The sequence below is a fragment of the Coenobita brevimanus genome, chromosome 104, assembly GCF_032717465.1.
Source record: "Coenobita brevimanus isolate Jiangsu-jjx chromosome 104, ASM3271746v2, whole genome shotgun sequence".
Lineage (NCBI taxonomy): Eukaryota > Metazoa > Arthropoda > Malacostraca > Decapoda > Coenobitidae > Coenobita > Coenobita brevimanus.
The window spans coordinates 26442571-26586749 of NC_137057.1; the positions used below are offsets into that span (position 1 = coordinate 26442571).

The 144179-nt window shown below is 41.3% G+C and overlaps 1 protein-coding gene across 1 annotated transcript; it reads left to right on the forward strand.

The window, feature by feature from the left end:
• Window positions 1-38221: 38221 nt before the first annotated feature.
• On the forward strand, window positions 38222-111844 carry LOC145416058 (uncharacterized). Its single transcript, XM_080285156.1, has 5 exons — window positions 38222-38887; window positions 39029-39926; window positions 40712-40987; window positions 41684-41902; window positions 111783-111844. Exons 1-5 carry the CDS (start codon window positions 38222-38224, stop codon window positions 111842-111844), a joined length of 2121 nt encoding a protein of 706 aa, XP_080141282.1.
• The last annotated feature ends 32335 nt before the right edge of the window (window positions 111845-144179 follow it).

A 144179-nucleotide genomic window follows, 5' to 3' on the forward strand; every position in this document is an offset into this window, starting at 1 on the left:
CCCACCCCACAAACCCTGCCCAACCACCTCACCTGCCCTGTCCACCACACCAATCCGTCCACCCATCGGACCTGATGTACTCGTGTACAAATAAGAAAATATCATCCTCATCTTGTATCATTCTTTAGTGCTTCCACACTTAGAGTATTGTGTCCAGTCCTCGTAGCCATTTTACAATATATATATATATATATATATATATATATATATGTATGTATGTATAGATAGATAGATAGATAGATAGATAGATAGATATAGATAGATAGATAGATATAGATATAGATATAGATATATAGATAAATAGAGGTAGATAGATAGATAGATAGATAGATATATACTTGAGATAGCGCAACGAAGGATGACAAAGATAATACATAGACTGAGAAATATACCACATGAGGGGCGTTTAAGCTGTGAATCTCTTTACCTTCACTAAACGAAGGTCACGAGTGGAATTAATTCAAGTACTCACAATATTCAAAGAACACGATAATATGGCTATTGATAAATATTTCACAGTAGATCACTCAAGTTATACAGGTAATAGGCACAAAATTATGGGCAAACAATTTCAGTCACATGAAGCTAAGCATTTCTTCTTTAGCAGAGTTGTAGCTATAATGGAACAATGTAGTAAACTATGATACAGTACTAGCCTTAAAAAATCACATAGATAAGTATCTGTTTTCAAAACCCCAACTAAGTATGTTCACTTGAGAATAATACAGCTCTGTTGTATATTTAACTTCTTCCCCCGCCTATTTTCAGAGCCTAGAGGGTACAACCATAGAACATCGATAAATGTTGTTGACTTAATATTATTTTCCTTTTCAGGTAGATTTTGTAAAATAAGATTCCTTTCCCTCTTTCCTATGAATTTCCAAAACAGCTTTTCTGTGCTGCATATTGGTCCTTCCCACAATTTCCTGTCGGCAACGGTTGGAGGGTTTTGGGGGGGGGGTGGGGGTAGACTTCCTGTCATATACCTTGCCTTTAACTGATAGAATAGTTTTGTTATATAACCTTCCCTGTAGCAAACAGCTGCGAAGGACCAACAGGTATGTTGCTGTTTGTTTTCCTTTGTACTCCTTTGACTCTGCCGTCTTCTGTTGCTGTTTGTTTTCCTTTGTACTCCTTTGACTCTGCCATCTCCTGTGGGGCCACCTCCTGTATGTAGTGAACTTGCTTCGATTTCACAGGTCTATATTAGGGAGGATGGGTATCGCAACAATTTTCTGCTCACTGACAGTAGTGGGGAAGCTGATAACTGTGACTTATTTGGTGAAATGTTAACTGTTGCATGGGTTATGACTCGAAACTAAACCACTCAAGAAATCTGTGTCATTCTTAATAAATGCATTAACCCGAGGCGTCCCGTCGACGTATGGGTACATTGCAATATTTTGCATTTGCCAGTCCCAACAACGTACTGGTACGTTGCACAATTGCAAGGTTCATAATTGGCATATTTTTCAATTTTCGCGAGTGATTTTTCGTACGTATACACGGGACACCTTCCTCTATTCCTCTACAAGATGCCAAGCAGGGACAATGCCTTACACCACATAACCTCCCCTCCCCCTACGCCATTGTCTCTGCAATTCAACTGTTACCAGTGACCTGGCCAATAAACACATTCAGGGCCAGAGTGATTCCCCAATCGATGACAATGTGGAGGACAAAGTTTACATAGCATTAGAGGAGGAAACAGTCAGAAATGATGATCAGGTAATGTGGCAAAAAAAGTTCAGGTATGGTGATGAGTTAGTGAGTGAAACAATGCTTAACCCCTTAACCGCGAGGCGTCACTTTCGTGATGCTCGGGCGCAATGAATCATACCACAGGGCGTCACTTTTCTGATTCTGTGTTATTTTGAATTATCCCGGGCTTTCAAGTGGTGGCTTGTATCATCTATGAGTACTGCCAATGTCCAACACTAGTCAGAACTCCAAATCTCATCTGTACTCCCATCCATTGTTGACTCCCCTCCCTACCTCCCCTCCATTACCCTGTCCTCTCACCTCCCCGGCCGCTCTGCGCTAAGCAAATCTCCCACGGATTTTTCCACAGATTTCATCCATTGAAATAAGCCCAATGCCCTATACTTATACAAAATAATACATACCAAAAAAAAATAAGGTAAGTGATAATGGTATACACCAGGAATTGGCTAATTATCACCTGACAACACCTTACATGCATTCATTCGCTACATTACCACAGTAATTTCCCCTTTGAATTATGCCTTGTAATCTATTTCTGTAATAAAAACATATATCAGAAAGGAAGGGAGAAGCCTAAGTGACATTTACATTCACCTGGAACTACCTATTTCTTTATGTATTGCCGAGATTTTCTACCAATAATTTATTAGCATGTAAGTTAGCAGCTGTCATCCTCAGTGTCATTGTCAACCCTTGCCTTCTCAGATAACCCACAGCATATACTTCCTTGTCCTCCACTGTGGTCAAAACATGTTGCACTCGCGCCCTGCCATTTCTGCCGCTTCTGCACCCATTGCAAAGGGCCCCGTGACCTCTACACCCAGAAAAACTCGTGAGGGAAGCAGGAAAGGACTAAGTGACTCTGCAGTGGAATGTGAAATAGCGGAATTATCAATGGTGATGATGGATAGTGATTTTGACCCTTCGGGGGATTCGTGTGATGAGCCGGGTGAGGAAATCATGGCAGAAAGTACTAGTACGAGTGCTTCAGTGTCCAAAGTTATCCCTAGCTCCAAGGGAAAAGAGCCATTAGTGCAGCAAGGGAAGGAATTTAGGAAGCGTGTTAGCCCTGGAACAATGGCACCGCGTGACCCAGCCCACCATGAGTCCCGAGTTGATTCACCTCCCCATTCCCCAAGCCCCACGTCACTCATTTCTTCCTCTTCCTCTGCTGAATTATCTCCGGAGTCTTCGTCGTCGGAGTCACCACCAGCATCAACAGTGAAGGCAGGCCATAGAGGAAGAGGTAAATCCCTGACCTGTAAAAGTAGAGTTGCTACTAGAGTAAGGGCTGCTAGTGCTGTACGGCAACCCAGGGTCAGTGCGAGTGACCTTGAACGTGGTAAATCTCCCTCACAGCCACCCACCACCCTCACCTACCCTACACCGCCATGACAGGGAATCCTGGACGCCTTTGCGTGGACGGAAGGGTCCGATTTTGTCCCAGAACATTTAGATTTTGATGAGAGTTCCTCAGGAGTACAGCCTGCCTTCACTCTTGACGAGGATGCTGAGTGTGTGGACTTCCTTTTGGCCTTCCTAGATGACGAAGTCATGCAGCACATATGTGATGAGACCAACAGGTATGAATCACAACGTGCTGCAAGTGGTACAGGTGCAGCCAAGATGCAACAGTGGTCCATGCTGGGAGTGCAGGAGCTGTATGTGTTCTTCGCCCTCACGCTCCTCATGCCACACTCCAAGAAGCATGAGTTGGAAGAATACTGGTCCATGGACCCCTTACTACCCTCACCCACCTTCAATAAGTATATGGCCAGAGATCGCTTCCGGAACATCATGGGAAACCTGCACTTTGCCGACAACAATGTACCTTCCTAAACTGACCCACTCTGGAAGATCCGGGAGATTCTGAGCAGAATGAAGGTTAAGTTTACGTCATTCTTCCACCCCCTTCAGAAGGTTGTCATTGACGAATCCTTGGTTTTGTTCAGAGGACGTCTTCGGTTTGTGCAGTACATTCCAAGCAAATGCCATTGCTTTGGAATCAAGTTCTTTGTACTGTGCGACTGTAAGACGGGGTACATCCTTGACTTCGTCATTTATTCAGCCAGCACTGTCGATCTGGATAAAACACACCCCTTTGGCTTCTCAGGCTGTGTAGTGAACGTGCTCCTTGAAAAGTATTTTGGTGGGAATCATGTGCTGTATACAGACAACTATTATACAACACCAAAACTTGCCAAATACCTTTCAGAGCACGGCATCGGCTCCTGCGGCACTGTCAAGAGTAATTGTGCCCACTTCCCTAAATTCCTAGAGGCAGGAACTTCGCAGCGAGGAGACGTGCACCTATGCAAGTCTGAGAAGATGCTGGCAATATGGTGGCATGACAAGAGGGTCGTGCACATGCTCACCACCGTACATAAGGGGGAAATGACAAACAGTGGGAAGGTCGACCGTAGGACAGGCGAACCTGTGATGTAACCTGATGCTGTGTTAGACTACAATATCAACATGCAGCTGGTGGACAAGTCCGACATGATGATTGGTGAGATCGACTGCCTCAGGAAGAATACTAGGTGGTACAGGAAAATTTTTCTGCATCTCATAGACATGACGATGCTGAACGCCTTCATCCTGTACAATATGAAGGTCAAGCCACCCAAGTCCTTCTCCCTGAGGTTGTTCGCCAGGACTTGTGTTCAGCAGCTGCTGGAAAGATATGGTAGGGTGACAGCAGCAACTCCAAGGCGCCATCCAGTAACACTTCGTGACCGACTTGAGCAGAGGGCGTATATGGATCGGCACAGACTGGTGCAAATGTCTGCCACAGGCAAGAGGAAGGCTGCGATCTGCGGGTGCCAGGTGTGTGCACATACCACACGATGCACACCTGAGCACAAACGCACCTCTTGGCAGTGCCTGAGTGCCAGGTTCCCCTCTGTGTTACCTGCTTCTTTGATTACCACAGCCAGAAGCAGTTCTAAAAGTGCAAGTGGGAAAGGAAAGTAATGTGAAAATAATGTGTAAATAATGTGTAAATAGCAAATGAAAGCAATGGATGTTCAGTACATATGATTGAACAGTGTATTATAGTTTTATCTTACTGAAAGTGACAGTGAATAACATAGTGTAAGTAAAATAGAAGTGTAAATATTGAAAATACAATAGAAAATGTAAATAGTAATGTAAGTAATTAGTAATATAAGAATATGAGTACAAATACTTGATGTTATAACAGTGAAAGTGAATCCGTGGCTCTCTACGTATTTTACTGAATGAAAAATTGAATGACTTCAGTGACAATAAACTAATACTACTGAAGGAAACTTATGGATAAAGACTCCAGATATATATAAGTGTTATATAGTAATTGAAATATAAAGTGTGAGGGGTTTTATGAATAATAAATGACAGAATACCAAGAGTGAACTAGCGCAAGTGGGACGGTCATATGCGCTTGTAATTTTCATTGCTTTCACAGTGTTTTTTTTTTGGAGTATGGATCCCAAACTACTTGATAATCATAGAGTAGTGTTTATAGTGTTAATATCTGGCTGTGGTAATCATATTACGGGTTGTCGGGAAGTGTAAAGTGGAGACTTCGTTACCCAACTTCAGAGGTCTCCACAAGTCCTACGGTAATCGTTGATGGCTCAACAAACATCCCAGGAGAAAGCTGAAGTTATGTGCCATAAGCATGTATAATTTTAATGTTCTAGGGCTAATAACTGATTTTTGGCAAATATTTTTTGAGAGTCTGTCGGAGCCCGAATAACCCCGGGGGACACACAAAACACTGGGAAACATGCCCGCGGTGTAAGGGTTAAAATGCCTGTATCACTGTTTGAAAACCAATATACTCTTGTACTACATATAGATTCGTACCAAGTAAATAAATAAATACCGGTTATGAGTGCTGTGAAATAGTTACCCTCCCACAGAACTCGTTTTCTTTGGTGCTAGCCTGCTAGAAAACCCAGTAATGTAAGGAGGTACTGCTACTTGGATCGAGTATTTTAAACCTCAGGTGAGCGATTTCTCTATGAATTTGCGATGTTTCTCATCAAAAGCGGAGGTTTTAGCCAAAAAAAAAAAAAAAAAAATGAAAATACCTCGGGATTAGCGGTTGTCAGAGGTGCGAAATAGCTCGGGACGTGATGAGTTAATGGAAAGGGTGTATTGTGTGATATATAATTTAAAACCTACCATAATCATGACATGCTATTATCTGTTTATTTTCTGGCGGAACTTTGCTTATATATTACATTACCACCAATAACACAGCGGCAATGACCACCGCGTTTGGTTCGTTCTAGCAGCCGAACGAAACCTGGTGAAATTCCATACTTATCAGTGTTACCAGATGCGGAGAGCATTACACCACCTCGCTGGAGGATGGGGTGTTTCTGTTTGATATGTCTGCAACTGTACATTCTCTGCCTAATGCTGCAAGTTATATGGCGAGTATTACGCGCAATATCAGTGAAACTTTCATTAACCCGTGACCTTCTTGCGTGCCCTCATAAGCTGAAAAAAATCACCTGCTACTGGAAGGAATAAAGTAAAAAATTCACCCGAATACATAAGTTTTTTTTTATTTTTTTATTCTTCCATTTTGATCTTTCATGGTGAACTGGTGCAATTAATATATATGTTACTAACACTGTGTCAAACTAAGGTAATGTATGGAATGCCTAGGTATTCTATAAAATGTCTATCATTTTTTTGGCATAGTATGAAATAATCTTAATTCATTTTGACCCTGTATACTGTACTTTACCTAGGAATTTTAATAGAATGTCTAGGTATTCTATAGAATATCTAGCTTTTGTTTTGGCAAAGTATAATATAATAGACAACAGTGGGGTTGGGCTGGGATAATCTACGTTTAGGTAAGTTAGGTTAGGCTAGATTAAGTCAGGTCAAGGGAGGTTATTAGGTTAAGCTAATTCGGAAGAACGTAATGTTAAGCGTTTATCGAAATATAACCTTACTAACCCAGCCCAATCTAACCTAAACCTAACCTAGATTTTCCCTGCCTAACCAAACCGTGTCCTAAATTAACCAAACGTAAATGAAACGAATGATTTCACAGTTTGCTTGTTTGCTGCAATTTGGTCGTTTTAAATGTTGCCTAAAATAAACTCGGTAATCTACAGAGAACCTAGGGAATGTGTATAGATGATTATATTTTATATCTTGTCTTGAAGTTTTAGGCATTCTATACAATGACGGGTTTCCAACTTTGCCGGTAACATATACTGTATATTAATAACACTTTGTTCTCTCACATTTCCCCATTTTTCTTCCACTCGTGCCTCTCTCCTCTCTATAGTTTGGTATGCTGGATGGGTGGGTGAGTAGGTAGGTAGATAGACATGCAGGTATCTAGACAAGGAGAATTTTAGACAGATGGGTGGCTAGATAAACAGATTGGCAGATTAATAGACAGATAACAAATGAGCCGAAATACTCATTTTGCATTCAGAAATATCATAAACCTATTAGATTGCTTGATTGCCATATATATTTTCAAATCATTCAGGCCGATCAATATACAAAACTTAGGAATCGCCCGGTTAATGAAATCTATACTTAACTCAAGTTCGAAAAGTCTTGGGAGTATGAAAAATATTAAATAATGCCATATCAAAGTATTTGAGAAAAAAAATAAGTGCAGAGTTCAGGTATGGTATAAGTTATAACATGTCTAGATTTAATGTACTCCCATGCAAAAACACAACAGCATAAACGCCACGGGGTACATGCTTGAAGTTAACCCGGGATTGTATTGTAACTTTTGATTTCCCCCTGAGAGTAGTTGGAAGTACTTGGGTAAGAAAAATATTATTTCAGAATAAATGTGAATAAAAAATACCCCTGCAGGAATTCTGCTGGGAAGGAATGATACAGTTGGACTTTCAGGACGATGACACTATTGAAAAATTATTGTTGTTGCCGTCAGACGATTTTTTTTTCAGCTTCTTGAAGGCGTCTCAAAGTAAAGTGGTTGAAAATAATCACTGTGAAGCTTGCTTCAACATATGGCTACTGACAGACGAGTTATTCAGCTTGTGGGAGACATCTCTTAGTGAAGAGGATTGGAAATACTCCCTAGGCTATTGAAGCACGAGGAATTCTTTATTCAAAATTAATCCAGATGATTTTCCTCTGCTTTGAGGAAGATATCTCGTAGTGAATGGGTTAGTTACTTAAATACAATGACGTCTATTTCTTAAATGATGTTCAATGGTACTAGACAGCTTTATGAATATTGAGAGGATATTGATTTATACTAATGAGAATTATAAACGAATATGTTTTAAACGATATGCGGTACCGTAATGGCTTAATTATTCACCAAAGAAATCACTGTCTGTGACACATCCCTTATTAGTAGAGTGGTAGGCTACGACTTTAAGAATAACTCAACACTGAATTGTCTATACAGAAAATGATAGCTGGAATAATAACAGAAGGTAGCTTAATTGTTATACTGCTTAAAGTATGCACCTAACAACCATTCCTTACAGCACACCCCTCCCTAGAAGACAGATCCTTTTCCAGAATATGAAAAAATCACAAGTTGCCCTTAAGGAAAAAATTGTCATTAATAGTCAGCATAACAATGCAAAACTACTCAAAAAAATCACCCTACACCAAAGTAGAATCACCATTAAGAAAAACTGAAAAAGCAAATAAAAGAAAATAACCCTCAAAAGATACGCACCTTCAGACAAAAATCAAACAAGCAATAGCATCACCCCAATGTCCTCAGTAAACAATTGACAAAAATATATATATATATATATATATATATATATATATATTTGAGTATCCACTGCAGGACCGGCCTATCCCTACCAAAGTCGGGACGGTACAGCCAATGTATCTCTACCAAGTGGCTTAGGCTGTCTGGTAGAGATTGTATGTAGGGTGAGAAGTGCTTGTAAGTGTAATTGTAGTGTTGGAGTGGCTTTGGATGTGTGTATATTTGTGAACCAAGTGTAATCGGCCTGCGCAAGCAGACTGGGTGCAAGCATACTTTATAGTGACACTGGTTCAACCACAGCACCCTTTATGTCCGCCAAAGTAGTATATGGCTGGGTGAACATTCCCAAAGTTTATTACTCTGGTTCACCCGCGTACGAAAACGCACACTCTACCACTGTACCATAGAGGCTCCGTATATATCTATATATATATATATATATATATATATATATATATATATATATATATATATATCCAGTAAGAGTTAGCAGAACGAAAAAAAAAAGCGAAAAATGAACAAGAACAAATGAAAGGCACAGCCTAACAAACAAAAAACACCGTCAGACAAACGAAAAGTATCCTTAAGCAACCAAAAAAAAAAGAGGAAAACGCTTTCAAATAAACAAAATATACCCTCACACAAACAGAAAAACCTTCAAATAATATATACCCTCAGAGACAAAAAAAAAAAAAAAAAAAATGCATGGGAAAAACGCACTCAAAAAGTGAGACAAGAAAAACACCCTTAAATAATTCGAAAAAAAATTAGAGAACAGTAAAACATCCTCAAACAAATGAAAATCTCCCCCAATCCAAAAAAAAAAAAAAAAAAAAAAAAATGGAAACAAACAAAAATACAAGAAACAAACGAAAAATATTATCAGACAAACGATAAACTCCCTCAGACAGACGACAAACACCCACAAAGAAAAAAAAAAAAACAGAAAAACACCCTCAAACAAACGAGAAGCGTCCTCAAGCAAAGAATACCTTCAAACAAACGAAAACATACAGTACCTCTAACAAACGAAAACATCATCAGTCAAACGAGAAACATCGCCTAACAAACGACTCCATAGAGAAAACTAAATATATATAAATTAAACACGCCAACAGTCGTTCGCTTGGCAGACAGGGTGAAAAGTGCCAATAGCTAAAGCGACATTTGCATAATTAAATTACTGTATATGTGATGAAGCCAGTTTGTGTGTGGTAGTTTGGCGGGGATGGTGATTGGTAGGGATGGCTGTTTTGACAGTCTGGATAATGTAATTTTGATGAGAGTGGTGGACTGGTGGGGGCAGTGAGTGTGATGACAAAACTACATCACTAACGCTGATGGTAATTAATGTCTTGTGGTTGAGTACGTTTCAGTGTATTCATTTGAAGAGCGACGCCTTCATGTGGTAGCACAGAAATAACTGGGTGGTGGAGCTACCTGGATATACAAAGGTCCCTCAACTCCCTACCCCGGGAGGACAACGGTCTACTCTCAAAAAGAGACATTTTAGTCTGTAGTTCACTGGGTCCACCTTCAGATGAGTTTGGGGCTGCAGCTACTAATACTGCGTAATTGTAATACGAAACCACATACTGACTGATTGATTCATTGAATGGTTGGTTGATTTACTGACTGATTGACTGAATGACCTACTGCAGCTGCCACTACTAGTACTACTACTACTACTACTGCTACTACTACTACTACTACTACTACTACTACTACTACTGCTACTACTATAACTACCACCACTCTTACTCTACTACTACCACTGTTACTCAGCTATTACTACAACGATTACTACTACTAATAACACCACCATTACTCTGCTACTACTGACAACTGCTGCTTCTACTACCACAGCTACTAATGTTATAACTGCTGCTGCTCACTACTTCTACTACCACTACTACTACTACTACAAAATCACCTCCATCCGTCGGGGAAATATATTGTGAAGATCAAAACCAACCTTCCTAATACAGTTCACCATTTGGAGTTGTAATGTGAAGGTTAACACTAACCCGCATATTACAATCCGTTTTCCCCAAGCACGCCAACGGCTGTGGTTACCAACCATATACTACTACTTTTATTACTTTATTTCATTTTTGTTAATATTACAATGTTAATAAAGACATTAATCTATTGGAGTCGCTGGTCTATGCGACTCTCGAACACAGTAGCTTCATAATCCATACCTGGCAGAGAGACAGGCCTGAGGGCTGATGATCTTGTGCCCCTGAGACATAGGAGTGCAGACCTCACGAGGGAGAATGACAGTCGACATCTCATCTCGGCCATAGCAGAACTCTGCAGATGATGCTTCTTCTCAGAAAGAACCTCTGCCAGTCACGAGTAGAATCTCACCGCCTCTGGACCCATCCCACCTGATGTTTTGAACACAGGGGGAGTGAATCGACCGCGGTCCACATGATGGATCCTTTCTTGATTGTTTCTTTTCTTGTTCATTCCTTTTGTGTGCAGCATCGAGAGACAGATCACGGTGACATGCTGCCATGGGATCAAATATCCTGATGTCGAAGAACGCCTTCTGTCCACGTGTTCAGAAACCTCGAGCACTGACATCCACTCTTGCATCATTTGATGTGTTTGCTGTTCTGTGGGTGAAGTGCTCGCCGTGATTGGGTAGCAGAGGTGGCTCAATCATAACATCATGGTGTATTTTCTGCAGCATTTTGGCAGTGAGGTCGCGTACTTCATCGTGTCGGATGCAAAGCCTCCCTTCTTGCAAACCATTGCATGGTTTGCATCAAAAGCAGTGCCACAGGCACAGTGTTGAGGTAGGTTCTCTATTGGCCACCCATATCTCAAGGCTACGGCGTCAAATAAATTCTTGTTTGTTGAAGTGGAAGCCTTTTGCCTTGAGAGGCTGGGTTGTCAGCCAGTTCGATGCCCCAGCCTTCTGTGCAATTTCAACTCTTCTGCACTGGTGTGGTGTTAGAAGTTCGATTATGTGCTGCAGCTGGTCTTTTTTTCTTGTTTCTCTCTCCTTACTTATCTGTGTTTTTATGTCTTTCTGCCTTTGGTGGTCGATTTCACTCGTCTCAACCTGGGCGCAAATCTTGTGACAAGGATTCGGTGCGCCTAAGTGAATTTCTATGTTCGTAGCTTGCAATGGCTGCTGGATTTTTTGCCAAGGCCTCCCATCCTGGGTGATAGTGGTAAAAGGTCCCTCTCTACTGGTGTGGGGATGTGGCCATTAGTCAGTGATGGGAGGAATGAATCCCTGATAGCATCCTCCAGTGGTTGTAGCAGGAACTCGATGTCTGGTATGGTCCTCATCACGAAGGTCCACTTGTGGTTTACACCATAGGTAAATGCGCTGTGTGCTGCATGGGGTTCTGTTATTGCGTGGCTGGATAATACATGAATTTCTTCTACCCATGTCTTTGCCTTATCACTCACATATTGGTCTTTGAATTCCTTAGTTCCAGTCACAGCACCCAGATGCCTCTGACCTTCCTTAGTCACTATTACGTTTGTGCCTCTAAAGGCTCCCTTGTGCATCTTCATAGTAAGCTGGTTTCACGATCAAGATGGACTTACTTGCATTAGAGCAGTAACCTATTTCAGGGCCATGAGATGTTACAAGGTCCCACCACTTTTTCACATCCTCCACCTTGCCAGCACCTGTGAGATCATTTGCATTGGCTACCTGTTTTACATTGGTGGCCTCATTTGATCTGTTGTTGCAGCACTGTCATAGCCAGGGCATACATAGCCATGGCGATGAGGTCCACCTGGGTAGTTCCATCTATGGATTGGATTACACCACTACTACTACTACTGCTACTACTACTACTACTACTACTACTACTAGTACTACTACTACTACTACTACTACTACCTCCTGTTACTCTACTGCTACTACTACTACTACCACCCCCTATTACTCTACTCCAACTACTTCTAGGGTCTGTGTATCTACCTTGTGTATGTTTATAAATCTCATAAATCCTGGATCCAGTTCATAATAAACTACGCATCCATTGTGTGTATCCCTGGAAGAAGTGATATTATGCTGGTGCAAATCAATCAAATGTCAAGATCACATGATAAGGTAAGAGTTCATGGTGCCGCACATTATATAATGAATACCTGATGCGACTTAAGTCAAACTGGGCACAAATATACATTGCCTGAGGAGATGAAAAGAAGCCATTCCATTTCAATAAAGTTCAAGCTAAAACCAAGGTCGCTGATATCTGTTGTGTGTACCATTTTTGCATTGTTTCTTTTCCATGAATATCTAGGTTTGTTTTCCTTGTATCAGGATACATTAGTTTCATTGTTAGTTAGGTTAATATTTTTGGTTAGGAAAAGTTAAGTTCGGTTAGAGTAAACAAAACAATAAGAGAGAGAGAGAGAGAGAGAGAGAGAGAGAGAGAGAGAGAGAGAGAGAGAGAGAGAGAGAGAGAGAGAGAGAGAGAGAGAGAGAGATTGGAGGTGGAATAGCTGATGAATGAGGCAAGGAAGAAAATGTGATATTGGGGCTGGGATAGGAGGAGATGGAGGAAATGGAAAATGATATAAGGGTGAGAGGAAGAGAAAAATGAGGAAAGGAAGGAGGAGGGGTGATGGAGAGATAGGGGAGAGAATGATAAAAGATGAAGAGAAAGAGGGCGAGAGAGTGGGACGGGATCCGGATCCGGATCATGATTGGCCCCCAGATTTAATCTATTCATTCTTGGTCCATGGTCCATCATTCCACAAAAGTACATTATAATTCATTAAGAAATTTTGGAAATATTGTGCGAGATACTTCAGATCCGCATTTGGATCCACCCCCAAATTTAATCATTTCTTCCCTAGCCCATGGCCCACCCTTCCACGAAATTTCATCAAACTCCGTTCATAACTTTTTGAGTAATTCTGCTAACAGACAGACAGACAAACAAACAAACGCGGGGTAAAACGTAACCTCCTTGGAGAAGGTAGCAAATCTTCAGGCTGTAGACGTTAATTCTCTCTCTCTCTCTCTCTCTCTCTCTCTCTCTCTCCAGACGATTTTATTCAGCCCTGAAGAAACCTTTCAAAGTTGAGGGGTTATACAGGGAGGTCCGTATATTACGCACCACGATTCTCGTGAGTTACGGGGACGACTCAGAGTTACCAGTGTCCAGCCATGTTCTACTTCACATAACCCTCTTCATGCTATCGATTGCCTGTTTTTATACGCCCGTTGATTGCATGGATGATTACCCGTCCCCGCCCTGAAGGTGCTCAGGGATGGGTAATGTTTTCACTCTGTATGCCTGTTCGTCTGTCTGTCTGTCGGGCTGTCATTTAACAACTTTATGCGAAAACTACAGGTGCGATTTTGACTAAAATTACAGGGATGATGGACTATGACCCTCTGTTCACCTGATTAATGTTTGGGCCAAATTGGGCCAAGGCCCAGGCTGTTGGCCCCCCAAAACATTTTTTAAACAAGTAAAAGAAATAAACGTTTTTTCGCCATAACTCTTTTCAAAATCGTCTTATCGACATGAAACCAAAAGATGCATTTTTCAAATCTGCATCCTAGAACATGTCTCATTACATCAGGGAGATCACCCCTCATTAGCGGTAAGGGGGTCACAAGTGGGGTGGGCCTATTATTTCAAATGGGCCCGATTTTCTTCAGATTTGGTATGTGACATTTTTTACTTCATATTCTGTTGTGTTTATACGTCAGTACTAAAATGACTGCCGGGGACGGGTTTGCTGTGCCTTGGCACCACTTTTTTATTTGTAATTTCACGAAGTAGCCAAAATATCTTCACTCCCCACACCAGCAGAATGAGCCGTCTCTGCAACATAAAAGACATGAGAGTGCAATATCCGGACCACTCGTTACATAACCTTCATTAACCCCTACAGTATGGGGTTTCTATCCATAGATGAATAGTTGTGAGGTGGGAATAAGAACGAAATACAAGTGTCATACTTGTGCTGAAAGTCTTAAGTCTGTCAACTGGATCCCAAGTATTAAATCTTGTTTCATGTTACCTCTTTTTAAATTCAGGGGAGATATCTCGAACTGATATTATTAGATAATGCCTTCCGTACAAAAAACCCCAAGTTTAATACAATTTTCCGGGGGCAGTAATAAAACTCAACTAACATGTCACGCTTTTAGAGGTTAACACTAATAGTCCCACAGTAAGATATATATACGGGGTATATATAAACCAAGAAAATACAAATTAAAAGGCATAGATAAGATCACATTATACAACCACAGAACCAGTACCATAGAATCGCAAACTCGAAAGCAAAAAACCCGGAAAGACACAAATGCAAATTAGAAACAATAATCTTAAGGTCACAAAACCAAAAAGGAGGAAAATATAAAGCTTGATTGAACTGGGACAAAATCATTCCAGAATCCAAAACAGTTGATCCGAAGACACACACACACACACACACACACACACACACACACACACACACACACACACACACACACACACACACACACACACACACACACACACACACACACACACAAAATAATACCTCAAAGTCACACCCAAAATCATTGAGCCACACTTCACATAAAACACGATAACAAAACAACACACATGCACAAAAGTAATTAAATCACAAAATCACATTAAATAAAACAAAATTATAAAACCATAAACGCAAAAGCAAATAACGAAACCATAAAATCACAGAACAACTCTTAAAAAAAACGACGAAGTCACGATTCACAAAACCACAGAAATCACAGAAAACCCAAACCACACACACACACACACACACACACACACACACACACACACACACACACACACACAAGCCTAACTGAACTCGAGCCAAATTATCCCACATTATATATCTCCCAGTAATTGTTGAGATTCTGGTCAGTGGGTACTTTAATTAACTGTTTATTATTATTATTATTATTATTATTATTATTATTTTTATTATTATTATTATTATTGTTGTTGTTGTTGTTGTTATTATTATTATTATTATTATTATTATTATTATTAATTTTGTTGTTGTTATTATTATTATTATTATTATTAGTTTTTTATCTGAAGTGATGGTAGAAGCATGAATGGTGAGTTGCTTGAGGAGGTAGAATGTTTTAAACACTTAGGGTCACATGTTCCTGTGGATGGAAGAATAGATGCAGAAGTGAAGTTTTGAATGAATGAAGTAGGAAAGGTGCTGGGAGGAATGAAAAAAGTGTTTAGATGTCGTTTTGTTTAGAATGGATGTAAGGAGAAGGCTGTATGAGGGTGTTGTGGTACCGACTGCGTTATATGGGGCTGAAACATGGAATATGGGTGTAGCAGAGAGGAAAAGTTTGAATGTAATGGAGATGAGGTGTCTGAGGAGTATATGTGGAGTGACGCGTATGGATCGAGTGAGAAATGAAGTGTGAAGGAGAACTGGAGTTGTGCAGGAGATGGCTGATCGAGTTGAGCAGAGGGTGTTGCGATGGTTTGGGCATATGGAGAGAATGGATAATGAGCGATTGGTGAAGAAGATAACTAGATCTGATGTGAGAGGTGTAAGGCTGAGAGGAAGACCACGAATAGGATGGATGGACAGTGTGAAGAGAGCGTTGGATGCGAGAAGGATGTCTGTTGAGAAAGGATGAGTGGCTGTGTGTGATAGAAATGAATGGAGATTGTGAATGAATAAATTATGACGCAGCCCTGAGGGAATACTCTCCCGCATTTGTCTGATCAGCTGATCAGGTCAGGTGCGGGTAAGGGGATGGGTTTATTATGATGTGGCAGGGGTAAACCAGCTCTGCCGTCGGGCACTGCTGCAGATGTCACTGACTGCACTGAACAGTTGACGCTCATGCGGTGTGGAGCAGTGAGGATCCGTCCCTTCACCCCTTGGGGCTAAGATGCCAATGAATGTGTTTGAGTGGGTGAGTAAATTGGGAGTGTGTCGTCCTGTCTCGGCTACCTCCCTTTCCTTGGGGAAAGCAGCCTATGTATATAGATAGATAGATAGTTGGAGAGTCTTTCTTAAGTCGCGTCCACACGAACTGCTTGCTGGTGAGGATGGGAGTTCTGCATCATATTAGCCCATGAAAGTTCTCGCCCCGCCCACTCGCGTCCAGTTGGGAAAATTATATGAGTAAACGTGATGCAAAACTCCCACCCACTCCAGCCCACACCCACTCACTCCCGTCCGGGCCAGCAAGCATTTAATGTAGACGAAGATTTAGGCGTACGATGTTATTTGCCACTTTTTAGTTATTTATTAAAATCTTATTCTTTAATATCGCATACCATTTATCTTCAGTATCTACAAACCAGTGCTACAAGTTGTACCTTAGTGTAGTGTAGTGTAAGGGAGATGAAGTGAAGTGGCGTGCAGTTTAGTGCAGTAAAGTGTCAGAGTACTGTTGTGTAGTATAGTGCACTACTGAGCAGTGTAGTTTAGTGTATTGTATTGTAGTGTCGTGAAGTGGAAGTGTAGTGTAGTGTAGTAAGGTGCAGTACAGTGTAGTGTAGTGTAGTGCAGCGGAGTTTAGTGTAGTGCAGTGTAGTGTGGTGCAGTACAGAATAGCGTACTGTAGCAGAGTGATGTGCAGTGTAATGAAGTGCAATAAAAGTCCAGTGTGGCCATGTGCAGCTCCATGGATCTGAAATACAACTGAAGTCTGGTGGTGTGTGGGGGCAGAGTGTGATTAGGTTCATATTATTGGCTGTTTTTCCCGAATGTCGACTCTAATGGCTGTTGTGCAAGGTTATGTTTTGGAAAATTTGTGTGTGTGTGTGTGTGTGTGTGTGTGTGTGTGTGTGTGTGTGTGTGTGTGTGTGTGTGTGTGTGTGTGTGTGTGTGTGTGTGTGTGTGTGTGTGTGTGTGTGTGTGAGTAACTAAACAGGTAACAATGGGTTATGAGTGAGCAGTAAGTATGCATGTATAAATGTAAGTATTTTTATATGCTTGAGTCTGTGTTAATGGCTCTTAATATTTGTGTTCGTGAAACAGTAGGTAAGTACATTTCCACAATTTTCTATTTTCTTTCTCAATTTCAAGGCATTGCACTTCCAGCACTATATTCTTTACTCTTACTTGGTCTAAAATTCCCATCTCTCCATCTTTAAAGCCGAGCTGTAACAAGAGATTAAGACTAGAAGAGGTGTGATGGAAAGGATTTAGAGCTGTAATACTGTTTCTGCCGCCGAGCTACGTCAAATTAGCTATAAAAGGATGAAATTCTGGGTTAAGTTACAATGAAATAACTTTAGTTACTCCCTCACATTCCCTGATCTTACCACTGAACTGAATTAGTCCTGCAGTTCGATAATGTTGTTTGTATTTTATTCTTGCTAGCACCAAATGGTTTTATTTATCGTAGGAAGGACATCCGGTGGTGATCCCGTTAACAGGATCTGGTTCTAATAATAGCAGTAGTAAAATCATGGTATATAACACTGTGTGACAAAGAATTAGTTTATTCAATTTTTGTGGTCTTGTTAGACACAGTTTCCCATGCTGATTCCAATGGTCTATGTTTTGTTTGTCTACCTCTAGGTTTTTATCAACAATTGGCAATTGTTTATTTCCGGTCTTGTTACCGCGCAGCAATGTAATGGCTGACGTATCACACACACACACACACACATACACACCATCTGTGTCCATGCAGATGTCGCTGATATGACTATTACTGCGTCATGCAATGTAGATCGTGTCAGTTCATTCGATGAGCTAGTCTCACGTTGGTAGATAGGCTGGTCGACATCATTTTGAGCTGTTCCTTAAGGTGTTTCTATCGATGAGAATGACCAGTAGACGTTCTTGCAAGCTGTCAGCCAATAGATTTTGTTATGAATGTGGAGTATATATTGGACCAAAGATGATCAGACACAAAATCCATCATGATACCAAATTTGCTCATGCATACAACGCATACTTTGGAGTGGCAATGCGCGATCAAGATAAGGTTTGGGCTCCGCACTACACTTGTGGTAGCTGTCGCTCTGCACCTTGAGCTTGGCTACAAGGAACAAGAGAAAAGATGCCTTTCGCCATTCCGAGAGTGTGGCAAGAGCCTTCGAATAACCACGACGATTGTTATTTTGCGTGGTTGACATAAGTGGTGTGAAGAACATTAAGGGCAGAAACAACACTGTATATTTAAATATGCCTCCTTCCATCTCTCTGGTGCCTCACAACAATGAGCCGCCAATTCCTGTTCCTCCTGCAGACACAGGAGTTTTCTCTGACCATGAGGACATCGTCAATGACGGAGGAGAAAGTGATGATGAATCGTATGTTGGAGAATGTTCCGGAGACACTCCACACTTTCCCAATCAGCAAGAAGTGGATGACTTGCTCCGAGATTTAGGACTCACGACGTCCAGTGATGAGCTGCTGGTGTCACATCTAAGTGAATGGAACTTGTTGGATCCCACCTGTAAGTTGTGTAATAGGAATCGCCACGACACATTTGCATCCTTTTTTATATTTTGTGAAGAAGCCTCACTGTGTTATTGTTTTAATGTTAAGGGTTAGTTCCATGTCATGGGAGTGGATTACAAGGCCTCAGAACTGTGACTTTTCATAGGCAGTTCCGTGAAGAGCCTAAAAGCTGTACTTTTGCATAACGGCAACAATCTTCCATCAATTCCAGTTGCACATTGTTGAAATGAAAGAAGGCTATGAGAATGTGAAAATTTGCCTGACAAAGATCAAGTACTCAGATCACAATTGGGAGGTTTGTGGGGATTTCAAAGTGATTTCGTTCCTATTTGGAATGCAAGGTGGTTATACGAAGTATTCATGATTTTTATGCTTGTGGGACAGCCGGTGTGATCCAGAACATTTCGTGAGGAAAGACTGGCCTCTCAGAGACAGTCTCACACGAGGCTTATACAACGTTCTGAGAGCTCCACTGAACTCCAGAGAGAAGGTATTGGTACAGCTGCTACACATAAACTTGGTCTTGCGAAACAATTCATGAAAGCCATCGAGAATGATGGTGATGTGTTTCTGCATATCCGATCAATGTTTCCCAAGTTAAGCTTGGTAAAGGTGACGGCTGGCATATTCACCCGGCTGCAAGTTCGAAGAATGCTTGTAAGTCGTGAACTCCAGGGTAAAATGATCGATGATAAAGAGTGCACTTGGAATGCTTTCAGAGGGGTAGTGGAAAGTTTTCTTGGCAACCAGAGGAGACCAGATTCCGCACAGCCTGTCGATGACCTGATCGGTGCAGTCCACCGGCTTAGATGCAGAATGTCAATCAAATTGCACTATCTGCATTCCCACCTTGATTTCTTCAAAAGCAACTTGGGTTCAGTCAGCGAGGAGCATGGCGAACATTTCCACCAGGACATTCTGCTGATGGAAACCAGATATCAGGGCAGGTGGAACGAGGCGATGATGGGCGATTACATTTGGGGATTGTTGCCCGATTGTCATCACAGCCTCAGATGAAAGTCAATATCAAAGTTCATTTCTAGATACTGTGCCCTGCATTTCTTGTGATGTTACTGTTTGCTTATTTTCTAGTTATGATGATAATAAACACCCGAAAATACATAATTGTTTTGACATTCTCAATATTCTCGAAATGGTAACAAGTTTCAGTTCTTGTCCTTGTACGATACATATGTTGTTGCATAATTCCTGTAACTCTACATTTACACAAAACCAAATAGCTTTTTCGGAATCTACGCATTGACATTGATCAGAAATAGCATAAAAATCACATAAACAAAAAATTGGTTTAAGTTTCTTACACAGTGTAATAATAGCAAGTAACAGCACATAATACGTGCTCCCTACGTGTCAATAAGTGGGTTGGTGGAGGGTTAGTGCCCCTCCTCAGAGACGAATGGCCACCCCTTAAGGTACTGTGGCTTCTGGCAATAGATAGATAGATAGAACAGCACATAATAAAAGGGTTACATATTCTAGTTAATCATAATTAGTAATTACTAATAGTAACTAATGATAAAGAGCAAATAACGTGATGGTAATAGAGTAAATCATGATAAACCATTAATGATGGTAAATAACAGTCTATCTATTTATCTATAGCCAGAAACCACAATCAAGAATGGGGTGGCCATTTGTCTTTGAGTAAGTTGCTTTACGTGGAGGGGCACTAACCCTCCACTAACCCACTTGTTAAGATGTACGGGACGTGTATGGGTTTCTTATACGGTTCCCAACCAGTGTTGTAAATTATTTCCTGTCTTACAGGAAAACACTTGGATTGTTACTGGATGTAAAGCCACCTGAAAAGGAAAGAAGAGTAATAAAAAGTGACAGCAAGGATCAGGAACAGGAAGAGAAGAAGACATACGGAAGAAGAAAAAAAACGTAAATGTGAAGGAAGACGTAGGCAGCACTACATCAAGTAAGTTGTTGATGGTCGCCACCACCCACAGCAAAAATAATAAAAAAGTAAGTGAGAGCTGATCACAATACTAATTAATTGATAAACCATAAGGAACACAAAACAACAATAATAGCAACACATGGGCAGTATATAACACTGATCAGTCATAACAAACAAAAAACAGTAAATCACAAAAAACAGTAACAATAACAGAAAATGAAAATAAAAGTCAAAGCATTCGCCCACGAATGCATAATGCCCACCGTCACGAAAAAAAAAAAAAAAAAAGGTTCAGTAATTCTGTCAAGCAGAGGTATATCATCGCAGCTTCGCAAAAATCGAAAAAAAAAAAAAACACACACACACAGTCGAAGTAGCAAACCAGCATTCATAAGTCTGCAATCAGGTATTATGTTGATAAGTATAACAGGCCTTTGAAGAAGTTCCAATAGTTACCATTTAAATAAGTGTTATCTTCGTTAAAAGTACGGTAGAAAGTGATAAATAATGGCAAGCTAAAGCAAAAAAAAAAATCATAGAGTATTTTATCTTGCAAAATCCTCTTGCAGTCAGAGGCATATATATCATTGCAACTTTGCCAAAAAAAATTTAACAAACGAGTCATATATCCCGGGATGCTGTCCACAGAGTTTGGATAGTTTGCCCACTTGATTTTGAGATACTTTGGTAACAGCCAGGCACACAGACACACACAGATGCAAGTGATTACATTATCGCCTCACTCAGTGAGGGATAATAAACAATATATAATAACTGTAAAACATACCAAACACTCAGTGATAACAGGAAGTCAAAATATGCATAAATTAATAACAGCAAATGATAGACAGTAAATCATAGTAGGAAATAACAGCAAAGTAAATAGCAATAGTAAATTAAAATTAACAATAAATGAATAATAAATAGCAATAATCAGTAAATAATGACAGTAATCCATAATAACAAAGTAAATCAGCATAACAGAAAACATACTCAAGCACAATGCCAGTAATTTTTTCACACTTCTCTTTTATTGCTCCACTGCCATCACTATTTCCTTTTGAGATTGTCGTGTAACTCTAACTATTCATCTTCCTCCTCTTCCTTTTATACTTCTGTATAATCTTCCGCTTCCTCCTGCTGCTCTCCCATCTCCTTGCTGCTATCTTTCTTCTCTTCTTCCTACAATACTGTTAACCCGCTGCGTCCCGTTAAAGTATAGATACGTCGGAACGTTTTGTCACTATAAATCCTGTTGATGTATATAAATGTGCCACAACTGCAAGGTCTGTCATATGCACATTTTTCAAATTTTGCATGTGATTTTTGGTACGTATACAAGGGGCACCTTCCTCTACAATATGCCAGGCAGAGACAATGCTTTACTCTGCATGACCTCCCCTCCCCCCACACGCCATTGTCTCAGCAATTCAGCTGTTACCAGTGACCTGGGCAGTAAAGACATGTCGTGCCACAGTATGGAATTCAAAGCCAGAGTGATTCCCCAATCGATGACAATGTGGAGGACAAAGTTTATGTAGCACTACAGGAAGAAACAGTCAGAAATGATGATCAGGTAATGTTGCTAAAGGTCAGGTATGTTGATGTGTTTGGTGAGTGAAACAATGCTTATATTGCCTATATTACTTTGTGAAAACCAATATACTCTCATGCTACATATAAATTCGTACAAAATAAATCAATAAATACCATTTATGAGTGGTGTGGAATAGTTACCCTCCCATAGAACTCGTTTTCTTTGGAGCCAACCTGATAGAAAACCCAGTAAGGTAAGGGGAACTGCTAACTGTAACCATGTCACGGGTTTTTTTGAGATTATGTAATATTTAAGAATAATGTTCAATAATACTTGAGAACAGGACAAAGAACTGACTTGCAAGAATCAAGCAATGATTGATTTATGCCAGCTTACTTCGCCGATTCTCTAAGGATGAGAATTTATTTACTTTCTCAGCAGTACACAGCAGAGACTAATTACTCACAAATGCTGTTTGTTAGTACTGCTAGCCTCACGAGAAAGTGACTCCACCCCTGACAATCAGTAACTAATGCTATGAATGATAAACAGGTTCTTGCTGATGCATTAACTCCAAGTTGCACAACGGATTTTATGCTTAATAAAGAGGATTGGCCTAAGTACCAGTTATGAATAATGCAAAGCTTTTATGCAAACTAGGAGCTATAACTAAAATAAGCTTAATGTGGAGAAATAAAACACGAGTTTACATTACATTAAGCTCAAGAGAAAAGAACTGTGAATTTGTTAATTACAATGAAACAAATTTACGTTACATGTTTCAAAATGAATTCAAAATAAGAAGAACACACTCACTCGCTCACTCAAAAGTTAAACTCTTAAGCCTAGGAAAATACGAATATAAATACTGGTCAGAGAGTGGGCTAAACGGGAAGAACTGGGCATCGTTGCTAAGGGAGGACGCTGCCACACATGCTGAACCTCTCGCCAATTCATGCTAGGTGGGGATTCAGGAACTCGCTGTACGCACGCTGCTTCAAGCGAGGCCAACGAACCTAGTCCCACGGCGCTCTAATCCTGACTGAATTCAAATTGTGAGAGAGAGGCCAGGGCGGGCCAGCAGCTAACTGGTAACGGCTAATGGAAAGAAGTGAGCGAAACACGCCCATAATAAATCACTCAGTGAAAGCGCTAATATGACGCGCAAGGACGATCACTTATGAAACAGCGAAAATTGTTCTGAAAACACTCCCAATCAGGTGAATATGTGGCGGATGACTAAGTGATACTTATGGGAATTCACTAGAATTCGCGGTTTCCCACAAAAGTTCAATGTCACGGGTTTATTTAGATAGAGAATCGTGCCAGCTCGTGACATTACGCCCCATCAAAATCAATTTTTTTTCCTCAGGAAAAAAAAATTTCAATTTACATACATATAAATCCTAATTCAGCCACAGAAGATTCACACTGTGGTGTGTGTGTTATCCTGCTACAGGAGAAAATAACAGTCGCCCATGAGCGTAAAAACCTCGTATTTGCGTTAGCAGAAGCAAGCTTGAGGAAAAAACTATGTGACGAGGGTGAAAAATCCTGTACTCAGGTCAAACAGAGTGAAAAGTTCGTTACATTTACATTAACAACTAATTATTATGTAGCGTGATGTATGTCATACACGGTGTAGGTGTGACAGTTGTGGTGTAACTGTACCTACATGTAAAATTACATAATGCAAATCAATAGTAAATGATGACGACGAGGCAGAAGAGAAGAGGTGGCAGCATGTGTCAGGGACGATCAGCTGTTCTGCACAGCAATGCTGCACCCGCCAGCTGCACCTGCGAAAGCAATCAAGGTGGAGCATCAAAAATGTCATTTCTCTCTCTCTGTCTAGCAATCAGTACTTATGTTACAAAAAGTACACTATTTACATTATTAACCAGGAAACGTAGTCAAGGCGTCCCTGCAGGACATCAGATGCTGACCCAGTTTACTGGTTAAACCCTAAACTTAATTAGCAAAAAGACTGGGCATTGGTGCAGCACATCAAACGCTGCAATTTGTTAAGTTAACCAGGGAACGTGGTCAAGAGCGAAAAGACTGGGCGTCTGTGCAGGACATCAAACGCTACAATTCGCTAGGGACCCAGTTTACTGGTTAAACTAACTCTACACTTACGATTAACGACAGGAAGCTGAGAATCCCTACACAATCTCAGGCAGGTCACATTTTAACATCCACCATGGGTGTGAACATTCATTTGGATAATGTGCATTCTCCGGGAATCCTCTGAGAGGCCCACAGCTTGAGATGTTCCACAGGGTAATTCATACACAGCCTCGGACTGTCTCTGCAGGGTTCTCGAACTTCCCCCTTAACTTACGGTACATATGTATGTACAGGCCCTGGACATACTGTGTCCTGTGGGGCCAACAGGCGAGACGTCAGGTCTGCACCCACATTACCACTGCCCTCTCTTTCAACTGACTCAGAGATTACGAGTGTGGTTTCAAATGGCACAGGAAGGACATGTCCCTGATTAGTGGTATGTGGACACACATTGCAGGAACGCACAAAACTATCTATTTCTCATCCCATCCCTGGCCAGAAGAAATCAGCTCGGATATGGCCCTGGGTTTTCCTTTTGCCCAGGTGACCTCCTGAGGCTGAACAATGACCCCATTCTAACACTGCTTGGCGGTACTTAGCTGGAACAAAAACTGCAGTCGAATCTCGCCCTGGGGTGTTCGTGACTCACGGTACAGCCGTCCTTGTTTGCGAAGGAACTTGGCTTGACCTCCCCATAAATACTTTATCATTCTACCCTTTTGCTTCTTTCGCACAGCAGCAAATGTCCGGTCCGAATGTTGTTCTTGAACAACAACTTGGCTTCACATCAGATCTTGTGGCGATTCAATGGTCACCAGAGTGACACAGTTTGGAGCCTCAGCCATGGCCCGTGTTACTGTAGCCGAAGTCTGAGTAGCGTCATCTTCAGTGCAACTATCCTTGGCACCGGGAATATTGCCTATGATAAGGTCAAACAAAGGTTCTGGCATGACAACTGCGAGTGTCATACCAGTGTAAAATGGAGATACCACCTGGATACGTGCCTCAGGGAACAATCTCACTGATACATCAATAAGGTTAGCTTGGATCTGTCGACCTGTGTACTCCTCAGGCCGAACTAGACTCTGCCTGACAGAGCAACCTGAGGACCCATTGTCTCTCAGGACCTTCACAGGAATGTCTCCAACAAACCCTGGCTGAACAAGGAAGGCACTGTTACCATGTGGGAGGGCCTGTGGAGGAAGCAGCCAGCCACTCATGAGGCTGCTGAATAAATGATGTGACAAACATGGTGCCCTGAGAATTTGATACTAGAGGGGTCGTACTCACTGTCAGGGGAGATGGAGCATTGACCTCCTGTGGCGAAGTGTTCACTGTCGCTGTGGGACTAGAGAACTGTGGGGGAGTACCCGTACTGGTAGGGACGTGACCACCTTGCTGCTGCTGAGGAATGAATGCTGCACTCGCCTCCTGCCTCCTATTCACTTGAGCTGGTGCTGAAAAGAACAGTCCCAACAGTCGGTTGCGTGGCTGATACTGCTGCTGGTTAGGGTACCTGTTGTACCCCTTCCACTCAGGTTTCTGGGTGTTTTGCCCTTGGTCCTTCTTCTACGGTTTTGGAACTTGGCCATTATTCTGAGAACGGCCTTGTTGCTGGGGTTCAGTCTGAGATGGTTTTCCAGATTTATCAGCTTTCCTGTTCCAGGTATGCTGCTTACGAGTTTGATACCTGTATGCAGTGAAAAATGCATCAGCCTTCTCCACCATTTGGCTGGCATCCCTTACCTGGCAGATCTTAAGCTGAGCCATAAGTTCGGCAGGCCACAACTTTTCTAGCTGCGTGCACAGCATAAGGTCAATTATCCCCTCACACTTGGAAGGAGTTTCATCTTTCTCCATCCAGTCATCTAAGTAAGCAGTAAGCTGGTCAAGAAACTGAACGGCAGTCTCTTTTTCCTGTAAACGCGCCCTCATGAACTGACTCTTGGTGTCATCAGCTGTGAGACCGTACGCTTTGACGAGTGCGGCCTTCATCATCTCATACGTGAGATTGTCTCCACGAATTCTGTGGAGAATATCGAGGGCAGGGCCCTCAAATAGGCTAAGAAACTGAAGCCGCTTAGCTGCATCATCCAACTGGTAAAGCTGAGCCATATCTTCAAAACGAGCTATGTATGGCTCGATTTGCTCGCCTTCCTTGTATGGGGGAAGCTTGATGTGTGGGGTCGCTAGAACATGTGCAGGGAGAGCGCTCGTGGAGCTTGGGCCAGCTGCACCAGATGTGTCTGAAGCCAAGGAATCTCGCTTGAGCTTCAACATTTCAAGGTCATGTTTTTCGCGTGCTTCTCGCTTGGCACGCTCGTGTTCTCGTCCTCTCTCACGTTGTTCTAACTCTAGTTCGCGTTGTTGTTGCTCGTGTTGACGTTCTCTCTCGCGTTCCTCGCGCTGTTCTCGCTCGTATTCGTGCTCTTTATCGATTTCCTCACACTGAATTTGACGCTCTTCACAAGCATCAGTCTCGCGTTGCTGCTCATGACTATACCGAGAGAGGACTTAATCCTTTACTTCTTTGGGGTCTGTAAACCCCATATCTTTAGCTTCCTGTACATAGACGTTAGTTGACATGATGCTAAGTCAATCTAAGTGAACTAGAGACTAAGCACTGAGTGCTATTTCGCAGAGAAAGATGCCAATAATCGAGAATAAAGAATATAGGCACAGGTTAGTGGTGACCAGTTTTATATAGTTAAACTGGTAAAGAAAGAAAATTAAACAAACAAGTGACTATGAAAACTATTATGTAAATTAATAAAAATGAACTTTGGGGGAACTTTGGGGGATGAAGTGCGTGAAAGGGTACAGCAGGGAAGGAAGGTTGTTGGTACACTGAAAACAGTGATGAGAAATAGGGAGGTGAGTATGGACGTTAAGAAGTCACTGCATGATAGTATTGTGATCCCTACCCTGACGTATGGAAGTGAGGCATGGACCTTGCAAGAGGGGAACAAGTCAAGAGTGAGAGCAGTGGAAATGAGTTACTTGAGAGGAGCATGTGGAGTGATGTGGAGGGACAGGTTGACGAATGAAGAAGTGAAGGAACGCTGTGGGGTGGATGTGGATGTGGTTGAGAAGATTAAGAGAAATACACTGAGGTGGTTTGGACATGTGAAGAGAATGGAGAATGAAAGACTGACTAAGAGGGTGTATGTAGTTGAGGTGGAGGGAGGGAGAGGGAGAGGTAGACCGAGGATGAGGTGGAGGGATGGAGTTGAGAGGTATATGAGGGAGGGGGGGGTGAGTTGGGGGGAGGGTAGTCAAATGATGGGTGACAGAGCGACTTGGAGGTGTTTTGTCTGCGGCCACCCTTTGCGGGATTAGGGCGTCGGGCTATAGATAGATAGATAGATAAAATAAAATGAATTAATAATCACCAGTAAGATAGTGCCTATAGACTTTAATGATAAACACCTAAGTATGAGTGAATGAGTATTATCTCGTGAAAAACTTCAGATCTAGGAGTTAATATCCTGGAATGAGGTCGCCAGATGTCACGTTTTTTTTTTTAAATATGCAATATTAAAGAATAATATTCAATAATACTTGAGAACAAGACAAAGAATTGACTTGCAAGAATCAAACAATGATTGATTTATGACGGCTTACTTCGCCAATTCTCTAAGGACGAGAACTTATTTACTCTCTCACCAGTACACAGCAGAGACTAATTACTCACAAATGTTGTTTGTTAGTACTGCTAGCCTCACGAGAAAGTAACTCCACCCCTGACAATCAATAACTAATGCTATGAATGATAAACAGGTTCTTGCTGGTGTATTAACTCCAAGTTGCACAACGGATTTTAAGCTTAATAAAGAGGACTGGCCTAAGTACCAGTTACGAATAATGCAAAGCATTTATGCAAACTAGGAGCTATAACAAAAATAAGCTTAATGTGGAGAAATAAAACACGAGTTTACATTATATTAAGCTCAAGAGAAAAGAACTGTGAATTTATTAATTACAATGAATCAAATTTACGTTACATACTTCAAAATGAATTCAAAATAAGAGCACACTCACTCGCTCACTCAATAGGTAAACTCTTAAGCCTAGGAAAATACGAAAAGAAATGCTGGTCAGAGAGTGGGGTAAGCAGGATGAACTGGGCGTCATTGCTGAGGAAGGACGCTGCCACACATGCTGAACCTCTCACCGATTCACACTAGGTGGGGATTCAGGAACTCGCTGTACATACGCTGCTCCAAGCTGGGCCAACGAACCTAGTCCTACGGCACTCTAATCCTGACCGAATTCAAATTGTGAGAGAGAGACGAGGGCGGGCCAGCTGCTAACTGGTAACGGCTAATGGAAAGAATGAGCGAAACACGCCCATAATAAATCACTCAGCGAAAGCGCTAATGTCGCGCGCAAGGACGATCACTTATGACACAGTGAAAAATGTTCTGAAAACACTCCCGATCGGGTGAATACGTGGCGGTTGACTGAGTGATACTTATGGGAATTCACTAAGATTCGCGGTTTCCCCCAAAAGTTCAATGTCACGAGTGTATTTAGATAGAGAATCGCGCCAACTAGTGACAGTCCAGTACTTTAAACCTCAGGTGAGCGATTTCTCTACGAATTTTCGATGTTTCTCACCAAAAGTGGAGGTTTGAGACAAAATTTTTTTTTCCATAATTGGGTGGGGTTGGGGGGAGTCAGTGGTGGAAAATCGGTCGGGACAGGGCGGGTTAAGAAGTGAGGTTTGCCAGCTAGCTGCTTGAGAAGTTACTCGGCGCTTCATGTACAGTAGTTCCGGTATCGGTACGAGTCAGAGTTGCCAGTTTGCCTGCTGTTTGTGAGTGTAGTTATTTCGTAAGTTATACATTAATTTTTGTGCTCATTTTCTCAATATTGTTTTATTTAATTGATTGCTTGTTAAATCATGTAATTTAAATTTGTATGGTAAATGATTTAGGGTGTTATATAGTGTAGGAAAACTCTAGCATGTTTTGATGTCTCCTAGTTGGTAACTGTTGTTAGGGGGAAGCACAAGACAAGCACGTCCGAGAATGTTTGAGAAGTAGGTCTTTCTAGAACAATGCAAGTTTATATATGGATGGATAAGAGACTAGAATGAGTTCAGTCAGTTTTCAGTTCAGTTTGAGTGGTGTTCAGTCAGGTTTCAGTCGGTTTTGGTTCAATTTGAGTGTAGTGCAGTATCAGTGCAGAGCTGTTAGTGAAGTTTGTGAAGAGTTGCTTTGCAAGCATTAAGTGTAATTACTGACAGTGATGATTATTTTCGGTACTTGTGAAATTAGTGAAGTGTTGGCAAGCACTAAGTGTACTACCCGTGAAGTGTTGTCAAGCATTATGTGTAATTGCAATCAGTAAATTGTGTATAGCTCCAGTGCTTGTGAGAATAGTGAAGGGAAGTTGAAAGCATTAAGTGGAATCATCTGGAAAATAAAGACAGTGAACTTCAAGGAGCCAGTGTTTATTTCTGCCTCAGCTGATTTTGTGTACTGCAGACTGCTGACCATAGGAAGAACAACTCACTGGCCAATGTCCTTCCTATACTGAACTACTGCTGTTGGAGCCTGTAGCAGTGCGGTGTGAGGACGTAACACTGGTGTCAGGAGTGGGATTGTTATTTCAGGGCTGCAGTGAGTCTAACCTTGGACATGGAAGCAGAAGGTGTGATGACAAGGTCTTGAGCTGGGCAGGAGGAGGGAATTTCCCTGGCAACAATCGTGAAGCTAATACAGGCATGGAGTGAACAACTAGAGGAACAAAACAGAGAGCTCAGAAATGAAGGCTGACCATAGGAAGCACAAAGTGAAGGACAGAAAAAGCTCAAAGAACAATTACAGGCACAGAAGAATGAAATCAAAGAACAAATACAGGCACAAACTAAAGAACTCAAAGAACAAATGAAAGAACTCATAGAACTAGTACAGGCACGATGTGTACTACTGAAGGATAATAGGGAACAACTAAAGGCACAACATGAAGAACAAAAAGAACGATATGAGCAACTTCAAGAGGCATCAGAGGAGCAACAGAGGGAATCACAACTGAGGATGCAAGGACAGCTAGATGCTTTAATGGGGGAAATGAGGGAAGAACAGCAACAGCTTAAGAAGGAAGTAGATGCCAAGCTAGAGGGCAGAAGTATGAGTTAAGCAATAATGTGATGGAATGTAAACAGCATGTACTGTAGATGACCAGTTGTAGATAATTATTGTGGAAATAGTGACGGAGTGCAAACAGCATGTGGACAACCAACTGAAGATTAGCGAAGGAATAGTGACAGAGTGCAGACAACATGTAGACAACCAGCTAAAGATTAGTGAGGGAATTGTGATGGAGTGTAGACAGCATGTAGATACCCAGTTGAAGCATGTAGTCAACCATATGGAGATGGTTTGTGAGAAAATTGAGGCTATTGAGAAATACTGCACTGCTGAGCCTCAGGTTGGTGTGCAGGGGGCATATGAAAGGAGTGGACAGTGTATAGTGAATCTTGGCGGATCCCGAGCATCAGAAGATGGCATTGCAGGGTTGAATAAACAGAATGTTGGAGATTCAAATCCTGGACTTAATTATCATGCCCCAGTTTCTAGGCTCCAAACCAGTGAAGTGCATGGCTATAATGGGGGTCAAATTAAAAAGAAACCTCAGGAATTTGATGGTAGGGTATCTTGGGAAGCTTACAATGCACAGTTTGAGTTACCTGCAGATCAAAATGTTTGGGATGATAAGAAGCTGGCTGCAGAAGGCCCACCACTGAAGAAATGCAGGAGGACCTTGATGAATAGTGTGCGAGAAGACAGAAGAACAGACGGCAAGGAGTGTAGTAGGAATGGGAATCATAGGAAGAAGTGCTGCTTTACTGTAGTGATGGGGCCGGCATCAGATGATGAGGACCTTCTTGGGAGGAAGTTTCCAGGTAAAGCCCTGCAACCAAGAGCTACTGGAGTCAGTGGGACCTTCTTTGTTTGAACAATGGACTACTGGAGCATCAATGGGAGACAGCCGATGGCCTCAGCAAGTTTTGGCAGCTTGTGGTTCCAAAGAAGATGAGGTCCAAGATCTTGGATGAGTCCCATAACGAGATCACCAGTGGGCACCTGGGAGTGAAGAAAACTCTAAGCCGGCTGTGTCAGAGGTTCTACTGGATTGGCATGCATCAGGATGTTGAAGAGTGGTGTCGGGCCAGTGATGTGTGCTGTGCCAAGAAAGAACCCAAGAAACTTGGTTGTACTCCTCTCCAGCTGTACCACGTGGGTGCCCAATGGAAAGAGTTGCAGTGGGCATTGCTGGTCCTTTGCAACTAACTGAGAGAGGAAACTGGAATATATGTGTCGCCAAGGACTACTTCACAAAATGGCCAGAAGCCTATGCCATTCCCAATCAAGAGGCCATGACTGTTGCTCTGGTGTTGGTTGATCATGTTTTCTGTCGCTTTGAGATGCCACAAGAGCTACATTCAGACCAGGGTAGAAACTTCGAGTCTGCTGTGTTCCATGAGTTCTGCAAGTTATTAGGGATCAAGAAGACTAGGACGACCCCTCTAAAATCACAGTCAGATGGGATGGTGGAGAAATTCAACTGGACCCCGGGACAAGAACTGGCCAAGTACTGCGTTGATGGACAAACAGACTGGGACCAGAAATTACCTGCTTTGCTGATGGCATATCGGTCTGCATCCCATGAGACTACTGGCTACACTCCTGCAAAACTGATGTTGGACCATGAGTTATGCTTCACCACCTGGTGAAAAGGTGCCTACAGATACCACTGGCTATGTGAAGCACCTTCATGAAAGGCTAGCTGAGGTACACCATCAAGTGCGAGGAGCCCTCAAGTTTTCAGGAGAGGTGATGAAGTGCAAGTATGATGCCAAGGCAAGTGAGGTGAGCTTCAAGGATGGTGACAAAGTTTGGTTATACAATCCTCATTGAAAGAAGGGACAGTCACAGAAGCTGCAGAACCCATGGGACGGGCCTTACACTGTGCTGGACCACCTATCAGACATAACGTTCCGGATTTGGGGAGGCAGGAAGTCTTGACAAAGGTTGTACATGTGAACCATCTGTGGCAGTACCATGGGCCAGGACAGTACAGCTGGGATGTCTCCAAGGAATCGTGCTCACCTGGAGCTGAGGTACAAGAGGATGGCGACAGTTTCCCAAGAGAAGAGGCGAACCATGAAGAGGACCAAGACTTTCCTGGAGGAGTGGACTGTGTGGAGGAGCAAGGGCATCGTCAGAAGCAGATTAGAAGAAAACCTGATAAATTTAAGGATTATTTTGTGTATAGTTAGATGTTTCACCAGGATTAAGGTTTGTGTGTGTAAACAGTATACTGTGTAGTTTTGTAGGGACGACAAAGAACTAGGGAGAGGGTAGTGTTAAGAAGTGAGATTTGCCAGCTAGGTGCTCGAGAAGCTTCTCGGCGTTTCGTGCAAGTAGTTCCGGTATCGGTACGAGTCAGAGTTGCCAGTTTATCTGCTGTTTATGAGTGTAGTTATTTCATAAGTTATGCATTAATTTTTGTGCTCTTTTTCTCAATAATGTTTTATTTAATTGATTGGTTGTTAAATTATGTAATTTAAGTTCTTATGTAAAATGATTTTGGGTGTTATATAATGTAGGAAAACTCTAACATGTTTTGATGTCTCCTAGTTGGTAACTGTTGTTAGGGGCAAGCACAAGACCAGCACATCCGAGAATGTTTGAGAAGTAAGACTTTCTAGAACAATGCAAGTTTATAATATTATAAGGATGGATAAGAGACTAGAACGAGTTCATCCAGTTTTCAGTTCAGTTTGAGTGGGGTTCAGTCAGTTTTCAATTCAGTCTGAGCGGCGTTCAGTCAGATTTCAGTCGGTTTTGGTTCAATATGAGTGTATTACAGTATCAGTGCAGTGCTGTTAGCGAAGTTTGTGAAGAGTTGCTTTGCATGCATTAAGTGTAATTACTGTCAGTGAAGATTATTTTCGGTACTTGTGTAATAAGTGACGTGTTGCCAAGCATGAAGTGTAATTGCAATCAGTAAAGTGTGTATAGCTCCAGTGCTTGTAAGAATAGTGAAGAGACGTTGAAAGCATTAAGTGGAATTTTTTGGAAAATATAGACAGTGAACTTCAAGGAGCCAGTGTTTATTTTTGCCTCAACTGATCTCGTGTACTGCACACCTGAAGGCTGACCATAGGAAGAACAACTCACTGGGCAACGTCCTTCCTATAGTGAACTACTGCTGTTGAAGCCTGTGGCAGTGTGGGGTGAGGACTTAACAGTACTATCTCCTATCTCCTCCTCTTACCACTACTACTACTATTATCATTAGTACTAGTATTACTACTACTACTAGTAGTAGTAGTTGTAGTTTATCTCTTCCTCCTCCTCTCCTTTCTCTCCTTTCTTACTATTTTGTTTCTTTCTCTTCATGTTCTTTCTGTTCTTCCTACCATTCTATCTCTTCTTTCTCTTCATTCCCTTCTTTCTACTATTCTCTCTCCTCCTCTCCTTTTCTTTTTACTACTCAGTCTCCTCACAGACTCTCTTTTTCTTCTTACTACTTTATTTCCTCCTCTTCTACCTTATTTTCTTCACACTACACAGTCTCTTGCTCTTCCTCTCCCTTGTTTTCCCTGTTACTTTATCTAGCAGGGAGTGAGTCATAGGCGTCTGAAGTGTTAATACTGCCACCATTAACCCTCTTATGGTTGAAACAACTCTGGTGTTCTATGCCGATTAACACCGACTAATTTTATTCAGCAAGGAGTGAGTCATGCGATCCTGAGTGTTACTATTTCCCACAGCCTCTGCAGGTTTATGATTCCAAAGTCTCGGCTGTTTGTATTACTACTGACACATCGTATTTTTCCACAGACAGAGCGGGAGGATCGATGAAGAGAGAGAGAAAGATAGATTAACAGAGATAGTGAATGCACAGTAGTTAGATAAGTGCAAGGAGAAGATTTAAATAAATGAGGAGGTACAGTACATGAGGAATGGAGAAAAGAGAAGAAAAAAGGAGAAAGAGAAAAACAAAATAGAAGACAAGACCATTGAATAGGAGAGAGAGAGAGAGAGAGAGAGAGAGAGAGAGAGAGAGAGAGAGAGAGAGAGAGAGAGGAGATAGGTGAAAGAAAGATATGGGACAGCGGAGGAGGAAGGAGAGATGAGAGAGGAGGAGGAAGAAGCAGAGAAGAGAGAGACGATGAGGAACGAGAGGAGAGAATAGGAGAAAAACGAGGTGAAAGGGGAGAGAAGGAGAAAGAGAAAAGAAAAGAGGAGAGAAAAGAAGAGAAGAAAAAGAGAAGAGAAGAGAGGAAGAGGAAAAAGAAAAGATGACAAATGAAGAAAGATAGATAGATAGATAGATAGATAGATAGATAGATAGATAGAGAGAGAGAGAGAGAGAGAGAGAGAGAGAGAGAGAGAAGAGAGAGAGAGAACGAGAGAGAGAGAGATGCTGCCCCAGAATTTATGTCAGTGACCTCCGCTGGGGTGAGTATTTAAGGATGTTAATATTTTGTGAAGATGTGACCCTTACTTGATTATCGAAATCAGTTGTACAATCAAAGACGTGTCCTGAAATTTGATGAAAACTATCTACCTATCTATCTATCCAATTTTTTTTAATCCACCCGTGTCTCTTATTCTATCTTACTATCTGTTGGATATAGCAGGTTCTCAATTTCCTTTTACCCATCCATCAGTGTCTATCTATCTACCTACTTATCTATTCAATTACCAGTTTCTTACAATCTTTTACAGTACCTCTCCATTTCTCCCATTTTAATTTGCCATTCTTTTTAAGCTGACGCGATTTTCTTCACTTAATTAAGGCTGGACTATTCTAATCTCATAGCTCATCTCCAACCCACGAGCCTTTCTATATAGTTACCTAAAGCATATTAATTTGTAAGGGAAGTTATCGCTTCATGTTCTCTTTCAATATTCTTTAAAGCTTTGGTTTTCTCTCTCCCACACTAGTTCTTTCTTTCTCTGTGTTAATATGGTTATATATCTACAGTATATGTCTATCTATCTGTTTATCTCAATGTGTAATATTTTAACTCTGTATATTCCTGTCTACCTATATATCTATGTACTCAAATAAATTTTTCGTCTCTACCTATGTACTTACCTCATTTCTTTTCTCTCTCTCTGTCTATCCAGCTACCCAACTTAATGCTTACCTCCGTCTGTCTGTCTGTCTATATATTCATCTGCTATCTACCTGTCAGTCCATCTACTGTACTATCTGTCTGTGTCGAATTACCTATCATTTTCCATCTCTTTATATCCATCAATCTAGCTATCAACATCTGTTTCCATATCTTTGTATCTGTTATCTATCTGCCATTTATCTATTTCCATCATCTTGCCTCCCTCATGCAATCTGTTCATTTCTTCTCCTTTCATTCACCACCCTAATGAAGCGCATACACACACCTACCTACTCTCTCTCTCTCTCTCTCTCTCTCTCTCTAATTCCTTATGAAGGTGCCTACTGCATTCCTAATCACACACACACACACACACACACACACACACACACACACACACCGTAGACTGTAGCACCAGTCGAGCAGGGCAGTACTCCCAAGGTGGATGGAAAGCTGAAGACAGGGAGAGCTGGAGCTCCCGTTTCATCAACCCTCGGGAATAGTTCCTGACCATCCCCCTTTGCTGAACTTTTTCAGTCTCGGTAACAGAGAGAGTAGGCCAGCATGCTTTCCAATACAAGTTCTTTATCAACACCATACTACATGCACTGTACACACTCTTCCTTTTCCAAAATTCAAAAATAAATCATGGCATCAGAACACCTAGACTCGGAGTCCCCAGGGAGGGGGAGACCATAAATGCCCCCACCTCCTGCCCCTCTCACGGCGACGACCCGAGCTGCCTGGAACCGCTGACTTACCTCTTCATTTCTGCAACATTCGCGGCCTTTCCTCTAACTTTCACTCTGTTGAGCACCACCTCTATTCCTGACTGAGACTCAGCTGTCTGATGCAACTGAGAGCAAACCCTTTTCTGTATCCTCCTACTTTCTCTATACTCATTTCAAAACCAAAGGTGGCTGTTGTGTATATATACGCAACGACTTATCTTACTCTCGTGTTCCTGAACTTGATTCTTCTGAATTCTGTACACTCTGGCTTCGGCTTTCTTTTCATTCCCTGACTAAATATATCTGCACTGTTTACTTATCCTCTAATTCTACTGACTATCAAAAACTCTTCAACTATCTTACTTCTTCGATGGAGCACATTCTATCCATTTCTCCTTTCTCTGGAATCTCCATTCCAGGAGATTTCAATGTTCACCACCACCTTTGGCTCTCCTCTCCTTTCACTGGTGAACAAGCCTACATCTTTTCTATCCTTAATGACCTAGAGCAGCTTGTGCAGCACCCTACCTGCATCCCAGACCGCCTTGGAGAGAGCTCCAACATACTTGATCTCTTCCTTACAACTAATCCTTCTGTTTACACTGTTAATTTTTCTCTCCATTGGGCTCCTCCGATCACAACCTTCTTACTTTAACCTGTCCTATCGCTCCGGTAAGGCTGGTGGTTCCTCCAAAGAAACGTCGTCTGTGGCACTTTGCAGCTGCAGATTGGGAGGCCATCAGTTAGTACGTCTTTGATTTTCCCTGGAATGATTATCACTTCCATGGCCAGGAGCCATCACAGCGTGCCTTGTGCATTACAGAGGTTATTCTCTCGGGCATGGAAGCATACATTCCTTTCTCATATCCTTTGACTAATGCGAGAAAACCTAGGTTTAATCACGCTTGTTCTAATGCTGTCCGCAACAAGGAGAGGGCCTATAAAAGGAACCACAGCCAACTCACCCCTGAATCACATCTTTTTTACGTTTTTGCCCGGAATCGTGCTATGTCTGTTCTTCGCACTCCTAAAATAATTTCATCTGTACTAAATGCTCTCAGCTCTCCAACTCGAATTCTTCCTGCTCCTTCTGGCACCTTGCCAAAAACCTTTCTAACAACTTTACCTCATCATCCTTCTCTCCTCTTTTCTGCTCAGATGGTTCTGTAGCTATTTCTTCTACTGATAAAGCAGATCTCTTTGCTCAGACTTTCTCCTCCAATTCCACCTTAGACGATTCCGGTGCTACTCCTCCATCACTTCCCTCCTCTGACTTCCTCATGGCTGAGATTAAAATTTCTTCAGTTGATGCATTTTCTGCCATCTCAGGCCTCAGTACTAAAAGGCATATGGGCCTGATGGAGTCCCTCCTGTTGTTCTCAAGAACTGTGCTTCTGTGCTTACACCCTGCCTAGGTAAACTCTTTCGCCTTTGTCTATCAACTTGTACCTTTCCTTCTTACTGGAAGTTTGCTCTCATTCAGCCAGTCCTAAAGAAGGGTGACCATTCCCAACCCTGTAACTACTGTCCAATTGCTTTAACATCCTGTGTAATATTATTGGCTTATATTTTACTTATAGTACCGGAAATACAATATTATTATTCTTGAATCTATTAGTAATATATTGTTATTTATTTAAAACACTTATACTTATGTTGCCAATTGAAAGCTCCTGTAACATTATTGGAACAAAATAGACTCTCTTGGAGATTGCCCACCAGCCGGCTTTTATTGTGGCCTTTTTGTTGTTTTCGTGTTCCTGCCGTATTTACGGACAATTATTACATGGTGTCAGGTGTGGGGTTTCCTCGAATGTCTCCCGAATAAGCTAATTATGACTGTATACCCGAAAGAAGAGGGTTTTCCGTGAAACAGCTGTAACAAGATAGCCAAGGCCTTCGTTGTCGTTGTTATTGTTAGCAAGTGAAGATGGCCGACCATAATCGCCTGCCGGGTCCTCTTTCTTTGGAAGGTAACTGTGCTGAGAACTGGAGGAGATTTATCCAGGAGTTCGAAATATACCTAATTAGCTCTGAAAAAGAAGGTAAGAAGAACGAAGTTAAGGTTGCATTACTCCTTCACTGTGGTGGTCGTGAGCTGCTGGACATCTACAACACACTTCCTGTGTCTGAAGAGGAAAAGAAAGACTACAAAAAGCTAGTGGCTAGTTTAAATTTGCACTTTGAACCAAAGAAGTATACCACAAATGAGAGATATTTGTTTAATACAAGGACACAACAGCCAGGTGAGAGTATTGATAGCTTCGTCACAGACCTAAGAAAGAAGGCCAAGAACTGTAACTATGGTACCCTGCATGACGAATTATTAAGAGACAGAGTTATTTGTGGTATAATTGATGATACTTTAAGGAGCAGACTTTTGAGAATTGATGATCCTAGTTTAGAAGAGGTTCTGAACCAGTGCCGAACCCATGAAGTTAGTGAGGAACACCTAAAGGAATTTAATGCAGCTTTCCAGTCCACTGTTAATGTTACAAGTAAAGCCACCAAGGCCAATGCAAGGAATACCAAGAGGAATGGAAGTGAACCCAACCCAATCGATGCACAAAGCTGCAAGTTCTGTGGATTCCAGCACGTATTCAATCGCTGATTCTGCCCTGCTGCTGATCAAGAATGTCACAAGTGCGGGCGACGGGGCCATTTCAAGATTAAATGCACCTCCCAAGGACAGCGCAAGGCCCGAAGTAAGTCCGTAAGGAACGCATGTGTGGAACAGGACTACTCTTCTGGGTCTGATGAGTATCAAGATAAGACAGTGGGTTATCTGTGTGCTGAGAGTAAATCCTCCAATATAAACTACTGTAAGTCTGGTAAGAAACATGATTTAATAGAACTTGAGTTTCCAGATCATCAATGTGAATTTAGGGCTTTGATTGACACTGGTGCTGAGGTTAGTGTGCTACCAAAGAAGATTTTTGATATGATGAAGCCCAAACCAACACTAGGTAAAACCAAGACTGTTCTTGTGTCTTTTACAGGAGATAAAGTTACTCCAGTTGGTAAAATTTGGATTGAATGCCTACATAATAGTCAAAGGTACAAACTTGTGTTTCATATTATTGATCTTGATTGTAAGCCTCTGCTAAGTAGGAATGCCTGTGAACTTCTTGGTGTTGTTAAATTTATGAAACAAGTAACGGCAAAGTCAACAGAATCTGCAATACCAGTGTCGATGAAGTCACTGATTTCAGAATATGCTGATGTTTTTCAAGGGTTAGGCTGCATTGATGGTAGAGTTCACCTAGAGGTGGATCCCAGTGTAAGCCCTGTAGTGCATCCTCCAAGGAAAGTACCTGTAGCACTTAGAACTAAACTGAAGGCAGAATTAGATGAAATGGAGAAAAATGGAGTAGTTGTAAAAGAAAGTACACCAACTGACTGGGTAAATAGTATGGTGATAGTTGAGAAAGGTGACAAACTCAGAGTGTGCATAGACCCTAGAGATCTCAATAAAGCTTTAAAGAGACAACATTATCCCCTTCCTACCATTGAAGAAATCTCCACTAGATTGTCTAATGCTAAAGTATTTTCTGTCCTTGATGCCACCAAAGGATTTTGGCAGTTAGAATTAGATGAAGCATCATCAAAACTTCTCACTTTCAACACATGCTTTGGTAGGTACAGGTATCTGCGCTTAGGTTTTGGTGTTAGTCCAGCTCCAGAAATCTATCAAAGGAGGATGCACGAGATGTTTGATGATTAAGAAGGTGTAGAGGTTATAATGGATGATATTTTAGTATATGGAAGGACGAGAAAGAACGGGATGAAAGACTGAAGACTGTGCTACAGAGATGTAGAGAAAGAAATTTGAAGCTAAACTCAAATAAACTGAAATTAAAGACAGATCAGGTAGAATATATAGGTCATGTTCTTACCCCTGATGGATTGAAGCCTGATCCTAGAAAGGTGGAGGTTATTACAAAATTTCCACCTCCTCAGGACAAAACTGAACTTCTCAGATTCATGGGTATGGTTAACTATTTAGCCAAGTTCATTCCTATGTTGTCAAACATAAATGAACCATTAAGAAGATTATTAGAGAAGGATGCTGACTTCCATTGGGGTGATGAACAAGTACAATGTTTTGAGAAATTAAAGAAACTAGTTAGTGAGGCTCCTGTTCTGAGATTTTATGATGTACGAAAACCTGTAACTCTAACTGTAGATTCGTCTGGATATGCAATAGGGGCCTGTATCTTGCAAGATGATAAACCAGTTGCTTATGCAGCTACCTCACTCACTATAACACAGCAAAATTATGCTCAAATTGAGAAAGAACTTCTGGCCATTGTATTTGGTGTAGAGAAATTTCACTCTTACATATATTGAAAATCAGATGTTATTGTCGAGTCAGACCACAGGCCATTGGAAACCATTTTTAAGAAGCCTCTCTCCTTAGCTCCTCCAAGGTTACAAAGAATGTTGCTCAGACTTCAGAAATATACTCTTGAGGTAAAGTACAAGAAAGGTAAAGAGATGTATGTAGCAGATGCTCTGAGTAGAGTCAACTGGTCTGAGGAACTTGATAAATCCTTTGATGAAGTTAATGTTAGTGTAGTTTCCACGGACTTGAATGTTGGTACTGGACTGGAAGTTGAGGTATTGAAACAGAAAACCAAGGATGACCCTACTCTGCAGATGCTAAAGGAATACACTCTTGAAGGATGGCCTGATAGTAAGAATCAAACCCCAGGAGAAATACATGCTTACTGGAACTTTAGAGAAGAGATAAGTTATTCCAATGGACTGTTAAGTAAGATGGATAGAGTAATTGTACCTAAAGAGCTGAGAAATAAAGTGATGAGGAATCTGCATAAGTCACATCAAGGTATTGAGAAAACTTTAAGATTAGCTAGGGACCTTGTATATTGGCCTGGAATGAATGGAGAAATGAAAGATCTGATTAGTTCTTGTGATACTTGTAATGCTTTCAATAACCAACAAGTGAAAGAACCATTGATGCCTCACCCAGTACCTGATTTACCTTGGCAAAAGTTAGGTGCTGACCTGTTTGAGCTAAATGGCAAATCATACCTAATCCTTGTTGATTACTACAGCAAGTTTGTGGAAGTTGATGAATTAGAAACAACCCATGCTAGTAGTGTAGTAAAATGCTGTAAGCGTCAGTTTGCGAGGCATGGTATACCTGAAACTATACACAGTGATAATGGACCTCAGTTTACTGCTAAAGAGTTTGAGCAATTCTGTAAATTTTATGGTATCCAACACACATCCTCTTCCCCTAGATATCCTCAAAGTAATGGACTAGCTGAGAGAAGTGTTCAGACTATAAAGAAACTTATGATGAAAGCATTACGGGATGGTGGTGATCTATATCAGAGTTTACTAGATTATAGAAATACTCCCATAGTTGGAGATGTCAGTCCTGCTCAGTTGTTGTTTGGCCGCAGAACCCGTACCACTCTCCCCACAGCTCCTGGATTGCTGAAACCAGAAACTCAAGACCATGTAATCATTAAAAGAATGTTAAGAGAATGCCAAGATAAACAGAAATTCTACTATGATCAGAATGCCAAACCTTTAATTGATTTGAAACAGGGGGATGTGGTTAGGATTAATGATGGTCAAAGTAAGGAATCTAAAAAGGGGATTGTGGTGGCTCCCAGGTCTTACTTGGTGAAGGACAACTTTGGTCAAATATACAGAAGGAATAGAAGGCATCTGATTAGAACCAAAGAGTCCCCTCCCCTATGTAAGAGTCATGAATTAGATAATGAAGTTAGTATTAGGCCTTCTACCTCTCAGAATTATAATCATGTATCGTTACCCAAGTCTAGAGTCCCTACACAGTCACATACTGTACCTGTAAGAACCCCTGGTTATCCTGAAATCCATGATTTGCCAACAGATGAAAATGTGACTATAACTAGGTCTGGAAGAGTTGTTCGTCCACCAAGTAAACTTGAGTTATAATATTGATATATTTAGTAATTTCACAAGCATCTTTTATTTATAAGGATATCTTTCCAATTTTACCATATTGAAGTTTTCTTTTAGTATAAAAAGGAAGATGTAATATTATTGGCTTATATTTTACTTATAGTACCGGAAATACAATAATATTATTCTTGAATCTATTAGTAATATATTGTTATTTATTTAAAACACTTATACTTATGTTGCCAACTGAAAGCTCCTGTAACATTATTGGAACAAAATAGACTCTCTTGGAGACTGCCCACCAGCAGGCTTTTATTGTGGCCTTTTTGTTGTTTTCGTGTTCCTGCCGTATTTACGGACAATTATTACATCCTGTATCTCAAAACTTTTCAAGTCAGTCCTTAACAAAAAAAAATTAAAGCATCTTTCCTGTCACAACCTTCTTTCTGATCGTCAGTATGGGTTCCGTTAGGGATGCTCCACTGGCGATCTTCTCACCTACCTTTCAGAATCCTGGTCATCCTCGTTTTGGAACTTTGGCGAAAGCTTTGCCATTGCACTTGACATCTCAAAGGCTTTCGATCGAGTCTGACATAAATCCTGAATTTCCAAACTGCCCTCCTACAGTTTCTATCCTTCTATCTGTGATTCATCTATAGCTTCCTTTCTGATTGTTGTATAGTCGCTGTTGTAGACGGACATCGCTCTTCTCCTAGATCTATCAACGGTGGCGTTCCTCAGGGCTCTGTCCTATCACCGACTCTCTTCCTTGTATTCATCAATGACCTACGATGTACATGTAACCCTATCCACTCATACGCTGATGACTTCACCCTTCACCTTTCCATTCAGTTCCCGCAACGTCCATCTCAGCAGTTACTTCAACAAACAAGGGATGAGGCTATGGCATACTTAATGTCTGACTTGGCTCGTTTCTCTGACTGGGGTAAAAATAATCTTGTTGTTTTTAATGCATCAAAAACTCAGTTCTTACACCTATTAACCCGACAAACCCTTCCACAGGTGTACCCACTAATGTTTAATATTTATTCAGCTTAATCCTACATCATCCTTCAATACACCTGGGGTTTCATTCACTCAGGACTTATCTTGAAAAGATCATATTTCATCTCTTGTAAAATCTACTTCTAAGAGATTGGGTGTGCTAAGCCGTCTCCATTCCTTCTTTACCCCTGCACAGTTGTTGACTCTATACGCGGGTTTCATCTGCCCCTGTGTGGAGAACAACTCTCATGTGTGGGGAGGCTCCTCACATACAGCTCTTCTCAAAAGGGTGGATTCAGAGGCTTTCCGTCTCATTAACTCTCCTCCGCTTACTGACTCCCTTCAACCTGTGTCTCTTTGCTGCAGTGTTGCATCTTTATCTCTTTTCTATTGCTACTTGAAAGGTCACTGCTCCTCTGAAATGTCTGCTTGCATTCGTCCATCTCTACAACGGGCGGGTAGCACACGTCTAGTAGCAAACTCTCATCCTTTTTCTGTCCAACTCTCTAATGCAAGAGTTAACCGTTACTCCGAGTCTTCATTTATGGAACAGGTCAACTCTGGAACTGTCTCCCTCTGTCTGTATTTCCTGCTTCCTATGATCTCCAGTCTTTCAGACGCAGTGTGTCCAGGCATCTCGAAATGATCAGATCTTGATATTGGCTCTGTTTTTCTCTTCGAGGGATCTGTTAATGCGGGCTAGTGGCCTTTGGTTCCTTCTTCGTAGAATAAAACACACACACACACACACACACACACACACACACACAGGCACACACACACACACACACACACACACACACACACACACCAAAGACTTTTATTGAAACTGTACCATCAAGGAGGAATTCGAGGCAAACTGTTTTGTTGGATGCAAGACTTCTTCATAAAAAGAGAAATGAGAACAGTACTAAGAGGAAACTACTCATCATGGAAAGAAGTGACTAGTGGAGTACCACAGGGTTCAGTGCTGGCACCAATCATGTTTTTAGTGTATATAAATGATATAAACAGTAACACTGGAAGTGAGAGCTATCTGAATATGTTTGCAGATGATGCAAAAATACAAAGGAGAATTACCAACACAGACTCTTGTAAAGAGCTACAAGAAGAATTAAATAAACTTCATGAATGGAGTAATACATGGCAGATGGAATTCAATGTGGACAAGTGTCATGTAATCAAGTTTGGTAAAAGTGGAAAAAGACCTGATTGGGATTATAAGTTAGGAAATAAAACCCTATACACATCAGAATGAGAGAAAGACCTAGGTGTGATCATCAATAACAGACTATCTCCGGCTGACCACATCAGCGAGAAGGTATGGAACATGTATACACTGCTTGCAAATATGAGAATAGCATTCACATACATAAATGAAGACATGCTAAGAAGGATAATAACATCATTCATTAGACCAACCCTGAAATATGCATCAGTAGTCTGGAGTCCTCTTCTCAAAAAGCACATAGACAAGATAGAAAAAGTTCAAAGGGCCGCTACAAGATGGATACCAAGCTTAAGGGACCTAAGCTACGAAGAAAGACTAAATAAACTGAATCTACCAACACTACAGGAGCGAAGGAAAAGAGGTGACATGATAATGCTATATAAGTGCATATCAGGGAAGGAGAAAATAGACATAAATGATTACTTAACATATGGAGAAGCATCAGCAAGAGGACACTGCAAAAAACTGCATAAGAAGAGAGGTGATAAAGACGTAAGGAAATTCAGTTTCCCAAACAGAGCAATTAATCAATGGAATGCACTACCGAATGAAATAGTGTGTGCCAAAACAATTCACAAATTTAAGGATATGTACGATAAATATGGTTTAAGACACGGGACAGTACGAGCTTGACTCATTCCTGTAAAGATACAATTAGGTAAGAACAATTAGGTAAGAACACACACACTCCTGCCATGCTACACATTTTACATTTTGTCATCATCATCATCATCATCATCATATCGACCTCCATTCCCACCCTAGTTTGAGGTAAGGAAACGAAACTCAAAGGATGAAACATTATGTTTGAATCTCTCTCTCTCTCTCTCAAGACGTGGCACACTTGGTACCAGATACATCACTGTCTGAGAGAGAGAGAGAGAGAGAGAGAGAGAGAGAGAGAGAGAGAGAGAGAAAGAGAGAGAGAGTAGAGTGGAAGGCATTGTAAGAGGAGAAGGAGGGGAGGAGAGAGGGAGAAAGAGGAGGGTGAGAGAGGGAGAGGAAGAGAACGAAAAGAGATGTGACGAAAGGAGAGAGAGAGAGAGAGAGAGAGAGAGAGAGAGAGAGAGAGAGAGAGAGAGAGAGAGAGAGAGAGGAAACGAGGGAAGAGATTAGAGTGGAAAGGAGAAATGAAGAGACGTAGAGAGAGAGGAATGGGAAGTGTGTGTGTGTGTGTGTGTGTGTGTGTGTGTGTGTGTGTGTGTGTGTATGTGTGTGTGTGTGTCAGGAGTCAGTATTAGCTCAAAACCCCAAACACACACTTAGAAATAAAGTCAGGCTAAGCGGATCTCATTCCTCTCTCCTGGTAGTGAAAAATTTGGATCTACAGAATATGTGAAAAGGAATATATATATATATATATATATATATATATATATTATTTATTTATACGTGAGTTGTGGGTGTTTGTGAGTGCATATGGGCCTAGTAGTGAAGGGGATGAGGAAGAGAGGGAGTCTTTCTTGATTGTTGTTGATGAGTGTCTGCAGAGTTTTGGAGCGAATGTGAATGTGGTAATGATGGGAGGTCTGAGTGCTAGAGTGGGAAATGTAGCAGTTGAAGGTGTAGTTGGTATGCATGGTGTGCCTGGAAGAAATGAAAAGGGGGAACGAATGATAGGGATGTGCGTTGAGCGAGAGATGGTGATTGGAAATACGCTGTTCGAGAAGAAAGATATTTATAAGAATACATGGATGAGACAGGAGGGTGGAATGGTTGTGGATAAAGCATTGATGGAGTATGTGGTTGTGTCTAGGAATGCAATAGGAAGATTGTTGGATGTGAGAGTTCTGAGAGGGGAGGGTGGAGGTATGCCTGACCACTACCTGGTGGAAGGAAAGTTAAGAGTAGGTAAGAGATGGGTGAGAGCTAGGAGGGTTAAGTGTGGCAGGGACGTTTTGAAAGTGAGTGAGTTGGATAAAAGTGAGAAAATGATAGAGTATCAGGAGAAATTGAAAGATGAGTGGAACGCAGTGAAAGATCAGGAAAATGGCAGTGTGGAGGAGGAATGGAAATTGTTTAAAAGTGCTGTGGTGGGGCATGCAGAAGAGGTATGTGGTGTGAGACGTGTGGGTGTTGGTGTAAGAAAAGGAAGTGAATGGTGGTGCGAGGAAGTAAGTATGGCTGTGGCTGAGAAGAGACGTGCATATGAAGTGTGGCTGCAGAGGAAGGATGAGGTGTCATATGAGAGGTATCAGGAAAAGAGGAATAGGGCGAGAAGGGCTGTGCTTGATGCTAAAGTGGCAGCAGATGAGAGGTGGGGTAGGCGGCTGACTGAGAATTTTCAACAGAATAAGAAAATGTTCTGGAAGGAGGTTAAAAGGGTGCAAAAGGGAGAGTCTGGGAAGGAAGAGTGAGTAAAAGCAGAGGATGGAAGGATGTTAATTGAGATGGATGAAGTAAGGAAGAGATGGGCAGAGTATTTTGATAGATTGTTAAATGTAGAGGAGGAAAGGGTGGCTGAGATTGTGGAGGATGGAAGGGGGCAAGGAATAAATGTCTTGGGAGAGTTGAATGATTCTTTGATCACGAAGGAGGAAGTGGAGAAGGCAGTAAAGGAGATGAAAACAGGGAAAGCTGCAGGTATGGATGAGCGTGCTGTGGAATGCCTGAAGGGTGGTGGAGTGACTATTGTTGACTGGTTAGTAAGATTGCTGAATGTGTGCTTTGTGAAAGGTATGGTGCCAATTGACTAGGCAAGTGCTTGTGTGGTCCCGTTGTATAAAGGCAAGGGTGATAAGTATGAATGTACTAGCTTTAGGGGTATAAGTCTGTTGAGTGTTGTAGGTAAGGTGTATGGTAGAGTGTTAATTATAAGAGTTAGAGAGGGTATAGAGGGAGTGATTGGTGATGAGCAGTGTGGCTTTAGGAGAGGGAGGGGATGCGTGGATCAGGTGTTTGCTGTGAGACAAGTGTATGAAAAGTATTTAGCGAAAGGCAAGGATGTGTTTTGGGTATTCATGGATTTAGAGAAAGCGAATGATAGAATTGATAGGGAGGCTTAGTGGACTGTTTTAAGATTGTATGGACTTGATGGTAGGTTACTAAAAGGGGTGAAAAGTTTATGTAAACAGTAGAGCGTGTGTAAGAGCGGGAAATGCTGTGAGTGATTGGTTTCCCGTGAGAGTGAGGCTGCGACAGGGATGTGTGATGTCCCCTTGGTTGTTTAATATTTATATGGTTGGTGTTGTAAGGGAGGTGAATGCAAGAGTTTCAGGTGGAGGTCTGAGTCTGGTGAATGTTGGTGGTGGAGAGTGGAATCTGAAGCAGCTGCTGTTTGCAGATGATACTGCACTGGTGGCTGATTCAGAGGAGAGACTGAGACAGTTGGTAGAGGAGTTTGGAAGGGTGTGTGAAAGGAGGAAATTGAAAGTAAATGAGAATAAGAGTATCGTGATGAAGTGTACGAGGTTGGTAGATGGTAGGGGGATTAATGTAATTTTGAATGGTGAGTTGCTTGAGGAGGTAGAGTGTTTTTAATATTTAGGGTCACATGTTGCTGTGGATGGAAGAATAGATGTAGAAGTAAAGTTTAGAATGAATGAAGTAGGAAAGGTGCTGGGAGGAATGAAAAAAGTGTTTAGATGTCGTTCACTTAGAATGGACGTAAAGAGAAGGTTGTATGAGGGTGTTGTGGTACCGACTGCATTATATGGGGCCGAAACATGGAATATGGGTACAGCTGAGAGGAAAAGTTTGTAATGGAGTTGAGGTGTCTCAGGAGTATGTGTGGAGTGACGCGTATGGATGGAGTGACGCGTATGGATCGAGTGCGAAATGATGAAGTGCGAAGGAGAACTGAAGTTGTTCGGAAGACGGCTGGTAGAGGTGAGGAGAGGGTGTTGCAATGGTTTGGGCATATGGAGAGAATGGATAATGAGCGATTGGTGAAAAAGATAACTAGATCTGATGTGAGAGGTGTAAGGCTGAGAGGGAGACCACGAATAAGATGGATGGACAGTGTGAAGAGAGTGCTGGATGCGAGAGGGATGTCTGTTGAGCAAGGAAGAGTGGCTGTGCATGACAGAAATAAATGGAGAGAAATTGTGATTGAATAAATGATGACGCAGCCCTGAGGGGATATTCTCCTGCATTTGGTCTGATCAGCAAGTCAGGTCAGGTGTGGGTAAGGGGATGGGTCTATTATGATGTGGCAGGGGTAAACCAACTCTGCTGTCAGGTCCTGCTGTGGATGTCACTGATTGCACTGCGCAGTTGACCCTTCTGCGGTGTGGTGCAGTGAGCTTCTGTCCCTTCTCCCCTTTGGGGCTAAGATGCGAATGAATGTGTTTGAATGGATGAGTAAATGGGGAGTGCGTCGTCCTGTCTCGGCTACCCCCCTTTACTTGGGGGAAGCAGCCTAGGTATATATATATATATATATATATATATATATATATATATATATATATATTGTTACATACCCTATGATTTCATCATCCTTTGTGTAATTCTAACGTACAGTATGCTGCATGTTTGATCACGAGCGTGTTCTACCTCACTCCCCCCTTCTACCCTTATAGTAGAGTAAGTCATTCTTTCTGTTGTTCAGAGCAGGATTGTCAACTCTTTGTCCCCTATGGCTTCATTTGCGCGTCCTTCTTACAAGTTGTATCAAGCTCTGCCGGCCCCTATATAATGAGCTCGGTCTCTGCATTAATTGCCACTTAGATCTACTCCTCATTTTGTTCACATCTCTGTCCTCCCCTGTACAGTTGTTATTATTGTGAGTGCTCAGGAAGTCTCCAGCCATCTAGCAGCTGTGTAATTTGAGTATAAGTGTTGTTGCATTTTTTCTTGTACTGTATAGCATAAGGTGTTAATTCGTAGGCCTGGTGAGGTTTTTGTGATTCATGTAGGGTTCATATTGTCAGGAATTATTAATAATATTTTGTATCTGTAATAATATATCTTGCATTCACTGAGCATTATCCGGTTTTCTCATTTTATCAGGGTTGACTTAGATAAATTTACACTTGCTAATTTCGTGTTAATAGAGGCTATTGCAGTTAACCATATATTTAACCTGTTTTTGCCATTACATTAGCCTTATGAGTCCTGAATGTTTTGTTGTTAGTTTGAGCATTAAACTTTAACTTGTAATTTTACCTAACTCTTTTGTTTTGAACCTGGAACTTTACGGGACAGTAGTGATTTTTAGTATTCTCACTTAAAGTGTTCATTATCTCTCTTTGTTCCATAACATAATTTTGGCGACCTCTTATCAGGATATTCAGGATATTATCATAAGGATATTGCTTGACATTTTGTGGCTGTGATTTATTCATGATGTCTACTATTACTACTTTTGATGAAGCCAAAGATTTTTTGTCAAAATGTGCAAACAGTGTGTGATGTAGAAAACAGAACAAAGAATGAACTTAAGCTTGTTGCTCAACAATTGGGAATTGCTGTTCTCTCTCATCATTCTAAAGATCAAATTGTTGACATGATTAATGCAAGCTTGTTTAATGTAACTCCTCCAAATGAGCAAACGCAGATTGAAATAGCTAAGTTACAGCTAGCCCTGCAGGAGGCTCGTGCTAAGGAGGCTGAATTTCAGGCAAATGCTAAGGAGGCTGAATCTCAGGCTCGTATTCAGGAGGCACAGGTACAGGCTCAGGCACAAATTGAACTTGCTAGGATTCAGGCGGACCATGAGTATCGCATGAAACAATGTGGAACTGGATCATCTAGCTCTGATGATTTTGATGTGGCTAAAAATGTTAAACTTGTCCCTCCTTTTAATTAATCTGATTTAACAAAGTATTTTCAGTTGTTTGAGAGGGTAGCTACAGGTTTTAATTGGCCCAAAAGGTATTGGCCAGTACTCCTTCAAACTGTTCTCACCGGTAAAGCTCAAGTAACTTATGCATCTTTGCCTCAGGATCAATCTGATAATTATGATGTAGTTAAGAGCTTGATTCTTTAGGCCTATGAGCTTGTTCCTGAAGCCTATAGAGTAAAATTTAGGACAACTTACAAGCAAGATAAGCAATCCCATGTTGAGTATGCAAAAATCAAAGAAGATCTGTTAGAGCAGTGGTTAAATTCTAAGGATGTGGATTCTGATTTTGGTAAATTTAAGCAGATGATTTTGCTGGAGGACTTCAAAAGGTGTATTAATAAAGATGTAAGCCTATATCTTGATGAGAAAAGAATAGATAATTTGTCTGATGCTGCAGTTTTAGCTGATGAATATGTTCTCACTCACAAGAGATATTCTAAAGAAAAAAGGACAGCTGAGAGTAAGTACGTTGCCTCTACTCAGAGTACAGGTAACAGGAAAGAGAATAAAGATGATGTTTCTCAGGAAGTAAATACCAGCTTCACCTCTAGATTTCAGAAAAGTAAATGTACTTATTGTAGTAAGCTTGGTCATACTACGGAGAAATGTTTCAGGGGACAGCGTGATGTGAACAAAAAGGAGTCTTTATATATTCAGTCAATTGGTCTAGTGTCCACCCTTGAGAGTTCCCAGAATTCTTTAACTGAGTTAACTGAACCTGCTTTGAGGGGTAAATTAAATCCTCATGATGAAGCTCCTCTTTTGAGCAGTAACGTGGGTAACACTCTCAAGAGTTCATGTGCTAATTTCCTGTCTGATGGTTTTGTCAGTCCTCTGAACAGTAATAACTGGAAATCAGTTAAAATATATCGTGATACAGGTGCTTGCCAATCCCTTATGCTGACCAGTGTTCTAGGCTCTAATGTTAATTCCTCTGATGAAACTGTAATCTTACAAGGTGTAGGGAATAATTACTTCTCTGTCCCTCTGAGCAGAGTGAATTTAGAGTCTGGTTTTGTTAATTGTTCCATTATGGTTGGGTTGGTTTAGACACTCCCAATGTCAGGTGTAACTTTCTTACTTGGAAATGATTTTGGTGGAAGTCAAGTGTGTCCAGCTCCTCAGTTGTCTAGTGAGCCGGTGGCTGCGGCACAGGATTGTGATGTCCCTGATGTGTTCTCTGCATGTGCTGTCACTAGGGCTAAGTCTAAAGTTACTGGTGACTTAGAGGATAATGATGATGATGATGTTATCCTAGCTGACACTTTTCTTGCTAATTTGGACCGCTCACCAGATGAGGCAGTACCCCGTAGTGTTGATAATTTGTCTCGTCAAGAGTTGGTTGAGTTGCAGGTTGCTGACCCTGAGTTGAAAGGTCTAGCTAACTCTGCTTGCAGTGAGGAAGAGTCAGCTGGTGCTTCTACTTGTTATTATATAAAGTCAGGAGTACTTATGAGGAAGTGGAGACCCCCAACAGCATCAGCCAACTGTGAATGGGAGGTTGTACATCAAGTTGTCATCCCTCGTGTTTGTAGGCAGGATATCATTAGAGTGGCTCATGATTCCAGTTTGGCAGGACACCTTGGAGTGAGGAAGACTGTGGCACGCATTTTGAAACACTTCTACTGGCCAGATATCTTCAGGGATGTTTCCTGGTATTGTAAGTCTTGTCACACCTGTCAAGTTGTGGGGAAGTGTAATCAGACCGAAAAGGTTGCACCTCTAGTTCCCATTCCTCCTTTTGAGGCGCCATTCACCCGTGTGTTGGTGAATATGGTGGGCCCTCTTCCTAAGACTTCTTCAGGATTATCTTATGTGTTGACCCTGATTGATATGGCTACTCGTTATCCTGAAGCCATTCCACTTAGAAATATCTCAGCAAAGAACGTGGTTAAGGAAATGCCAAGGTTCTTCACAAAGTTTGGTCTACCCAAGGAGGTACAGTCAGACCGGGGAAGTAATTTCATGTCAAATGTTTTCAAGCAGTCTCTGAAAGAGTTGGGCATCACCCAGATCACGTCTTCAGCTTACCATGGCCAAACCCAAGGAGCGTTGGAGAGATATCATCAAACACTCAAACCGATGCTCAGGAAATACTGTTGGAACATCAGAAAGACTCGGATAAAGGTCTTCCATTCGTTGTATTTGCGACAAGAGAATCTCCAAATGAATCACTGGGCTTCTCACCGTTTGAACTACTGTTTGGCCATGAAGTAAGAGGACCCCTTAAGCTACTCAAGGAATGCTGGCTGTCGGAGGAAGATGACGTCAACCTGCTGGAGTATGTGATGAAGTTCAAAGAATGGCTGTCCACTGCTTTACAGCTGGCGAGAGAGAATTTAGGAGCTGCTCAGGAGAAGATGAAAACTTGGTATGATAAGAAGTCCAGGTTACGCCACTTTCAGCCAGGAGATCAGGTGTTGATTCTGCTACCGGTGCATGGGCAACCTCTCCAAGCCAAGTTTAGTGGTCCTAATTTCGTGGAGAAAAAATTCAGTTATGTCAACTATGTCATTTGCCACACCAGATCGTAGAAAGAACAAGCAACTTTGTCACATCAGCATGCTAAAGTTATATCACAGGCTGGACGAAAATAATCCAGTCTGCACTGTAGCTGTTCCACCCGAGTCTGCAAGTGAAGCTCTCCCATGCAGCATGAGCCTGAGTGATAGTTTGGGGAAGAATCCTGATATCATGAATGATCTCCAGACTAAGCTTTCTCATCTAGCTCCCAAGGAGAGGCAGGAGTTTTCGGCATTACTGCAGGAGTACCCGCAAGTGTTCCGTGCCACTCCAGGAAGAACCACTGTGTTGATGCATGATGTCGATGTTGGAAACGCAAAGCCAATTAAACTGCCTCCTTACCGTGTGAACCCAGTGAAAGTTCCTCTCATCCAGAAGGAGCTTGGCTACCTGTTGGACCACAAGATGATTGAGCCCTGTCAGAGCGAGTGGAGTTCTCCTGTCACTCTAGTCCCTAAGCCAGGTGGGTCACAGTGGCTTTGCATCGACTACAGACGTGTTAATCAGATAACCAAAACAGACACTTACCCTCTCCCTCGCGTGGAAGATTGCACAGACAAGATTGGAAAAGCTAGGTACATAAGTAAGTTTGATCTGTTAAAGGGATACTGGCAAGTACCTATGACTGAACGTGCCAGGGAGATCTCATGTTTTGTAACACTAGGAAAGACTTTTGCATGTTCTGTAATGCCATATGGTATGAAGAATGCACCAGCCACATTTTAGAAGCTCATGAATGTTGTAACAGAGGGTTTGGCAGGGTGTGTTGTTTATATTGATGATGTATTAATCTTCAGTGACAACTGGAAAGATCACCTATGCCATGTCAGTAAATTTCTTGAGCGTTTGGTTCAGGCTAATCTTGTAGCTAATTTATCGAAGTGTGAATTTGGTCAAGCTAAAGTTCAGTACCTTGGGTACGTAATTGGTGATGGACATGTTGCACCACCAGGAGCTAAGGTTCAGGTTATAAGTGATCTTCCCAGACCTAAAAGTAGGAAAGAGCTACAAAGATTTTTGGGAATGGTAGGTTATTACAGGAGATTTGTTCTTAACTTTTCAATTCTTGTATCACCACTTACAGACTTACTGAAAAAGGGAGTTAAATTTGTCTGGACCGATAATAGTGAATCCTCTTTCAGTAAACTTAAAGCTATCCTATTAAGTCAGCCAGTGCTCGCTACTCCAAATTTTGCTAAGCCTTTTAAGATGGCTGTTGATGCAAGTGATACAGGAGCTGGGGCTGTTTTGCTGCAAGAGGATGACCAGAGTATTGAACACCCTGTATCTTATTACAGTAAGAAGTTCACTCCACCTTAAAAGAACTACTCAACTATTGAGAAAGAGCTTTTGGCCTTGATTTTGGGTTTACAGCATTTTTCATTTTATTTGTGTTCTGGTTTTGACCCCATAGTCATTTATACCGATCATAACCCACTGAAATTACTTAGTAAGTTTAAAGATAAAAATCAGAGATTGACAAGATGGAGTCTACTTCTTCAGGAGTATTCATTAGACATACATGTCAAGGGGAAAGAAAATGTTATTGCAGATTGCTTATCTAGAGTTTAGCCAGATTCTTTTAGAGTAATAAGAAATTTCCTTTGTAAATTTCTTTTTCTTTGTGGGGAGGTGTTACATAGCCTATGATTTCATCATCCTTTGTGTAATTCTAACGTACAGTATACTGCATGTTTGATCACGAGCGTGTTCTACCTCATTCCCCCCTTCTACCCTTATAGTAGAGTAAGTCGTCCTTTCTGTTGTTCAGAGCAGGATTGTCAACTCTTTGTCCCCTATGGCTTCATTTGTGCGTCCTTCTTACAAGTTGTATCAAGCTCTGCTGGCCCCTATATAATGAGCTCAGTCTCTGCATTAATTGCCACTTAGATCTACTCCTCATTTTGTTCACATCTCTGTCCTCCCCTGTACAGTTGTTATTATTGTGAGTGTTCAGGAAGTCTCCAGCCATCTAGCAGCTGTGTAATTTGAGTATAAGTGTTATTGCATTTTTTCTTGTACTGTATAGTGTAAGATGTTAATTCGTAGGCCTGGTGAGGTTTTTGTGATTCATGTAGGGTTCATATTGTCAGGAATTATTAATAATATTTTGTATCTGTAATAATATATCTTGCATTCACTGACCATTATCCGGTTTTCTCATTTTATCAGGGTTGACTTAGATAAATTTACACTTGCTAATTTCGTGTTAATAGAGGCTATTGCAGTTAACCATATATTTAACCTGTTTTTGCCATTACATTATCCTTATGAGTCCTGAATGTTTTGTTGTTAGTTTGAGCATTAAACTTTAACTTGTAATTTTACCTAACTCTTTTGTTTTGAACCTGGAACTTTACGGGACAGTAGAGATTTTTAGTATTCTCGCTTAAAGTGTTCATTATCTCTCTCTGTTCCGTAACAATATATATATATATATATATATATATATATATATATATATATATATATATATATATATATATATATATATATTTATATAATTATATGTTTAAACACACGCTTACCATGTCTGCTGACTTTGTTGTGTGGACTGTGAAGATTCCAAATCATCGGAGTTTTCGTCACCCACTGACCACTGAATTATTCCAGGATAATGGTAAGTAAGGTACACATATTAAAAGAAGTCACCTTTTATTCACGCAATAAAACTTAAAGAGTATCATAGTTAAAACTGTAGTTGTGTCCGATTCTTCTCTCCGAGAAGAACAACGAAACCGAGTTTAACCGACCCAAAAGTAAACAAACGGCCTAGTTAGACAACCACACTGTTTTCCGTGGTATTCTGAATATTTTATTGCCTTGTATATATAGATATATCTTCGTGTGCTGCTGCAGCCCCGTGTCTTAGAACGCAGAGTGATTTTTAAGGTAATTTTTGTGGAAAAAAATTGCGACCTATGACACGGGAAGTACGGTATATATATATATATGTGTGTGTGTGTGTGTGTGTGTGTGAGAGAGAGAGAGAGAGAGAGAGAGAGAGAGAGAGAGAGAGAGAGAGAGACCACTACCCTCATTAGCTCACCCAGTAAATTATACTCATAACTAAACAGAGAAACGATAAAGCGAACATCACGCCCCGGCAAGCCACTGTATTCCTGCAGGCATTTCCACATGATTAGATGAGATTGGAAATTAGGAGGGAGGCAGCCGCGTTGAGCAGTCCGGGACCAACTCTCTCCTGATATTTCACCTAATCTCCTCTCCTAATATATTTCACCTATTCTCCTCTGCTGGCTAATGTGCATAGGCTGAGAAGGGACACGAGAGTTTCTTCTCATCTACTTGCCATTTTCTTCTGCTAGCTAATGTTCCTTAGCTGAGATTGAATTTGTATGTTTCTTCGCGTTAATATTTCACATCATCTACTTTTTACTTTCCTTTGCTGGATAATATTCCTAAGATGAGAGGAGCTTGATGCGTTTCTCTGCCTCTGGATTTCATCTCTTCAAATTTGTACTTTTTTTTTTTCTGTTGCTTAATAGCTCTAAGTTAAGACGGGCTTCGTAAGTATCTCTCCTGTAATACTTTATCGCTACTTCTCATATTTTTCTGCTGGCTGCTATTCCTAAACTAAGAAAGGCTTGGTATGTGTTTCTGTCCTAATGTTTCTCCTTTTCTACTTCTCACGTCATCATTCATCTCCTGGCAAATATTCCTAGGCTGTGAAATGTTTGGTATGTTTCTTTGCCCTAACATCACCCCTTTTGTGCTTTTATACTCATCTACTGGCTAATAATCATAAGAGGTCAGGGTTTTGATATGTTTCTGTGCCCAGTCATTTATTTCTGCTTCTCATATTTCTCTGCTGTCTAACAGTCTAAAGCTGGGAGGGCCTTGGCACATTTCTCTGTTCATATACAGTATTATGCTTTCTGTTACAAAGGGTCAAGGAGTAAAGTGGCAAACATATCCAAACTGTGGAGCAGACGCAGAGGAATAATAGGATAACATTACACCTGTCTGCACTATATGAGATGAATGGAAATTGGAATCCTGTTTAGGGGAGGAGCTAACAATGCAACTGGAATTTAAGCTGGGAATATTTTCTTCTAATAATGCCAGGGTTTGTTGGATTTTTATTAGAGCCAAGCTGATGTGGAGCGGATGGTATACACAGGTACGTAGAATCACAGCACGTATATACATACACTGACCTAATGGACATATGGATACCGTAACATAGATTCCATTCACAGGTACAGTAGATAGACACATATAAGTATATACACACAGATACAGCACGTGTACCGTGCATACAGTCATACATACAACACTCGAAGTTAGTCACTTTAAATCACACACACACACACACACACACACACACACACACACACACACACACACACACACACACACAAGCAAATTTGAAAAAGAAAAGGGATAAAGGTAGAAAGCAAGATGATGATTTCTACCAAGAACTGGTTGAAGTGGAGGCGCACAATAGACTGGTTGAACGTGTACACAAACTAGAAATGGCTTTCAAAAATGAAATTGATGAAATAAAGAAGCAGATGCACTTGCAAAAGGAAGAAATAGAAAAACTAGGAAGGGAGGCCAACAAGAAAGACACAACCATCAGTGAACTAACAGTGGAATTGAGTACACTTAGGAAGAAAATGAGTGAAATGGCAAGTCAGTCACGAGAGTGTTATGGAAGGGTTCAAAAATGATACAGAGATAATTAGGCAAGTAAGCAGTCTGACAGAGCAAAGCAGTGATATTGAGAAGATAACACAGGTGAATGAAGCTGTGCAAAGCTACAAAAATGATGTGGAAACCACGTATGCTGAAATGGTGAAAGTAAAGAAAGACTTAGAAACAAGGGTGGAGAAAAAAACATTAAAACAGGAAGTGAAAAGAATAATCCAAAACAATCCAACGTTAGTCAGAGATTCAGTAGATATAAACAAATCTATAGTAATCACTGGTATAGAAAAGGAAGAAGTAAAAAACAAGATCACAAGAGACAAAAAGGAGATGGCAAATGTAATGAGCTTACAGAAAGAAGTATCAGAGGAAATCTGTAGTAAAGACATAGAGGAACACAAAAGGTTAGGGAAATACGAGAAAAGCAAGAAGTACATCCCACAGCACAAAGAAGCAGATAAGAAAATACAGAAATGGTTCAATACAGAATGTAAAAAATCAAAAGAAAGAAGAGATTTGTTGTGGAATAGATACAGAAGACACAATAGTGAAAGGGCGTATAATAATTACAAACAGGCAAGAAACGATTATACAAGAATAAGGAGGGAAGCCCAAAAACAGTTTGAGGAGGATATAATAAATAAAAGTAGTGATCAACCAAAGCTGTTTTACAGCTACATCAGAAGCAAAACCAAAGTAAAAGATATAATACAATCCATTACGGACGAGGAAATCACTTATAGGCAAGAGAAAGATATTTGTGAAGCACTAAATAAGAATTTCCAATTAGTTTTTACAAAAGAAAAAAAATTTGAAAGGGACTAGTGCAACAAGCATGTCCACACATACTACCAGATATACAAATAGCAGAAAAAGTAAAACAGGAGGAGTTAAGTAAATTAGACAGAGGAAAAGGAAGTGGTCCTGATGAAATTTCATGTCGGGTACTATGAGAATGTGCAAAGGAGTTAAGTAAACTATTATTTTTAATTTTCAAGAAATCCTTGAGTCAAGGTAAACTACCTGATATCTGGAAGAAAGCAAATATTGTCCCCTTATTCAAGAAAGGAAATAGACAAAATCCACTCAACTACCGACCAGTATCACTGACCAGTGTTGTAAGCAAGGTATTAGAAAAGCTTATAAGAAAAGCTTGGGTAAATCATCTAGAAGAACACAGTATGATAACAGAAAGACAGTTTGGTTTCAGAAAAGGAATATCATGTGTTACTAATCTGTTGAGCTACTACGACAGAGTAACAAACAATATACAGGAAAAAGAAGGATGAGTGGACAGTATCTATTTAGATTTTAAGAAAGCTTTTGACACAGTACCACACCAAAGACTTTTATGGAAACTGTACCATCAAGGAGGAATTCGAGGCAAACTGTTTTGTTGGATGCAAGATTTTCTCATAAAAAGAGAAATGAGAACAGTGCTAAGAGGAAACTACTCATCATGGAAAGAAGTGACAAGTGGAGTACCACAGGGTTCAGTGCTGGCAACAATCATGTTTTTAGTGTATATAAATGATATAAACAGTAACACTGGAAATGAGAGCTATCTGAATATGTTTGCAGATGATGCAAAAATACAAAGGAGAATTACTAACACAGACTCTTGTAAAAAGCTACAAGAAGAATTAAATAAACTTCATGAATGGAGTAATACATGGCAAATGGAATTCAATGTGGACAAGTGTCATGTAATCAAATTTGGTAAAAGTGGAAAAAGACTTGATTGGGTTATAAGTTAGGAAATAAAACCCTACACACATCAGAAAGAGAGAAGGACCTAGATGTGATTATCAATAACAAACTATCTCCGGCTGACCACATCAGCGAGAAGGTACAGAACATGTATACACTGCTTGCAAATATGAGAATAGCATTCACATACATAAATGAAGACATGCTAAGAAGGATAATAACATCATTCATTAGACCAACCCTGGAATATGCATCAATAGTCTGGAGTCCTCATCTCAAAAAACACATAGACAAGATAGAAAAAGTTCAAAGGGCCGCTACAAGATGGATACCAAGCTTAAGGGACCTAAGCTACGATGAAAGACTAAATAAACTGAATCTACCAACACTACAGGAGAGAAGGAAAAGAGGTGACATGATAATGCTATATAAGTGCATATCAGGGAAGGAGAAAATAGACATAAATGATTACTTAACATATAGAGAAGCATCAGCAAGAGGACACTGCAAAAAACTGCATAAGAAGAGAGGTGATAAAGACGTAAGGAAATTCAGTTTCCCGAACAGAGCAATTGATCAATGGAATGCACTACCGAATGAAATAGTGTGTGCCAAAACAATTCATAAATTTAAGGATATATACGATAAATATGGTTTAAGACACGGGACAGTACGAGCTTGACTCATTCCTGTAAAGATACAATTAGGTAAGAACAATTAGGTAAGAACACACATACCAAGCATTAGTTATCATCATCATCATCATCATCACAAGATTATCATAATCATCGCCATCATCATCACCTTAAGAAAACTAAAAAGCTCACAGAGAGCTCATAGCTCCCTCACTGACATTGTCTTTAAAGAGGATCCGGGTTCGGATCCGTCGATATAGGATCAGGATCCGTGGTCAGAAAGCCATGTGGTCTCGAGTTGTCTATGTCTTGGAGTCTGGCGACGAAACTTGTCTACCTGAACTTCCGGTACGAATGACTCACTTCCACCTACAACAAGGTCCAACTTCCAAAATTTCAATGCATACACAGTGAAGTACGGAAAGATTAAAAGCCTCAAGAGTGGAGATGATGAAGAAACAACACAAAGGTAGTCAAGAAAAGATGCTGGAGGTAGGCTAGAAGGTGGTGGTTCCTGACAGGATCAAGCCAGTAAATCAAGAGCTAGGCCTAGCTAACCAGTCGTCTGACGTGTTGTCCCCTCTGTCATCATCGCAGTCTATGTCGTCGTCTGTACCTGTCCCTATCCAAGAGTATCGCAGCAAGCTACGATCCCACAGCAAGGGCAATTAAAGGAGTATCTTCTCTTGCAGAAATGTGGCTGTGGCTTGTACTCCTCTCGCGTTGCTTGGGGTGGACCTATGGAACGACAACGGACACGGACACGACTGCCCTGATGCCAGGAGCACTGAAGAGCCCACTAGAAGAAGTGGTGGTAGAGGATGCATTTTGTGTGCATTACCCAATGAATGACTATCTCCGAGCTCCAGACGCTGTCAAGGGTGCTTTTGAGGAAGTGTCTAACCTAAAACACAAAGTGATGGAGACAGGGAAATCACACTTCTTGAAAAAGGAGCTGATAAAAGTAGGTAAATTACTTGACCTGAAGCAGCAGCTGATTGACCTGAACAGTGAAGCTTTCGTACAAGCCTTACATGCATTAGTTGAGCTTCAGACTGAACATATAGATAGGCTCTTAGACAGGCTTAATAAATTGTATGTCGCTTTACCTAATGCAGACTCTGATCTTTCCCAGCATGTCCATGCACGTACTAAGAGAGGACTTGTGGACTTTCTAGGTATCCTGTTTCAAAAGCTCTTTGTTACGGCGGTAGACAAGGACGTAGTGCAATTGGGCAGACAGATGCATGATTTGGCATTGGCAGCTAAGGCAAATAACAGGCTAATTGTACACACGCTAAGGAAATAACAGGCTAATTGTACATGCGTATGAACAACTAGGTGAGTTCACTGACAAGGGTGACGAGATAATTAAGACTACCAGCCATCTCGTAGGAGTTGTAAACAATATCCAAACTAACCTACCAACCCTAACAAGCTTAGTGTTAGTTGCTGAGTACCTACATGCTCTCGATGAGTCAGTCACTGCTTTGGAGTTGCATGCAGCCAATATGGTGGACGGCTTAGTCAATGCAAGTTTGAATATGGTTAATGCATTATTGCTTCCTACTCGTATTTTAATCAATGCTCTTGACGTGGCTATGGTGAAGCATGGACTTACGCCACTTTTTGGTATGAATCAACTGGAGTATTATTATCCATTACTGGAAGCCCAGTTGACCCATGATAGCATCCTGATATTGGTACCTATGAGGAATGCTATAACATACCATGCATGGCGGTTCATTCCTTTCCCTTTTGCCATTACTAACAATACACTTGTCATTTTGAAGGAGGGTCCAGAGGTGTTAGCTGTGTATGATGACAATAGGTGTATGGCAGAAACGACTGTGGATGAGTTTGAGAAGTGTAAGGCTTCCTTTCTCGATCTCCATATATGTCCTGCTTTCCATTTTGTCTTTATATCATCAGAGGTAGGGGAGTGTAAGATGGCCTTGTTGGACACGAACACTTCCTCTACACTGCAACGTCGCACTTTCCAACCCATCCAACTAAAGTCAGTTTTCCATGCTCATGTACATGCGAAACAGTACTTTTCTTTCCTGAGACAGAGGACTTAACACTGACGTGTGCATCACAACACCAGTTCCTTAAAGTAGTCAATTACTATATTGCTTCCAATTTTAGTGAGCTGCACAGGAAAGAGAAGGCGATTCTACCAAACAAGCAACATCTAGCTTTGCCGGTGAATTTCTCATCCCAGTTACTACCTTTCTCCTTTCATTCAATGTTTCTTTGTTGAATGTGAACAGGCTGTCTCATGCGTTAAACGGAATGGAGTTTGTTACTTACTGTACCTGAACAAGACTGATTTAAAACCATATGTGCTGTCCTATCTTTCTTCATATCTTTCTTCTTCCTATTTTGGTCCTGGCGTTGGTCTTCTACTTCTTGTGGTCTTGTCCTGTGTTTGTGTTTGGGGCTATTATCTGAAAGGCATTAAAGTGGAAAACCAACCAAAACCACGAGTCCGTTCTCGCAGATTACAAGTGGATCTGCCTGAGTAGTTAGCTACCCTACACATTGGTTAGGCTACACGGTAGTTAGGACTACAGTGTAGACGGGGACTTCGAAAAGGTGTGGCCGAACAATGTTCTGGTCCTAGTCATCACTTCTCATCGCTTCCACAATGAGTATGTCTCACACTACTTCTACATGATATATATAGATGTGTTTATTCATATTTAATGGGCATGTAATACAGTGTTGAGAGGAATAACCAAATACAACTTCACTGTGAATGTGGTCTGAGAAGGAGTTGAGAGGCCAGACATGAAAAGGCTAGCAGTTTCAGGCGTAAACAGGGAACATAAAGGAGGGTGAGAGAAGGATATAAATTTAACATGTTAAAGTCTTGGGGAAATATTTATATGTGTTAATACACCACATGCAATTAATACTGCCTTATTGACAAGTATGATGTGCATGGTAGAGTTGTAACTCACACCTGCTCATGTACATATCTCGCTATGTTTGAGAGATATGGCATTTCTAAAATTTGCTGAAACTGCATTGGTTTCCAGGGCGGGCAGTGAGGCAGATCAGATCACTCTTAGCATTTATCTGAGGGAGACGATCTAATCCGTTGCTCTCTCTCTTGTCGCAGCTGTACTTTTCTGTGGCATAATAAAGAGAGAGAAACACATCTGCTCCAGTTTTCTGAATCACCTGCACGCCACTTTGCTCCTGTTTCACGAGCTCATCACCACCAATCTCGGCAGCACTGTGGCAGCAAAGACTAAAGCTACGGGTACATTATTTGGTGGCTACCTGTTGTTCTGGTGCCAATTGTTTCCCATGACTAGTTATAGTTTCACACTATTGTTGCATATTTTTTATGAAGTTGTTTATTCATAATTAACAATGTGCAACGTAGTATGAATGTTAAATAAACAAACGCCATTTCACTGTAAAGTGAGGCTTGGGATGGGATGAGCATCAGACATCTTCTTTTAATCAAAACCTAGAGTAAAGGGAAGACGATAGAGAAATATGAATTGTATGTATGTTTGAGTCTTGGGGGAAATATTTACCTTGTTGGTATACTTTAATGTAATCAATACTACTTTATTGAGGTGTATAATGTACATGGTATTGTTATGATGCTTCTATTCATGTATAAATCCCAGTTGTCTGTGGAGGTTTAGCACCTCTGATTTAGCTGACTCGGCGCCACACCCAAAGGGGACGCCGCTAGCCAACAGCAGAAAGCACGTACCACTAGAACGAGAGGGACGTATAACTCTGAGCTCTCTCAGTGTCGCAGTTGTATCTTTCTGTGGCCAATAAACAGAGATTTAATCAGCTCGGTTTCTGTTAACCTGTACACGCTACCTCTACATTCCTTCAAGAGGATTCTACACCGATTCCCACCATCTTCAGTGTGTGAGAAGACGTTTTGCTGGAGTGTGTCAGCCGGAAGTGACTTCGAGCAGGAGCAACGTTATAACCTTGCTTGGAACTGTGAGGTCACAACTCAGCTGATATAAAATTAATCAGCTGTGGGGTTCCAAGCTGATATATATTAGTGACTAGTTGAGGAATTCCATAGCCGAAACGATTACAGTGGCGGGATTCCTGCCTGCTGTTACACTGTGGAATTCAGTGGTCTTTTTTTTTTTTTTTATGTGTCCGACTCTGGGCTTCCGACTCTGGGCATATGCTTCAGAGCCTGCTATCAAGCTCCAGTAGTTCTCCTACATACCATACACCTCTACATGTCACCACTTCGGCGCTAACACCCACCGTCCATATTGAATACATGCTAGGGCTGTCTCATGCAGGACTGGTGTATTGGTATTAGCGGGGGTATTTTTACGACATGTCGGCGGATCTTCTGGTAGATCAGTAAGGTCTGATTTAAAGAAATTCAAATCCTTAAACTGTTCCCTGCCCCAGCGGGGATTCGAACCTGGGTCCGGTAGGACTGCAGGCCACCTCTATACCTATTGAGCCACCGCCTCCCCTAGCGGGTACATGTCTGTATCTGTATATCTGTCTGTCCATCTATATGAGTGTCTCTGACTGTCGGTTTTTGTGTCTACTGATTACTATGTATACACAGAAGAACAATATGAGCTTAAGTATGTATGTATGTGTGTATGTATTAGCTCTCATTCCATATAGGTCTATCCATCTATCCAATCTACCTGTCTATTTGTTGATAGGTAGGTAGGTAGGTAGAGAGAGAGAGAGAGAGAGAGAGAGAGAGAGATTTAAAGTGAATGTCTCTGAAATGTCGAATATATGTGTATATGTTCCATGCGTGTGCTGTAACTGTGTGTATGTTGGCCTATATCTGTTTCTGTGTGAATGGTATCTGTGTTTAGAGTACCTACGTATAAATGCATGCAGGTGTCAGTGTATGTATATAACTACTGAGATTCTAAGTATGCTTATATCCCTATCACTCTACATCAGCTTGCCATTGCTAAAAATCCAACAAACCCCAGCACTATTCAACACAGTAATTTCCTTTATAAATCCTCAGCTGCATTAATGGCTCCTCTTCTAAACAGGATTCCACTCTCCATTTATCTCACTCAGAGAGAGAGAGAGAGAGAGAGAGAGAGCGGCAAATGTTCCTGCGTGTAAACTTCACACTTATATCCGCCACTTTCCTCCCCGACTTACTGTATCAATGAGTATCATATGTAGGTAGAGAAATGCGCCAAGCACTTCTCAGCACGATGAAAATTAGTCTGCAAAGGAATGTGAGAAGCAGACGAGATGAAAGATTGGAACAGAGAAGCATTCCAAGCATCTCACAGCTTAAGAATATTATCCAGGAGAAAAACGTGGGAAGCGGAAGAGGTGATATATTAGGATAAAAACATACCAAACCCCTCTCAGCTTTAGAACACCAGCCAGCTGAAAAATGTGAGAAGCAGAGGTGAAATATTAGGGCAGAGAAGCATATCAAGCCACTCACAACTTATGAAAATTAGCCAACAGAGAAACAGTGACAAAAGAAAGTGAATAAAAATTAGGGCAGATATACCAAGTCTCTCTCACATTAGGAATACGAGTATTAGCCAGCAGAGGAAAGTGACAGTAAGAGAATGTGACATATTAGGCCAACATACATACCAGGCCCATCTCAGCTTATGAATAATAGCCAGTGGAGGAGTGTAAGAACTGGTGAAATGTCAGGCGAACCTATGCCCCAGACTGTACAACGAAGTTCCCTCCCTCCCCTTTCCAGGCTTATCTAAACTTGTAAGCTGATGAAGGTAAGGTCTGTGTGTGTGTGTGTGTGTGTGTGTGTGTGTGTACATTTACCAATAGGAAATTTTTTTTTTGCTCTTTGTTTCATGGTGTTGGTGCTCTCGATCTTTCTAACAGTGCTGGCTACCACAGCCTCATATTTGTTTTCTTCTGGGTCGCTTGGTCTCAGACTTACCATGAATATAAAATCAAATAAAGAAATCCCCTTGTCCCCCTGCCTTTCTATCACCGATAGATTTACAAGCGCTTAACCCCTACACGTCGAGGGTTTTCCGATGTTGCACGCTCCTCCCTACGGGGGATATCCGTGATGGAAAAAAATACCCTTACTTCAAACCCTGATATCTGCCAGACTATAACAGCCACGCCCCAAATTGTGACTGCTATACACGTCAGCCGGCGGTTAGAGGTTAATACTGACATAGTGGACTGAGGTGCATATCATCATTCATCTTTGGGCGATGATATACATCTTTGTTCACTACGTATCATTCAAGCATCCAAGAACCCAGCAATAAGAAAGACGCAGGGAAGACGACGAACTTTTTATTTGACTGCTTTTGGGTCTGATGTTTAAACACCTATCATGTAATTTTGGTTTGGATCTTTGCGATGACTTTATATCCAAAATGTATAGAGAGACGAGTGTGGAACCACTAAACGCAAAAAAACAACAATTCCAGTAATGGCACTTATTCAGACATGTTACTGTGTGGGAAGAGCTTCATTTAACCGTGCCCCCTTAGACTATTATACATGTACGGAAGAAAACTAAGCACGTTGCTGACCTATATGAGTATCAGATTTAGGAAATTTCATGCACTTTCCAGTATTTGGTTTCTGTCTGCCTGAACAACACTGGGAAAGGGTTAATTTCATAATCAGGTGGCATTTGCAATAAAGGAAATACATGATGACGTTTTTCCATTCACTACTGTCCACTGGGTTCACATTTCCGATGAACCTGGAGCCACAGCAAGAAGAAGAAGAAGAAGAAGAAAAAGATGATGATGATGATGATGAAGCAGAAGAAGAGCAACAACAACAAACAGCAGTAAAACATTAGAGGAATAGCAGCAGCAGCAGCAACAACAACAACAACAACAACAACACCGTCTCCGACACTCCGTTGAGTTTATCGAAAAATGAATAAATAGTTATAGGGATGACGCCAAGAAAATGGTGCAATTGTATAGAAGATGTTAGGAGACTCATAAAATTCAATTGTTTCAGAAGTGGGGTGAAGATAATGGAGGGGAGATGGAAAGCGAGGGTAAGAGTGATGGAGGAAGGAAGGAAGGAAAAAAAGAACGAAAAATAAGAAGGAAGGAAAGAAAGAAGTAACGAAGAAAAGAAAGAAAGAAGGAAGGAAGGAAGGGAGAAAGAAGAAACGAAGAAAAGAAAGAAAGAAGGAAGGAAGGAAGGGAGAAAGAAGTAACGAAGAAAAGAAAGAAAGAAGGAAGGAAGGAAGGGAGAAAGAAGTAACGAAGAAAAGAAAGAAAGAAGGAAGGAAGGAAGGAAGGGAGAAAGAAGTAACGAAGAAAAGAAAGAAAGAAGGAAGAAAGGAAGAAAGGAAAGACGGAAAGAGTGACTGTTGTAAGAAAAAAAGAGAGGAAGGAAAAATGAGTGGAAGGAAAGGTAGAAGTAAGTTGGATGGTAGAGTAAAATAGTAATTAAAACGAATAAAAAAAGAGAGAAAAATAAAGGAGGGAAGGGAGGAAAGAAGGCAAGAAAGAACGAAGGAGCGAATGAAGAAAAGAGGGAAGAAAGAGGGAAGAAAGGATGTAAGGACAGAAGAAAGATGACTGAGACATAATTAGGAGAGAGAGAGAGTGTGGGGGATGAAATGTTCGAATGGAAAATGAGACGAACGGGAAGAGGGGCAGGAAGAGGAAAAGCACGGAAGGCAGAGAGAGGATAAATGTCTGGAGGAAGAGAAAGTAAAGAAAATGATGAAAGAAAGGCGGTAGATAAGAGTACTAATTTTTTATCAGCGAAAGCAGTGACAGAAGGAATAAGAACAAGATAAATAAGACAGAGTATACAAAGGAATATAGATAAGTAGGAGCTAGGAAAGGAAAAAGACTATTAAACAGAAATAATAGGAAATAAGGCAATGAACAGAAGTGGAACGGGGGAATAGAAAGAAGAAACATACAAACGGAACCAAAAAGTAAATCGAAAAGGGAAAAGAAAGGTTGATATAAAGGTAATACTGGCATAAATGAAGAAACAGAAGAAGAGTGGATAAACGCAAGGCTAATAATGATCAACATGAATCAGAAATGGCAATATAATTGTAAGCAAGGCGGGAAGGAAAAAGAAGATAAAGAGAGAAGAGATGGGAAGTAAAACACAGAGATGTGAAAGAGAGTAAAAAATGACGAAAGTATTATTAATAATCCTTAAAAATAAAGACGAATCCAGGAAAGAAGGCACTGGAAAATAAACATTAGGTAGGAAAGATAGTCATGGAGGACAAAAGAATAATGGATTACATTATAGGGAGACAAGGTAAGAGGTTAATGAATGAAATAATAAAAAAGACAAAACAATAAAATGGTAGGGTAAAGGAAAGAAAGAAACAATATGGCAAGTAGAAAACACGAGGGAATAAATGAAGAGAAAGTAATTTGCTGAATACCAAGAAGTAACTAACAGTTAGAATACGTGAACAAAATACAAATTGTATAGAAAGGAAGGACAAAGTCGACGACAAAGGGAAAGGAGAAGATAAAAATGTAGAAGGGAGCAAGTAAAGACACAGGTAAGACGTAAATAGGGACAAAGATGATAAATGGAAATAGAGATGATGCAACAAGTTGGTGTGAAAGGACGGAACAAGAAAAATACGCGTAGAGCATTGTGAACTGTAGAGAAGCAACGGGGAAATATATAAGGAAAACAGGAGATTTTAAAAATAATTACAATTAACACAAAGTAAAAGCAAATATATATGAGAAGAAGTATAGGCTAACTGAAAGGGAGAAAATAGAAAATGAAAAAAGGAATATACCTAGATGTGGATGAATGTAAAAAAAAAAAAAAAAAAAAATACAGTAGTGTACTAAAGACTTAAAAAGACATGTAATAGAAAGGTCAGGAAGGAAGGAAGAAGGTAAACGGGAACGAGACAACAGTGGAATAAACGGAGAGAAGGAGAGAGGGGAGGAAAGGAAGCGAATAAAAGAACGGAAATGAAAACAGAAAATAAGGGATTAAAATGGAAGAATGAAATATATAAGAAGTGAACAATAAATATTAAACAATAAACTCTTTGCAAATAGAAAAATATGATGGAATAAAGAAATGCGGGAGGAAAGAGAAAAACACTGGGGAGAGAATTCAACATAAAGAACAAAGGATTTAATAGCAAGAAAGGGAAAATGAGAAAAGAGAAAGGAGTTAAAAATGCATACAGTACAAGACAATCCACTAAGAAGGTGTGGAAGAAATGAAAGAAAAGAGATAAAGGATAAAGGAAGTAAAAGATAAAAAGGAACAAATAAAGATATATATATATATATATATATATATATATATATATATATATATATATATATATATATATATATATATATAAATGTGTGTGTGTGTGTGTGTGTGTGTGTGTGTGCAAAGAATATAAGAGTGAATGAAATAGAAATTTTTTTCAAAGTGAATATATGAGTATAAAAATTTATATGGCAGATAAGAAACTGAAGTAGGTTATAAAATGCAAGATTAGGAGGAGGAAAATGAATAACTTAAAAGGACAGGAGAGAGTGAAAGAATAATTGTGTATATAAAAAAGATTAAACAAAAAAACAAACTCGGTGATGGGAAATAAAGGAGAAACGAAGACAAAGAGAAGGGGGAGAGGAGTGAAGTAAAAAGAAATATCTGAATATTTAGAAAGAGAGAGAGAGAGAGAGAGAGAGAGAGAGAGAGAGAGAGAGAGAGAGAGAGAGAGAGAGAGAGAGAGAGAGAGAGAGAGAGAATGATTAAAATGATAAGTTAAATATTTCAAAGGCTGGAACGGGACAGAAAGACAAATAAAACTAAAACCAAAGTATTTGCCCACGAATGCATATCTCCCATCATTACTAGAAAACTAGATCAGTAATCCTCTGGCATCAGAGGCATATCATCGCAGCTTCGCAAAAATCGAATAAAAGTCATAAGATTTCACCAGTCTCTCCTGCTAAGTTATATATCACGCAAGTATTCAGAAGCCTGAAGTCAGTTGTATTACGCTGGTGATGGTCATTGAGCATGACAGGCCTTTGAATACTTTCTATATTTACCGTTTAAATAGCCTTTGTCTTTGCTGAGAGTGCGATAGGAAATGGTGAATAAAAGCAAGCTAAAAGAAAGAAAAGTGGTATTTTTTCTTGCAAATTCCGCTGGCAGTTGAGGGCATATGATCGCACCTTCGCCAAAACTGTTAATAAACAAGCAACATATACAGGGATCCTGCACACAATGTTTAGACACAATTTGCCAGCGTGATTTTCAGTTATTTTGGTAACACACACACACACACAAACACACACACACACGTATGCGATTACATTATCGCCTCTCTAGGCGGGTGATGATGGAGAAACGAGAAAGAGGAAAGAACAGTGAGTGAGGAGGAAGAGGGAAATGTGGAGTATGAGAGATTATATATTTGAATATTTACACATATGAGAAAGACAGACATGTTGATTGATACAGATATACTTATATCTATATCTATAGCTATCCATCTATCTATCTATCTATCTATCTATCTGCCTATCTATCTATCTATCTATCTATCTATATCTATATCTATATCTATATCTATCTATCTATCTATCTATATATATTACTTATTACTAAAAATTTTAGTGAAACCAGTCTTACTGAGTTATAAGTGGGTCATAGGAACCAGTGTTAATTCAGTTTAATTAATTATACCCTGAAACTATTGAAGTGGACCCCGAAAGAAATGCGATGTCTCACTGGACAGGTTTAAAGAGGTCATTATCTGGCGCTCGGAAGAAGTGGAGTGTGAAGCGCTGAGTTACTGTTAATGAGAGAGAGAGAGACAGAGAGAGAGAGAGAATTTTTTGACCAAAATGCAGTGGTGTTGTCTTGACCAGCATACCTGTCTGGCAAATATAAATATATCACACGGACTTTACGGTACCAAACACATGGTTTGGCTAAGTAGAGCGGCTAGGTGATGAAAAAAATAGTAGCGAACTATAGAAGAATTATACTCCAAAATAGAATTGTGTGTGTGTGTGTGTGTGTGTGTGTGTGTGTGTGTGTGTGTGTGTGTGTGTGTGTGTGTGTGTATCACGAATTTATCTTGTACAACTTGTTCTGCCTCCAAAAAGAGGTAGTATCCGGCTCCCCGCTTCCGTTTCTTTTTTTTTTTTTTTTTGTCTCATCTACAACTTGAAGTCAGTGTGTGCATTCAATCTTTTCAGTGTCTCTTGGCTTCACAGTACCGAGAATTGTCTGAAGACTTTCATTATAATCGTCTATTGTAATAGTTTTGGTGAAGATACCACTGTAATTCTATGAAAATAAGTATTCTCAGTCCCTAGGCAATGGACCATCTTACCTTATTAAAAAAAAGCCTAATAATACCACACAGTAGCGAAAGGGATTTGATCGCGGCATCCAGCAATTCCCAGACACCATACCATGGATACCACTGGAATGGAACAATCTGGGTATGAGATTTGCCAACTCTCAGTTGAACAATAGCTAACGACTAATTATAGTGTTATGCTGAAGAGAACGTAGGGCACCCATTCCCCAAGAAAAATACTGTAAAATTAAAGAAAAAACAATATTATTTTGTGGCGTTTCGTGATTGGCAGAATATTATTTATCATAAAGAGAACGTAGGAAACCAATATATAAAAACTATTAATAAACAACTTCAAAAATATACAAATAAAATGCAATGATAAAAAAAAATTATAAAAACTGTATTAGCTTTGTGACAGGGAATACAGGGCTTATACTAATCCAGATCAAGAGTGACACAGACGACATAACAGGATGGGAGAGAAGCAGAGGATTTAGGAGATACGAAATATTAAGAAGAGGAAATAGAGAGTAACACTGAAAGAGATAAGAAAAAGCGACAATAAAAACAATGAAAAATCACCAGTCAGAAAATGTTATTAAGACAAGAGGAAGCGGGAGAGAGAAGAATGAAGAGAGAGAAGAAAGAAGAGCAAAGAAACGAGCAAAGAAGAGAAATGAGAAGGGAGAAAGGAAGAGTAGAAAAGAAGTGAGAAGGAAAGAAGTGAGAAGAAAAGAAGAGAGAAGAAGAGAGAGAGATAAGAAGAAAAAAAATAGAAGAAAAGAGTCGAGAAAAGGAATTGAGAGAAGGAAAAGGCGAGAAAAACGAAGAGGAGAAAAGAAGAGGAAAGAAAAGAAAAGAAGAAAAGATGAGAGTCAAGAGAGAAGAGGGAGGAGAAGAAATGAAGAGAGAGCAAGCCCAGTGAAGGACAAGGAGAAAGAAGAAAGGATGAAAGAGACTGGAACCTAAAGAGAGGAGAGTGGGGGAGGTCATAAAGCGAGAGAGAGAGAGAGAGAGAGAGAGAGAGAGAGTATATGTGTGAGTAAGCAAGTGAGTGAGTGAGTGAATAAATGGGCGAGTGAGTGAGTAAGTAGGCGAGTGAGTGGGTGAGGTCGGACTGAGTTAGGCAGAAGGAAGAATAAAACACGATATGTAGACTGAGATAAGTAAAGGCTGTAGTGTCAGGACTCCATATGATAATAATACAACTCACAACATGATAGATAAATAGATAGATATATAGACAGTGTAATAGATAGCATAGGAACACCAGTTAAGGCTAGGTGTGGGAACAGGAAATATGTCAGCAGGAGTTCAGCAAGACGTAACCAAAAGAATGCCAGTGGGCACCGGAAGTGCTACATACACACAGACACACACAAGCTTCTAGAACCCACACCTATGTTTTACACACGTGACACTAGCCCTCCTAGGGCAGGATGAGAGAGTTAGAGAGCAGAAAGGGGCTGGCGATTGTAGCGAAAGGTTGTGGGGATAGGAAATAAGAAAAAGGGGTCCAACAAGACTTAGCTAGTAAATTACGTTCCTGTGTAATACATAATGTACACTGCTCAGCTTAAACTTTTCTTTGAAGATAAATCAAGATCAACTCCCTGTATCCATCTTTAAATTCTCCTACCTTCGACTACACGATAACTAGAACCAAACCTCAAGATTAACATATTGCAACCTCAAGATTCACATATATAGTTGGTGGCAGCAGAAGTACGAACCTTGTCTTCAAATCTACAGTGAATTCCTACATAGTACAAGCTACACGTTACAAGTTACGAGACGTCTCTACGATTAACTACAAGTAACAAGTCTACGAGACATCTCCGTAATCTTTTACACGCACCTAGAAGTAGTGGCTACGAGTATATCACAAGAAGAAAGGACCGAGAACACATTGAGAAAGAAAAACAAAATAAGCAAACGAAAAGTAAGTACACAGCAACATCCCTGACCCCCACCGTTCTCTCCAACTGCCCCCCAATCTCCACCGCTGACGCAGAAGTGAAAGGTCAAAACGACGACAGCAAATACCAAGCCCATATTCACAACTCATCTTACTCACCTTTCTTCATTCAGGTTACTCATCACTACTCATTTACTCACCACAACTACCAAAGTGTGGGAAGTCGACGTCGCCATGTGTATTTCCTGAACCAACGCCAAGTCAATTATCGTGTGTTTGACACCACTCACCTCTCACCCATTGCTCGTTACTCATTCTTATTCACACATCTCTAGTCGTACTCATTTATTTCCAACAGCTATTGAGTGGGAGTAGGACGTTGTATGGTGAGGTTTTCTATCACTGAGATTAATTCACATTGCAATCAACACTGAGATCACCAAGCCATGGAATTTCTTGAGTAATATCGTCCATCAACACAGCCCTAGAATTATCGAGAGGGAGATCTTCTTTCAACTCTGCGTTTACATTCCGAGTGACATCTCTATAAACACGCCGCCCCGAGTGACATCATCTGCATCAAGTGGGTGTAATTATAATTTATTCATTTTTTCTCAGTGCTTTGAATTAGGTACAATCACCTCCTTTACTTATTTTTATATATTCATTTATACACTTATTATCTTTCATTTATTACAATTCATTCACTCATCTATTCCATTGGGATATAAATAAAAGACGTATATCATAACACTATACCCAATCAACATGAGTTCCTTTTAGCTGAGTGATATGACCGTGATATTTTCGCCTCCACCTGTGTTAGTAATAGATGATACAAAGTTAGCGGCCACTGCAGATCCACGATTAGAAGAACAACAGGATAACACACCCACACAAACTAAAGACAAAGAGACAAATACTGTACATCATTTCTAAATGATAATGATGATTTTTGGGAAACTCTCTCTGATGTAGCAAGTGAGAACTTTGTCTCTGACTTGCATGTCTATGAAAATTTACTTAACAGAGTTCATCGCTCAGGTAAAATCTATTCCACTGTTCCCTCACACAACGATAAGGGGGGGGGGGGCGGTAGCACAGTGGTAGCGCGCTGGACTTGTGATCGGGGGATTGCAAGCTCGAGCCTCGCCCGGGCTGCCGTGCCGGGAGTGGTAGCTCTCTCCTGTAACCCTAGCGGGGCTATATAGTCCAATACAGGGCTTAACTCGGGGGAACTCCATTTCTCCCCCTTTTTTTTTTTTCACACAACGATAAACAAATCCAAGTTAACCTACCAAAGCAACCATCGAAAATGAACACTGCAGGCAATGCCACAAATCAAACATCCCCACCTCTTGTTTACGTTTATCATGAGGATAAAACCGTCCCAAAATTCTCTGGCACAGAAAAAGATCGCACTGATGTGATTTCATTGATCAATCAGTGTGAACAGATCTTCGTAAAAAGACACATAACAGACGAACAAGAAAAAATTGCAATATTTTCCTCATGGATTAATCAGGAAAGATGCCCGGCAGGTGATTTGCTAAAGTTAGATAAGCTTCTTAAGGCTAAGACATATGATGAGTTTAAAACAGAATTCTTGAAGAAATTTTCTGGAGGTATAAACTTTTTGCCAGGCATAATCCCAGACTTACATAAGATTGTGGATCTTGTAAGGGAGCACACTACAAATCATGTGCTCAGTGAAATAACAGCAGATGTCTCTACCATTAAAAGAACATTATTAGCTACTTTAGAAAACTAAAACTGGATAACAGGAGATGGAAAGATGCCACCACACCCTGTCGTAGACATCACTGATTATGTAGCTGCCTTGTGTAAATCACCTGATGGGATACTCAAAATAGCCAAGATGATCCCATACACCCCAGGTACGTGCTTGCTAGACTTAATGAACGAGGTAGAGATGAATTGTAGCAAAGCAGGGATGACCGAAACACAATCACATTCTAGTAGAATGAGAGTGCCTGAGACAGTATCAGCTGTGAAAACAGCTACAACTACCCAAAACAGAGAACAAAATCGATCGCGACCCGAATACAGACAGAACAAACAATACGATATGATCCATACTTCAAGGCAGCATTCTCAAACACCAGGCCACAGGCAGTCACATAAGTTTCCGCGCAGTCCGAGCAGATCTCGCGCCACAGACACCACTAAATATGGGAAGTCATCTCGCAGATCACAGTCGGGAGATAGGTCCAGTCTATGTTATTACTGTGGTAACCCAGGACACACAAAGAATGACTGATTTATCAAAGCAAAAGTAGATAAACAAAAGACACAACGATATGATCCATACTGTGGACATCATCGGTTCCAAGGGCATTGGTCCAGCAATTGTAATACAGTAGAGAAAATAGTTTCCATTTTCAAATCGGGGGAAGGCCAAGTGACAACAAAAAACGATCAATCATAAAGAAAAGCAAGTCTAAAAGTCACATAGGGAGCATGTTGGGAAGTGAGTGTATCTTGATACCAGCTGTATGTGAGGATCAAAACGTTTCCTTACTTTTAGACACAGGCTCTCCAGTGAACTTAATAACACAAGAAGAAATAGATAGAATTTTTATAAATAAGAAGAAAGTAACTTTTCTAGAAGGATCTGATTTAGACTTACGAGAAAGTAGATGGCAAATTGAAGTAAAAGGTATGAAACGGTTAAACATCAGTTTCACAGACTACAAGACCAATTTCTGCATTTTTTTATATTGTTGAAAACTTAGCAATAAAAGTTGATATGTTGCTGGGCTTTAGATTCATGAGAACAGATAAAATAACTTTACTCCCACAAATGAATGAAATATACTTTGATAATAAATTTATAGAAGAAATATCAGAGTCAACACCGATTAGTAAAACAGAGCCAAAAAGAATTGGTAATATTAAAAGCTTAACCCGCCCCATCCCGTCGACGTATGGGTACGTTGCAACAATTTGCATTTGCCAGTCCTGGCGACGAACCAGTACGTCGTGCAATTGCAATGTGCATAATTTTGACAATTTTCAAATTTCGCTCTTGATTTGCGGTACGTACCCTCGCCTGACCTTCCCCTACCTGCCACCAGGCGGGGACACTCGGCGACCCCGCGCGACCCGCGCTAGCCCGCCACTCGTCCACTCACCTGGTAGCCACGGTCCTGCTCAGACATGGCTAAGAAAGGTCTCTCAGACAGCGAGATTCAAGTCGCCCTGGACACCTTTACCGGCGACAGTGATTCCCCACTGGATGACGAGGAGATGGACAAAGATTATGCGCAGCCAGAGGAGGAAGAAACCACCAGCAGTGATGAGGAAGTTCCGTCACCCAGGAAGCGGCAGTACGTGACTTACTGTGCTGCTAGAGAGGGGCAGGAGGCAAAGAAGGCACGTGGTATATCCTATCCCTATCCCCAGCGTGATTTGGAAGTAGAATTCGAGGTCGAGGACGAGGACGGAGCCGTGGGACGTGCTGCCAAGTGGTATGGACGGGAGGTAATTACACATCGTGGCCCAGAGCGCACACCACGTCGTATGAGCAGGTATGGGGTGCGTTCCTTATCACGTGGGGTTGTGAGGGAGGGGGAAGGTGGGGAGGAACCACTCCAAAGCACGTCTTATGCTCCCCAATATCCCCTAACACGTGGTCGAGCTAGGTTGCGTGAGAGGGCACGTGGTGTGGTAATGGAAGGGGAAGGTGGGGAGGAACCACTCCCCAGCACGTCTTCTGCTCCCCAATATTCTACTATTTCATCCCCACAGCCCCCTAATGTTCCTCAAGGCCGTAAGGGTAAGGGAAAGGGAAAGGGTAAAGGCAGAGGGAAGAGGAATGACAGTGGGGAAGCCCTCCGTACTCCTTCTCCCCCACCTCCCCAACCAGGATCTCCTCCCCACCCAGACGAAGGCGGTGATGGGGCTGATGGGGACGAGGGATTGGGAGGATGGGAGTGATTTTTCTCCCCTCATTCACCCCTTCACTGAGCAAGGGCGATCTGGCTGCATTGCACCAGGTATTCACAGTAATTCCACCAGGTTGGATTTTTTCCACCTGTTTTTCAGTGAGGCATTCGTGGAGCAGATCGTTTACCAAACAAACCTGTTTGCAAGCGCCCAGCGCCTAGAAAGTGAAAGATTGGGAACAAGGAGTAGGCATTCTATGATCTATGATTACCCTGTCTCACTTCCAGAAATGTTTTTATTTTTTGCCCTGGTCCTTTTGATGGGTATTATAAGAAAAAATAGAATTCCTGCTTACTGGACTAGGGACCCTGTTATGTTTACCCCCATATTTGGTCAAGTGATGAGCCGTAATCGGTTTCAACAAATTCTAAGTCGCCTCCATTTTTATGATGCTCATGACCCTGCAAATGCAAACAACACGGACAAAATGAGGCGAATTAGGCTGGTCTTTGATCACCTCAGGCAAACCTTTCGTTCCTCATTCTATCCCTATAGAGATGTCATCATAGACGAGAGTCTCGTGTTGTGGAGAGGCAATATTTCATTCAGACAGTATATACCCAGCAAAAGGCACCGTTTTGGGTTCAAGATCTTTGTTATGTGTGACTGTAGGACTGGATACGTGCAAGACATAGTCTTGTACACCGGTGCACAGACAGACATAATAGAAGATCGAAGTATTGGACTGTCGGGAGCAGTGGTAAAGACGATGATACAAGACTACCTTCATCGCGGTCACGTTCTCTACCTCGACAACTGGTACACTAGCCATCTTCTCGCTCGTTATCTTCACACACATGAAACGGGAGTCTGTGGAACCGTAAAGGTGAACCGGCGTCACATGGCCAAGGTAGGGCGGAAAATTGCAAGGAGTGAGGTTGTCTTCTTCAAAGCCAACAACATCCTTGCAACAGTGTGGAACCACAACAGAGAAGTAAGCCTCTTGTCCACGGTTCACCGCCCCTTGATGCACCGTACTGATTCTGTAGATTACCGCAGCGAGAGCAGGCGTCGTGTTTGGAAACCTGAGTGTGTTATGGATTACAATATAAACATGCGCCTCGTGGACCAGTCAGACTCCATGATATCGACGGTAGAGTGTGCCAGGACAACGATGAAGTGGTATAAAAAACTGTTCTTTCACTTACTAGATATCACTGCTCTGAATTGCCACCACCTTCACGCCATGACCACAGGAGTTCAGGAAACATTTGAAGGGTTTGTGAGGGAGCTCACAAGAGAAATCTTTGCAAAGTATGCTGTTGAAAGGCCCCAACATCGCACCCGCACTGCCCCTATTGCCCAAACTCCCCAGAGAATATCCGGCCGCCATTTCCCCACTCCTATCCCTCCCCAGCCCAACAGACCTAGGCCCCAGCACAGGTGTCACGTGTGCAGTAATTCCCAGGTGAGATCACGACACAGAGGAAGGACACCCGCTATGAGTGCGTGCAGTGTGACGTGGGTCTCTGTATTCACCTATGTTTTAGTGAATATCACACATTGATGCAATTTTAGCATGGTGTGAATGCGAAAGGACGCTGAAATTATGAGGTAAATGCGACAGACAGACGCTCAGTGAAATTATCAGTCATGTGGATCTCCAAATATTAGTATAAAGTGCCTACGGGTAGAACATAAATGAAAACATTGTGTGTAAGTATATAAATCTGCCCTAAGTTGAAACTTACATAGAGAGGGTTGTATGATGCGATATTCTGTCGCTCAGTGCAATAAATACGGCCCGTAATTATATAATTATTATTATGTGACATTCTTACGGGTATAATATAAGTTCAAATTATTGTATGTGATGATATATATTCTAAGTCAAATATTCATAGCGTGTGTATAAAGATAAGATTTCCTGACGCTCAGTTGAATGAATAAGGCACGTATTAGTCAAAATAAAAGTCAGCAAGTGATAAAGTGAATAATTAGTATATAAGTGTGTGAGTGAATTAGTATATAAGTGTGTGAGTATTATGTATGTCGAAACATTCCTTGCGAGGGTATTTTCAGGCGATATTCTCACGCTCACTTGAGTAAATAATGGCAGTAAGTATGTACAGTGCATTCTAGGGGTGTAAACGTGTGTAATGTAAGTGGGAAATTATAATTGGAGTGAATAAATAAAGTAGATGATGAAACACGAGTGTTTGAGATCGTGGTTGCTACGTGAATATGCGCTAGCATATCGCTAAATGCCCTCGTAATGAATGAAAATAATTGAAAACCTTTACAGTGGTGGAGGAAAGGTTCTATGTAAATGGGAAAATAATTGGAAAGTGATAAAACAATTTGGTATGTTGAAATACGAGTCATAGCGAGTGCGCTTACTAAGCTGATGTGCGCTATACTTATGCTGCATGTCATCATAATGAATGAAAACATCTGAAAACACTTACAAACAGTTGTAATTGGTAAATTGTCATTGAAACAGAAGTATACAAGTAGAAAAAATGATAGATTGACTCATACCAGAAACTTAGCATATAGCATGTTACGACTCGGACCTAACTCGCTATGCTCACGCGATGGTACAATGCTTATTTTTCATATATATGTGTCTGAAATCCATTATATTGTTACTGTTATTGTTTATTAGTTCAAATTCAATAAATGTAGAGGTGTTGTGTGTTGTTTCTCCCATTATTCCTTACCATAGAAAATGTAAACGCATATCCAGCCCATTACAGAATACGATACCTGCCGGGGGGAACCGCACCTGTACGGACCACTTATAGACCGCAGGAACCACTTTCTTTGTGATTTTCCTTCGTTTCTCGACCTAAGCGGAAGTTTTAGCAAAAAAAAAATTTTTTCCAAAAAGGCTCGGGACTGGGGGATGTCATAGGTGCGGAAAACCTCGGGACGTGACGGGTTAAACACACATACACAACTCCCCCCCCCCAGCCTCCAGGACTAGAGACCGTGGTAACGGTACTGACTTATCAGTTTTTCCTGTCCATCTCACCAATTATTTAGTTATTCCTGCTAACTCCTACATAAGGGTGACCATAAAGAGCAAATTAAAGAGTATTACTGTTCTTACCTTGGAAGAATTATGTAAAGTAAAAGGATTGTCAGTAGAAAACGCATTATGTCAGGTGAATAACGATGGGCAAACTCAGATATTCCTAATTAGTCACATGAATGGGGAAGTACAGTTGAAAAAGGGGACTTGTTTAGTTAATATTGAAAAATGTCCCACCCCCGTGATGGAAATAGTTTTAGCTGAAGTGACAAATAAGATAAAATCTACGGATAGAGAAAGCATAAAAGAGAATTTAATTCACTCGGGTGAATTTGATGAAGAAACTGATTTCTTAACATTCTTGGTAAAACATAGGGACACCGTAGCATTACCCGGAGAACAATGAGGGTGTACTAACCTGATTAATCACAAGATTAATGTGCACCAAGACACACAACCGATTTTCGTACCTACCTGTAGAGTCACACAATCTCAACGTACACTCGCAAACCAGTAGGTCGATGAAATGTTAAAACTTGGAATTACTGAGCCATCAGTTTCCCTGTGGAATGCCCCATTATTTTTCGTGCCCAAACGAAATGGAGAAATGCGTGTGGTAGTAGATTACCGTAAACTAAAGAATCACACAATCCCAGACCGGTTTCCCATGCCATTGCTAAGTGACATCCCACAGAATACTGGATCAGAAAATAATGTATTTTCCACATCAGATTTGCTAAATGGATACTATCAAATTCCATTAGATCAGGAGTCACGTAAATACACCGCCTTTTCCACAAATACAGGACATTATCAATACAGGGAAATGTCAAATGGGATTAAAGACAGCACCAGTCACTTTCCGACGCCTGATGAATTACGTATTGTCCGGAATTCAAGGACAAGGAATACTCGTTTATCTTGATGAAATAATTGTCGCAACTAACGATATACAAGAACATCTCCAGAAATTAGACCTACTCTTACAAAAGCTTGGTGATGCTGGTTTAAAAATTAAGTTATCTAAATGCAAATTTTGCTTTAAGGAAATAAAATTCTTACGCCACAAACTTAATGCTGAAGGTATTCAAACATCCGATGACAAAATATAGGCACTGAGAGACTTCCCAGAACCCACTACGATAAACGAAGTTGGAAAATTTTTAGGTCTAGCAGGGTATTATAGGTCATTTTTAATATAATTCTCTCATATTCCTCTATTCCAGCTACTCAAAAAAGATGCTATATTCCAATGGGGAGAACAAAAACAAGCCATTAACGAATTAAAAGATAAACTTACAAATACACCATGTTTGGCCTATCTGGATTTCACAAAACCATTTATTATTTGCACAGACGCATTTGTTAAAGGATTAGGGGCTGTACTGATGCAAGAAGATAGAGGAAAGAATCAACCAATTGCATTTGCCAGCAGACAAATAAAAGGTGCAGAGAAAAATTATTGCACTACAGACTTAGAGGCACTTGCGGTGGTATTTGCATTACAGAAGTTTCGAGATTTGGTATATGGTTACGAAATACACTTATTCACCGACCATGAACCCCTAGTGGGTATGTTTAAAGAAAAACTCCTCTCTGGGAGGATAGCAAGATGGAAATGTACAGACGAAAACTACAATGTACACATTCATTACATACAAGGAAAAATGAATCTAGTAGCTGATGCATTATTCAGGAACCCGAGAACAATTCATGTCGCGGCATTAGATCTCAAAGGAATCATCCCAAACCATGATGAAATTGAGAAAGCACAAAGACTTGATCCAAAATGGTCTAAAGTTATATACAATTTAGAAAGTGGAGATGCCATACAATTACCCAAGCTACATGTACCACTAGAATAATTCACAATAATCAATAATGCCTTATACGGGATCAACCCAAGACAACCAAAACGCCGAAGAAATAATAAACACCTAGTGGTACCTAATGACATGATACCCCAAGTATTACAAACGATACACGATAGCCCACAGGCAGGATATCCTGGGAAGGATAGGATATTAATTTAAAGAAGCCCAGTTATTATATTACTAGCCATCATTACGAAAAAATATAAACAATCATATAGACAGATGCGAATCATGTGCAAAACACAAAGGATACCCAATCACACCTGCACCTATAGGTAATTTCCGTGTACACATCAACCATGGGACGTTGTCGCGTTGATTTTCTCAAGATGCCGTTATCATACAATAATTACCAATACCTATTCGTAGCAACGGACCATTTTTCCCGTTATATAATTTTAGCTCCAATTAAAGATAAAACAACAGAAACAGTAGCAAAGGCAATAACAGATAATGTAATATGCCGCTTTACTACACCAAAGGTGCTAATAAGCGATATTGGAGGTGATTTTAATTCTGATATCTTACATGAAATATGTAAACAATACAATATCAAAAAGGTTAATGTTTTAGCCTATCACCCAGCATCCAATGGGTTAGTAGAGAGATAAAACAAAAAATTATTAGATTTACTACAATACATTCTCAGTGAAAATTATGCAAGCTGGGATGATTGGATTCCCAGAGTAGAAACATCAATTAATGGATCTATAAATAAATCTGCAGGAGACACACGACATTTCATTATATATGGGATAGATAAAAAACTACCATATGAAATTCTAGAAGGTGAAAATCTGCCCATATACAACTACGATGATTACCCTAAACTCCATTTACGTGAATTCCAGGACATACATAAGAGAGTGAAATAACAATTGTCGATGTCCAAGGAAGAAATGACGGAGGCATTTAATAAAAAGGCAAAAGAATCGCCTATCAGGTTAGGAGACATTGTCTATGGTGTCATTCATACGAGAGACAATAAATTATCCCCGAAATTTGAGGGCCCATACAGAGTAATTAACATCAAAGCAAACAATGTTTTAAGTCACTGTCAAGTGGCGAAGAGAAACAAGTTCATATTGACCATTTAAAATGAGTTTCAAGGGAACTATCCAATAATTATACAACCTTGGATACCACCGAACAACCGAACATAACTCATGAAACCTATCAGGAAAAGATAAATAATTACAAAAATAAATTAAGGTCGCAAACCAAACAAACAAACATAGGTGCAATTGTTCCAAAAAATCTACAGGACAATATTTACATGATTTAAATATCGATTTAAACTCCTTCTATAAATGAAATAACAAACAAGTTATTGTTCTCCGTAAGTCAACCGTAACGCACATCATCACTATCATTGACCACAGCATGACTATATTAGAAAATTAATAGATTTTTTTTTTTTTTTTTTTTGGTAGGTAACGATGAAGGGACTTATGCTATGGATTCTTCTCTACATAGCAAGAGGATATGCTCACTTAGACCCCCAACACACAGTACGGCAAGGATGCCTCATAGCTCCAACGGCCACGACGTCAATCGTGAAAGATGTGGTGAGTACTGAAATAAGCATAGATTATTTATACGAATTACCTTCTTATCTAGAGAACATCAGCAAACCCATGAGGACCCTGGACTTCATGATAGGAGGCTAGGTTTCACAAGCACATAACACAAAGGAAGTGGATGAAATAGTGAAGTTACCGAAATGGAAGATAGAACAGGTGAGGTCAACTGTGCTCATCATGATCCAAGATCTCCCATCTCATGGAACAGAGGTATTAAGCTCGACGAACATCACACGTACATCCAAAAGCGCGGATTGTTTTACCTGGGTGGTGCAATTCTTGGGAACATCTTTGGATTGGCTACAGAGGAAGACCTTCAAGAAATAAACAACAAATTTAATAAATTAGCTCAGGTACTAACATATCAAAACAAATTCGTCGCCGGCCAAAACTCAGCAATGAAGACAATGGTGAAAAATCTAAAAAGGGCAGGAAACAGCTTACCAGAGTGTAGACAAAATAAATGCCATTGAAGGGAACATAACACTTTTCCAGCACTTCTCCATCATCACGGAACATATTGACACAATTATACTCCAGCTAGATAACACTATAGTTCGTTACAGGGCACTTATGCAGGGAAGTTCAAATGCTTGTAATGGTAGGATCACAATTGACCTACTTCCAGTTCATGAGCTACGTCAGATAATTAGCCAGGGCATACATAAACATAGTTTGAAGCCTTTGTTTCATGGTAGAGATTTCATGTTATATTATCCATATTTAGAAGCAACACCAACACCAACATCAGTAGTAGATCATGTACCATTCATAACTGAAGACCTGTTCACAGTATACCAAATACATCCCTTCCCTTCTAAGAATAATAACACTTTGGTCATTATGAACATCGACACAGACACTGAACTCATCGTGGTCTTCAAGAGACGGAACACTGTCACTTTCGCCAGTGAATCAACGATTGAACGAAAGTGCTGTACAGTCTTACATGCTATTCACCTTTGTCCTGCGGACATTTTCACGTTTCAGCCTACTGGAACAGTCCCTTGTGAAATGGCTATCATAAGAAATCAAGACATTCATAATCACTGCAACTTCTCTTTTGTTCCAGATAAGCTTATGCACCATCAACGCATCGGACACTCAGTTTTTTTATTTCACTCATAACACATCAGTTTACATAATCTATCCAGATATACCATCATCTCATACTTCAGCATCAGGATTATACATAGCACCAGACTACTGTGCGGTACTTACACCATCCATGTCAGTGGTGCAGCGGGGGGGGGGGGGGGGCCGGACCCCCCCGAAATTTCTATGTGTGCTCGAGAATAGACTGCGAATCTTAAATGTCGAATACTTGTTTAATCCAGGGTGTAATACTCGGTATGTCACATATTTGGAGACCTGAAAAAATATGCAGTTCTGATTGAAAAGTCTTGTATACAGATATACTTTTAAGACATCCTTTACGTTAGGTGCGAGACAAATATTAGAATTTACGCACGGGAAGCCATTGGCGCCTGGACGGGTGAGGAGAGCAGGCAGGAAAGGAAGCAAGAAACGTGTGTCGCTCTGCGAAATTTTCAATTTTTATATGTACCTTATGAAACATTATCTTCAAAACGGGAAACTTCGCTACTAATAGGTTTATTTGATTAACTAGTTAGGAGTACCTGTGGGCATGTAAGCTTACATGTGGCAGAATTGGCAAGAAAAATTAACTATCATGGCAATGTTTACTGGCCATCAGCTGAGTGTCACTCGCTCATCACACACACACACCAAAAAACCAGCAGAAGACAGGGCATGTGTGCTGGGCGGCTGCTGAGGACCCTCCAGGCAGTGGCGGATTAAGGGTGTCTTGGTCCCAGGGCGGTGAGGCAATCATGGGCCCCCCTGACAGGTGACACACACAAACACACACACACACACACACACACACGTCTTATCAAATGGTACCATGACAAAGTAAACTGATATTACAATAAGTAGTTTTATTAAAATGAAAGTAATGATATGCATGATACATATTATATCCTTTCTCTGGCACTACCGAAACATACAAAATTATTCAATACAATAATACACCATGAAATTAGGCAGTAGTAGTACCAAGAGTACTATTTTACATGACCTGAATGATTACAGGCATGTAAGCAGAGAGATGGCGCTGATAGAATGTATTTAGCAGGAATATAGGCCACATCGTGTTCACTCTGGCATTCCTTGCTAAAACATTGTATCAGCAAAACCCTTTGCACATAAATGACTCTAATAATTCAGGATGTGTAAAATGATATTCCTGAAATTCCTGGCGGTAATAATGACTTATTTTCTGTGTACTGTCAGTTACACCATTCATTTTGTGCTTAGAAATTATGTTGGCCTACATTTCTTATAAACCACTTATCTCCTTAACCCTCAGAACCCGGGTGTACTCTTGGGATCTATAAAAATCCTCTAATGTAAGCCAGAATTGAAGGAATTTAGAAATAGGAATTCAGGAAATAAAGTGAACAAATGTGATTAAAAGAAGTTGAACTAACCTCAAAGGGTACAATTATATATAAAAAAAATGTCCAACTGCCGCCAACAAACTTTTTTTTTTTTTATACGAGGAAGAAGGAACCAAAGGCCATGAGCCCGCAGTACAGTTCACTTCAAGAGAAAAACAAAATACAATAGAGAGCCAAATTCAAGATCCGATCATTTTGAGATGTCTGGACACACTGCGTTTGAAAGACTGGAGATCATAGGCAGCAGGAAATACAGACAGAGGGAGACAGTTCCAGAGCTGACCTGTTGCATAAATGAAAGACTGGGAGTAACGGTTAACTCTTGCATTAGAGAGTTGGACAGAAAAGGGATGAGAGTTTGCTGCCAGACGGGTGCTACGCACCCGTCGTAGAGGTGGAGGAATGCAAGCAGACAGTTCAGAGGAGCAGTGACCATTAAAGTAGCGATAGAAAAGAGATAAAGATGCAACAGTGCGGCGAAGAGACAGAGGTTGAAGGGAGTCAGTAAGAGGAGGAGAGTTAATGAGACGAAAAGCCTTTGACTCCACCCTATTGAGAAGAGCTGTATGTGGGTAGCCTCCCCACACATGAGAGTTGTACTCCACACAGGGGGGGATAAAACCCCTGTATAGAGTCAACAATTGTGCAGGAGTAAAGAAAGAGCGGAGTCGGCTTAGCACACCCAGTCTCTTGGAAGCAGATTTTACAAGAGATGTAATATGATCTTTCCAAGATAAGTCCCGAGTAAATGAAACCCCAAGCATGTTCAAGGATGATGCAGGATTAAATTGAACATTATTAAACATTAGTGGGTATACCTGTGGAAGATTTTGTCGTGTTCATAGGTGTAAGAACTGAGTCTTAGATGCATTAAAAACAACCATATTATTTTTACCCCAGTCAGAGATATGAGCCAAGTCAGACATTAGGTGTGCCATAGCCTCATCCCTTGTTTGTTGAAGTAACTGTTGAGATGGGCGTTGCGGGAACCGAATGGAAAGGTGAAGGGTAGGGTCATCAGCGTATGAGTGGATAGGGTTAGATGTACAGCTTAGAAGATCATTGATGAATAAAAGGAAGAGAGTTGGTGATAGGACAGAGCCCTGAGGAACACCACTGTTGATAGATCTAGGAGAAGAACGATGGCCGTCTACAACAGCGGCTATAGAACGACCAGAAAGGAAGCTAGTGATGAAGGCACAGATAGAAGGATAGAAACTGTAGGAGGGCAGTTTGGAAATTAAAGATTTATGCCAGACTCGATCGAAAGCCTTTGAGATGTCAAGTGCAATGGCAAAGCTTTCGCCAAAGTCCCGAAAGGAGAATGACCAGGAGTCTGAAAGGTAGATGAGAAGATCGCCAGTGGAGCGTCCCTGACGGAACTCATACTGACGATCGGAAAGAAGGTTGTGATAGGAAAGATGCCTTAAAATTTTCCTATTGGGAATTGACTCGAAAACTTTTGAAATACAGGACGTTAAAGCAATTGGACGATAGTTGGAGGGTTGGGAGTGGTCACCCTTCTTTGGGACTGGCTAAATGAGAGCAAACTTCCAGCAAAAAGGAAAGGTACAAATTGACAAAGGCGAAAGAGTTTGCCTAGGCAGGGTGTAAGCACAGAAGCACAGTTCTTGAGAACAACAGGAGGGACTTCATCAGGCCCATATGCCTTGTTAGTACTGACGCCAGTGATGGCAGAAAATACATCAACTGAAGAAATTTTAATGTCAGCCATGAGGAAGTGAGAGGGGGGAAGTGATGGAGGAACAGCACCAGAATCTTCTAAAGTGGAATTGGAGGAGAAAGCCTGTGCGAAGAGATCTGCTTTATCAGTAGAAGAAATAGCTACAGAACCATCAGAGTAGAAAAGAGGAGGGAAGGATGATGAGGTAAAGTTGTTAGAAAGATTTTTGGCAAGGTGCCAGAAGGAGCGGGAAGAATTCGAGTTGGAGAGTTGAGAGCATTTAGTATGGATGAAATTATTTTTAGTAGAGCGAAGAACAGACTTAGCACGATTCCGGGCAGAAAAGTAAAGATGATGTGATTCAGGGGTGGGTTGGCTCCGGTACCTTGCATGGGACGCCAGCTGATCCAAAGTGTTTTGCTCATGTCGATGTGAGTACGTGACTAATCAAATTTTATAATTATTAACACTAGGGAAAAGTTAATTATTTAATTAAACTCTTACTTGTAATTCTTGCCTTAATTACAAGGATTCACAAAAATCCTTAAACAAATGAAATAGTATAACGTTTAACTGTACATTTTGATGATAGAAAACTGAAATCGGGAATTTAAGGAGTAACATAGTTGAATATCTCGTAGTGGTAACAACCTCATACTCACATTTACGTGATTTAACTATACCAAAAGATTATATGGAGTAAATTTTTCTAATTATTTATTCAAGAACTCGTTTGCTAAATTACATTCTAAAAATAACATTAAATAGAAAATAGCAAATTAGAAAAATTACTGGCATTTTGTATAGTGGAAAAATCGAAAATCAGAAATACGACTGGCAATCTGGCAGACTGTATGGGCCCCCTTTGGGCCTGGACCCATGGAGGCCGCCCCTAACGCCCCCCCCCCCCTTTAATCCGCCACTGCCTCCAGGCCCTGTCTTCCCCTTGATTATGAAAAAATCTCACCTCCGCCAATTGGGCTAATGTATGGCCCGGCCTCCACTATAGTTGGAGGGAATCTTAAAACGAATGAAACAAACGAACATTCATCACTCACGTGCGCCATCGGTCATCAGTCAACTCACCTTAGATCGTGTTGAACCAGTAACCAGTCCATACAACTTGCTAATTACGCTACTTGCGCACTGTACTGTGACAAGATGTGAAAAGATGTATTCCGTGGGTTTCCCTGGATCACTTTATTATGAAACGGAAGCAGCCTCAGCAATCAAGTATATTGGACTTATGAGTTTAAGTTCTAGAATGTCAGTTTATATTCAGCAAATGCATTACGCTGTAGAGGATATTATTGCTGCCAGTAATAAATAACAAATGATAATGTCATCCCATGAGCTCTAGGTAAGTGTAGGTGCACGCAGAAACTGGAAGCCAATGATTGCTTATGATTTTCCTTGTAATATATTTCAGGCTTTAGCTACCTGTGCCCTGTATGTCAACCATCACTGAAGTATACTAATCACCACTGAACTAAGTGAAGTATTTAACAGAAGATGGATTTTCATAGACATTAGCGTTGAGTGTGGTGAGTTGGGATAGTGCGGGACATAGGGTGAGTTGGAACAGTGGGCACTGCAATGCCAAATGCCAAGACATAACCATTTTATGGTGCCCATTCAATAGCCCTTCCTCAACTTTACAAATGTTATTAATACTAGTTTTCTATAGAACCACGAATAATGCAAGAAAAATGTGCAAATATGAATGGGTAGCATTTTGACCTTTGTAGAATTTCGTTTTTGAAAATACATATTTTGCCAATTTCCCTCTCCCACAGTCAGTTTTAGAGCTAAAGGTCTACTTTTTGGTGGGTGAAATCTTCAATTGTTATAGTTTTTATTTATTTTTATTTTTTTTAAATCCAGAAAATGGATTTTTACAGCAGAGCAGTGCTGAAGGATTAATAGACAATTGTCCCGACTCGCCCACCATTTTTTTTTTTTTTTTTTACCCAGGGTGAGTTGGGACAACAAATTCATTTGTGATTTTCGAAAGGAAAAACCTACTTTTCATGCATTATATACTACTATATTTTATAGTTTGCTGTATTTATGGTGGTTTTGGGCATCAACAAGTAGATATTTATCATTTTCAGGTTGCATGCGTGCCCCAATGAGAAAAAATACTGCGATGTGGATTATGGCAAAAACGCATATATTGGTACAGTGTTAAAAGTAGGGAAAAAGAGTTGTACAATGAAATTTTTGGAAAGGAGAGGAACTGAGAAATGCAACTTGCCAGTTTGTGATGATATACTGTATACTGATGATTTTTGGCAGTATATCATTGGTGGACCTGTCTTATTAACAGGAACTGTACCTTTTACGATGCAAGACGTGGACAAAGCCTTTCATGATTATAAAAAGCATATTTCTCGGTGAAAATTTTCAGCATAAAAGCTACAGGCAACTTAGTGGAACTCTTAACTAAGAAATATGTATAATGCTGTGCGTTGTGTGTGACGTGCATTGTGTTTTTATATTTCTCATGGTTAGTCATTGTGCCCCCCCCCCCCAATTATATTTCTGGCTGCGTCCCTGATCCATGTCCACTTTATCCACCATCAGTCACAATGCCAACCTCAATCATACACACAAATATTTCCACCCTCTACCTAATATGGACTTAAACATGAGCACAAGTATTAAGTTGACTTCACCTAAGTTTGAAACTATGCAACTAATCGATGAAACAATGAAGCTCTGGGAAGATTTGAGTTTGAATATGTTCAACCCATATTATGTGTATAGCCCAGCACCTACTGTACTGTCTTTATAATCTTCCCTATTGTATTTGCAGTAGTGCTGTTCGCAATGCACTGAATGCATGCAAGAATTGCAAACTTGGAATCGGTAATCAGTGGGGATAAAGTAAAGATTCAAGTAAAACCCCCTGAGTGAAGTGTACAAATTGTGTATATAGTCTATCTATCTATCTATTGCCAGGCGCCTCAATCCCGTTTGGGGTGGCCACAAACAAATCGCCTCCAAGCCGCCCTGTCCCCCGCCATCTCACTGCCCCGCTCCCAACTCACACACCCCTCTCTCATATACCTCTCCACCCCATCCCTCCATCTCATCCTCGGCCTCCCCCTCCCTCTTCCCCCCTCCACCTCACTCACATACACTCTCTTCATCAGTCTTTCAACCCTCCATCCTCTCCACATGGCCAAACCACCTCAGTGTGTTCCTCATAACGCTTCCTATCACATCCACATCCACACCACAACGCTCCTTTATATCCACATTTGTCACCCTGTCTCTCCATGTGACTCCACAGGCTCCTCTTAAATAACTCATTTCCACTGCTGTCACTCTTGACTTGTGTCCTTCCAACAACGTCCAAGCTTCACTTCCATACGTTAGAGTTGGTATCACAATACTGTCATGTAGTAACTTTTTCACTTCCATGCTCACTTCCCTGTTTCTTATCACTGCTTTCAAGGAACCAGCAACCTCTCTTCCTTGATGTACCCTTTCAAGCACTTCACCCTCCAAAAAAAAATGGAAAGACACATGATATAGAAGTATACAAGTATCATTATCTCTATATAAATTATTAATAACTCTTACTATAAACTTAACTTAGAACTATTTTTTGCATATATACATATGTCTGTTATGCATACACATTTTACAGTATGTCATACAAAATTCTATAATAATTTTAACTATAATACATTTGTTCAGTAATGCATACAACTTGTTTAAAATGTATTATTTTCTAAAATATTACTGGATCATTGCAATATTAACATGAATATTATATCTATGCAATGTTATAATCAGTGTTATGTATTAACAGATTAGCATATGTCATTGATAATTGCTGCTGGAGGATCGCCAGCTGGCGTGACCGAGTGATGTCAGGACTCCATATTATAATAAGACAACTCACAGCATGATAGATAAATAGATAGATATATAGACAGTGTAATAGATAGTATAGGAACACCAGTTAAGGCTAGGTGTGGGAACAGGAAATATGTCAGCAAGAGTTCAGCAAGATGTAACCAAAAGAATGCCAGTGGGCACCGGAAGTGCTACATACACACAGACACACACAAGCTTCTAGAACCCACACCTATGTTTTACACACGTGACACTAGCCCTCCTAGGGCAGGATGAGAGAGTTAGAGAGCAGAAAGGGGCTGGCGATTGTAGCGAAAGGTTGTGGGGATAGGAAATAAAAAGAGGGGTCCAACGAGACTTAGCTAGTAAATTACGTTCCTGTGTAATACATACACTGCTCAACTTAAACTTTTCTTTGAAGATAATAAATCAAGATCAACTCCCTGTATCCATCTTTAACTTCTACCTTCTACTACACGATAACTAGAACAAAATCTCAAGATTAACATATTACAAGCTCAAGATTCACAGTAGAATGATTAGGCTGAACAATAATAAAAATAATTGTTGACAAACGTCAGGGAAAAGTGATTTGAAGAAAGATTAACAAAGGACGGAAGAAAGGAAAGAAGGAAGAAAAAAAGACTTGAAAAAAGCAATGCAATGGAGAGAGAGAGAGAGAGAGAGAGAGAGAGATTTAATGAAAGTAAGATAGACAAGGGGAGAAGGGTGTTCAGAATTTACGCAGACAGTTGAGGCAGGGGACGCCATCCCCTTTCTGGAAACCCATTTATTTATCTGCCGGGAGAATAAATTGAACAAATGGAGAGAGAGAAGGAAAATCGGGGTCACTAGACTTGATCCCACTGATCTGTCTCTTCTCACCACATTTGCTCCTTCAGGCTGAGAGTCGGTGGAGGAGAACTGGAGGAGGGAGAAAGAGCTGAAGGAGAAGGAGGAGAAAAAAGGAAGATAAAGGGAGGGAGGTCGGGGGAGAATGAGGACGAAGAAGAGAAAAAAAAGATGTGAAATTTGAGGAGGAGGAGGAGGAGGAGGCATGCATGAAGGGAGGGTAGTGATGTATGAGTGGGTGAGAATAATAATGAGAGAGAGAGAGAGAGAGAGAGAGAGAGAGAGAGAGAGAGAGAGACAGAGAGAGAGAGAGAGACAGAGACAGAGACAGAGACAGACAGACAGACAGAAGACAGACAGAGACAGAGAGAGAGAGACAGAGACAGAGACAGAGAGAGATTTCTTCCATCTGACAATGGTCAATTTTTTCCTGCACGGTATTTTAGCAAAGACAGTGGTCTGGACAGCCTTCCTGTGTTCTACGCTTTGTTTATTCTCACGTACTCGTATGTAGCTTGGATCGTGACTGACTAAAAATCATCCCATTATCTTTACCTCTACGTATCTACATATCTATCTACGAGTATATATCGATCATCGGTTGATCGTTTTCTCTGTCTCTGTCTGTCTGTCTGTCGCTCTGTCTGTCTGTCTCTCTCTGTCTACCTATAACCAGGCCTTAACTACAGTACAAAATAATTACTTTCATCTTCTGCTCCGTGATCACTGTGCCTTTTCTCCAATTAATATCCTCGTCCCACAAAGAACTCTAAATATTTTCCCATCTTATCTTCGGTCCTAGCCTCCTTAGTACACTCAGCAGATATAGATGAATTTACGAATAAATATGTTGTAAATATGAATTTTGTGATCTCGGCATTGTTTGAAGACTTGACTTTGAGGTACAGTACATTCGTAAATGATTCTGTAATCAACTGTAATGTGATGCATGTTTTTTTTTTCCTCCCCCTGTTCACCTGTTAAAAATTCGTACATAGTTCCTGTCGATATGGAATGATTATTTAAAATAACTTTCAAATGTTATATTCTTTGTTTTGAAAAACGGCTTTTCCCGGTTTATATTGTACTATCATACTGTAAGACAAAAGGTGTTTGAATAATGTCACATAATAATTATACACCTGCTTAATAATACCTGGCATACATACAGATCATTTTGGATTATAGACAGCAAAAGCTCACCCTTGAGCAGAGTGAATCCATTAGCAAGTTACGGTAATCATTCTTTACACGATGCCAACAGTGTGAAAATGATACAGTTTTACTGTGATAATTCCTTAATACATGGTAAAAAAAAAAAAAAAGTTCACATTAAATTAACTTCACCATGCTAATTGTGATTCATAAAAACAATCCGTTCAAAAGCTAATTAAGATGCATAGTAGGGATTCCTGTAATTAAACAACATTACAGCTGCTCTCAGACAGGGGAGGGGTTATATAAACACTTGTAAGTCTGTACACAGTTTGGCCGGGATTATTAAAATATTATTCAGTTGGGGTATAGGGTTATTTGTGTGCTCGAAGTATTATGTTAATCTGTCTGTTTATCTATTGTTCTAGACATTTATGCAGTTATATAGGTATTGTCTACCTATCTCGGTACCCATTTATTTAATCATCCATTCATCTGTCCAGCCATTGATTCATCAAACTATTTATCTTTTCATTCTCTCTCTCTCTCTCTCTCTCTCTCTCTCTCTCTCTCTCTCTCTATCTATCTATCTATCTATATATATATATATATGGAGCCTCTGTTGTACGGTGGTAAAGTGTGCGTTCTCATACACTGAAGAACGAGGGTTCGCTCCCCGCCCGGATAGTAAACTTTGGGAGCATTCTTCCGACCATGTACTGCTTTCGCGGACATAAGGGGTGGTGTGGTTGAACCAGTGTCACATATCATAAAGTATGCTTGCACCCAGTCAGCTTGCGCGGGCCATTTGCATTAGGTTCACAGATTACACACACATCCAAAGCCACTCCAACACTACAATTACACTTACAAGCACTTCTCACAATACATAAAATCTCTGCCAGACAGCCTAAGCCACTTGGTAGAGATACATAGGCTTCAGTCGAGATTGGCCGGTCCTGCAGTGGACACTCTAACAGCTGACAATGAGGATGATATATATATATATATATATATATATATATATATATATATATATATATATATATATATATGTAACTTGCAATACTTTGGTGATAGAAACTCCGTGTACAAACAGCTAGATAAGGAGTTTATCACGAGCTCACAACAAAATAGTCTGTCCTTCTTGAATGTCTGCTCTGAACTAACACAGTGGCGCCGTCTTCCCAGGCTTCAGGCCCTGGAAAAGCGTGCTAGGTCAGCAAGTTTAGTGGGGGCATGTATGCATTGGGGGGGGGACATATATACATCGGGTGTAGACATATTGTGGAGGGGGTACACTACTCCCCCGGGTAGCTGAGATGGTGTCTCCTGACATCAGGAGTTAAATGGTGGTTGATTATAGTATTAAGGCAAGGTCGGGGAGGTTTGTACAAGGGATAAGTATGATACAGGGGCAGTAGAGGAGACATGGCCATGTTGAGGGGAGGGAATTAGAAGGATATATACAGATAAGATATACAAGGATTAAAAGGTATGTGTCCAGTAAGGGTCGAAGGTATACATAGATATAATGGGGATTATACAATAATAGTTTGATACACGATAAACAAGGAGTAGATATGAGAGTTCTATTGTTGTTCTTCGTTCATTTTTTTTTTTTTTTGTATTTTCTGTAGGATACACTGTCACTCAGTAATGCATTAAAGAAATACCATCATTTTCTAGTAGGCAGAGTTCTGTTCGCAGTTTGGGTAATCATCAGATGGCATTGGTAGTCATTGAATGTGAGGGCACTAAGTACGGGGAGTTTCTACGTCGTGTGTAGGGGGTACTATGCCTGTAGCGACTCTGATTTCCTGGAGTCGACGTTCCATTTTTCTGACACAATGCACTGCACATATGATGAGTAGAAAACCTATGAAAGCAATAACAACAGGGGGAAACACAACTGTTAGATGAACCCATGAACGACTGAAGGCCAGAGAAAATTGATCCATAATGAAATCACTGTCACTGAGGAATGTTACCATGCGCAAGGTAGGGGAGGTGATGGTAATGTTGGCAGATGGTAGGGTGGAAGGCATGTCGATTGGTTGAAAGATGTCAGGAGTGTTTACGGACAGCTTGATGATAGCGAGTGGCATAAGTGATGACGGACTCTGATTTGATGGTACAATATTCTGGTGCTTTGTAGAGACCTCTAGCGGGGACGGATCGAACCGAAGAACCAGGACACATGATTGTGACAGAGATGGGAACAGCAAAGAAGAAGTACTGGACCTGGTTGAGGTGAGCATGGTGGACCAGGAGTTCAGGAGCTGGTACAAAAGAACAGGCCGAGTAGATGGAATGGTTGCGAACTAAAGCAGACTCACAGGGTGTAGCACTGCTAGGGAAGATAGCGAAAAGGTGGGCAGCACAGAGACGAGAGGTCGGAGTAAGGGAGGAACATATCTGGAGGTCTGTGGAAGAAAGGAAGGCAACTGAAAGATGATCATGGGAGAGGAGGAAATATTCTGAAGGAACAGATACCTGTAACAAGGAGTTGTTGAGGCGGAAAGGGAAAGGAATGATGTGGAAAAGGTTAAAGGTTATGGCTGAACGGAGAGGAATATGGACGACGACATATTTGGTGAGAAGAGTGGCTTCGAGAACAGGAGAATAGTATTCGAGGGAGGAGTAGGGGAGGACCGGGGATAGACCAAAGGTGGAGTGAGCTCATTCCAGGACAGAATGGAGAGCTGAGACAGGTACTAAGTCAGCAGTGACACGTCCATTTATAGCATCGACCAGGATACGAACCAAGGTAGAGACTTGAGACAGGAGAGGGTCAATGGCCAGTTGGAGATTATCCATGTTGAGTTTGAGGTAGAAGAACTGAGAGATAACGTTGAGATCTGAAAGGTGGCGTCGTAAGATATCGGTGAAGTTGTTGAGAGTGGACATGACTTCATTTAGGTGAGTTGTAAGCTTCTGTAACATAGTGTGTTGGATTTTAATGACTCAGCATTGGGATTCTAGAGCTGAAGCTAAATGAGTGAGATCAGATTTGAAGCCAGAAATGTCACGGGCTTTAGCAACGCCAAACAAGCCACTCAGAATCTCACCGCCGAAGTCGAAGAGACCTCGTTTCACACGAGAACGACCAACGGGTGTCTGAATGGAAAACGTGTCATTGAGCTCAATGAATCTGTTACTTAGGTATTGCAATTCCCAGGAGAGTGGTAGGAAAAGGTTATAGAGATACTCATTTGGGTTGTGTGTCCCCATGATGGCCGTGAGATGGGTCTTAATTCCGTGGAGCTGGTGCTCTTAGGCAGGTAGGGCAATGGCTACGTCGGCCTGGGGCGCAAGATCATAGCGCAATGAGACTAGTTCTTCGATAAGCATTACCTCGCCTCCTGAGCCGACCAAGGCCCCGGGACGTACTCCACCGTCGTCCTGACCTGACCCAGACCCCAGGAGGGTCAGCACTGCCAGCAGGGAGATCGCTAACATCGTACCTAGAAAATCAGGGTAGAGTTAATGGGGAAGGTCTTGAAGAGGTTGATGGGCAGAGCGCAGTTTGGACCGATATTGATTGGTTGATGAATGAGCAGGTGGAGGTGGAGATGAAGGAGACTGAGGGATAGGTGGAGACAAAGTAGATTGAGGGATGTGTGGAGGGGAAGGGGAGTCAGTAGGTTGTGTAAGTGACTCGTCCAACACGAGGCCACGGGGTGCTCGCTTTAAGTCATCGACGTGGACCCATCTGGTGTCCTTAGTGGACAGGTCCTGGAGTTGAAATTTGTTGCCTTGTTGAGTGAGAACGCGGTGGGGCCCTGTAAATTTGTCATCCAACTTAGAGGAACGCATATGGGAATGAGCAAAGACAAGATTGCCTACATAGATAGTGATAGGAGAGGTGGATTTATGTTGGCTCTGCAGCATGTCCTCCTGAGAGGAAGCCAAAGTGGATTGGACATACTGGTGGATTGTCTGGAAGTTGGCCAAGTTTAGTTGAACATAATCATCAATGTTGTAGATGGGTTCTGGCTTTGAGGATAAGAGAGAGTATGGGAGGTCCTTGTCAAAACCAAAGAAGACGAAGAAGGGAGATTCAGCAATGGATGCAATGATGGAGCTATTGATTGAGGATGCCACTAGGGGAATCCAGTCATCCCTGGACGAACTATGGGAGCCTAGATGTCTGAGGCACTCTAAGATTTTTCGGTTGTGGCGTTCTACAAGGCCATTGGAAGCCGGATGGTTAGGCACGACATTGCACTTACTGATATGAAAGCAGTGACAGATCTCATCTAGAAGGATGTTGTTGAACTCCGTACCGTTGTCAGTAAGAATGGTATGAGGGGTACTGAACGGGCAAATTACGTGATCTACAAAGGCACGTGCAACGCTCTTTGCGGTCTTGTCGGAGAGGGGTACGAGGACACAGTAGCGGGAGAAGTGGATGACCGCTACGAACAAGTACTCAGTGCCGGATTCAGTGAGAGGTAGTTTTAAGAGATCGATTGAGACAGTTTCCCATGGTCGTGATGGGATTGGGTATTGTAAGAGAGGTGCAGATAAGCTGGTTGATCCTTTGTGGCGGTGACAGGAGAGGCAAGAATCACAGTGGGCATTGATATTGCGGCGCATGGTTGGCCAATAGTATTTGAGATGTGCTTGGAGCAAGCATCGGTCTTTACCTGGATGGGAAGCTTGAGGGGTATTATGAACAATGTGAAGAACCTGTGGTATCAGGGCAGTGGGGACAACAAGTTGGCGTACTTCGCGATTGGGCACGTCTTTGCCTGTCAGTAGTGTTTTCCTGTACAAGAGATCATCATCTAGCACGAACTCATCTAGTGATACTGGCAGAGTAGGTAAGGTCGAGGCTTCGCCAGATTCTAGGAAATAAATGACTTTGGGCCATATGGGGTCTTGGCGCTGAAAGTTTCGAACAACTTCTGATGTTAGTGTAGTTTTCAGTGACTTCGGGCTGCAGAGATGTTATAGCTGCTGCTACGTGACGTGAGAGTGCGTCTGCGACTACATTCAACTTGCCTGGTACATATTGAAAAGTGGGATTAAAGTCCTGAATGATGACAGACCATCTAGCTAGCCTACCTGTTAGGTTGCGGTTCTTGAACAAATCACAGAGTGGAAGGTGGTCTGTTTGGATATGCACTGGATAACCATAGACTATATCTCTGAATTGTTTCAAGGACCAGACTACCGCTAGCGCTTCGAGATCTGTGACACTGTAGTTACGTTCAGCGGTTGTAAGGGTGCGACTAGCATATGCTATTATGCGCTTCCTTGATGCTTCATCAAGTTGCATCAAAACGACACCAAGTCCAGTGCCTGAGGCGTCTGTGCAGAGAAGGAAGGGTTTGGTATAATCAAGGAACGCTAGAACAGGGGCATTTACAGGAGCTGTCTTTAGCTTTTGGAAAGCCTGTGACTGGTCGTTAGTCCAAACAAAGGGCACATTCTGCTTGAGTAAGTGGGTCAGAGGAGCGGCGATCTTTGCGTAATCTTGTATGAATCTACGATAATAGCCACTGAGGCCCAGGAAACTTCGTACAGCTTCGGTAGTGGTAGGTTCTGGGAAGTTAATAAGTGCCTTAGTTTTATCCTTATTAGGATGAATGCCTTGTGCATCTACGACATGGCCTAGGAATTTGATTTTCTTTCACAGGAAGTCACATTTACTGAAACTCATTTTCAGGCCTGCGAGCTGGAGGCGTTCAAAGACTTGCCGGAGCTTGGTGAAATGATCAGGGATGGATTTACTCTCAACAATGATATCATTTAGGTAAGCAAAAAGAGAGTGTCCCATTATACCGCTGAAGACTGAATGAATAAGTCGCATGAACACGGAAGGAGCATTTCTCAGACCAAAAGGAGTCTCTTAAACTGAAAATGTCCGGAAGGGGTGCTGAAAGCTGGGCGAGAGGATTCTTCCATTTCGACCTGTCAGTACCCACTGAGGAGGTCTGAAGATGAAAAGACTACGTTGTTTTCACCAAGGGATTCTAGCAAATCAGTGAGGAAGGGTAATGGGAAACGGTCTGGAACGGTGACAGAATTGACCTTACGATAGTCAACTACTGGTCTAAAATTGCCGTCCTACTTTGGTACTAAGAAAAGTGGGTTATTCCATGGACTGACGGAGGGCTCAATAATGTCCTGGTCTAACATGTTCTGTACCATTTGATCTGTCTGCTTTCTCTGGCTGTGAGGAAATCGATACACTGGTATGTAAATCGGCTGAGTTCCTGGTAGTAGTTCAATCGTATGTTTGACAAGGTCTGTTCTACCTATCGGTTCACCGGGTAAGGCAACCAAGTTTCTGTACGAGGTCAGAAGGTCGAGGAGTTGAGGCGTATTTTCTGGGAAATCCGTGCAAGTGAGATGTGAGAGCATATCAGGTGAATATGTCGGTGCAGATCCCGTAGAGTTAATAGTACATACACCGATTGGCGTACTATCATCAGTCTGAATAGTAGGAATTGAGGAATCCTGGCACACCTTTACGGCTGCTGGGTATACTAGGAAGTCTCCAATCTTTACACCACTTTTAAGTTTTTGTGGAGCATTTGTGACATTGAGCAAGTACAGGTAGCATAAACTGTCCTCTAAGACTGTACACCACGCTGACTCATAAGTCAAGCCATTCACACAACGTCTCAGGTAGTGTTAGTACATCCACTCCTTCTTTCGCACCGGCAACACAAACAGAGACGTTGGTGAACTCATGCGGTAACAAAATTGTGCACGTATTCGTTACTGCACGTTTCGTCTCTGTGTGTTGGAGAAAATCAATCACACTGTGTGAGGTAGGTAATTGAGACATGTCTGAGTCAGTGATAGTGTTGTCGGGAGAGGAGGTAAGAGCCATTTTCGAAGGCTGAGAGGATGTAGCAGTAGATATGGAGGAATTTATGTCCTTGCTCGCAGTCAGTGAAGGAATGATCTCTGTATTCTCAGATGATGATGGTGGTGGTTTGGGCTGGTCTGGACTTTATGGTAGCGATCGGGACAATGGTAACTGAAGGACTGATTTGATCGTAAGAACAGGACAGGGACATTCCATACTGTAAAGTGGGAATCCAGAAATGTCTATACTACCACAAGCAGGTAATAATGCAATGGAGTGTTGTGCCATGGTGGAGAAACCAATAAGGGCATCTGCTGGATACTGCAAGTCATTAATGACATGAAATTCAAATGGGATAGGGGGCAAATCTCTGTGTAGTTTGACTTCAAGGGTGACTCTTCCCTAAACCTTAAACTCTGAGCCTTCGACACCACATAGGCGGATGTCTGGTGGTTCTAGGAAACTGACGTGGGTGTGATGTCGTTGAATAAGATGTAAGGAATTGTTGGAGATCAGATTCACTATAGATCCTGTGTCCAAGAAGAATGACGTTGGTATGTCATGACTGCATCCGAGAATGACTAAACCCGAGGATGTTATGGGACCTATATGGCGGATGGGGAGTTGGGTTTCTGGTTCTACGTGATATTGGTCCAATACGGGCGCGGCGCTTCCCCCGACTGTTGGCGGTTGAGGTAACGACATTCCCCAGTGGTGTGAGTCGTGCTGGATTTGTGGTATTTGCATTTTGGACGACGTGAGCGGGAAGGCATACACTGTCTGGTTTGGGAGTGAGAACGTCTGTATGTACGGTCGCAACTGGATGCTCGATGTCCAGGATGACCACAGTACCAGCAAAGAATCGAAGATTGTCTGTTCCGTTGGGCGCTAGATTGATCACAACCTGCGGTAGGAGAATGATGCGTGGCAGGTCTGCCGCGTGTGGTGGGACGGGAGCGAGATTGGTCTGGGGTAGTGGAGGTGTGACAAACTGAGGAGGCCAAGGGTTGGGTGGTGCCCTGACGCGTGTAGTTCGAACCGGTTCTTTCATGAATGTCTTTAGTGACCTGAATAATTTTATCTCCTGGATTGAAACCTATTTCCAAGGCTAGCTCTCGCTGTTTAGGAGTAAGCCAGTGAAGGAATCTCAGGTAACCCACTAAGTCAGCAAAGTTGGTGAGTGAAAGCATTGGAACGCCATTTTTGTTTTCTAACCATTTCGTGCCTACCAGTAATTGGAGCATCTCGCTACTAGTTGCTTTCATGGCGGCGGCAGCTTAGCGGAGCTTGACATGTTGAGCTGAGACCCTCAAGTCCTCATCTAGTTGGTTTAGGAGATTAATCAATCCCATGAAAGACGCGGTATTTGATTACTGGCAACAAAGGCTGATGAGTTCTGTACGAAAATCAGCAAAGGTATGAATGTTATCGAAATGTCCTGCACGGATCGCGGATCCGATGTCCGATTTGCCGTGGTGCAAGCGAACCTTGAGGTAGGCTACTTTGAGCGATTCATCGGTGATCTGCTTATTGTGGATGTCTGTTTTGACTTCTCTGAGGAAATCATAGACAGACCAAGTTGGGTCCTGGCTGGTAAATTTGGGACAATTGGCATCATCGAGATAGATAGACTGTGGAGGGTTGGCCATGGCTGGAAGAGCAGAAGTGGCTGAGGCGGGGCGGGGCGGGGCAGCGGTGGAGAGACAGCTGGGCGGAGTGGAGAGTGGCTGGTGATGAGACTGGAGCGATATGTTGGATGAGTCTTAAGACGAGATGGGAAGAGACGCTGCGATGAGTCACCAGCAGGGAGTGGCGGTCGTAGGAGGCTCACGTAATTCAGAGCACATGTGGCGGCGTCGGGGCCGGTGGTGGGGTGAGGGCAGATGTTGGGTCAATGAAGGTGTAGAGCTGTTGAGTAGCAAATGCAGAGAATGGCTGTGGGCAGACAGTGGGCAGACAGTGATAAGTGGCACTGTGGGGACAGGATTTATGATGAGTTCAGAACAGGTGTTGGGAACAGGTGCAACAGGTGCGTAGGACGGCGATGGTGACACTTGCAGTCAGGAACAAGGTGTGTGGGTGGGGTTGTTTGAGAGGTGAGCACTGGTGAGGGAAAGTGTACACCCGGAAAGCACAGCCGGTTATCACACCATGAGAGGCACTGAGGAGGGGTGAGGCTGTGAGATGCGAGACGTCGTGTATCTGTTGGTGTCACTAAATATTGTAGGAGGCGGTCAGAATCTGATGGTCCGAAACACCGCTGCTACCGAATGTAACCTGCAGTACTTTGGTGATAGAAACTCCGTGTACAAACAGCTAGATAAGGAGTTTATTACGAGCTCACAACAAAATAGTCTGTCATTCTTGAATGTCTGCTCTGAACTAACACAGTGGCGCCGTCTTCCCAGGCTTCAGGCCCTGGGAAAGCGTGCTAGGTCAGCAAGTTTAGTGGGGGCATGTATGCATTGGGGGGATATATTGTGGAGGGGGAACATTTATATATATATATATATATATATATATATATATATATATATATATATATATATGTATATGTATGTGTGTGTGTGTGTGTGTGTGTGTGTGTGTAATACAAGGAAGAATGGACCAAGGCCAGGAGCCCGCAAATTGTTCCCTCCAAGCCAAACAAAAACAAGATACTGTATTTACCGGTGCCAGTCATGTACTGTTAGCATCCATGGAGCGCCATCTTCCTCTCTCCTCAGCTATCCTGATTAACTCCACATTGCTGATTCTTTCTTGTAAATCGCTTCTTATATAATCCATATATATATATTTTTTTATGTGTCCGACTCTGGGCATAGGCTTCACAGCCTGCTTTCAAGGCCCAGTAGTCCTTCTACATACCACACACCTCTACATGTCACCACTTCGACGCTAACACCTACCGTCCATATTGAATACATGCTAGTGCTGTCTCGTACAGGACTGATGTATTGGTATTAGCGGGGGTATATTTATGACATGTCGGCGGGTCTTCTGGTAGATCGGTAAAGTCTGATTTTTATGAAATTCAAATCCTTAAATTGTTCCCTGCCCCAGTGGAATTTGAACCTGGGTCCGTTAGGACTACAGCCCACCTCTCTACCGATTGAGCCACCGCCAAAAACCTCCCACATTTCAGAAGGCTGTAGCACTGGCAGTAGTGAGGTGAGAGGGGCAGGGCTAAGGTCTGTTGGCAGCCCAACCCCAACCATCCTCAGTCGCCAACATGGCGTGGTCGGGAGCACACCGTGCATTCCCTGTCGAAGTGTTCTTCACAAACAACCATTCTGTGATCACCGTGCATAGGGTCTTTTGAAGACGTTTCAGTATTCCATGGAACCAAAAGGTTCCAGATCAGAAAACCATCTTTCAGTGGGTTGAGAATTTTAGGGCAACAGGCTTAGCTTTAAATAGAGAAGCAACTGGTCGACCTAGGAGCGCTCATATGCCTGAGAATATTGAAGCATTGAGGCGATCTGTTGTGCAGCCTCCAAGATGTTCTACGCAGAAGCATGCTTTAGCTTTAGGGATATCCGGGGAAACTGCAAGGAGAATCTTACAGAAAGACCTTCACTTCCATCCATACAACACACACAGCTCAAAGATCATTACAAGAGCTGAGGGAAATGTTTCCGAATCAGCTCGTTGCCTGGGAATGTTGGGTGGCCGGCCCGTTCCCCTGACCTCGCTCCTTGTGGTTTTTTTCTGTAGGGCTACCTTAAAGCACGAATGTATACTCATCGACCCCAAATTCTTGAAGCCCTTGAGGCTGCTATTCAGCAGGAGATAGCCGCTGTTCCACTAGACATGACCCGTCGAGCCATGGCCTCCAGAAATCACCTCCAAGCATGTATAGACAATGACAACCACCATTTGGAGGATGTCATCTTTAAAACATGATGAATAAAAACTGTATTGAATGAAGTTTCATGAGTGCAAATAAAAATTTGATTATCCTTAACCATTTTTTTTTCATTTACCTTTGAAATGTGGGAGGTTTCTCTGGGTCACCCTGTACTTTAATCATTGTCATCCTCTTTCTCTTGCTCCCACTGTTCTTCCAAGTAAACAGTCATTTTCAAGTTCTTTTACTCTTTTAACATGTCCCAATCATTCCACCTGTCTTTTCCTTATAATCTTCATCATTTCTCTTTCCACTCCTGCCCTTCTCAGAACTTCTTAATTTGTTACTTTCTCTATCCACAATATTCGCATCATTCTTCTCAAAAACCATACCTCAATGCTTGTAATCTCTATATCATTTTCTTCTTTACCGTCCAGGTTTTGCACCCGTATAATAGCGTTGACCAGACAAAACATTTCAGCACTCTTATTCGTGTCCTCATATCCACAGTTATGTTAGTTAAAATTTTTGTCATTCGTCCGAAAGCTCCTTCAGCAATACCATTTCTTCTTACAATTTCCTTCTTACTTCCTGCGTCATCTGATATAACAGCACCTAAGTATTCGATACCTCACCTGCTCTATATAGCTTCTGTGGATATAAGTTGGATATTTATCGCTTCTCTCCGTCTTGTTAGTACCATTGCCTTTGTTTTCCTTATGTTAATTTTCTTCCCTTTCTGTTGACATGCATCCACTAATCTATCCACCAGTTCTTGCAGTTTCTCTTCCGAATCCGTTACCAGTACCTTGTCATCAGGATACCTAAGATTATTAATGTTCTTACCACCAACCTTGACCCCTTCCAATTTCTTCAATTCGTCCATTACAACTTGTCCGCATAAAGAAAACAAGTCTGGCGACAGAACACATCTCTGTCGTACTTCTCTTTTTATAGTCACCCACTCCGTTTTCTCCTCTCCGACTCTAACAGCAGCTTTTTTATTCCAATACAGGTTTACAATGATTCTTATATCCCTATTATCTACCCCAACCATTTGCAACATTCTCATCATCTGTTCATGCCTCACGGTGTCAAAGACCTTTTCAAAATCCACAAAACACAAATATAAATCCTTCTGTACTTCCAAAGATCTATCAACATTCGCAATGCAAAAATAGCATTTCTAGTGCCTTTGCTCCTTCGATATCCATACTGCTCCTTTGCCACACAGCTATTTATGTTTCGTCTTTTTCTTTCCCTTATCACTCTTAACAATACTTTCTCCACTTGACTCATCACACTTACAGTTCTATGCTTATCACATTCCAGTGCTCCATTTTTCTTTGGTATGGCCACAAAGACACTTTCTTTCATTGATTCTGGAATGTATCCAGCATCATATATTCCGTTTGCCAAAATGGCTATATTTCCTAATCCAAATTCTCCGGCTGCCTCCATCATGTCAACCACCACTCCATCCTCTCCTTCTGCTTTATTCTTACCCATATTTCTCATAGGTTTCTGAATTTCCTCTTTTAAAATGACTGGTCCGCTCATTTCACCGTCAATCTCGGGTTTGACTCCTCTCTCATCATCATAAAGCTCATGAATATATTCCTCCCATCTCTTTAATACTTCCTGTTTATCTATTAAAATGTTTTCATTTTTATCTTTTATTACTGAACTTCTAACATTTCTTTTTCTTCCGCCTATCTTTTCAGTAACTTTATACATCTTCCTGGTGTTAGTTCTCTGTAATATTTCCACTTGTTGGCATTTTTCATTCAACCATTACTCTTTATTCTCTTTGCTATTTCTTTTTATTTCAACATCCTGTTCTCTATATCTACTGTCATTATGTTTTTCTCTTCTTCTTTCCTCCATCATTGCTAAAATGTCATCAGTAATCTACTGTTGTCTTCTTTCTGTTCCTCTTCTGGTACAGTTTCCTGCACTTCCTGCAAAATAGCCGTCTGAAAGTGCATCCACTCCTGTTCAATCCCACCTTCATTCAGCTCGTCTTTGCTTACTATATCACACCTATTTCTCAACTCGAGTTGAAACTCATTTCTTCTCTCCTCCATTCCAAGATAACTCCACTCTCATCTTTTGTGCCTCATTTTTCTTCTGACTTTCTTGAGTTTAACTTTAAAGATTGCTACCACAGGAACATGATCACATCCAATACCACAATCTGCTCCCGGGTAGGTCTTAACATTGGTAACTGAATTCCTTAACCTTTTATTTACTATAATATTTTTTGTAGATGCTGCCAGGGCTTCTCCACATCCAAAGGTTTCTAGGATGATGTCTGAACCATGTATTCATTATCACCAAGTTTTGCAAATTACACCATTCTCTCCACCCTTCTCCTTTCATTCACGTCACTCAATCCAAACATTCCCACCACGTCTCCATATCTTTCTCTTCCAACCTTTGCATTCAGATCTCCCATTACAAGGTTAATCTCATGTTCTTTACATTGTGCTACTGCCTTTTCAGCATCTTGATAAAACAAATCCATTTCATCTTCATCATATTCTGTTGTCGGAGAATACACCTGTATAATATTAAATTTCAGAGTTTTAGTACAAAATTTCACTAACAGTATTCCATCTGATATTGCCCAAAATCCCTCAACACTCTTCGCCAGCTGCTCCGTCATCATCACTCCGACACCTCTCTGATGTTCGCCTCCTCAAGAGTATACCATTTGTACCTCTGGATCATTTTTCACTCCTGACGCCAACCATCGAACCTCCGAGAGTCCCATTATATCAATTTCCATTCTCTTCATCTCTCTCTTTACATTTTCGAATTTTTCAATCTGATTCATTGTATTTCCATTACAAGTAGCAATTCTCATCTTGTTGGCAATACGGACAGTCGCTTGATGGTCGAGTGCTACCAGTCGCATATAGTCCTCCCGACCGAGCGAGGCAGCACATGTATCTGCAGGCCTCCCTTTCACGCTGTTCCGATTTCTTTCTTTCTTGTTTGGTTCCATAGTTATACTAGGGTAGATAAGTGGTAAGGGCCCCACTCCTCTTCCACTGGTTTCTTATCAGAGTGTTCCTTCTCCTAGCCTTTGTCAATAAAGACTTACCCTGAAAGGCGCAGGAAGCTGTTGGTCCATGACAGCTTATTCACAAGGAGGGTGTGCATCACCCCCAGGTTTATTCGCTGCTAGCTTGTATATCTACACACCGTTTGGCTATCTGCCACCTGCTGGTGTGCCCCACAGCAGATGCCAGTTACCCACCTTTCATATTTTCTCATTCTAGGTGGCCCCAGTTTCCTGGGGTATGGGAAAACATGATAACAGAGACCCAAATTCAAGATTTGTTCATTTCGAGATACTTGAACACGCTGCGTTTGAAAGACTAGAGATCAGAGGCAGCTGGAAATACAGACACAGAGAGACAGTTCCAAAGTGCAATGGCAAAGCTTTCGCCAAAGTCACGAAAGGAGAATGTCAAGGAGCCTGAAAGGTAAGTGTAATCAGTGGAGCATCCCTAGAGGAACCCGTACCGGTAATGACGATCAGATATAAGGTTGTGATAGGAAAGATGCTTTATTTTTGTTTTCTTTAAGAATAGCCTCGAAAATTTTTGAAATGCCGAATGTTAATGCAGTTTAACGATAGTTAGAGGGATAGGAATGGTCAGCATTCTCTGGGACAGGTTGTATGAGAGCAAATTTCCAGCAAGAAGGAAAGATGCAAGTTGACAGACAAAGGCAAAAGAGTTTACCTAGGCTGGGTGTAAGCACAGGAGCACAGTTCTTAAGGCAAATAGGAGGGACTCCATCAAGTTGATATGCCTTGTTAGTACTAAGGTCAGTGATGGCAGAAAATACATCAACTAAAGAAATTTTAATGCTAGTCATGAGGAAGTCAGAGGGGGGAAGTGATGGAGGAACAGCACCGGAATCGTCTAAGGTGAAATTTGTGGAGAACCTCTGAGCAAAGAGTTTTTCTTTATCAGTGGAAGAAAGAGCTGCAGAGCCATCAGAGTGGAAAAGAGGAGGGAAGGTAAAGTTAGAAAGATATTTTGGCAAGGTGCCGGAAGAGCGGAAAGAAAATGAGTTAGAAAGTTCAGTATGAATGAATTTTATTTTATTTATTTTTTTTGTTATGTGAGGAAGAAGGAACCAAAGGCCATGAGCCCGCAGTAACAGTTCCCTCCAAGAGAAAAACAAAATACAATAGAGAGCCAAATTCAAGATCCGATCATTTTGAGATGACTGGACACACTGCGTTTGAAAGACTGGAGATCATAGGCAGCAGGAAATACAGACGGAGGGAAACAGTTCCAGAGTTGACCTGTTGCATAAATGAAAGACTGGGAGTAACGGTTAACTCTTGCATTAGAGAGTTGGACAGAAAAGGGATGAGAGTTTGCTGCCAGACGGGTGCTACGCGCCCATCGTAGAGGTGGAGGAATGCAAGCAGACAGTTCAGAGGAGCAGTGACCATTAAAGTAGCGATAGAAAAGAGATAAAGATGCAACAGTGCGGCGAAGAGACAGAGGTTGAAGGGAGTCAGTAAGAGAGGAGAGTTAATGAGACGAAAAGCCTTTGACTCCACCTTATTGAGAAGAGCTGTATGTGGGGAGCCTCCCCACACATGAGAGTTGTACTCCACACAGGGACGGATAAAACCCCTGTATAGAGTCAACAATTGTGCAGGTGTAAAGAAAGAGCGGAGTCGGCTTAGCACACCCAATCTCTTGGAAGCAGATTTTACAAGAGATGTAATATGATCTTTCCAAGATACGTCCCGAGTAAATGAAATCCCAAGCATGTTCAAGGATGATGCAGGATTAAATTGAACATTATTAAACATTAGTGGGTATACCTGTGGAAGATTTTGTCGGGTTCATAGGTGTAAGAACTGAGTCTTAGATGCATTAAAAACAACCATATTACTTTTACCCCAGTCAGAGATACGAGCCAAGTCAGACATTAGGTGTGCCATAGCCTCATCCCTTGTTTGTTGAAGTAACTGTTGAGATGGGCGTTGTGGGAACCAGATGGAAAGATGAAGGGTGGAGTCATCAGCATATGAGTGGATAGGGTTAGATGTACAGCTTAGAAGATCATTGATGAATAAAAGGAAGAGAGTTGGTGATAGGACAGAGCCCTGAGGAACACCACTGTTGATAGATCTAGGAGACGAACGATGGCCATCTACAACAGCAGCTATAGAACGACCAGAAAGGAAGCTAGCGATGAAGGCACAGATAGAAGGATAGAAACCGTAGGAGGGCAGTTTGGAAATTAAAGATTTATGCCAGACTCGATCGAAAGCCTTTGAGATGTCAAGTGCAATGGCAAAGCTTTCGCCAAAATCCCGAAAGGAGGATGAACAGGAGTCTGAAAGGGAGGTGAGAAGATCGCCAGTGGAGCGTCCCTGACGGAACCCGTACTGACGATCGGAAAGAAGGTTGTGATAGGAAAGATGCCTTAAAATTTTTCTATTGAGAATTGACTCGAAAACATTTGAAATACAGGACGTTAAAGCAATTGGACGATAGTTGGAGGGTTGGGAGTGGTCACTCTTCTTTGGGACTGGCTGAATGAGAGCAAACTTCCAGTAAGAAGGAAAGGTACAAGTTGACAGACAAAGGCGAAAGAGTTTGCCTAGGCAGGGTGTAAGCACAGAAGCACAGTTCTTGAGAACAACAGGAGGGACCCCATCAGGCCCATATGCCTTGTTAGTACTGAGGCCAGTGATGGCAGAAAATACATCAGCTGAAGAAATTTTAATGTCAGCCATGAGCAAGTCAGAGGGGGGAAGTGATGGAGGAACAGCACCGGAATCGTCTAAGGTGGAATTGGAGGAGAAAGTCTGTGCGAAAAGATCTGCTTTATCAGTAGAAGAAATAGCTACAGAACCATCAGAGTAGGAAAGAGGAAGGAAGGATGATGAGGTAAAGGTGTTAGAAAGGTTTTTGGCAAGGTGCCAGAAGGAGCGGGAAGAATTCGAGTTGGAGAGTTGAGAGCATTTAGTATGGATGAAATTATTTTTAGTAGAGCGAAGAACAGACTTAGCACGATTCCGGGCAGAAACGTAAAGATGATGTGATTCAGGGGTGGGTTGGCTCCGGTACCTTTTGTAGGCCCTCTCCTTGTTGCAGACAGCATTAGAACAAGCATGATTAAACCAAGGCTTTCTTGCGTTAGTCAAAGGATATGAGAAAGGAATGTATGCTTCCATGCCCGAGAGAATAACCTCCGTAATGCCCAAGGCACACTCAGATGGCTCACGGCCATGGAAGCACTAATCATTCCAGGGAAAATCAAAGAAGTACTGCCTGAGGGCCTCCCAGTCCGCGGCTCCAAAATGCCACAGACGACGTTTCCCTGGAGGGTCCACAGGCCGTACCGGAGTGATAGGACAGGTTAAGGTGATAAGGTTGTGATCGGAGGAGCCCAACATAGAGAAAAGCTTAACAGAGTAAGCATAAGGATTAGTTGTGAGGAAGAGGTCAAGTATGTTGGAGCTCTCTCCAAGGCTGTCAGGGATACGGGTAGGGTGCTGTACAAGCTGCTCTAGGTCATTAAGGATAGAAAAGATGTAGGCTTGTTCACCAGGTGGATCAGTGAAAGGATTTAGCATGATTCTGCGGAGAACTATAAAAGGAATGAGATTCAGGAGTAGGTTGGCTCCAGTACCTTTTGTAGGCCTTCTTCTTGTTGTGAAGTGCATAAGAACAACCATGATGAAACCATTTTTTATCTTTTACATTAGAGACCGGATATGAGAAAAGAACATTTGCATCCATGCCCGAGAGAATATCTCATAATGTGGAAGACACACTCAGATGGCTCTCAGACAGGGAAGCAATAATCATTCCAGGGAAAATAAAAGAAGTACTGCCTGAGGGTCTCCCAATCAGCAGCTCCAAAGCGCCACAACGGACGCTTCTTGAGAGGGTCCACAGGTCTTACTGGAGCAATGTGACAGGTTAAGGTGATAAAGTTGTGATTGGAGAAGCCCAGTGGAAAGGAAAGATTAAGAGCATAAACAGTAGGCTTAGTTGTAAGGAAGTGGTCAAGTATGCTGGAACTCTCTCTAAGGTGGTCAGGAATATGGGTATGGAACCGTACAAGCTGCTCTATAAGTCATTATGGATAGAAAAGATGTAGGCTTGTTTACCAAGTGGATCAGCGAAAGAGGAGGAAAGCCGAAGGTGGTGGTGAACAGAGAAATTTCCTAGAATGGAGATTTCAGAAAAAGGAGAAACTGATAGGATGCATTCTATCTTATAAGTAAGATATTCGAATAGATGGGATAAGTAAATAGCACAGATATATATGTAGTCAGAGAATGACAGGAAAGCCTAAGTCAGAGAGTAGAGAATTCAGAATATTCAAGTTGAGGAACACGAAACCAAGATATACGTTGTTGCGTACATATACACAACAACCACCTTTGGCTTTGAAATGAGTATAGAGAAAGTAGGAAGATACAGAGATGGGTCTACTGTCAGATGTGTCAGGCAACTGAGTCTCAATTAGGAAGAGAAGGTGAGGTTTAGAAGAGGAGAGATGGTGCTGATCAGAGAGAAAGCTAGAGGAAAGGCAGCGAATGTAGCAGAATTGAAGTGAGCCAGACAGTGGTTCCAGGTATCTTTTTTTATCGTAACAGCGAGAGGGGCGGATAGTGGGGACTTTGATGGTCCACCCCCTGGTGACTCCGAGGCTGCTTGAACTGATGCTCCCTCCTCTTTTTTTTTTTTGTTAAATTTTGAATAGGAGGCGTAGTGTGTAATGCGCATGTAGTTTGCTGTTGAGAGTTAGAGAAACTTGTACTGGACAGCATGCTGGCCTACCCTGTTACTGAAACACTGAAAAGTTCAACAAAGGGGAGAGTCAGAAGTTATCCCCGAGGGCTGATGAAAGAGGAACTCTCGCTCTCCCTGTCATCAGCTTTCCATCCACCTTCAGAGTATCCCCCTGCTTGACTGGTGCTACAGTCTACTTCCCATCGTCCATTCTAGTTAAGATGCATATAAATATGAGGAAGCACAGTCAAAAGTATCAGCACACGATAGAAAACTCATGTTACTGCATAAACAGCCGTACAGGAACACCAAGACCAATACCACCACCCCTACCATCACCACCATCACCACAACCATCACCAAAACTACAGTTACCACACTCACGATCACCACTATTATGTCCATCGTTAGTACCACACCCACAGTCACCACCAGCACCACCATCTCAATAACCACCATTACTATAGACACCATCATCATTACCATAACCATCAGTACTGTGACCACTCCCACAACCATTACCACAACCACCACCACCACCACTACTCTCTCTCTCTCTCCCTCTCTCTCTCTAACCCTGTTTCACGTGTAAAACCCCACACGAGGGAATGTGTCAGCAGTGTTTCTAAGGACACAACACTTGGTAGCGAGGTAGAGGACAACCTGGAAGAAATTTAAGTCACCAAGGAGCTCTCAACTAACTTCAATCTTGAAGGATTTTCATTGTATTGCGTTCTTTTTTTTTCCCCACCTGACGAAGATCCCTAACTTTTCAGCTCAGTTGATGCTCAAGTATAGTCAGACTGGAGGGCTGATCTGACTCGTAACCAAGGAGTTCTTATGTGACAGTGATCCCTAACCCTTTTATGCTCAGCTCATGGCCAAGTGTAGTCAGACTGAGGAGCTGATGTGACTAGTAACCAAGGATTTCTAACTTGATGAAGATCCCTAACTCCTTTCAGACTAGTTGATGGCCAAGTGTACTCACAGTCAGAATGGAGGGTCGACTGGATAAGTTACAAAAGAGTCTTATTCCCACCTCATAACTAGGGCTCATCGAATTGCATGCAGTTAGTATTAAAACTCTGGTAGTGGTCTAGTTCCATCAGGTGAAAACGAATCGTTTCTAATAGCTATAGAGTTAACCCTTCCTCATGAGGGGTTTCTCAAGACCATAAAAAGTATACATATTTCGCCCATATATCCAAGGCAAAGGTAATCAGTCATTCGCTTCTAAGTGGGCACAGCCAGTTGGAGTCATCTTAACCCTTTGGCCTCCAGTCGTCCATTTGCTTGTTAAATGGTTTCCACCCAGCGTAATGGGTAAACGATGTCCTGAAATATGAGAAATCATGTTTTGTCACTCAATTTACAAGCAACTTTTGGCAGCACTGCTTGGAGTGAGTGGTTGGTGGGTGCTGTCACCCAACATCAGTGGTAGATTACTGGAATGATGTAAAGAGAATATCATCCTGATAAAGAGGTTAAGGGAGGTTGCTTCTAACAAGCTAAGGAGTCCTTTCTCACGCTGAATGAAATCGCATGCGGGGAGTGAGATAACTCACGATACCTATCGGTCTGTCTGCTCTTTATGTATGGCCACAGATTTGAAGTTGCAGTGTTGAACAATTGTATAGCTACAGAAAGTTCATGAACCCCATACTACAGCACGCAATGGATTGGAGGGGGGGGGGTTAGGGGAGTGCTGACGCTGACCCTTCTCCCCCCCCTTCAAAAAAAAAAAAAAATGACTTGGTTAACCCGAACATCGCTCGGAAGCACTGATAGTACTGCATAAAGACATCTTCGTACAATAGATGTTAACACCTTCACTTCAGTGACGCCTTGTATTTTGTTCTATTGATCATTTACTTTAACTTGGCCCAAATTTTCATCCTTTTGCAGGTGATTTCAAGTAGCTCAGTGGCAGAAAAAGACAATGCCGTGGCCCTACATTTTTTCGGTAGCGCTTCCTCGTGACTAGCATCATATTCTAGTGTTAACCTGTTACTATACTTCTTCATTCAAGATGAAGGGATAAGAATTTTAAGACAATTTAAAATGAACCAATTATAGCCACCTCAAGACGAAGATGTTAAAAGTGTGAGGACACCTTTTGTGGAGCAGGGAAAATGACTGTTATATATATCGCCTCTTGTTCGATATGTCCCTCAGAAGCTAAATAAATTTATCAGGTAGTAATATGAATCATCATCATCATCATCATCCAGACCTCTTTCCTAAGACAAGTATGATGATGAATAAGAGGAGTGCAGCTATAAACAAGAAAGCACACAGAGAGCAAAACTTCGCCAAAGCCAATACAATGTATTGTTTATTGCTGTAAATTCCTCTTCCTTATCACATGAATACTTTTAAGGTCTAACATTGTCAGTTGAATCTACAATCTTAGTCTGTCCTTGTCCACAGTCTCAGAGAGCGCATACTTTCGACAACGCCAATAAAACGTATTATTATATTATGCGTCCGGATCCGAATCAACTTCATGATCTAATAAAGTCTTCCTTGACGCACTGCTCACCTGCCCATTAAATTTAATTAATATCTGATTATTTCTTTTAGATATGCTGCACACAAACAAACATACACAAGTGAATACATAACCTACGTCCAACTTCATTGATGGAGGTAGTAAGTCACCATACTGAAATGGTTAACATTCCACTCCCCCCCCCCCAGTGGACAGTAAGGAGCAACATTTTGAACCACCTGGGAACTGCCAAACATGTCCGATCGCCTGGGTATATTGGCAGCGGGATGGGAAATAGTATTGTGGGCTTTGAAACACTGGAGACACACGGACAAGTTTGGCCAAACACCTACATGAAAAATACCTGTAGCTCGACAAGAATGTCAACGCTGCCTTACTGATTTTAGTGAGTCTGGTGATTGTGAAGATAGTGGTGTTGGATTTTGTATGTATGTATCTGTTTCTGTGGCTGTCCGTCCATCAATATAACGATCTTCCTTTTAATCTCCCTATCTGTTTCTATATAAGCATTTGCATGCATTGACAAGAAATTAATTTCTGTCTTTCCGGTTTGCTAAGACTAACTAAGAATGTTCCCGAAAATAGATCAGGTATCTGTCTGTCTGACTATCTATATTTATCTGTCTATTTATCTCTCTATCTGAATGTCTATTAACTTTACTCCACACACACACACACACACACACACACACACATATATATATATATATATATATATATATATATATATATATATATATATATATATATATATATATATATATATATATTATTACGGAACAGAGAAAGATAATGTACACTTTAAGTGAGAATACTAAAAATCACTACTGTCCCGTAAAGTTCCAGGTTCAAAACAAAAAGAGTTAGGTAAAATTACAAGTTAAAGTTTAATGCACAAATTAACAACAAAACATTCAGAACTCATAAGGATAATGTAATGGCAAATAAACAGGTTAAATATATGGTTAACTGCAATAGCCTCTATTAACACGAAATTAGCAAGAGTAAATTTATCTAAGTCAGCCCTGATAAATGAAAATACACCGGGTAATGCTCAGTTAATGCAAGATAAATTATTACAGATACAAAATATTATTTAAAATGACTGATATAAAACCCCACATCAATCACAAAGACCTCACTAGGCCTAAGAATCAACCCTATGCTACACAGTACAAGAAAAAATACAACAGTTATACTCAAATTACACATAGCTGCTAGATGTTTGGAGATTTCTTGAGCACTCACAATAATAATATCTGTACAGGGGAGGACAGAGATGTGAACAAAATGAGGAGCAGATCTAAGTGGCAATGATGCAGAGACTGAGCTCGTTATATAGGGGCCGGCAGAACTTGATACAACTTGCAAGAAGGACGCGCAAATGAAGCCATGGGGACAAAGAGTTGACAATCCTGGTCTGAACTCCAGAAATGGCGACTTACTCTACTATAACGGTAGAAGGGGGGAACTGAGGCAGAACACGCTCGTGATCAAACATGCAGCATACTGTGCGTTAGAATTATACAAAGGATGATGAAATCATAGGCTATGTAACACCTCCCCACAAAGAAAAAGAAATTTACAAAGGAAATTTCTTATTACTCTAAAACAATCTGTCTAAAGTCTAGATAAGCAATCTGCAATAACATTTTCTTTCCCCTTGACATGTTGTATGTCTAATGAATACTCCTGAAGAAGTAGACTCCATCTTGTCAATCTCTGATTTTTATCTTTAAACTTACTAAGGAATTTCAGTGGGTTGTGATCGGTATAAATGACTATGGGGTCAAAACCAGAACACAAATAAAATGAAAAATGCTGTAAACCCAAAATCAAGGCCAAAAGCTCATTCTCAATAGTTGAGTAGTTCTTTTGAGGTGGAGTGAACTTCTTACTGTAATAAGATACAGGGTGTTCAATACCCTGATCATCCTCTTGCAGCAAAACAGCCCCAGCTCCTGTATCACTTGCATCAACAGCCATCTTAAAAGGCTTAGCAAAATTTGGAGTAGCGAGCACTAGCTGACTTAATAGAATAGCTTTAAGTTTGTTGAAAGAGGATTCACAGTTATCGGTCCAGACAAATTCAACTCCCTTTTTCAGTAGGTCTGTAAGTGGTGATACAAGAATAGAAAAGTTAAGAACAAATCTCCTGTAATAACCTACCATTCCCAAAAATCTTTGTAGCTCTTTCCTACTTTTAGGTCTGGGAAGATCACTTATAACCTGAACCTTAGCTCCTGGTGGTGCAACATGTCCATCACCAATTACATACCCAAGGTACTGAACTTTAGCTTGACCAAACTCACACTTTGATAAATTAGCCACAAGATTAGCATGAACTAAACGGTCAAGAAATTTACTGACATGGCATAGGTGATCTTTCCAGTTGTCACTGAAGATTAATACATCATCAATATAAACAACACACCCTGCCAAACCCTCTGTTACAACATTCATGAGCTTCTGAAATGTGGCTGGTGCATTCTTCATACCATACGGCATTACAGAACATGCAAAAGCCTTTCCTAGTGTTACAAAACATGAGATCTCCCTAGCACGTTCAGTCATAGGTACTTGCCAGTATCCCTTTAACAAATCAAACTTACTTATGTACCTAGCCTTTCCAATCTTGTCTATGCAATCTTCCACACGAGGGAGAGGGTAAGTGTCTGTTTTGGTTATCTGATTAACACGTCTGTAGTCGATGCAAAGCCGCTGTGACCCACCTGGCTTAGGGACCAGAGTGACAGGAGAACTCCACTCGCTCTGACAGGGCTCAATCATCTTGTGGTCCAACAGGTAGCCAAGCTCCTGCTGGATAAGAGGAACTTTCACTGGGTTGACACGGTAAGGAGGCAATTTAATTGGCTTTGCGTCTCCAACATCGACATCATGCATCAACACAGTGGTTCTTCCTGGAGTAGCACGGAACACTTGCGGGTACTCCTGCAGTAATGCCGAAAACTCCTGCCTTTCCTTGGGAGGTAGATGAGAAAGCTTAGTCTGGAGATCATTCATGATATCAGGATTCTTCCCCAAACTATCACTCAGGCTCATGCTGCATGAGAGAACTTCACTTGTAGACTCGGGTGGAACAGCTACAGTGCAGACTGGATTATTTTCGTCCCGCCTGTGATATAACTTTAGCATGTTGATGTGACATAGTTGCTTGCTCTTTCTACGATCTGGTGTGGCGATGACATAGTTGACATCACTGAGTTTCTTCTCCACGAAATAAGGGCCACTAAACTTGGCTTGAAGAGGTTGCCCATGAACTGGTAGCAGAATCAAAACCTGATCTCCTGGCTGAAAGTGGCGCAACCTGGACTTCTTATCATACCAAGTCTTCATCTTCTCCTGAGCAGCTCCTAAATTCTCTCTCGCCAGTTGTAAAGCAGTGGACAGCCGTTCTTTGAACTTCATCACATACTCCAGCAGGTTGACGTCATCTTCCTCCGACAGCCAGCATTCCTTGAGTAGCTTCAGGGGTCCTCTTACTTCATTGCCAAACAGTAGTTCAAAAGGTGAGAACCCCAGTGATTCATTTGGAGATTCTCTTGTGGCAAACACAACGAATGGAAGACCTTTATCCCAGTCTTTCTGATGTTCCAAACAGTATTTCTTGAGCATCGATTTGAGTGTTTGATGATATCTCTCCAACGCTCCTTGGGTCTGGGGATGGTAAGCTGAAGACGTGATCTGGGTGATACCCAACTCTTTCAGAGACTGCTTGAAAACGTTTGACATGAAATTACTTCCCCGGTCTGACTGTACCTCCTTGGGCAGACCAAACTTTGTGAAGAACCCTAGCATTTCCTTAACCACGTTCTTTGCTGAGATATTTCTAAGTGGAATGGCTTCAGGATAACGAGTAGCCATATCAATCATGGTCAACACATAAGAAAATCCTGAAGAAGTCTTAGGAAGAGGGCCCACAATATCCACCAACACACGGGTGAAAGGCGCCTCAAAAGGAGGAATGGGAACTAGAGGTGCAACCTTTTCGGTCTGATTACATTTCCCCACAACTTGACAGGTGTGACAAGACTTACAATACCAGGAAACATCCCTGAAGATACCTGGCCAGTAGAAGTGTTTCAAAATGTGTGCCACAGTCTTCCTCACTCCAAGGTGTCCTGCCAAACTGGAATCATGAGCCACTCTAATGATATCCTGCCTACAAACACGAGGGATGACAACTTGATGTACAACCTCCCATTCACAGTCGGCTGATGCTGTTGGGGGTCTCCACTTCCTCATAAGTACTCCTGACTTTACATAATAACAAGTAGAAGCACCGGCTGACTCTTCTTCACTGTAAGCAGAGTTAGCTAGACCTTTCAACTCAGGGTCAGCAACCTGCAACTCAACCAACTCTTGACGAGACAAATTATCAACACTACGGGGTACTGCCTCATCTGGTGAGTGGTCCAAATTAGCAAGAAAAGTGTCAGCTAGGATAACATCATCATCATCATTATCCTCTAAATCACCAGTAACTTTAGACTTAGCCCTAGTGACAGCACATGCAGGGAACACATCAGGGACATCACTATCCTGGGACACAGCCACTGGCTCACTAGACAACTGAGGAGCTGGACACACTTGACTTCCACCAATATCATTTCCAAGTAAGAAAGTTACACCTGACATTGGGAGTGTCTCAGCCAACCCAACCATAACGGAACCATTAACAAAACCAGACTCTAAATTCACTCTGCACAGAGGGACAGAGAAGTAATTATTCCCTACACCTTGTAAGATTACAGTTTCATCAGAGGAATTAACATTAGAGCCTAGAACACTGGTCAGCATAAGGGATTGGCAAGCACCTGTATCACGATATATTTGAACTGATTTCCTGTCATTACTGTCCAGAGGACTGACAAAACCATCAGACAGGAAATTAGCACATGAACTCTTGCGAGTGTCACCCACGTTACTGCTCAAAAGAGGAGCTCCATCATGAGAATTTAAGTTACCCCTCAAAGCAGGTTCAGTTAACTCAGTTAAAGAATTCTGGGAACTCTCAAGAGTGGACACTAGACCAATTGACTGAATATTTAAAGACTCCTTTTTGTTCACATCACGCTGTCTCCTGAAACATCTCTCCGTAGTATGACCAAGCTTACTACAATAAGTACATTTACTTTTCTGAAATCTAGAGGTGAAGCTGGTATTTACTTCCTGAGAAACATCATCTTTATTTTCTTTCCTGTTACCTGTACTCTGAGTAGAGGCAACGTACTTACTCTCAGCTTTCCCTTTTTCTCTAGAATATCTCTTGTGAGTGAGAACATACTCATCAGCTAAAACTGCAGCATCAGACAAATTATCTATTCTTTTCTCATCAAGATATAGGCTTACATCTTTACTAATACACCTTTCGAAGTCCTCCAGCAAAATCATCTGCTTAAATTTGTCAAAATCAGAATCCACATTCTTAGAATTTAACCACTGGTCTAACAAATCTTCTTTGATTTTTGCATACTCAACATGGGATTGCTTATCTTGCTTGTAAGTTGTCCTAAATTTTACTCTATAAGCTTCAGGAACAAGCTCATAGGCCTTAAGAATCAAGCTCTTAACTACATCATAATTATCAGACTGATCCTGAGGCAAAGATGCATAAGTTACTTGAGCTTTACCGGTGAGAACAGTTTGAAGGAGTACTGGCCAATACTCCTTAGGCCAATTAAAACCTGTAGCTACCCTCTCAAACAACTGAAAATACTTTGTTAAATCAGATTCATTAAAAGGAGGGACAAGTTTAACATTTTTAGCCACATCAAAATCATCAGAGCTAGATGATCCAGTTCCACCTTGTTTCATGCGATACTCATGGTCTGCCTGAATCCTAGCAATTTCAACTTGTGCCTCAGCCTCCTTAGCTTTTGCTTGAAATTCAGCCTCCTTAGCTTTTGCCTGAAATTCAGCCTCCTTAGCCTGTGCTTGAAATTCAGCTTCCTTCACACGAGCCTCCTGCAGGGCTAGCTGTAACTTAGCTAATTCAATCTGCGTTTGCTCATTTCGAGGAGTTACATTAAACAAGCTTTCATTAATCATGTCAACAATTTGATCTTTAGAATGATGAGAGCGAACAGCAATTCCCAACTGTTGAGCAACAAGCTTAAGTTCATTCTTTGTTCTGTTTTCCACATCACACACTGTTTGCACATTTGACAAAAAATCTTTGGCTTCATCAAGTGTAGTAATAGTAGACATCATGAATAAGTAACAGTCACAAAATATCAAGCAATATCCTTATGATAATATCCTGAATATCCTGATATGAGGTCGCCAAATTTATGTTACGGAACAGAGAAAGATAATGTACACTTTAAGTGAGAATACTAAAAATCACTACTGTCCCGTAAAGTTCCAGGTTCAAAACAAAAAGAGTTAGGTAAAATTACAAGTTAAAGTTTAATGCACAAACTAACAACAAAACGTTCAGAACTCATAAGGATAATGTAATGGCAAATAAACAGGTTAAATATATGGTTAACTGGAATAGCCTCTATTAACACGAAATTAGCAAGAGTAAATTTATCTAAGTCAGCCCTGATAAATGAAAATACACCGGGTAATGCTCAGTTAATGCAAGATAAATTATTACAGATACAAAATATTATTTAAAATGACTGATATAAAACCCCACATCAATCACAAAGACCTCACTAGGCCTAAGAATCAACCCTATGCTACACAGTACAAGAAAAAATACAACAGTTATACTCAAATTACACACAGCTGCTAGATGTTTGGAGATTTCTTGAGCACTCACAATAATAATATCTGTACAGGGGAGGACAGAGATGTGAACAAAATGAGGAGCAGATCTAAGTGGCAATGATGCAGAGACTGAGCTCATTATATAGGGGCCGGCAGAGCTTGATACAACTTGCAAGAAGGACGCGCAAATGAAGCCATGGGGACAAAGAGTTGACAATCCTGGTCTGAACTCCAGAAATGACGACTTACTCTACTATAACGGTAGAAGGGGGGAACTGAGGCAGAACACGCTCGTGATCAAACATGCAGCATACTGTGCGTTAAAATTACACAAAGGATGATGAAATCATAGGCTATGTAACAATATATATATATATATATATATATATATATATATATATATATATATATATATATATATATATATATATATATATATATATATATAGGGTATTTTATTTATTTATTTAATTATTTCATTTTACTGTGAGTACTGTCATGCTCAATAGGTGGCGGACATCTTCCTGCAGGCTGTGGTGTAAATATAATGAAAACAAAACAAAATAAAGTCGTACGGGAATCAGTGAGGAATGAGAAATACCGAAGGCAGACCGCAATGGTGGCAGGAGATTATCAACGATTTTTTTTTTTTTGCAATAACACATACTATAAATATTTAACAGATCCGTATCCTTAGTCACACATGAGGCTTCGGAGCACTTCTTTCTTAGCTATTCATTCTGCCAATTTAGCCTGGATATTCTCCCCTATTTTATTTTCATTTTATTAATGTCATAGCTGCACAAATGACTTTCATTGATATTAAGTTCTCTATGGCAAAACAAATCGGTAATATAGAGGAGCTTTAGTGATATGTGGGTAAATAATTCGGTAGGAAATATGTAATACGGAACGTGAAAATTAACGTGCAGCGTGGATAATATACCCCGGTGTTTGCCACAGGCAAGGATGTTCCCGTATCCGACGAGAAAAATAAAATAGTACAATGTTACATCAACAATAACAATAGCAGCAGCAACCCCGGCAGCAACTACTGCAAAAACAAAACACCAACACCACCACCAACAGCAACATCAACAACAGCAACAACAAAAACATCATCAACAACAACAACAACAATAACATCAGCAACACAACAATAACATTGGCAACAACAACACCAAAAACAGCAACAATGACAACAACAACAATAACACCAACAACAAAAACAAAAACAATTGCAACAACAACATCCAAAACAGCAACAACGGCAACAACAACAGCAACATCAGGAACAACAATAACAACAACAACAGCAGCAGCAGCAACAACAACAGCAACAATGAGAACAACAATTGTAACAACAACAACAACAGCAACAATGAGAACAACAATTGCAACAACAACAACAACAGCAACAATGAGAACAACAATTGCAACAACAACAACAACAGCAACAATGAGAACAACAATTGCAACAACAACAACAACAACAGCAACAACAACAACAACAACAACAGCAACAATGAGAACAACAATTACAACAACAACAACAACAGCAACAACAACAACAGCAACAACAACAACAACAACAACAACAACAACAACAACTGCAACAACAACAACTGCAACAACAACAATGAGAACAACAACAACAACAACAGCAACAACAACAACGAGAACAACAACAACAACAACAACAAAACCTGCAACAACAACTGCAACAACAATATCAACAAAAACAACAACAACAACAACATCAGGAACAATTACCAAAACCAGAATCACCCCAGCTGGCCACAGACACACACCAATTATAAGAGAGCCAACGGGGAGGCCTTCACAACTGAAACAGAACAACATTTCGAAGCTTTAAACAGTACACCCATCACAAACATCAACACCGTTGTGCGCACTTTCAGTACAGTTATACAAAACTCAGACAAAAGTATCATCCCCAAAGGCAACAGAAAGAGACACAACCTCAATTTCACGCCAGATATTCAATGCCTCATCTGTCAACGGGACATACTACGACACTCTCCAACACCCCACACACAAGACACCGTACAACAAGTACAAGAACTCAACACACAAATAAACAATATCAGAACTACAAACACTAAACTGGAATAATTATCTCCAAACACTTGACCACAAAACAAACACTAGCAAACTCTACAAAACACTAAACAGCATCACACTCTCCAACAGAACACTACACAATCACATGCTGCCATCACAACAACAGACACCATACCTTCAAACAAACAACGAGCAAACACTCTCGTCAATCACTCTTCACATGTCAGCCATCTAAATCCCCATCGCGACGACCGACGAATCATCCGACGTAAAAGACTGTTTCCCACAGACCCAGACTACGCACCTTTCACTTACATCCAGACAAAGCACATCATTAGCAACCTTAAGCACTCATCTGCCTGTGGACCAGACAACATAAGCAACATCCACCTTAAACACCTTGGACCACAAGGCATACAAGCACTCACCAACATATCAAACTACAGTTACTCACACAACATAATACCCAACATCTGGAAGCATGGCATTATCATCACAATCCCTAAACCCAACAAAGACCCTACGTTATCTTCCTCAAACCGCCCCATCACACTGCTCTGTACCCCGTCTAAAGTCACTGAACGACTTGTAATACAACTAGTCACACTTCACATTCCCCTAGCCCCATCACAACATGGCTTTAGGCCACTACACTCCACAAACACTCTCCTTACAGACCTTACAGAGAGAGTTTCGATGGCATGAATTCAGCTAGGCCACCACACAGAACACTCCAAGTCTCACTAGACATTAGCAAAGCTTTTGATGCCATTCCCCGCCACAAGCTCACAAACAAAATATTCAACACAAAGAAGTACAATAACACAAAAAAGATGGTTGGCAAACTACTTAGCAGGCAGATGTACACAGGTAACATTTGCCAGTCAGTCTTCAAACATCAGAAACTTCACAAATGGCATCCCTCAAGGATCTGTTTTGTCCCCTACACTCTTTAACCTATACATGCACTACATACCCACACCCCACACACCACAGACACATATAGCTTTCTGTGCAGATGACATAACATGTACATGTACACACCAAAACACAAACACAGCTGCACACATCCTCCAACCTTGCCTCCACACACTACACGAATGGTTCATCACAAACAGGTCAAAATAGCCCCAGCCAAATCTACAGTGACCCTTCTCACAAACCGGACAGCAGAATACAGTCACATCCCACACCTCACCATAAACAACACTCCCCTACCACACACACACACACACACACACACAAAATCCTTGGTGTAACATACATTACATCAATGTCATTTAAACAACACATCACAATCTTTAAAAATAAAATAACACCAAGACTCAATGCTTTGAGGTCACTTGCCCATATAACATTCGGACACAACAAAGAAACCACCATCACAGTATACAAACAATACATATGTTCAGTGATGAATTATGCAAGCCCTGCCTGGGCTTCTAACCTCACCAAAACACACTACAACACTCTACAGACCACACAGAACAAGACCCTAAAAATAATCACAGGCTGCACAGCTACTACACCCACAGACCACCTACATCAAGAAACCAAAGTCCTCAAAGTCAAGGATCACCTAGACATGAGAGACACCCAGTTTCTTGCTGCAGCCTCCACAAACCCACAACATCCACTACAGTACGTGGCAGCACACCCACCTACACCAAGGAACATCAAAACAACACCCAGCACACGATACCATACACAAATACTGTCATCTCTCCCCCCTCGCCCACCTCAGACCAGTTTCCAGAAGCATATCCATACTCAAATCACTCACCGCTCCATTCAGTCACTTAAAGACAACGCACAGCTACACGCACGGCCTCCTGATATCCACTCTTCTGAATCCTATCTTCCTCGTGAGGACAGTGTCCAGCTGTCCAGGCTGAGATGTGGGCACCATCAGCTACCAGAAGAGGCTGGATGACTCCGTCGCTGATGCCTGTCCAGGATGCAACACAGCACCCCATTCTATTAAGCACATAATGGACGACTGCCTTGCACACAATCACCTACGCCAACAACACAACATACACTCTCTGAGAGCTCTGTGGGAAAGCCCGGTCTCGGCTCTGCCCTTCCTAAGGGACTTGGGGCTGTTCGGCCAGACTGCCTAGGGAACAACTACTACTACTACTACTACAATAGTAACAACAGCAGTAGCTGCACCAGCAACAACGCAGCAACAACAACAACAAACAACAAATACCAACAGAAGCAGCAGCAGTAGTAGCAATAATAATAATAATAATAATAATAATAATAATAAAAATAATAGTAGTAGTAGTAGTAGTAGTAGTAGTAGTAATAATAATAATAATAAATAATAATAATAATAATAATAATAAAAATAATAGTAGTAGTAGTAGTAGTAATAATAATAATAATAATTAATAATAATAATAATAATAATAATAATAATAATAATAAAAATAATAGTAGTAGTAGTAGTAGTAGTAGTAGTAGTAGTAGTAGTAATAATAATAATAATAATAATAATAAATAATAATAATAATAATAATAATAAAAATAATAGTAGTAGTAGTAGAAGTAATAATAATAATAATAACAAATAATAATAATAATAATAATAATAATAATAATAATAAAAATAATAGTAGTAGTAGTAGTAGTAGTAGTAGTAGTAGCAGTAGTAATAATAATAATAATAATAATAATAATAAATAATAATAATAATAATAATAATAATAATAATAATAATCAGTGGTGCCAGGCACAACAAACCTCGCTCGACCACCCAAGGTCAAAGGGTAATGGTGCCAAATGAAAGCCCATATGAGATTTTCCACATCTTGATAATTGTAAATATCAATCTTCAGCCAGTTTCGAGTTATAGTCCCCTGAATATCCTTGACCTTGAGTTTTATCTTTCAGGTTTATTTAAGGTCAAAGGTGATGGTACCAATTGCAAGCCACTATGTGACTTTCTATATGTTAATAATTGTAAATATCTATCTGCAACCAGTTTCGAGTTATACCCTCCTGAATATCCGTGACTTGAGTTTGACCTTTCAAGGTCACTCAAGGTCGCTGGTCTTGGTGCCTAATGTAAGCCCATATGAGAGGTCATGTATGCTGATAACAGTAAATATTTCTATCTTCAGTTTCAGGTACTAGCCTTTCAGAGTCACTCGATCACCTCCAAAATTTAATCACTATCTTTTGGGTCCAGTGCCAACCACATATTCTGAAAGTTTCATGAAATTTCATCCAGCCGTTTTTCCGTAATGTTGCTAACAACAAAGAAACAAACAAACAAATGGCAAAAACAATTCTTCGCGGGGCTCCGTCCTGGGCGAGGTAATGATAAAATGAAAGGCTAACTCAAGCCCCAAGTAGTCGACGCAAAGCGGCAAAGCGTCGCTCAGTGTGCCTTCACCAAGCCTTGCCACGGACTCGCCCCACATCCTCCATAACAGGGTTCATTGTGGGCCGAATGAGACTACTCTTTTTTTTTTTTTTTTTTATTGAGGTGAAGATGTACTTACCAGGTTGGTGATGATTGGCTGAATGCAACATGTCCGAATAACATTTACTAACCCAAATTTCCCCCTCAGATATATGTTGTCAATTAATAATGCTAATGAGTAAAGATATTATGAAGTAATGTTGCAATCAGCCAATCATTACCAACCTGTTAAGTGCATCTTCACCTCAATAAAAAAAAAAAAAAAAGTATAATTATGAACTTGGTCAACCCCATATCACACTGACCTGTAACCCCAAGATCTTGCACAAATAAATGAATAATGAAATGAGGTATTAGTAAAACAAGACTCTGATGGGTTGGAAAGTCGAGTCCAAAAGGGGGCGAGGAAAGAGGGAGAAGGAGTGGCAAGGAGGAGAGGAAGGGAAAAGGAAGGGAAGAGGACGAAAGAGGAAGGGGGGATGGGGAAGGGGAAGACAGGGATAGGAAGAGGGGGAGGAGGAAGAGGGAAAGGTAGGAGGGGAGACGAGGGGAGGGTTGGAAGAGAAGGAGCTGAAGAAGAGAGGGAGAATAGAAAAGGCAGTAAAAGAAGAGAGAATGCAAAGTACAGAGGAGAACAAAGGAATGCAAACAGTAACAGATCTGTTGGTCTATTCTTGGCTGTGTGGGTATAGGGAAGGTTATAAATAATAAAATTACTTTATCAGCTAAAGTTAAGGATTCAAAAGCAGTAAGGCTCCCCCACCACCCACCAAACCCTGAGAGAGAGGGTGAAAAGGGGAGGAGAGGGAAAGGGAGAGAAACGAAAGAATGGAGTGAGAGAGAGGAAAGAGGAGAGAGGGAGAAGGGGATGGAGAGGAAAATCAGAGGGAGGTGTCATACACTTCCTTAGAAAACAGGGCTTAAAATTACTTTGTAGAATAGAGAGAGAGAGAGAGAGAGAGAGAGAGAGAGAGAGAGAGAGAGAGAGACTTGCCCAGATTTAGCAATGGTCAGGAAACAGAGGTAGAACTAACATGAACTCTGCTCTGTGTGTGTGTGTGTGTGTGTGTGTGTGTTAAATATACACACAGCACACATACCGTGTACACACACATACAGTATATTCATATGCATCTGTGCCTCTGTCTGTCTGTCTGTCTGTCTGTGTGTCTGTGTACATGTGTCTGTCTTTGTGTTTCTTTACTTATCTTTGCATATACAGATGTCAGTCTTTACGTCTGTGTTTATGCCTATTATTACATGAGTCTGTGAATTTTTTGTCATTGTCTATGTGTGTGACGTATTAAGAAAAACATATGACATGCAAATTATCTGTTGCTGTATCTTCGTGTGTGTGTGTGTGTGTGTGTGTGTGTGTGTGTGTATTTGTCTGTTCGTCTGTCTGTTCGTATTCTGATACTGTGCCAAAGCAAACACGTTTCATACATACATTCATACACCTGCACCTTAAGCCGCACGCACATAGCCCATAAATAACGCCTTAAAGAAAACGAAAACACACACACACACAGACACACACACACACACACACACACACACACACACACACACACACACCACCGATTAGCAGACACGCACACTGGAAACTGAGCCTGACACATACTCTGTTATCCTGCTCCCAAAATGCACACACGTCACGCACACGAGGAGAAACATCATACATACAGCCACACAAAACACACACACCGAGAGTTTAACAAGAAATATACGTACGCACACACGCACACAGGGACGACACAAATCTCACATTCTGGGAGCTAAGCTTGATATATACACAAGATTTTTCATCCGCGCACACACGCACACTGACAAACACCAACATATGGAGACTTAGACAGTTTTTACCTTTACTTTTACACACTGACTGCAGAGACAAGAAACATCACACACACACACACACACACACACACACACACACACACACACACACAAGCAAAACAAACACGAACACAACATACGAAAACAAACCACAGTCAACAAAATTACACTAACAGATTCACAAACACACAAATAAGCATGCAAATAAAACACAAGCAGAAATTAATAATGGAAATACAAACTACACAATAAACAGAAAGAAACAGACACACACATACATACATACATACATAGAGCCTACACATATCACGCACTGAGGGGCATGTATATTATAAAATTCTTTGTTTGAAGCAATGGCTGCATCATAATAGGGTATATATTTCCTATGAGTGTTTATCATTATCATCCTAACCCTATGCAAATTCAGTGGGTTGGCAGAACTGCATATATAATTAGATTACTTGTATTTAATACTTAGAGAACTACATTTCACAGCATGTTTTTAATTATCGTAGCCTTAAGTATATTTAGTAGATCATACCTTCGTCTCAGTGCAAAATACAAAAAGAACAAGTGCCTTAGACGACTGCTTGACTTGTGTCGCATCATGAAACTACCACAGGGAAGTATTAAAATGGGCAGTGTGAGCAAATGAGTGGAGGAAACGAGCTGGGATTATGGCAGGCAGTGAGGCTGGGAGAGGGAAGTATACAGTGTAGAAATTAGTGTAATAGAAATAGTGGCTTTAGTGCAGTGAAGGTGTTCAAAAATTCGTTCGAGAGTGAATGTGTCATGAGGTAGAACTGTGTCCGCGTGAAAATGTTTCATGAATGTGGTAAAAATGAGTCCGAGTGGAAAATATGTCATGCGGTGTAAAATGTGTCATGGGGTAAAAACGTGTTATGGAGTGATAATGTCATGGAGTGGAAAAAATGTCATGGAGTTAAAAATGTGTCAAGGGGTAAAACTGCCATGGATTTAAAATGTGTCATGGGATTACTCTGTGTTATGGAGTGAAAAAAATTCATGTGGTGAAAAATGTGTCATGGGGCAAAAATGTGTCCCAGTGTGAAAAATGTGTATGAGAGTGAAAATTTTTAGTGATAAATGTGTCCGGGAGTGAAAGTGCCAAGGGATGAAAATGGCTGCAGTGGACAAAGATATAGGTACGATAAGGTGGAATTTTGATCAGGTAGTAATGATTCGAGTGCAAAGTAGGGTAGGATTACATAAACAACACACAATAACAATAACGACAAGAACTAATTCTTAAGGTTAGATGGAGAGAAAATCAAAGAAATATGTCAAAATTTCTAGAATATTCACCACATTTCCAGATATAAACCACTAACTCAGTCATGCAGCATAACACTGCTCCACCCTCAAAACTTTGTCGCCCTCGACACAGCCACCTAATCCTACCTATATACAAGTATAAACATGATAATCTTCCAGACTAGAAGGTCGTTGCCTTTTTCTCTGCTGTCTAGGTCCCACGGAGTCCGGAGTGTCCTCTGTTCCCAAACCATCCACCAACTCGTCCCTTCTGACTGCACCCTCTTAAACATTGAGCAATGGGACGCTGACTACCTGCATGTCCCCAGTGTGAAGACCTGGATCGCCAGTGCTGCCAGTGGCTCTGTCACCCTCCTGGGGTTCTCCTTTCATCTCTGATGTCCAGCAAGTCCCCAGCTTCACTCTAAATGTACTTCCCAGGTCCCGGTCTCCTGTGGAAAATACAGCAGCATACTTCACCAAGAGCCTTTTCAGATGCTCCATCTGTGGTTTCTTCTGACATTGGGCATTCCTGGCAAACAGACCTCAAAAGTGGTCGGGTAGCTCTTCCTGGTGCTTAAATGTATTCCTCTTGCATGAACTGTTTGGTGGCTCCTGATCAATATCTTGGCATAACCCCCAAACTGTTCTCTGATGTATCTTCTTAGGATGAAGTGAAATGATGAAGGTTATGATCGCAGGTACTTCATCTGACTTAGGATCAACCAAGGTCCTGCTCACAATCACTCCCCCTAGCATCATGCCATGGCTTCTGTGCTCCACAAATTCCCGGGCAGTGTGCAGCGTCCCATAGGTCTTGCAGGGCAGCATCATTTCTGACTAGGGAGATAACTGTAGTTCATCTGGTCTCCGCTAGTGGACTTCCATCCTCCATGGCCCTCAACAGAATACTCCTTCCTCCTAGCCGCGTTTACATCGAATGAATGCCAAGCAGGTAGTGGAAAGACACCAGGGAATCTAAGCCCAGGATGCAGAGGTGCTCGATGTTGGCAACATACATAGCCAGGATCTCTTCCTTTCCTTCCAGCCATATTCTGACACACTGATCCCCTAAACTCAGCACAGTGCTCTGTGATTCTACACAGCTGCTGCTGTTTGTAACCTTTTTGTATTATATAGTATGTAAATATAGTATGTAAGTAGTTGTAAGTAGTTGTAAGTAGGATCCAAGTAGGGCGTCAACGCCCAGTGTTATGTCTAAGCGCACTTATGTTATGACTGGACTTTAATGAGTCACGGCTTCCGTAGTCACATTGCCGGTCTAGCCTGAGAGAGCCGGCGAGCAGTAGCTGTCTGTACGGGTCTGGGGATGGACACGGAGTTTGTCCGGTATCACTGTATATTGATTCAAGACGGTGTTTAATATATTGTCAGAAAACTACTACAAGACTGCCTTCACCTGCAAGTGGCGTAAAGGGGGGCATTGACAGCTTTAACATTTGGTGGCAGCGGTGGGATAATAGTGATTCATGGCTTTTGTGGGCCGGTTTAGTTGTGTCTGTCTTCCCACTCTACTGTCGCTGCTGTTCTTCCCACGACGACACACAGTCTATCGCCGCCCTAGCCTCCAGCCCTGTTTGCAGTCTTGGTGTGGAATCGTTCTGGCAGTTTTGATGTAATTTTGGGAATTTCCTCCACAATAACATCCCACCTATCACCACGCCACTACTACAGCCACGTAAGGCTCCTGCTCCTATCAACCTACAACCTGCCTTTGCCTGCCTGCCTGTGTTCCTGTCCGGCCTGCTGTAAGGGTTAGTTTCAGCCCCCACAAACTCCACCCCAGACCCCACTCCAGGAAGCAGCCCCCAACCGCCGCCCGACGTCGTTACGTCATCGTTTTCCCCAGCCACCACACACACCGACGTCACCCAGGGAGTGTGGCCAGTCACACCGAGCTACGTCACAGTCTCCTGCTCCTATCAGCTTCTCGTTCCGCCCAGTGGAGAGCCGCCACCCAGTGACGTCACGGACACTTCCACCCAATCACGAGGAGACGAGAGCCTCACTTTTTCTCCAGCCTTAGGACTGACCGCATCTCACTAGTATTTCCTACCTGCATTTTTCATGCAATTCCTCATTCCATCACATTGATTAATCCCTTTCTACGGAGAAGCCAAGCTGTTTCTATAGATTGTGATATTTTCACCATTTATTCTCATCCATTCATTGCATTTTCGTCCCTCATTTTTCATTCAATCAGAATTTTTCGTTCACTCACTCCTACTTCATCCCATTTTCTCCCACTCATACTCAGCTGTAAATAACGCATTCATTTTCACTCATATTCATTGTATATAAATCATTTCTTTACAGAGTACAAATATTTTAATTTATTTATTCTCTCATTTATTCATCCATTTGTTCATTTAGTTTCACTTGCTTACTTCCTACTCTGTTAATGTCCTTTTTTTAAAAGGGTAGATTTCTCACCTATTGAACCTGACGGTAACACAGATAACGCTGTATGTAGTGATAATGTAAATCTTCGCAGTGGCAGATCTTATAGCAAACCAACCGTAAGTTCCCTACCTGTTTCTACTACACCTGTTACTCTTACCCTAAATCCAGATATATTAACTCCAGATACTCTATCATCTTCTCCAACTGATTCTCCTGAAACCACTCAGTCTTCTCCACAGTCTTTATCCCTCTCTGCTACTACACATACACACACCACTACCGCCACGACACTTCCTTCCCACACACTGTCTCAGTTCACTACCATGCCTACTTCCTCCCCTTCGCGGTCTCACCCTCTTCTTACGATGGTGACTCAGAACCCTCCACCTCCCCAATCCATATATTTGGACGATGTGAATAGACCCAAATTTACAGGAGAGGATAGTACTGTTCCGATTTACGATTTCCTCAGAGAGGTCGAAAACGACATTCATAATCACCAGATCGTAACTGAACCCTTGAAAGTTTCATATCTTCTCAGTCGACTCCATCATGGCAGATCATTAATAGGAGCTGCTATTCGTGCGGGGCACTTCGAAGATTGTCAAACGTTAGACGCGTTTTGCCAATGGCTTATTCAATACTGTTGCCAACATTGCAATTCTCCATCCCTTATAGGATTAACTACTCTCCTCAAGCAAATGCAGGAAGACATGAAGGTACCTCCCCAACATGGAAAAGTAAATGAGGCAGCCGCTACTATGAGGGCGACGAGTTCAGAGTTGTGCCAATTATTCCATGGTACTCAGTGGGTAACACAACACAACGGGGAGATCATGATTACATTAAATAATTTTGCTAACTTGTTCGGTTACTTTAGATTTCTCAATTGGCTTTCAGATTCCTAGAAACGAATAGCACTACAAGTTGGCTTTAACCCGGGAGACAAAATAATGGATATTGGTAAGAAAATCGTTGAAAGGTCAGGAACAGACTTCATTCGCCAGGGCGATTCTTACAGTTCACTCTCTCCCTCTGCAGGTGGTACTGCGAGAGTACTACACACAAGCATTACTTCATCTGATTCCTCTCGTTCGCAGCTAACCACAAGAACCAAACCTAGTAATTGGTCTCACTCACACTATCGTTCACCTTCTAGCGGTCTTGACAATTCAACTCTGTAACGAAGCAAACAATCCCCAATTGTGTGCTGGAACTGCTGTAATGTAGGTCATCGGGAGTCTAGCTGTACATGCAAAGAAAGACGTTTTCGTTCATGGGAACGCCCTCGTGGACTTTCACGGTCCAGACGTCTAACATGTAAATACCATAAGAGTAGCACAACTCACTCCACAGACGAGTGTCGTTACCTTAAGAGCCGTCAGTCGGAGGAAGCCGAGCGCTCGGATTGGACAAATGAAACCTAAGAGCGGAAGATCCGCCAGTGTCTGAAAATAAGGCAACAGAAAATCAATGCCCCATTCGTCAAGGAGGACCTATAACATCTTCAGGCTTATTCATTCTAGGATGGAGCAAAAGGGTAAAAAGCTCTTTCTTTATGAACAGCGGATCTATGGTAAATCTAATCTCACATACCTCTTTAAACAACATCAGGAAAATAACTAAAAGAGTTGGGCTCCTTGAACCACCTGACATTCACCTATGCGGTGTGGATGGCTCATAATTTCAGGTCAAAGGAAAGATCACACTAGAAGTACAACTTGATAAAGCCTAAAAACCTTTTGACGTAGAGTTTCATGTCACTAATGATCTTAAGTATCCAGCGGACACTCTCACTGGCTTTTCGACAATGGTCCAAGAAGCTATTGCTCTCCTCCTGCTTCTTATTGTGTACATGTCAATGGTTTCCCAATATCTAGTATGGAATATCCACGTCCGGTACTCTCCCAAACCGACTCAGTTATTAAGTCTCACATGATTCCAACAGTAGTCAAGAGTAACCAAATACACATGCCGTCACCTGAACAGCCAGGTACACTACCATCTAGTACTACATCCTCTGAGCATTCAGTTATAGATCGTATCAACTCCTCTGACAGTGGCACACTAGCTGACTCAGACACGTCTCATTTAACTACCTCAGATAGTGTGATTGGTGTTTTACAATACGCAGAGATAAGACGTGCACAATTTTGTTGCTGCACAAGTTTACCAAAGTCTCTGTTCGAGTTGTGGGTGCGAAAGCAGGAGTGGATGTACTAACCTTACCTGATATGTGTTGTATGAATGGGTTAGCTTATGAGTCGGTGTTGTGTACGGTGCTGGAGGATGGTTTATGCTACCTGTACATTGCAAACACAACAAATGCCGCTTACACCTTATGAACGGGAACACTGATAGGCAATTTCTTGGCATACCCAGCGGCCGTACGTGTGTGCCAGGATTTCCCATGCCCCGTTGCTGATGTGTGCTCAGTTGCTCAGTCCACCAATATTCCATCTAATCTTGAATCTCATGTGAAACAAAGGGATTTCCCGGAACACCGACATCAATTAATTAATCTCTTGTGAGACTATTGTGAAGCAGTAGCCCTACCCGGTGAGAATATGGGCAAGACAAATTTGGTAAAGTACAATATTTCATTACAGTCTGGAGCTCAGCCAGTATATATACCTGCCTACCGTTTGCCACATAGCCAACGTCAACAAGCCGATCGTCTTATTCAGGACATGTTGGATAATGAGGTCATTGAACACTCTGATAGCCCGTGGAACAGCCCACTATTTCTGGTTCCAAAGAAAGGTGGTGAGTAATGACCAGTCATAGTTTACAGATGCGTGAATGCACTGACTGTCCCGGACAGATTTCCAATTCCTGTACTCACTAATTTGCTGGAATCCTTAGGCGAAAATAATAGTGTTTTTTCCTCCCTAGATCTTTTAAGTGGGTACTGGCAAGTCGAGATGGAAGAATCATATCCTATCACTGCCATCAGTACTCCATCCAGACATTACCAATTCTGTAGACTTCCATTCGGTTTGAGAAATGCACCTTCAGCGTTCATGCGACTAATTCATACAGTTTTCGCCAGCATGATAGGTCACTCAGTTTTTGCTTATCTAGATGATGTCATAATCGCTAGTCACTCGGTGGAGGAACACTTAGAAAAATTGGCCGAAGTGTTCACTAGTCTCAAACAAGCTGGACTTAAGATCAGACTATCAAAGTGTGACTTTTTACGTAAGAAACTCCAATTCCTAGGACATGTTGTTGACGTTTACGGAATTCACACATCAGATGACAAGGTTAGAGCCGTGACGAATTTCCCAACACCAACCAACACCGACTCTGTACGCAGTTTCCTTGGTCTCAGTGGGTATTATAGAAGGTTCATTAAAGGGTACGCCCAGATAGCTGCGCTGTTAACAAAACTGCTGAAGAAGGATGCGTCTTTTGTGTGGGCTGATGAACAGGCAACCGCATTCACAACACTGAAAACTGCTCTAGCACAATCACCAGTTTTGGCATTCCCTGATTATTCTAAACCATTTCTTCTTTGTACTGATGCTTCCGTAGTAGGGCTAGGTGACGTTCTCATGTAATATGACTCTGAAGGAAAGAAACGTGTCATTGCCTATGCTAATCGTGTACTAAACCCTGCGGAAAAGAATTATAGTGTAACTCACTGGGAAGCCCTTGCCGTGGTCTGGTCCCTAAAACATTTCTGCGACATCATCTACGGATATCCTGTTCACATCCAAACAGACCATCTTCCCTTATGTGATTTGTTTCGGGGACGTAGCCTTACCGGTTGACTTCCATGTTGGGCAGTCACTGTGACTGACTATAATCCGACATTTGAATACGTTCCTGGAAAATCCAATGTCTTAGCCAATGCCCTCTCGCGGCTTGTTGCCACAGTCTCAACCGGTTGCGACGTAAACTTAACGTTCAGTTATGACACACTACATAGGTTCCTGCATGAGGACCCCGTATGGTCACAGGTCATATATTTCCCGGAGTCAGGCAATGATTCTTCTCTGCCAAAGTTACCAGTCCCTGTATCTGATTTCTTCCTCAACAATGAATTGCTCTATAAAAACTCAGTACTGAAAGGTAACAACGTACCTCATCGCGAAATTAAGCAACTAGTCATTCCAACAGACTTAATTCCTGCTGCCCTCCATTTAATCCATGACACCCCTCATGCATCACACCCTGGCAAAGACAGAAGCTTACGGCAAGAACATCTGTCATATTATTGGCCCACTATGAGAAAGGACATAGAAGTGCACTGCGATGCATGTTTATCATGTGCCCATCACAAGGGGACAACCTGTCAACCTGCTTCTATATTGCAGTACCCAGTACTATCAAAACCTTGGCAAACTGTCTCTCTTGATCTTCTGAAACTGCCTCGTACAGAATCTGGCTTCGTTTATCTGTTAGTGGTAGTCGATCATTTCTCTAGATTTGTTATCTTTGTTCCATTGCGTGAAAAGTCTGCTAACGCAGTAGCACATGCTTTATTAATTATTTGCCCTTTCACAACACCAGAAGTAATTTTAACTGATGATGGGTCAGAGTTCAATAATTCAGTTCTGGAAGAAATTTGTCTTCAATACGGAATTAAGAAATGCAATATAGTGGCCCATCATCCAGCCTCGAATGGCCTAGTAGAGCGCCAGAATAGAAACATATTGGAGAGTCTGGGACACATAGTGGGAGATCAGACTTCCACCTGGGATGAGTGGATTCCACAGGTAGCTGCTTCAATTAATTCATCCATCAATAAGTCAATAGGAGAAACACCATTCTTCATCATATGTGGCTTTGACTAAAGGCTACCTTATTCACTGTCGCAATCCAAACCCGATCCAATATACAACTACGATAACAATGTGTGAGTCAACCTGTCCAACTTCCAGAAAATTCATAAATATGTTCAGGATAATCTGGCCCTTACAAATGAGGAGATGGTATGTAACCAACATGCCGCTGCCACAGATGTTACCATCCAAGTAGGTGACTTAGTTTTTGCCCTAGATCATGACAGAGAATCAAAATTAAACAGTAAATTCTTGGGTCCCTTCCGTGTCATATCTCGTAAAGGTAATAAATTCGAAGCACAAGGCACAAGGCACAAGGCAGAGACGATATGGGTGCATGCAGATCATCTCAAACGTGCATCAAAACGCATAGTCTTGGAGGAACCACTAAGAGAGACCACATCCTCACAACAAACTCCTACTCAGCCTTCTTCCTCTTCTCTAAGTCTTCCTTCTGACGCTACTATTCAGCCTTCCGCTACTGTTAATGACTACCGTGACAAATTGCGTTCTGCCACTAAGTCTCTTGCTTAACGTTATCATCTCATACTGTCGTTACCATCTGTATCAACATCGCCTCTAAGATCATCTCATTTTATAGGAAAGATGCTGTGGGTCTACGTGCTGACAGTGCTGACTCTGGTTGGGTCTGGATCGGGTGAGGACGATGGTGCCGTACAGCCCGGGGCCTTGGTTGGCGCAGGAGGCGAGGTAATGGTGGTCAAAGACATCATCTCATTGTGCTACGACCTAGAGCCGCTGGCCGCCATGGCCATCGCCCTGCCTGACCTTGCACGTCAGCTAGACGACCTGCAGGGACTATTGTCAGAAATTAAAAATCGACATCCCAATGACACATTTTTGTACACACTCTACCTACCCATCTGCTGGAAATTAGATTATATTCGTTGTAAGTTCAACCATCTTCAAGATTCCTTCCCTCACCAAACGCCTGTGGGTCACTCAAAAGTGAAACGTGGACTTTTTGACCTTGGAGGAGAAATCCTCAGTGGATTATTTGGTGTAGCGACTAACCGTGAACTTTCTGGTTTCAAAAGGGACTTAATCCAATTAGCCAATGCCCTCGAGTCATAAGACAAAGTGTTACGGGTTCAACATTTTATGCTGCAACAGATGAGTCACCATTTACATGATGTTACTGGTACTTTAAATAATTTTACGATTGTTCTTAAACCTGAAGTATCACAGACTAATATTATTTCAGAGTTGATGTATGTTAAATTACATGTTGATAATTTGGAGGTTTCTCTGGACTCTCGTCTCCCAAGTTTCTAGCGTAATTCGTATTTTAATCAATGCTGTTGATAGTTGTGTGACCCTAGATTTAGTATATCTCCCTGACCTTCGTTCTACTTTGGAATGGGCTCACTCAACCTTCGGCTTGTCTCCTATGATTCCATTTTCCTCTTTAGAACAATACTAACCAATACTAGAGACCACATTCCTTACTAAAGATATAATTGTTCATATTCCTCTTAGTTCTTCCATCATACTCGATCTCATTCACATCATTCCCTTTCCCTTCTGGTACAATAACTCCCTGGTACAAGCCTCCGTCTCTTCAGAGTACTTTCTTCTCTCCCATGATCATCTCTATATTGCTTTCCTCTCCTCAAGTGACCTCGGTAGATGTGCCCTTCTCACACCCAACTGTCGTGTTCGTACTGCGTACCTTCTAACAATTTTTCCTGGCAGCGTTGCTCATTTCGAATCTGCCTTAGTCCGTAACTTCTCAGTACAACCTGTCAGTACCTTTGTTCCGGCTCCCAAAGGCCAGGTACAAGATGCTCGTCTAAATCACTTCCGCTATTTCTTCATTAGTGTCTCAACTCCTGTCAGTCTTATTTGTCCAGGGACCCCTGTCCGTTCACTATCCACAATTGGTTTATATAAGGCCCCTGAATCTATAATAGCCCATGCCACACATTATCACTTTGCACTCTGCTCCCACAAGTATGACATCTTCAGACCTATTAATACTACCTTTCATCTACCAACAGACAATCTTTCTATCACATCAGAGAACCTACGTATGTTGACCTATCTAAACAAGTCTGATTTTATTATGAACCAGTTCTCTTCAGCTTTAAACCGATCCTGGTCTCCAGTCTTTGTATTTCCTCCGGTTGTCTTATGTTTTCTAGGTTTTATTGTAATTGTTTGTATCCTGTATTGTTGTCTCAAGCGAATGGACAAAAGGTTGCATGAGATCCCTGTAGCAACAAGGTTAGTGCGACAACCAAAAGACCTGGAAAATGGTAGTTCTGAGTAGCACTCATTTTGTGATTACATATATATATATATATATATATATATATATATATATATATATATATATATATATATATATTTGTAAATTGACCAAACCTATATGTTAATGCTATTTTTTCAACATGGCCATGTACTGTAAATATATTAATCCTTTCTTACATCCAGCTTTGTGACTTATATAGTAATATCTCATTTATTATTGTACTCCCATGTAGTCACGGTTCACTGTATACTCAGACCACTTGCATTCGTGCCATATTATGACTTTGATGCCCCACCACTGTGTCAGGAGATACACTTTTGATGAGAGGAAAAATTGTTTGTAACCTTTTTGTAAATATTATATAGTATGTAAATATAGTATGTAAGTAGTTGTAAGTAGGATCCAAGTAGGGCGTCAACGCCCAGTGTTATGTCTAAGTGCACTTATGTTATGACTGGTTTGAATGAGTCACGGCTTCCGTAGTCACATTGCCGGTCTAGCCTGAGAGAGCGGGCGAGCAGTAGCTGTCTGTACGGGTCCGGGAATGGACACGGAGTTTGTCCGGTATCGCTGTATATTGATTCATGACGGTGTTTAATATATTGTCAGAAAACTACTACAAGACTTTGCCTTCACCTGCAAGTGGCGTAAAGGGGGGCATTGACAGCTTTAACACCGCAAAATTTCTTGAAGCTGCTGATGACTCACCACATCCATGAACACCAAAGTCTTTTCTGATCCAGTGTCGACGGCCATTGGGCATGCACCTCCTTCAGTCTCATTATCCCTCTCTGAGTACCTGTCACTGGCACCTAAAGGGTGTGCTGGGTACTGACCCTCAACCAAACACCGTTCAAGGACTTCGACCCTGTTACTTACTTACTGTGCTGTATTTCACTTCTAAGTTTATCCTCCACTATCCTCATTCTCTTACTTGGTCATTTATTCTCTCTACCTTGCTGTATGCCACCTGCTAATGTTGCTACAGCTTCCTGGTCGCATCCTGCAGCTCCTCTTGTAGCTGTTGAAGTTCCTAACTCTGCCCACTTAGCTGTTTCTCTAGTCTTGCATAGTGTTGTGCTTTGGATTCTTTTTTGTTCTTCTTTATATTTCTTTTGTTCTCCTTGCTGTGCTTCTTTCTACTTCTATTGTTCTTCTTGATATTAAATCATTTGTTCTTCTCACTGTGCTCTTAACAATGCGAGTATATGTGCCAGCCTTATGTTCGCAGTTTTGGCTGCCTGTCCACGTGTCTCCATCTCTCAAGACATACCTATATTCCTGGCACCAGTTTGTTGCAATGTGGGGTTCATGGATAGGTCAAGCACAACGTGTTGACAAGCCAGAATGTTAACCAGAAGCCGTTCAACATTTAAGGGTTTTATTCCTTCCAGGCAAAGCTGACGTACAATAACAAAACACTGTGACCTCTCTCTCTCTCTCTCTCTCTCTCTCTCTCTCTCTCTCTCTCTCTCTCTCTCTCTCTCTCTCTCTCTTATGCTGCCTCTGACCTAACTCCCTTCACTCTCTGTTCGTCGCTGACTCACTGTCAGTGTCTGACTGATTGAAATGGCAGGATGATCCCTTTAAATGCCTTTCCAACTCTACTACTAGCACAGTACAGAATATTCTAGAGCCTTGAAGGTAATTCACATTTGCCCACTCAATAATGCACTTAAAAAAAATATACAAAAACAATAATAACAAGAACTAATTCCGTAGGCAAGATAGAGAGAAAAACAAACATGTCGGACTTTCTAGAATGTTCCTCACATCTGCAGATAAAAACAGTTAACCTAATACTATGACATAGCAATATCTTGCGAATTTTGAGTTTTGTATGACTTTAAATTTGCTGGTTAAAGATCTTTATAGACCGCTGTCGCCGACACTGCTACACCGTTTTCCCTAGAAATTTCAAAAATTTGCCTCTAATTATACTGTAAATTCTTACCTTTGTTTGGAGGAAAAATTAGTTTTAAAGCCAATTTTTATGAACTGGTGGTAGATGGTGCAACCACCATTTACTCAACTTGATGCAGTGCTGCTTACTTCTTCTTTCACCTTTATAATTCTTTGTCTGTGTCTGTCCTCCTCTCTTCCTATATTTCCTATCTTTCCTCTTATTACTTATTCTTCTTCTTTCCTTTTCAGGTGGCTTTTCATTAAGTGACAAACCAAATGGTTTCCTGTAAAGTAGAAAGCCATTTCCAACGCTGGGAGGTAACCATATAACCAACCCATTCGTGTTTCCTACTTGTCAACAAGTGAGTTGGTGGAGGGTTAATGCACTTTCCCATGAAACAACGAACTCAAGAAACAGGCGGCCTTCCTTGCGGAACTGAGGCATCTGGCTATAGGCAGACAGGATTCATAACAGATTCAATTGCAGTTTCCTGTCTATTACTCAAAAAACTACTCACCATGTTTCTAACCAGTTTTTCCTGGAATTCATCGATGTCTGCTCTTAAAGGGATGAAAATATCTTGTGAATTTGAACTTTATACAGGGCGAAGTTAAATTAAATTATTTCAGTAAAATGGCTTCATGACTGTTCTCAGCAGCCTGTTCACAGTTTTGCCCCGAACTGACTGGCCTTTGCTTGTAATGGCCAGGAAATATCTTTTGAATTTTGAATTTCATACAGAATAGGAAGGAGTTTTATTGCTTAATGTTGCAGACTGTTTTCATAACATTTAACCGAACCACATTTTCGAGTCATATGGAAACTAACGCTAACGTAATTGGTCAGTTTTGCCTGGAGTTCTTAGAATTTACTTATAACAGACTGAACTTGTGAATTTTAAGCATTGTCATGAATAAATAGTGGCTCAAGTACCAACTGTCATGAACTGGTTCTATAGTTGTAAGTCAAACACAGTTTCACGGATTTACTACAGGACAATAATCGCCACTTCTGTGTCATTTTTCCAAATATGCTTGGGCAAAAAACTCTTAATGGACGGAAGAAAAGCTTGTTCATTAGAACTTTATACAGAATATAACTCAGTGATAATAGTGTCAATAGAATGGTTCCAATTTTTGGTTGTTACAGATAACAAAGGGAAGAAAAAACAAATTAAACAATAAAAAACAACTTCCATACACATAATTATGGGTGTTCTCCATTCATAAAAAAATCTGTAACAGTTGACCTTGACCTGCTGTAGGTTGATGTTGAGGAAAAAACTAATCTGCAGAAGTGAGTTCCACAGAGAAGCAGTTTGAGGAACAAAGGAATATTTTTCATACAGAAATTCTACAATATGCCTGTGATACGTTCAAGTTATAGGCACTATCAGATGCCCATGCAATGCCGGGAAGACGTGGAGAGGTGGCACAATGGATGCTGTTCTGTCTGAGGATTTGCCATAAAAATATTTGTAAAATAATGCACGGAAGGTAACATTCCTTCTTACTTGCAGGGGAGGGTGTTCATTGCAGGGTTATCAGTTAATTTTATAGCTTTGTTCTGAATTCTGTCCAGTTGATTTAGTACAACCTCTCCACGCCCACTCCACAAGGGTGAGCATTATTCGAGCTGAGACCACACTTGATTTGTAAATCATAGCTATCTGCAAGTTAGTGAGGTACCAACGGATTCTGCACAACAGTCTAAGTTTCTTTCAGGTGATTTTAGCAAGACATGAGAGGTCCAACTGAGGGTATTGTTTAGTGAAACATCAAAAATTTCCACACTTTTAGATATAGGAATATTCGATGCACTAAAGGTAATATAGGAGTTAGACATTATCTGTCTTTTGGTAAACTGGATATATTGGTTTTCCTAGCATTAAATGAGACAGTGTTATTTTGTTCCCATTCGGTGATCTTGAGTTATGGAAATTGCTATGATGAGTTGCGAGTTAGAGATGACTAATTTTGCTAATGGGCTATAAGTGTAAAGGAATTGTGAAGCATTGATTCATCTGCATATGAGTGAATGTGATTATGGGTGACAGACTCGAATTCATTACTGTGAATGAGTAACAGGGTTGGGGCCATGACTTCTTCTTGTAGCACACCGACATTGAGTGGAAATTGGAATGTACATCATTTGCCTTTACTGTTACCTTTCCGTTGCCGAGGTATGAAATCAGTGGAACAAAAGATAATAGGCCATAGCAAGGGAGTTTGGACAGCAGGGGATTTTGCCACACACTATCAGAAGCTGTCGAAATATTAAGAGCACCTGCATGGATTCCCCGATGTTGGTCAGTTGACGAGTAATGAGACTGAGTATATCAACCTTGGCTCTTTCATGGTGAAAATCATACTCACTAATTACGTTGTTGCATTTAAAAAGTTTAACAATGTGCTTATAAATGACCATCTCAAGTACTTTACCAAGAGAAGATGTGATGGCCATGGGTCTATAATCAGAGAGATCATAGGAACTTCATTTCTTTAGAACTGGGAGGATGCGGGCTTCCATCCAAAAAGTTAGGAATGAAAAATGTACGTATGCACAGTCAGAATAATTTAGCTAAAACAGAAGCAAGTTCTGGGGAACACAATTTTCAAACTATTGGAAGAATTCTATCTATACCAAGAACTACAGACGAAACTACTACCATAAGTTGATTAGCATGTAGGCCTTTGACATTTGCTTTCAGTTCTCTTGACCAAGAACGTTGTTTTTCATTTTATTCTTGGTGTTGGAGAGGGACGGCTTCCTTGGTGGCACTGATATCATTGGGTGGCTCCACTGCAGTTATACAGACACTCATGAGTTGCCTCTGTATCCCCCTAAAAGAAGGATGCTGAACTGCATGCAGGGAATGGGCAGCTTCAGTTTGCACTCTAATGAGTTCACATTCATATGAGCCTGGAGTTGTAACCTTTGTCCCAATCTCCAGAAGCTTGTATCAACTATGGATATAT

What these genes read in the sequence shown, in the direction of transcription:
- LOC145416058 (XM_080285156.1), top strand. Translation starts at nt 38,222, where the DNA reads ATGGCCGACCATAATCGCCTGCCGGGTCCTCTTTCTTTGGAAGGTAAC. An exon ending in AGTTCTGTGGATTCCAGCAC is followed by an intron (nt 38,888 to 39,028) that starts GTATTCAATCGC and finishes TGTGTGGAACAG; the next exon opens with GACTACTCTTCTGGGTCTGA. An exon ending in TCTTGAAGGATGGCCTGATA is followed by an intron (nt 40,988 to 41,683) that starts GTAAGAATCAAA and finishes ATACTCCCATAG; the next exon opens with TTGGAGATGTCAGTCCTGCT.